Source organism: Xiphias gladius, chromosome 5 (assembly GCF_016859285.1).
Source record: "Xiphias gladius isolate SHS-SW01 ecotype Sanya breed wild chromosome 5, ASM1685928v1, whole genome shotgun sequence".
Lineage (NCBI taxonomy): Eukaryota > Metazoa > Chordata > Actinopteri > Istiophoriformes > Xiphiidae > Xiphias > Xiphias gladius.
Window position 1 is genome coordinate 4,924,049 of NC_053404.1, and position 144,179 is coordinate 5,068,227.

A 144,179-nucleotide genomic window follows, 5' to 3' on the forward strand; every position below is an offset into this window, starting at 1 on the left:
AGTGAGATACCTTGCAGTGGCCGTGGTGATATTAAACCTGCAGTGACAATATTTCTGTTGATATTTCTGGTTGATATTTCTTTGGTTCCATCTTTTAAAGTAACCTTTCTATCCCCAGACGTAACGTTTTTCTATCAGCAGTGATGTTATACTGTATATCTCTTCCAGCTGTCATCATGTGTTCTATCAACACTATACTTCTATCTGATGGAGAATTATTTCTACATTTACAGCAGATAATTTTTCCCTTATGCTAAACAGACTTGTAACAAATACCTTAAAAGAATATACTATATTTAGGACATTGATTAAACTCCTAAAACCTATTCTCTGTTCCACAAAATTAACAAGTTAAAAATACAGATTTATTTATCAGGGGTTGGTTGAGACCAAATAAGAGCTAAAAGGAGATGAGTCTCAGAAGTCTCCTGTGACCCTCTTGACATATTAGGTATCACCAAAAGGGAGCTGTACAGAGGTTGAGAAGGTTCCCTCTATATTGGATCAGGTCTCAACCTGAAATCGTGTGTAGTTGCTTAGTTAATAGAGCACTCCAAGACAACATGAAGTGTCATAAGCGCATTGTATATTTCACAGTGTGAAACAATGTTCCATAAAGTAACTTGTCAGCTATTAGATGAATGAAGTGTAGTTGAATATAAGTACTGTCCCTCTACATTGTGATATTCAGCTACCAGTACTTCACGATTGAACTTATAATTGCCACAGGGCTACTTGAACAAATGTACATATATTGCAGACTTCACTGACTGGTAGATTAATTTCTCTTCCATGACTAACTGTTTGCACATGCACTTTATATTAACATGCAGTAGCGATGGGAATTCTAGTTCTTAGTACGACAGATCATTTGTCTCAGCTCTGCAATAAGAGCTCTTTCAGCTCCCAAATGTCTCTTCATTTAGTACTACTTCTGGCTTTTATATTTCAGCCAAATTTAACAATTTTTGACCTGATTGGTATGTGTGCACGTATATCACTTAAAATATTCACTGTGATTACACTAAACCTTATCATTTCTTGAATACCATTATTTTGCATTGTTTTTGGTATAAAAAATTTGATGTAAAAACATCAAACACTATTACATATGTGTATTTCTCATTTTATTTATTTATTAAATATTGTAAATTAGTTTTTGCTAAAATCACTAAACATTTGTGCATAAATGTTCTTTTTAATGAGTGTATTGTGATATTAATTGTTCTTTCCTTTAGAAAAATAACATTATTGAATAAATGGTTCGAGTCACAGGCCAACCTGGAAATTAGCATCACCGTGGTGAAAAAACCCAATGGGATTTTTCCATTGGCTTTTGGATTATTGCAGAAAATAACCTCTGTGACAAAAAAAAAGTTTATGATACTTTTTCAGCAGGAAAATCATCACAAGTGAACACCACTTTTAAGATTTGTGAAGCCTGAATACAATTACCAGAAGTAAAAAGGTAATGTTAGGCTATACATGAAGTGCATCACAGTTGCATGACTTTAGTGTCACAACCACTAAGCTTTCAACTTCTTATTTGATTTAGCATGCTTACCTATTCTACCGAAGCCTTTCATCTTAGAAAGTTAGTAATAGTTTGCAATAGCGCGAGTATATACACAACAAGGCTGTAAAGGTGGACTGGAGAGAAGATTGGTTTTCATGTTCAGTATGATGACGTTTAATGTCCCTGACAACCTTTTAGTCTCATTTAGCCACTTGTTAGCAACCGCTTTTTTTAAGACTCGTAAAAGCTTAAAAAAATCATGAGTGGGGTATTTACTGATGTATTTTATGTCATAGAATAAGATTTGATGTAAACCTATGTTAATTAAGAGGGAAAAGATCAACATTGTTACAAAGGTATAAGCAATGCCAAATTTAATGTACAGGATGTTTAGGTGAAGCTAAACATCATGTCCAGCTCTCATAATGACAAGGGGCCTGTTTCAGAGACTAGGTAACTCCGAAATTAAACCTGAGATGAAAAACTCAGAGTTTTGGGTTCCAGAAGAGCCAATCAGAGTTAGGTCTGAGCATGTTTACTCTGAGTTAAGTGAGTGCATGGTGAGTGAAAAAAGCCATCATCAATGGAGCTCCGGCACTGCGATTAAAAAACTGAGCTTTCTTTTTAAAGAGAGATTATTTGTGGTGATGAACATATGTATATAACAAAACACAGCAGCAGTGAAAGAGCCAGAGTTGGAGAAAATAGTCAATAAGTTGACAATGTTACCTTTCATTCAGCATTGTCCACTAGACCAAACTATTTAGCAGACTTTAATTTCCTTAATGGATGATAAAGTGCTAAAATCCCACTGGTCTTTGGATTAAAAATTTAAATGTAATTATTAAACTGTAACCTTCTGAGATATATAGATCAAATAGATAAGACAAAAGTTTATAGATCTATGATTATGACCTCATAGTCTGACCCAGTAACACCCTAATTCTTCTGGGGATTTGCAGTTCTAAAAGCATCTGGGTAAAACTGAGAGTATTTTTTTTAGATGTCTATTTTAGTTTTAAAAATCTTGCTCAACAGCATTTAATGACTCTTTCAACATGTAGTAAATTTAAATAAAGTAAATGAAATGCTGTTAAAACAAGTTCAGCCTAAATGCAGCCTAGATTCAAAAACTCACTTTAAACTACATTTAGTCCAGTTTTTAAATGTTAGTCTTTTAGCTTCACCACAGTCATCCTCACTGAGCAATATAACTATTTTAGGAATGTCACTGTGAAATGATTATTTACAGATCAATGTAAATATGTCTACAGCTTCACGCTGATTTTTTAAATTAACGGGGAATACAGCACGGTAAACGTTTATAGTGCAGGGGAACTGACAACTTGACAGTCATCCTAATGTACACAGAGTGGCAGTGTTATAAAGGCAAACAATTTTATTCTGAGCTGGGGATGAAGGCACGATGTGTAATATTTGAATATAAGAGATAGCTGCCTGTCCTTACACTGATAACTAATTGATCATAAAAGAGGTTACATTTGTAAAGATAACCAGATTAGCTTCACGGAGTATTTTGCCATTGTAACTGACCCAGAGTTAAACTGAACTGGCTTTGCTAAACTTAAAACCCAGAGTTTACTTAAACTCTGAGTCAACTAACTCTGATTTTTCATTAAACCTGCTTTCTGAAACAGGGCCGTGAGTTAATGTGTTTTCATTTCAATGGTCTTTTGCTCTGTTTTTTTTTTTTTTTGACAAAGATTCTTTCCTAATTTATCCAAGTGTTTTAAACAACCAGACCATATCCTTATAGTAGTGGCTATGCACATATACAGTCCTGGTTGAAATTACTGGCACCCCTGAATTACAGAATTTAGCATATTTTCAGAAATTAATGCAAATTAACCAATTTTTTATATTCAAAATATATTGATAAAATGTCCAAGGTTACTGGACAAAAGAAAATAAAAAAACAAAACTTGCATAATAATGAAATAATATAAACACAAAATGTTCCCCAGACACCATTATTGTTCTTGTATGTCTGCTAGTAGTTTCTGCCATTCTTCCATTGCTATGTTTTCTAGTTCTTTTTACAATGGCAGATTTTAGTTTTCTCCAGGGTTTTTTTTATTTTTTATTTCTCTTAACAGTCCATCTTTTCATTTTCAACCGTTCTTTTGTGCTGCTGGATGTGTGCTTTGGGTTGTTGTCCTGCTGAAAGGCCCAAGACATTCGCCTCAAACCTAGTTTTCTGTAACACATTCGCTCTAAGATGCCTCGGTAATCTTCTGATTTCATCATTTCTTTGATACAGTCAGTGCCTCCAGCACCAGAGGCAGCAAAGCAGCCCCACAGCATGATAAAACTTAAGCTATGTTTTACTGTAGATAGGATGTTCTTTTCCTTATGGGTTTCATTTCATTGCATATAAACAAACTGATACACTGCATTCCTAAAGAGCTCTACTTTGGCTTTACCTGTTTATAGAACATTATCCCAGAAAGACTGTGGCTTATCTATGAAAGTTTTTTACAAACATTAGTCTTACCTTATTGTGCCTTTCTTACAATAGTGGTGTCTCATTGGCCTTCACCCATGGAGCCCTACTTGGTTTAGTGTGCGGTGTCTGAAACAGGCGGAAGCAACCACTCCAGATGCTCAAGGTCGACCTTAAGCTCTTTAGATGTCTTGCGTTGTGTTTTTTCCACCATGTCCTGGAATCGTCTTAACAGTTTTGTGACTGTGAAACTTCCTGATAACATTACGAACTGTTGAAAGAGGGATTTCAAGATTTTTTTTGATTGCCTTGTAGCTTTTGAAATTGTTTTTTTTGATGATAGCATTTCTAATGCTCTGACAGCTCTATTGTCTTTACCATTGTGAAAAAAAACTGGAAACAATCAGCTCCTTTTTATGCAATAAACCCATCATTCATTGGTTAATTTAGGACATGTGAACACTGAAAATTAAGTACAGGTGAGTCTTGTTTGTTTTTATTTTTGTTTTGAGTAACTAATTTAAATTCATCAACAGGGTGCCAATAATTATGTTAAGCATACCTTTTATGCCTGTATTTTCTGTTTTACTATATGAGAGCATTTTGCTTTGTTGTTGTTGTTCAGCAACCTTGGACATTTTATTAAATATTTTGATTATACCAGCTTATTTAATTTGCACTTATTTCTGAAGATATTCAAAAGTCTGTACTTAAAATTCAGGGGTGCCAATAATTTCTGCCAAGATTTATTGTAGAAAATAATGATGTAATTAAAATAAAAGTAAAAAAATAACTGACCTGAATGCTCAAAAAAGTGTCACTCAGTTTAATCCAGGGTGTTGCAGAATCACAGAGCAGAGTCACACAGGACAGGCAGGTATGCTGTAGAGGTATGTTTATGGGCTGTATGGGGTACACATAGTGTCAAATCTGATGTTCATGTTGTTCAGGTTATTCATATTCCTTTTATTTTAAAGTTATTATTGTGTGTACAACACTTCAGCTAGGTGTACACACAATAGAACTACATTACTAAAGCTACAATACATATAACGCACACCCACCCTGTAATGTCTGTTAATTCTGATTACAACTCTGGATAGCCTGGAAAACACAGGAACTATTGGTAGATACACTGCCAATGGAGGAGAAAGAAACTAATTTCTCTTTGGTAAATATGAAGTCTTGAATGTGTCACTCCGTCTTGTCAGCAATCCAGCACCTAGCATCTGCAGATGTTATTAACATTACTCACATCTGTTCTGTATGGCAATCCAACAAGTGAAATAGGGGACAGCATTTACATAATGTGTCATCTCATCTCAACACATTTTATGCGATCCACTCCCTTCCAGCAGGCCAATAGGCTTGGGGTTTCCTGACACAAAGGAACACACACTCACATTCTGCTATACAGTGCACTTACTTTAGTTCCCCAGCAACTAAAGTAAGCATCAACTGCACTTTTACTATACATTCTCGAATGGAGAGTTTAGCCAAGTGGCTTACACTGCATCAAGATATGACTTTAATTTCCTGTAATACTAAAATATAAGTAAGCAAAATTAGATTCTCATAAGATCAGAGTCGAGTTGCCCTCACATTTTTCTAGGCAGGACACGATCTTCTGCTATAAAAGGAAATATAGTAAGAGATAGGGAAAAAGTGTGGCTTTTTTAGAGCAAGCAATAGATGTTAGAGGTTATTGTGCAATGGAAAATGGCAGATCACTCTTCTTGGAGTGCATCAACAGGATTCACCACTGTCCCATTTTCTACCATTTAAAACACATGCAACCAGACAATACACAAACCAATACAGAAAATACCTCAATTATTTTAATTTAGAGTATCTATAGGGTTTGACAAATCTGAAATGCAATGTGTGTGACACTACACATCTCAGTGTGGTCTTTAGAATGGTCTTTAGAACCATACGGGCTGTCAATGTCAAGCTCGCTCAGAGAAAAATTGTTTTAAGCGCTGTATAGCGGTCGAAAATTTCACCCTCTGGTCGCTGGTTCTTTTGTGCCACCCTCCAGATATCCTGGGAAAAGGAAGTCACGAAAGGACTTTGTCTTGGAGTAAATCTTATATAAGGAGAAACTTCTGGGGACAGTCCGACACAACCAACCGTCGACCGATGGAGAGATCCTGACGCAGCCAATCATCGAGAATCAGGGGGAATAAAAGATGTAACCCAGCAAGTGGCTCTACCATAAAAGACGTCTAACAACCTTCTGGAGAATAGGCTCCGGGGACCCGAGGGCTTCATCCTCAAGCGCTCCTCTATAAACCGGATGAATTGGAGCCCATCATCAGAACCATCTCTGGATCACGCTGTCAAGGTCCGCGCAACTCAAACAGCGGTTCATCCGGCTCAGACCCAGAGCTTTCGTCAGATCCATCTCTGGATCAGCGCGACTCACCCAGCAGTGCCTCCGACTTAGACAATATGGACAACGGATTTGAGGAATCTCAGCTTTCCTGCCTCTCAGGGTCTACCTGCATCAGGAGGAAACAGATTTTCATCTTCAAATGAATTTTTTAGTCCTTTGACAAATTTAATCTTTTTATTCATCTTTTGCAGTTCAGCATACATAGGTTGAATTGAAGTTTAAATAAATCACATGTTCACAGTTTTCCAGTACACTTTTTACAAAATAGGTTTTTCCCACAACCGTTGGGTCACACAATCAGACATGAAAAAGGCACGCAGAGTCCAGGGTCAAAATTAGTCTTCTCCATAGCATCAAGGTTTAATATTTTCTTTTAGTATATCCTAATAGCCAAAAGGCAGAGTTTTGCTGTCTGTGAAGAAACGTCTTTTGTCGTACACCACTCTAAACCTTTTCAAAAATGTTGAGTTTTTCAACAGAAAATCCTTTTTATCACTTGTGATGTTGTGTTGAGGGGCACATATATCAAGGTATCAGTATCGGTATAAAGAACATTCTCTTGCAACCGTTCCAGATAACTGAACAGCGTTAAATGTGTGTATGCGGTGGTGAATGTGGCTATAAAAACGTTATTTATCTTACAGGGGGGCACGACACAACGTTTGTTGTAATCCCATTCAACCATAGCGGTTCTGTCGTTAAGTAAGGTAAAGTACTTGACATTATATTTTCCTGAAAACATGAAGTGGAAAACTTCTTCTGGTTCGCTGACGAGGATGGTCTGAGACAGATTACTTCTTTGCGCAAAACTTCCCCAAAAGCTGTTGAGACACAGTTCAGGCACTTTTAGCAGGGTTCACCTTGATTTTGCCACCATCTAATAGAATGCTCTGATTGACTTCATAGTCCCCGATGTAATTTTCCCTGCTTTCCCGATCCGTTGCCTCTGGCAGGTATCCCGAGGCTTCCTGCTTCCCTCTCAGAAAGGTGTGAATGTATTTTTATAAAAACCCTCTTTTCTTAGGCATAGCGCTAAGATGCATAGCGAGGAAAGACAGGGAGTCTATGTATTTTAACCTGTAATCAGAGTCTTTGAGAAAGATGATTTTGCTTCCTTGCATGATGAGAGGGTTTTAAACCCGACTTTCCCCTGAAATACCGGAGAAAGTCTTTGACGCAATCCAAACCATAAGCCCCCCACTCTAAGCCTTTCAGCATTTTTGTACACACCAGAAGGTGGAAATGCACGCCGGAATGATCAACCAACGCTTCATAATTGTGGAAAAAAAAATTTCTCAGTGTGCTCTGTGGTTGCGGGAGGAGGTCGAATGTAGCACTGATGATCACTAACCAATACGTCAGAGCCGGGAGGTAATTTCTCCCCACAGATTTTATATTTTGGCGACACACACACATGCTTGTTTGTGACTTTTAGTCATAGCAACGTAGTACTTTTTTTTTTTTTTTTTTTTTTTTTTTTTTCAGGCATTTTTTTCACAAGTTGCAAGGTTTTGGATAAAAAAACGAAACAAGAGTGTTAGAAGGTTTGGAGAAGTTTGTTTCAAATTGAGAAAAGGGGTCGATTGTCTGGGCCTCTGTAAAACAACACAATTTTACGTTTCAGAACCTTTTCAAATTTGTTGATGTCGCTAAAGGTTACAGCTATCTGATTGTTCAAATCAGTGAGACATTGAAACTCTCTCCCCAGTTGTGCAGCCTGGCTTTCGGTACAGAATTGATTAGATTAACTAAACTGATGGCAAAGCAGAGCATATACAAATGCCAGATTTTTTAACTAAGATTTCGTTGGCTATATTTTTTTCTCCTGCATCCATTTACCACCACTTGTGGGATTCCATACGAACCGCACAACAAATTCTAGGCTAGTGTCCGTCATAATTGACGTTTGAATGTACTAACCGGGTAGAGTAAGGCTTGAAAAGCTGACAGGACAGTGTCACTCTCAATGACGGTGACAGAAACGTGAATTAACACGTTTTTCCTATCAACTCCAGTTGTATCCCATCATTGTGTCTGGCCTTTGAGATTGCTCGGCCAGATCGTGAAGGCTGTCCATGTTGCTTGAGTCAAATAAAGTGAGGGATCTGCTTTGTATAAATGTATATCATTTTGAGGTGAATGAAGAGAGTGAGGTTCAGTATTGATTTCAATTTGCATTGAGTGAGAAGAAGGGGGTGATAACACACTAACTGCGGTGGAGGGTTGAGCGTCAGATTCATTTTGCTGCGAGCAGTTGGACACTGGGGTTCAATTTACATGTAGGAGAGCATCTTGTATAGCATGGAAATAGTTTTCAACATAACAGATTCTCTGGATTTCTGCAAAAGGATCAAGTCATAGGAATTTTCACCTGCGAATGCTTTTTTGAAGAATTCTACCCGAAAAGCCAGTGGAATTTGGCTCAGTTCTTCTGCGGCTCTCTCTAATTCAATCGGAACTACATCGGACTGACAAAGATCAAAAAAAGACCCTAACTCTACTTCTTCATCCATGTTAAAATGTATCACCTTACTTTAAAGCAACTTCTCACATACCACCGAAATTGTGAAAGAAAAAGGTCTGGCTAATTTTCAGGAGTGCTTTGACTAGATTCTGCTGCTGCCAATGGTAGGAGCGGGCTCTTTCACTTCTCTGGAGTTCAGGGGGATGTCGTTGCCTGAGCTGCATTCCATGTTGACACAGTTGAATCTGTTCTCTCCTTTGTACCGCCTCTGTGTTGAAAAAGAGTGAGAGAAATTGTCAAGCTAAACCTCTGTATTTGTGCGTTTATGTGTGCATATTAATTATATCTTTAGTTTTTACTTTAATTTACACCCATGATGATTTAGGCTACCAAAGATAGGATGTAAAAGATATGTATATTTTTATATGTTGTTAATAAAGTGGAAATGTTAAAAAGGTTGCTAGACTACATATACATACCTCTGACCATTCTCCTTGCGCCCATCCGATGGATCTAATTAAATGCAGCTGTTTTAAGGGGCTCACTGACCATTGAGAATCTATATAGCTGAAAGAGTACAGAAATAAAGGACAAACATTCTAATAGGGTAACCTGATGATGATAGTAAGTTATTATTCGTATTAAAGCAGACTTTTTATTACTATCATATTTCAATACCTCAGCACATTAGTATCATATAGCGTACATTAAAACGTAGACCAATTGTACCCAATTGAGACGCTATTACTACCCCCCTGCCTCGGATGGTGTTGCCTACCTAACTTATATGTTAAACGTCGCTAGGAGAGACTCCCACGTACCCTCTCTCATACGCTGTAGACAACAGGAAGTAGATTTATTCAAATCCTGTAAGCGGCAAGCAGGCTATATGCAAGCTAAACCCATATTATAAAACTGATCGTTTAATGTTTTATCAGCTTGCCCAATTCAAGTAGGCTGCTAACAGGCTCTCTCGCCAACCTTTCGACCCCATGTTACTGGGGGATGTGTCTGCTCCCTGACCTGAATCTGGTCCTTTATCAGAAAGGGAACTGCTGAGAGATGGACACGCTACGCTCTGTGACTGCGTTCATTCTCATCTCAGATGGCTCCTACAGGATTTATACTTTGAAATTGTGTTCCATGGCTTCTATTAAATCTGCAAGTAGTTTTTACAATATGAATTAATATCGTAAATATTCTTGAAGTTGCAATTTAAAAAAAAAAAACAGAGAGGAATGCGTACTGTATTCTGAATGTGTGGAGTAGATATCTTCCAGCTCCTTAGTGATTGCTAAAAGAAAGAAATCGTAGAAAAAAAAAGTGCAATCTATTTTAAGAATAAAATAAAAATTGATTGAGAGAAAAGAAAATTCCTTACTTATGGGGACACAGGGATAAATTCCTTTGAGGAGGAGTGTGGATCTCCGCACAAACTTAAATTTCTATAAGCAATAAACGCTTTAATTAAAAGTTGGAATAGTTGGTTAAAGTTAGGGCTTCTCACCTTGCCTATTCAGTCTCCCCTCGTTTTCATCGAATCCTGGTAGGCTATTTTGTACCTTATTCTTACAAGAAATTTTACATCAAAAACAAATACTGCTGAAGTAAAATGAACCTTGTTAAGACCATGAAAAATGGTTGCTTTGTGCTGTGCATTAATTTTTCTTTTCTTAATTGTCTCTACTCCACAAATTTAAGGGCTTTTATGTTACTTTAGAGATCTTTTGCTGGAGCCCTCACTGATCAAAAGAGCGGTCAATTATCGTGCCTTTGAATCCTTTCTCATTATGAGAAGAGCTTTTGGAGGTTAGGGACCTGCCAAAATTTGACGAGCAGCGAGCTGATATACAAATGGAATACAGATATTTCCCGTGTATATGGGATACCGTGGGGAAAAAAAAAGTCACCTCCCTATGGCCCAAACCCCAGATGTTGAATGTGAACACAGATAAAAAGAGAGTCACCCATCTTTAGTGATTCCTTTCTCATTATGAGACGTGCAGGTGGAGGTAAGGGACCTGTCAAAATTTGAAGAATAGTGGGCTGTTATACCAATACATGGATGGTATTACTGGCTGTTATACAAATGGATTACAGCTATTTCCCGAGGATATAGGCTGTGGGAGAGAGAGAGCGACTTCCTTATGGCCCACCCCCATCTTTTAAATCTGAACACGTGAAAAGAATGAATGAACAAATAGAAAGTGGTCTCTCTATGCCCTCCTGGATAATGCAGATCACAATCAGCTTGAATTGGCATTGTGAAGTCTGAGAGGTCCTTTAATAAAGTACAGGTTTTAAAATATATACAGATGGTTGTGAAACAATTTTGGGACCCTAGTGATGTGTAAATTCAATGCTTGAAGGACTTTTTCGACATTCAAACACACACAATGTGAGGGTTTTCCACAGCAAGGGTTAGTGCATGAGAGGGTCTTATTCTGTGATGATGTCAGTCAAATGACGTTGTCAACAAGGTGAGACTTCCAGTGTTGAAAAATGTATTTAGTTAATATTGAACACTGGGGCTTCATACATAGCAGCCTGTATGGTGAGTTAATCAAAGAATGGGTACATGTGTCTTCAGTTGACTCCTGTCAATGCTCCTTTATACTGAGAGCTGCCAGTTGAGGTGGTTCAGACTCCTGGTAAAAGTGCTCCATGGGTGTGTCCGACTGGAGATGTTCCAGGCATGATCGGTTGACCTCAGGGTACACCCAGGACGTGCTGGAGGGATTACATCTCCCAGCTGGTCTAACAACTCTTGGGGGATTTTCCAGGAAAAACTGGAAAATGTGGAAGAAGAGAAAAACATTTGGGAACGAATGGATGAGTCATGACAAACACTTAGGTTCAGAGAGCACTGTATGTCAATTGGATGATGCTAAGTAAGACTAATACACAAGCTTTTTTTCCTTACTAAACCCACATTGCTTGTTAAAAAAGGAGATAATATGATGCAAGATAAAAATGGATGATTCCCTATGGAGGCGTAGCATAAGTTAACTGCACTCGGTAGGAAATTTGTACGTCTCTCCAGGCACTGCTGTGTTTATATCTGTCTGATGCTGATATTGTGCACTGCAGTTTAAGCAGAGACCTTGGAGTGCCTAGGGCCGCGCATAGCTTTGAGGAGTCAAATAGCTGGTGCCAGCCAAGCGTTCAGAATAAAAGAAGTCAAGTCAGTTTTTTATTTATATAGCACTAAAGTTATCTAAGGGCACTTTTCATATAGAGTAGACTGTACCCTTTACAATATTAGAAGAAGACTCAGATGTGTTCAAAAACATATCTCATGTCATCATAGCCAAATGGCCTCTAAACCATCTAATTAACAGCTGATTCATACTGTCATACTATCTACTGTTTCATTACTTTTCTTGAAGCAGTTGTGTTTACAATGCACATATGGTGGCATACCATGTGTTAATAATGAACATTTTAGAGCTGAGTTTTACCACAGTCATTTTTGTATAAATTCCACATCTCGTTACACAGTTGTGTCTTGTAGGAAAAGATTTATTAGAGCCAAAATTTTGATAATTCTTCAGGGCTTTACAATATTTTAAAGTCAGTGATATTCAATAATTATGTCATATGTGGTCACACACAGACACATCACATGCCTTCAATCACAGTTGAAATGATTGAAATGTCCCCTTTGTGCAGAATATGTTATTGGACAAGGATTTACATTTGGAAAGTCACAGACTTCAAGGTTATCAACAGCATTCATCATAAAACTGCTAATGGTACATTTGAGAGTTATAGTGCTTGAAATTAAAAAGCTCATATAACATGTTGTTCAACCAAATTTAAAGGCAACAATTTTAGTAACTTTTACACTGGCAATCACTTTAAGGGGGGTGAGAAAATCCTGCCATCATCCTTCTAGCTGCATTACATTCCCTCCCTGGACTCTCTCCAAGAATCAAATGTCTTTTGTGTGTCTCTAAGTTCCTGATGCAATGAATCATACAAATGAGAATGTGGGCGCAAACTTTCAGATGGTCAAGGATTTATGTTTTGCAAATGAAAATGTGCTGCTATTTAAATAGTTGTGTGAAGAATGAAAAAGAAGCTTGAGAAAAAAGTTCAATTGCTGCATTACATTCGCACATCCTCACACGTACACAATCATTACATACAGTTGATGTTTTGGTTTGGGAAAAATACATAATTTGTCAGATGCAGCCAAACCAATTCTAGCGTCAGAAAACTGTGTTGTGTGATAGGAAGTTCAAAAACAATTAGATAATCCAACAAACACTACAAAACATATCATATATGAAAAAAATGGTTTCATTATGGCATTTATCCCTTTGTCTCTCATTCTGGAATAACCACTTCCCCTGCACTACAGTCCTTATTGCTGCTAACTCTCTCTTGTTTTAGAGACTATAGACGGGATTGTGCTTCCTCCAGCACAGAATGAGTCAGCGTCTGCTTCATTTCATCTACCCGCAAGGAGTTGAAAAGCTGAAAGCAACACTCATTGGGACTGAAACCAGGTCTGTGTGGTGGCGGGCAAGAGTTGTGTCCCATGTGACTCCCAAATATTAAAATATTAAGAATTTTAACACACTGAAGGGTGACAAGCATTTAAAGGGTCTTTTGATTTTACAGATAATAGACTCCAGCAGTACAACAGTAAGGCCTTTGAACTCAAGCAAAACCCTTTCAAACCTCTTGGATTCAATCTTCCAATAATGATACACTGAAAAACAGTTCCCCTAATTAATGCCTAGGACTCCTCAAAGGGAATTAAAAAGAATTAAGGTAATTATTTTCTATTTAACTGTGTTGTCGAATTTATTTTGTGTATAATTGTTTAAAGGTGAGAAGCAATACAGAAAATACAGTTGACAGCGAACAGGCAGCTGATGTAGCCTATACTGATGATGCAGCTGCATGCTGGAATGGATACCATTAATTTAGAAGAAACAATATATGGTAAACTGTGCAGTTCTGCTCCTCATGTACATTTGGGAGGCCACATACACACCCCTAAAGTTTTTCGCGTATACTGCCAAGGGGCCAGCTTGAAACATTTTCGATTACCTGACAGATCAGGTCATGAGTCTTTTATTAACTTCCCAGGGCAGGTCAGATCCGGATCCTGAGATAGTTAAAGGTAGACAAGTTGGTTCTAACTTAAATAACATAATCTTATTTCTAATCACATTTCTCCACTGAAAAATGCCTAAAACAAATCAAACAAAGCTACAAGTGAAATACGATACTCATAATATGCATTTCCTTCTCATGTATTTATGTCATAATTAAATGAAAAATACATGTTAAAAGGACTTTTTCTCCATTTTTTTTTCTTTTTGTCTTTAATAACTGAAAGAATTGTTTTTTCAATGTGACAAGAGTTTTCCATGCCAAATTGAAATCAAGTCACAGCACAGAGAACAAAGTGAAGCGGTGTACTGCATTGCAAAGGGCAGCATACACCGATCAGCCCCAACATTAAAAATTAAAACCGGTAACTGGTTTTATTGTTGTGGCTGATCATTGTAAATCTGCCAATAATAAACAAAAAGTACTGTCATTAGTATGTCATTAGAAATAGAGATGCATTGTCTATGCCAAAATGTAAAACAATCACCAGTATAATTGTTTGATTGTTTTTGTTATTTAGGCATATTAAATCTTCCATACCCATTGGCAAAATGATGAAAATTGTGTTTTTTAACTTGTGTTGATGATAGCTATTTTATGTATTTTTTGTTAATCCCAAATTCAAGAATTTGTAGACAGACTGCTGAACCCACAGCAGCCACTATGGACCAGAGACAGTGCCAGCAGTTACCCTTTAAACCTTCAAGATTAATCCATACATGACTCCATCGATGTGGTTTCCACAATACTAGTTACACAAACACAGATAAAGTGCATCCCCAGTGCTTCAGACAAAGTGATAATTACCTTGTGGCTTTGACATTTGAGGATGCCCCTTGCCAAGTCTGCCCAAAACTCATTGCTCACCCTGTTCATTACCTCCCATAATAACCCTATTCAGAGACAGCGGGGCACAGCCTCAGCCCAGGGACCCAGTAATAATCCCCTGCATTAATTAGATGACCCCCAGAGACGGCTGCTGCTGCACTGTTGGGCACAATGACAGGCTCTCTGCTTAGTGTTTATGGCTAGCTGTAAAGTGTCCAGCAGTGGGAGCAATGGGAGAGATCAGGGAGAAGAGGAGAGGAAGTGGGGTGGTTGACTGGGGGCCAACCAGGCCATAGTGAATATCAGTGATGCAGAAACGTCTTTTCTCACTAACACAGCGTAGCTTTCTGTTGTGACAGTTTTTCCCTTCAAATACAAGATCTTTCTCACATTTCTATGAAAGAAGTCAAATATGATACTGCATGCTGAGAGTATTACACTATGACTAATGCAGGTTCTTTCTACATGATTTGATTATTGGCTCAGTCTTTGCTGACTCAACACACATTGAATGTGGTGCTTACTATTCCTGATCTGCGTTAAGTTGGTTCTTTGCAGGGTACCACCCGTGGTGAATTACACCGGAGTCTACAGTTCCCCTCAGCTCTGCGGCGCATGTTAGCATCTTTCCGCACATTGTTTTCATTTTATGGCCAACAACTTCACTCACACAGCCCTAATTCACCTCATTTTTTCCAAAGAAAGCAGAGCTGAAAAGAAAAGAAAAGAAAAAGGCAAAAACAACTAAAAATCATGTTTTACAGCCATGTTCTCTGGATCCTATGCAGAAGTCGTGTAATTTTCTTTAGTAGACTTCTGAAAAATGTTATTAGCTCAAAATTAGGTTTACTGTATATGTTAAAATAAACCTGATCAAATTTTGATCCTTTCTTTCATCCACTTTTTTTGTCCACCTCAGCATGCTAGTGTTGCAGCACTGCTCTCATTTATTGCAGCCTACACTCCAGCATTTAGCTGCATATACGATGAAAATTAGACTGTGTGAATGTGAAAAATTAGTTGGCCACAGACAGACAGACTGTGAGTTCAAACACTGAGATTGGCAAACTCCGACGCTGACAAACCCGTTACCTACCTTTCTCTTATTAGCCAGGCGTTGGCTACAGCTGTTATTCCAATTTGTCAGTTACAAACAGTACAAGTTGAGCTTCAGCTATAGGAAACAACGCTTCTGAAAAATTTCAGATCATAGTATTGCACATTTTAGATAGCAATTGCTATCAACAAAAAGATTTAACAATCATTCGAATGAGATTCGATTGTTCCCAATGTGTGCATATTGTGTGTCTCCCGGTCGGATTTTCTCAACAGAACTAATCATTGCAACACTGTTCAACAGCCACATCATAGAGCTCGTACTGTGTGTGTCACAGGTCAGTGGTCGGTTTTTTAAAATGAGTCCATAGTTGCTAGCATAAGAACATGACAGGAGGATAACTGAAACAAATGCACTGAAGGGAAGCGAGAGGAAACAACTTTCTGGAAGGTAGGAAACACACATGTAAAATGTCCAGCACCCATGTAAAAAAGCACAATTTGAAAGGCTAAAACATGCCACACACCTGTGAAAAAAAGATTTTTAATGATTTAAAGATTTGAGCTTCACAATACCAATAATAATGAACGAATTTGTAAAAAAAACAACACATTTAAACTTCAAATACAAATGTAAATATATATTTTTAAAGATTAAACCTGATTATGTGTACATACTGAATGAGGCCGAATTTTTACTTTGCATTGGCATGTAACACTTTTGTACTACAGTAATATAGTAATATTAGCACAGACAGGATGAAGTGGATATCAAAACACTACAGTCTTTCAGATCTTCTGGATTTTTAGCCCAGAGGTCTGAAATGAAAACCCATTAAAATCATTGTTCAAACTCTTATTTACAACATGTAAAAAAGAAAATAAATAATCTTGGTTAAAGAAAAAGACATTTCATTTTAAAGATTAAACATGGAAAACTAAATATTTTCCTTGTGTGCACACCTTGTGTAATTATGTTTTGTTTTGTGCTCATATTTAAATTGTACCTGAATTTACAAAGTATTTCACTCCTTCATGCAATATTTCAAGTGCTTCATTTACTTCTCATCAGAGTGAAACACACAGATTCATACAGCTGAACAGGAGAAAACACACACACACACACACACACACACACACACACACACACACACACACACACACACACACACAAAAACAGGAACACAAACACACACATCCTTGTTTTACTATATTCGTAGGGACCTATCATAGACAAATAGCATACCCTAACCCCTTACCCAAACCACCACAAATGAATGCCTAACCCCAACCTTAATCCTAACCTAAACCTAATTCGAACCCTAACCATAAAACCAAGTCTTAACCCTCTAACAGCCATTTAAACTTGTGAGGTCATTTTGTTCCCCACAACGCTGTCAGTATTCGGACCACACAAATATTGTAGAACAAGCCCACCCACACACACACACCTGCTACTTGAACGTCCTCATAATTCACTACCTGTGGTATCCATCGGTGCATTATCATGATAGGTGGCAAAGAATCATTAAAGCATTTATATGAAGCTGTGGTCTTGCGACGCACTTAATGACATTAGGTTGTGAGTCCCAACATAATTGGATGTACTCAGAAATCCCTCTTCAAAAGCTAATAAAGCAAAAAACAGATTTTTGACACAAATTATGATTACATTAAGTGGGAAAAAAAAATATTATGGTCGTACATTAGCACAGGCTAAAGCCATTAATTGTTTAAGGTTTCACCTTGCAGTAATGAAGCAGTGTAGGGTTTAATGGGCCCGGATCTGCAAATGTTACAGCAAACTGGAACGTAATTATTTTTTCCCAATTAAAATACGACAGAATTATTCTGTTGAAATTAGGCAGTGATATTGGACAGCCTGAAGAAGTGTATACCTCTATTCAGCACTGGTTAATTGAGGGTTGAGGATTATGACAAATGACTGAACTGAGACCAGGGTGTGTGGTCAAGCCGAGGCTTTAGTCTCCATTGCTCCACCCCACCCATTTAGTGAAACACATGATGAATGTCAAATGATCCCTTTTCTCTTTTTTTTCCTTTTTTGAATTTAAGTTATTTTTCTCACACTTAAATACTTCTTTCCATACAAAGCAAATTACATAAGACAGAACTAACTGAAATTATTATCAAGGATAAAACTTACTTGTACTGCATCTTTCATAGATAACATCCAGTTCACGGTGCTCAATTTGCACTGAACTAAAATTAAAAGGACAAACAGAAATACTAAAAATACAACATAAAAGGGATTCATTTTGGATGTGGGTGGTGAGGGGTGAGTGGTTCTTGTCCTTAATGTTGTACCAGATGTATTTACAAGTTCTCCAGCAGCTTTGTCATGCAGTCTGAGGCTGATCAAGGACAGACAGGGTCATTGATGTGTAGCACTCTGTACTCCCAACAATGTTTTCCAGCAGCAATTTGAAAATACTTCTCGGTTTGCTTTATGCTTCGAATCTGTCGGACATACTCCTGGAAAAAAGGGGGGAAAAAAGAATAATATAGTTAGAAAAAAAAGTTGCTTGTTAACTTATATAAGTAGCAACTTTAATACAAAAAAACAGTACCTGAACATGATGTAGAGTATTTCTATATTTGTAGCTTAGAAAAATGCACGGATCATGTACAAAGTGTTGTAACACAGATCCACGAGACTCCAAGAGTGTAGGCTTGGCTTTAACTTGGGTAGGGACATTTTTTGCCATACATGCAATATGCACAGTTGTATGTGTGTGTGTGCACACTAGTTCTCGGTTTTTCTCTTCTCTGTTGGCAATTCCTGCTACTTTCCCGCTTTTTGACTTCATTCTGATCTGTCCCTTTCTCTTTCCCACATCAAAATCCCTTTTATTCATTTCTGACATCACATTATCTGGCCAGCGATCTCTCTGCCTGCGTTCCTCAAGCCAGTCCGTCCTCAGAAGCTGTTCTTTAAAAATCTCGGAATTTCTGTCATTCGGTCTTTCAGACCTAGGATTGCACAGCACAGTACCTCCTCATCAACAACTTGTCCCTCAGGATGATCCAGGTGTTTTAACTAAAGGTTCCATGTTCCATCTGCTGTCTTTACTCCACCACTACCAGTGTCCAGACTCTGGGAGATTCTACCTATCTCCTATATTCATGGGCCTGTGTCACATCTCAGTTCTTTTCTGTTCTCTGTTGTTAACCCCAATAAATGTTGTTGTACACTTCAAAATTAATCTCTGCTTATTGAAATAAAGTTGTTGATGAAAAGACATGTCTGAGCAACGATCACAAATTGGCCAATACCATACGGTTAAAATTGAAATACAATTTTAGTTGACTGATGTAAGGTATATCTAGCGAAGACGGTTTTAATTCTGCAACATTTAAACCGGCCATTCATTCATCACCACTGAGACTAAACTACAACTGCTAGTGCTGCAGCTAGCTGACAATGTGAAGTACAGCTGATTGTCAGATCATCAGGTCAGGTCTCTTCATCATAATAGCCCACGTTTTGCAGAAAACACACAAACCTGGCAGCTTTTCATAAATCTTATCAGTAGCACTGTATGGAGGTGCTTAGATCTTATGAAATCTGTAAACATATAGTGTAAATACAATTGAGCAAAAACCTGACACTGTTGGGGATATGTCCCTGCTGTAAATATTATCCTAAAGATTATTATATCCTAAAGAGGGAGAACAATTTACGGTGACAACATATGTGAAACCTGTGGAATCGACTGAAAAAACTTAAAGTACTATTTGTGGGGTCTTTATTTATCATTATGCCGGGATTGCGTCTTCAGTACAAACCACTGCCTGCTAGCAATGTCCCGTCCAGTATCTCTGATGATACACTGACTTCAGCATAGAAGTTACAAAATTTAACAGAGACAAAGAAATCTCTGCTTACTGCTTGGCATATCAGGGGCCTCATTTATATCACAGTGCGTAGGATCTACACTGAAAGTGTGCGTGCACACAAATGCCGAAAATAGCGTATGCAAAAAACCCATCAGACTTAGAAAACTACGCGCGTGCACAGCTTTCAATTTCCCTGTTTGTAAATCACAGTCAACTTGAAAATGTGTGCACTTTGGCAAGCCTCGTGCTCCACCCAAAACACTGCCACGATCAAACTATAGATGGTCAATGCAAATCCCTCAGGAATATGTATATACATATTGTTCCTGTGGAGAATGGAGGCAGTGTCAAAGACAAGCTCGAGGACTGATGGCTGCAGCAGCCCTTAATGCAACAAAGAGGAGAATTTCTGAGATTAAACCAAGTGATCAGGAGGTGGCCGCCTTGGATACTTTGTTGCACACCGTCGGAGTATGGGCCGACCAACGGAGATGCAGAGACACCGAAGCTCACCCTTTGGTATATGTTAAGCATTTATAGGCTATAGACACGGACATAGCTGATGAAATCACACACTAAATATTTAAAACAAAAAAACAAAAAACAAAAAAAACACACACACAATTAACCACATCTTAAACTCCAGAATCCAGTGTATGGGTGTTTCTGTATATATAGTTGATGATGAATACAGGTGGTGTCGGGTGAGGTGTCTGGAAAGGGCGGAGTGTGTGTGTGGCAGCCACTGGCGTGTCTCCAGTGCGTTCTGTCTGCCTGACAGCACAGCGTTCCATGCAGCGATCTACACACAAAACCAATGTGAAATCTAAAACCGTAAATCTAATAGTGATACATGCACAGTATTGACTGTCTTTTCAGCAAATATTTAATGTTATCTGATGTTATCTTGGATTTCTACAACCGATGGTCATTTTATCAATGAGCATAGTGAACGTTGTTGAGGTGAAGAGGACTCGCGTCACACTTAAAATCGGGGAAAGGCGAGCCGGACCCTCCTGAATCCTGCACCTTCCACATCCTGGCATCCGAGCACCACGAGTGTGATTAACATACAGTCCGGCTCTCTCCTCCGCGCTCCCGGGCTGGGCAGTGTGATGGTGAGACAGCGCTGATGAAATATTGAGCGGAATTTGATTTGATATTTGACTTGGTTGATACATTTTCTAATTGGGAGGCTCTCGTGGAATAGTTATGGCTCACAAGGACAAGCACAAATAACTGCTGGTTTGAATGTTTACGACGCAGAGGATCGATAGTTGACGTGTGATATGAAGTGAAATTAAATGTGCAAGAAGCATCACTATACATATGACAATGCCTCTCACATTTAGTTTCCACAACCTGGCTTCATGTCACCACCTGACCGTCTGTGTTGCCAATTTTCCCAAGTCTCCAAAACGTTCGTACGCATTGCTCGGAGTTGCCGTGCGAGCGCGCAAATTCACTCGTCAAGTTTGTTTTTAGAGATCTCGACTTATGCGTGGGAAGTGGCTTACGCCTCTTTCGTGCCTACGCAATGGTTATAAATGAGCCCCCAGGTAGGTACAATTACACCGAAGAAGTTTAGCAACATTTTTAACATTGTCATAAGACACAGTTTCCAACAGAGTTTTCTTTCCATCTGACTCAGTAATCTTGTCAGACAAATACTGAGAGTTTAGAATACATCAGTAATAAAATCAAAGTCAAACTTACATATGATAGATTCACTTAATATTCTCTTCACAAAAGCTAAAAGAAAAGCATCTTTCAATTTTGTATGATTGTGTATGTCGACAACTGCTGGCCAGACAGCCATTAGGCGTCTCGTGGATATTTGGACAAAAAAATTGCCGTGTGGATGTTCTAGGTCCACAGAAGATAAATCCTTAATGATTACGTCAGGTAGCTTTACTCATGGGCCCAACATAAGGCCAAAGGTTTATGACAAAAATACAATTGAATTGCTAAAAACTCCAAAAATACCAAGCACAGGACTTTGATGCCCTCAATGGTAGCCACGGAACTGTGTGTGTGTTTCTCTGAAACTAAAAGGATTTAAACAATTGTGTTGTTATTTTCAAATCTTTTCCAATTATTTGCCATTTATGCAATACAACAATCAACATCTCACATTTAGTAGTAATTATGGGACCATTTCTTGCTTTCTTTTCTGACTTGCTGTTCACAATCAACTTGATGTTTTGGTGTAATTGTTGTCTAACTTTGGACTAATTTGAAGGGTGTAATTCACAGGGTTACCACACTCTTTACATCTGATGTCTACTGTGTTGTTATGAAATTATCACATTATTCAGGTTATCATCCCTACTGCCCGTGCTTATTCGTGCTAGGAGATCCTTCCACTCTGAAAGATAAAATTCCTTGGATGCTTCCTGAATGGATGCGGATGGCCATTAGTATGTGTTTAGCACGTGTTTGGTACCATTGGTCATTAGAAAAACCCATTCACAGCTCTGGAGCATTACTGTCACAGCTGGAAGGTCAGGCCTGGGATCATCCTTGTTAGTAGGCTGAAAGATGGAAGAATGGGCGATTATTGTGGGAAGATTGAAGACAAATCAGAGAGAGACTTACACCATATACAAAAGTGCAAATGCCACATACACCTGCCACAGTATGGGGAACAGACACCTCAGGACTATCTTACCTCAAAACATCTTCCATTCCATAGATCCGCCTTTCAGTGCCTATGGCACATGGCCATCAGGATAACAATGATCAAGCAGCAGCCTAACCCGATGCTGCTGTAAATGGCTTATTGATGTCCTCACATTGCAATTGACTTGTTGGTTGAAGCTGGATCCTTTCAGAATGCTAAGTGGTTTAGTTAGCCTTTTCATGCCTGAATTTGACTTTTTTTTTTTTCACTTACAAAACTCTTAAATTAAATCTGAAAGTTTCAGAGGCAAAGATTCTGTGTTAAAGCAAAGCACTTTACAGGGAGTGTGGCAAAGGGACATAAAGGCTGCAGATGATTCAGACAAGAAAATCATTAATCATAGAGTAATTGCATTATGAAGAAATTAGCAGATGCCAGACTGGATTATCCCATATAATTTACAGCTGGGTAAATTGTCTTTTTCTTAAATGCAATATTCTGTTGTTGTCCTCTGCTGTTTTAAGGTGAGTCACTGGCTGGTGTCATGAATCATCTCCGCTTGCCCACACAGAGTACACACATACATATGCAATCATCGGCCTTGGATTTTAAACTTCCAGGGCCAGTTGTTTTAAAGTCAGTGCTGTACTCTGTGTGTTTATTAGCGTTCCATCTTGCCACCCTGTCCTCCCTCCAGTTTTGCTAGCGTTCAATCAGAGAGCAAGGTCCCAATCTGCAGTCTTGCAGGGCATACTTTACCATGGCCAGTGTAACAATCAGTTCCAGATACAGAGGCTGGGACTGTGTCAGTGTGTGTAGGTATCTGCTGATCAGTTTCAAGGAGAAAAATACTGCTTCTCGGTTACATTTTCATTTTTAAAACAAAATAATAGGTTCGTGTTAAATATTACATCATGTGATTCTAATGCAAAGGATTTACTTTACGTGTCATACATTTACGTGACACCTGTAGTTTTGGTCAAGGGTGTAGTTTTTTTTTTTGATAGATCAGCTAATATGCATATTTGCATTTGTGTGCATAAATAACTCAATTTCTCTTCCACTTGAAAACACATGAATAGTTTGACTGCAATTTTTTTTCTTCCTTCAGTATGTTTTAATGCTTAAATTTATATGCTTAACATGTATTTTAACTCATTTTATCTTATGATTTTTAACATAAATAAGGGACTAAAACTCATAAAAAAATAATATGATAGATTTTTACAATAAATGTTACAAGAAAATACAATGATAATAAGTACAGCTTAGGTACTGTGATTATACTCTGCTATTATTCTGAGCATTACGCATCAAGACTGGAACGGGACTTCATTTATCATGAATAATGACTAATCACAATGACATTTGTACCGTAATATTACAGGTATATAGTAATAAGAATATTTCTCCCACTTTTTCATGAGGAACTGCTTGAGCACAGAATAGGATACGAGCACAACACACCACCGCAGTATGTAAGGAGGAAGAGGTTTTAACTGAAGCAAAATAAAAAGCTTACACCTGATAAATAAACTGCCTGTGCTTCTGGTCCTATTTGTTTCGGTATGTTGGAGGCAAACACTATACTGGAGAGAAACAATATTAACAACAGTTGTAGCATTTAAGAAATAATATTTGGCATTTCTAGTTTCTATAATATTCCTAAAATGCTTGAAAGTATCTGCTATGGTTAGGTTATTAACTTATTTTAAGTGATTAGAATTTAAATAAGCATAATAACTCATACTTCATTCTGTTAAAGTAGTAACGCTTCCCCAATCATTCAGTATTGAATTAATACTTGTAACTTTATCCAACATCAGTTCATGAGCTTATCATATTGTTTAGTAACATATGATGATGCAATGATTTTTACTATTATGACATATGACATATAATACAGGGGTTGTTTGAGGTGTACAGTAGGTGTAATAAAAAACCTCCTGACCTCTAATTATGTTGCCAACTTAGAGTGCACACATTATAAAAGGTTCCTCACATAAAGATAAAGAAATTGCAAAACAAGAAAGATGATATTGATATTAATATTGATTGATTGAAATTAATACTAATTAGAAAGATCGGGGCCTATGTTACAAACCTTCAGTTTGTAACGTAGGTGTTCTTTTAAAAACATTTTAAGTCTCAAACCCGAGATGATGACATTATCACAGTTATGTTTCGTAACTTTGGAAAGCTCACTCTGAAGCAAACATCATACACCTGTTTCAACAAGCTAAGCAGCATTTCTCCTGATGAGTGAAATGAATTCCCTGTGTAAAATCTGTGGACAGCTCCTTTAATAAAAAGGACAGGGCACAAACTGGTCTTCTGAATGGAAGTCTCATGCACTACATGCCAATCCATCACCCTGAGCTCCACACCCTTACTTTCCACCTTGCTTCATAAAGGACACACTTTTTCCTGCATTGGCACTGAACATTGGCCTGCACTGCTCCTTGTATTTTTTGCCCAATCCACGGAATCCTCAGCTTTAATCGACAACAGGGGAGGCAGCGCGCGAAGCCTGTACTGCCAACAGTCTTCCATCTGTTTATCTGAAGCTGTGATAGATGGGCTGTGGAAATTTCCACCCCCTTGTGTAGCTGCAATCAGTCTCCCCATCACTACTGATAACACAGCGTGCCAAAAACACAACCTCACAATGGCAGCAGGTCCTCACAACAAACTGGGTTAATGATGCAGGAGGACTGCTTGTGACCCTCTGGACTCACATAGGTCCAGTCTTGTGTTTGTCCGTCTATCACAAGAATTTGGTTCTCTTGCCTGAAAGTCTGCTGGCCTGATAGAAGCAAACATGAGAGCTGAGTTACAATAAGGAAACTTTGTTAACTCTTTACTGGGGAAAGGACACATCTTTTTTTTTGATATTATATTCTCTAGTTAGATTCACAGACCAACTTAAAAGAAAAAAACTGAAGAAATGAATGGAGAAAACAATTATATGCTGTAGCCTTTACTGTCATCAGTAAAGGCTCAACACCTGTGGGAGATTTTGGAACGACTTGTTAGACAGCACTCTTCCCCCCCAAACATCAAAACGCCAAATGAAGGAATATCCTTTGGACAGGTCTACACACACCTGGGGAATCTATGACAAGGAGCACTAAAGTTGTTCTAGAGGCTTAAGGAACAGCATCTTCCAAGACACGTAATATATTGGCTTTTTTTTTTCTTTTTGAGGGTTATTTTTAATTTGTCACCCATCATTACCTGTCACTACATAAAAACCTGTTTATGCCTCACATGACACCACTTGAGCTGAAGCACTTCAGCCGAGAGCTGGAGAGCTATGTGAAGCCATTCTAAACAATAGCACTTATAATGATAAATCAGAATTCCTAAAGAGAAACTTTTAGGTTTATTTTCCTAAATTTGCACCTGAGCTCTGGGGGAAATTGTTTTTTTGAAAGCAAATGTATGACTGTATTTTTTTTTTTTTAACATAAATAAGGGCATAAAACCAGTGATTAAGGAGGTGTTTTGAATACCCTATAGGTTTTATTTCTTACGCTGAAGTCTATTTTCACTAGTTTTAGTTCGCATTTCACTGTTTTTTTATCATGGTGAATTGTTGTGTTCATGCAGATTACATAAATTACAGCCTGTCAAAACATCATTCCCACAGTTGTTTTAACAAGAAAGGGAACAGTGCCAGCTTCTTGGGACTTATGAGACTGTCATAGCATTTCAAATACATGTACGTCGCACTGAACGTGGTCCTAAAGTATAGATTGTTCAATGAGTTCTTTATTTGTTTTAGTAGTAGCAAGTCATTCGTTAATTTAGACCATTAATGACTGATTTAATACCATTCAGAACTGCAGAATTCAGAACTTTTTGTTAATGACTATCACCAGCAAGAGAGATCCGTCATAATTTGGCAACCCAAAAGTTGTTTGCAATAATGGCATTCTAACAGATCCATAAAGCATGACAAAAGATTTATTAATCCTTAATAAAGTAAATAGTGGCACATACAAACCCTTATTAAAGCCTTATCCTAATTGCAGCATTTCTAGGGCTGGTTATGAGCTTGAACAATGCCGGACTGACAAGTTCTCTTGTGCGGAAATCAAACACAGACGACACACATTAAGCAAACATGTATGTGGTGAAAAGGAAAACGGGGGCTTTGCGTTAAACGTAGGCTTTATAATTTGAGTAGGTTTTTCCAGAACAACAATTGCTATACTGTGTATTAATACCAACCAATAACCAACTATACAACTTTGTCATTCAAACTCTCACTCATCCATTTATCTAAAAACCCCTCTCTCTCTAAAAGAGTCCAACCAGACAACAGTTAATCTCCCCTGTAGGTTCAGATACATTTAATTTCATTACATATTCTGGTCTCCTGCTACATACTGTTCCATATTATTTCATTAAACACACACAGCGCTGAGACCTTGGGCTTATAGCATCAAATTGACAAAAATATAGTGAGCTTCCTGAAATCCACCACGGTGAGGTGGGTAATTAGCATTAAGTAAAAATTGTGTCATGATTTTCAAGCTGCTATTAATTACTTCATCACATGCATTAGCTGGGAGAAACCTAATGCCTGAATGTGTCCCAGTAACTTTGCTGAAGAGATTATTTACCATCATGGGATGTAATTATACCTGTGGCTGGACAGATTCAAATCAATTTTGCTGTGGAGCTGATAGCATAAGTGTTCAATAAGATGTTTTCATTAATGTGTGACTGGCCTTGCATTATAGCCAGAGAAAGGCTTATAGGTTTCCCTTATTGCTAGTGTTTGCCTCAATCATTGTTAATAAGATCAAAATACAAATTCCACACTGATATCTCATTTGTCAAAGGTCACGTGTGAAACAAGTTGTGAGCAATTGCCGTTGACAACCCTGCATTCAATAAAACAGGCCTCGTGTGTCATTAATGTGCAGCCCTGTGACAGAAAACACAGTGTCCTTCTGTGACTCGAGATTCTTCTCAAGTCAAGTCAATTTCATATACATGTAAATAGGATAAATCACAGATTTGCCATCCGAGCAACAGGCCCACTCTATTCTTGATTTGGATAGTGAAAAACAAAAAAGCCTTTAACAGAAGAAAAAGGACAAGCAACTGAGAAGAACAACAGACAACCAATCACTCCTTGAAGAATACAGTAGCAGCAGTAAAATTACAATACAGAGGAAGAGAAAGACATTGGGCCACTTGGATGAATAGATTTGTCCTTAAGTGAACACTTCAGGTTTTTAACGACCCAATCCTATATTACACCCCGTCTAATTCATTCATTTCAATAATTTAATCAGGGTGTCTAGTGACCTGAGGTACAGTACGTAGGAGTGTAAACATTTTTTTCACACGTAATCACACTTTTTTTTAGTAGTTCAATTGAGTTTACTACTACCTTGCCGACTTAACACCAAATGTAAAGGTACCCAGTTAGAGCTGCGGGGTGGTCTAGTGGTCTAGAACAATTGCACTTTTCACTGCCCTGGCTGTGACTCTGGTTTCTTCCTTGTGTTTCCTGTGTGTCCCCGACTTCCTCAAGTGATCTGTTTTGTTTCTCCGGTTTGTTCTGTGTGTGTATATGTGTCTGTGTTTGGGGTATGGTGCTCCTCCGTCTCCCTCTCCCCTTCTCTTACGGCGTCCTGCCTTCAATCAGCCTGCCCACCCGCCTCTCATCTACTCATCTAGTCTGCTACATGTAATCCCCCGTTCTTCGGCCACTCCTCGCTAGAGCATTGTTCTCACCAGTCAGGTAGATGTACAGGCCAATTGGTACTGTTTTAGTCTAAGTTAATGCCTTGTGTTTTTTTTTCCCTCGTGAATTAATGACTGTTTCCTTCTTTTCAGGCTCATGCCACACTTCCCTGTCAAATATTGAGTGCCATGCTCCAGTTCCTCTCCCAGCTTCTCCCATTCCTGCTCCGCCACTAAGCATCTGCCTGCCTGCGTCGCCATCTAATCCACCCTCACTCAAGACTGCAGCCTTCCCCGCTACATCTCACATCCAGCTCCATCAACTCCTCTACGCCATCTCCTGACCCAGCCACCCTCTTAGTCCTGCGACCCGCTACCCCCAAAAACTCTGCCCGTTAGCTCCCATCCACCTTCGTCCACCTACCCCACGGTCACTGCCTCTGCCCTCCTCTGCCTCCTCCCTGCACTTCTCCTGCTCACAGCCATTTCCTCTTACCTCCCCAGCCCAAAGATTGTTACTCTTAACTTCCTGCTTCTTTGTGACTCTGTGTTGCTGGGTTTTGCATTTGAGTTCCTTAATCTCTTGTGACAGAATTGAAGTCTTATGTTTTCTCTATGTGCTGACTCAATCAAAGTAAATCTTAACAGCTTTCAGATTGCACAAGAGGCTGGTATTGACCAGTCTGGTTAGTTAAGATTTGTTATCACCGGAGCCCCACAGCTGCAAGAAGAACAGTGATAAGCACAAACAGGTTGACAGGTTTTTAGCCCTTGTTAAGGGGAATAGACAATTGAAAATCAACGTTCAGGATCAAAACATGCATCGCCTGTAGGCTTTAAAGGTGTTTCTGAAATGTATGAAGCACCATACACCAGAAGCATTATTATTATTATTATTATTAATAATTTTTTTTTTTATTACATTAAAGTTCTTACTCTCTCTCCCCTGTCCAATTTGAACCCCAGTGATTCTCAACAGCTTTAAGATAAATTAGGACAGGATGAATGTGGTCTTGCAGTTGCATTTATTATTGCCAAATAAAGCTATCTATCTCTATGGGCTTCCTCACTTAGTGTGGCATCCTCAGCCACAGCCCTAAAGCTAACGTCTATGAGAAGCGCAGATTTCGAACTGCTAGAACTCCTTAAACGAATGTATGATGTCAGGTGGTGATTTTTTTTCCAACAATCAAAAACAGTAGAGGAAACTAAACTCACTTTGGGCATGGTTTGCAATGGTTTGGTTTGGGCTACAGAGATTTGGCAAGCTCACTTCTCACTCCGCACCCGAAGATTTTTTTTTAAATTTTGTTCAAACTTGCAGTCTCAAGGCCCAACTACAATTTATCAGACATCACACAGCTCCCTCTGGGGCCACAATGCTTTATACTGCTTTTGTTTTGTTTTTTTCCTTTTAAACATACAGTAGTATTCTCCAACACCTGCAAAACACATTTTGATGTGGAAAATTAGTGGTGTTCCCCTTTCACTTTCTAAAAAAGCAGCAATTTTATCATACTTGCTCCCCAGATCTTGGCTATTTCTATTTATAAGGGGTAACAGAAGCCTGTACTGGTGTCAAGTAGTGTGTATTTAACGATGAAACACTGGTGCCAGTGAGTGCGCTCGAGTCTCAACTACATGGTCTGCAATGGACAGAGAAGCATATAAGCTATACTGTAATGTGTTTCACTTGTAATTTCAAGAATCATTGTTCCACAAAGGTGATAATACGGCTTCAAGTATATTACGTGCTGTGTTTGTTTGTTCGACAGGTGGTAGCATGTTACTGCCATCTTAGTTGTCACTTGCTTATGGTTCCTCTACATCCAAAACCAGACATCAAATTATACCCTCAGAAACTTTTGGGTGGCTTGCTGTAGAACCATAGAAGTGTTTTTCTACGGTTTATGGTTTTACATAAATTGACTAAATACAGCCAGATCCCTTAATGTATTTGACTTGTAACTGGCCCTGACTTTTGACCTGCACCCACAGTGACCAATAGAGTACAACTTTCCATTAAAAATTCATTGGTTTTTATCATGTAATACACACAGACTCTGCTCAGTTCGTTCTTTCATGAATGACATTCTCCCTCCATCAAAGGTAAAATGACACTACAAGCTTGTCTCATAGACCTCTCGCACTGCTCAAACACCAAAGCTGCATCATTCTGCCACCAAGCTGCCACTTTGGGAAAAAGAAAAAAAAGGTATGCAGTGATGCACAAAATAAGCATTTCAGGTAAAATCAAATGAACTTTTTTTTTCATTTTTAAAATTATAATTATATGGAAATATGTTGCTCATGTACACTAGTTTGAAATATTGCTCACTGTATACTACCGCATTGGCTACTGGGTGGTTTGGGGTCTTATTGATATGCTAGTAGTGCTCCACAACCTGATAGTATGACCATGAAACCTTGGGAAGCAAGATAACATGAGATGGGACACTTGGTAGAAAGCATTATTATTGTGGCATTCACATTAATGAACATTACTGAATGCAGAGGCAATTAATTACTGCTTGCATCATCACCCTGGAAAAAGTGTTAATTATTTTTTGATGCACTCTGTTGCACTCAGAGATCCTCGTGGAGTGTGCTCAGTCTGACAAAATGAATGCTGGCAGGGAACCAGCTAAACTGTGGTTTCACTGCCTAATGGCTATTGTAATGATAGGACAGATGGTATTTCTTGCACTGAGGTCTTCTGCAGAAGAGGTGACACTACTTCATTGTTTGTTTGTTTTTTCTTATGATTAGTGTCTGCTGAACATCAAGATATCCAAACAAATAACACTATAGATATGAATGTTCTTTCTCAAACCCATTAGGAGCTGAAAAAAAGTCCTCCAAACAAGGCAGTAGCCAGGTCAACTGTCCTAATCACCTCTTCTTTCCCACAAGGCACAAAAATTAAATGCTTTATTTATTCAGTTAATTGGTCAGTTATATTGTCTGTAGACTTCATGTTTCACCATGAAGGTCAACTAGGATGAAGCCTCTACTCACAGGCAGGAAAATAAAAAGACATATAAAAAAAATGCTGGTGACTCCTTTATTTGTTCTTGTTTGCCTGGAGTAAGTCAAATTTTAAATGTATTGAATGTTTATTATAGTTGAATATACTGTTCAATATATTAGATATCCGTCAAGTGTTGGCTTTTAACTGTAGAATGTAAAATCAACCAAAAACAGCAAATTTCTTCTCCAAAAGTGCAACAGGACATAACCTTTTGTGACCTCAGAAGTCACTACAGCAATGCCTCCACACTAAATCACAGAGTGAATCTTTTCAGAGACTGTCCTTCGAGGAAGTCCGGTGACATTATTATAAAGTAACAAAGCTAATCAACCAAACATCAAACTTTAACATGGGAAAAGGCCAATTGATTCCAGTCACTGCTGGTTTCTTTTAACTATGACCACAGTTTTTCAGTAAATTTAACCACATTTGTATTATTGGAACCATTACAACGAAGCAGGTTGTCCACTAACCGGAAGGTTGGTGGTTTGATCCCCGGCTCCTGCAGTACACGTGTCGAAGTGTCCGTGGGCAAGATACTGAAGCCCAAATTGCCCCTGATGGCTGTGCCAACAGTATGTGTGAGTGTATGTTTGAATGTGATATATGAATGTGTGTGTGAATGGCAATGTGGCATGTAGTGGAAAGTGCTTTGATGGGCCCTTATTACGTGCAGACCATTTACCATTTACCATTACCTAGTCTTGTGGGCCTGTGTTGTAGTAGAGGTTCACAGCTAATGAAATGTCTATGAACTGAGACTATCAAAGATTAATAAAAGATCCTTATTAAGTATGTTGGTCTATAAGTAATTCAAAAACAATTACGCACTCTCTACAAAATATAGCAATTACTTCAAAATCTAACTGAATATTTTGTCAACTAAATCATTTCCATTACCACTGACCAAATTACTGATGAATACGATGAGACATTGGTTTTTATTATTTTATTTTGGATACTTTCAGGAAAAGATTTGTTTTCGATTGTATGCAGGATTTTTACTGTTTTAAATTTCATAAAGCTGTAAAAGGATTTAAGTATATGAATAAACACATAAGATTGTTTTTGTACAAAAAGAAAATGAATTAAACCCATTAAAGTCATAATCAAGCCTAGCAACTAAGATATATAAATAAGTTGCAAAGATGAAGAAAACACAATCATTCTTTGGTGTATGACTCACTGCAGCATTCTGACCTAACAAAATATCTAATTCCATGCTTTAAATATATCAATTAAACATTTATAGTCAGTTGAATTTTATATTCATAAAATAAGAAATAAAAAAATCTGTTGAATTTAGAAATTACTGTGAGTCACTAAATTATTCATTTTTATCAACAAGGAAAGCAGAGATACATTTCATTTTCAATCACAATTCTTTAAAGAAAAGAATCAAAGTATGCCTCTCTTTATATTCTTTGCACCAAAGGTGTTTTATAGTACTGGTTATTTTATTTCTCCTGGAGAAAAATTTGTGACTTTGTTACAATCTAAATCCTTATGTTAACAAGTCACCTGAGTCCAAGGTGACTCTTTAAAGTGTCCTCATTAAACTTTGTTACGCCAGGCTTCCAAGGATAAGGAACCGCTGGCTATCAACTGTCTTCTCAGCTGAGCTGGCTTTGACGTAACAAGCTGCATAATTCTTCAGTGGCAGTTAGCTGTTGTTTCCTAATGAGGGCAGTGGCGGTACCCAGCTGACCACAGCACATAGCTCACAACTTAACAAAAAAGCACTTTGCGCAAAGTTCAATTTAGTTCAGTTTAAGTTTCAATTATTTAGTTCATGTAACCATGAGATTTTTCAGCTGGGAAAAACATATGTACTTCTTAAAATCTTAAATAATTAATTGAATAAGGGCCTTTGAAATTATGGTGTTTTCAGGGATTTATTTTGTGCTTTTTAAAAAAAAGTTTTTCCGTCATTTGCAAAGGACTTTAGCAAGAGACAAGCTAAGGTACTGTATCTATAGCCAGGCATACATTAAATAAAATTAAATAAGGAACTGTTGTTTCATAGTCCATCAATCATATAGTGAAGTTTTGCAAATTTCTAAAAAATGTATTTTCTCCTTCAATGGAAACACCTGTTCCAAAAATGTGTGTAAAATCTACAAACATTACATATGATAAACATGGATTTTAATGTCCTTAAAAGGTGCATATCAGTAAGTTGTGCTTGTGTGCATCAAATGTGAAAAAAAAAAAAAGTTTAAAACCATATTGATTATGTATCATCTGTTGACACCTCCAAACACCCCCACCAAGCAAGAGCAAACACATCTTCAAGCTGCTACCAAACAGATGGGAGAAAGATTGTTTCTGCCAAAGAGATGCTGCAAACAGAAGAAAGTTTTTTTCAAACTGAACAGCCATAGAAAATGGCAGCTCACCAATCAAATTCCCTCCATCTCAAAAGAGTGCTGTAGTGATGATATATTTCTAAGCCCACCATTGACAATTCTGTAATTCTCTGTTCCTGCTGCACATACTTCCAATGGAGTTTATGCACTCTGTTTAGAACAAACACAGATTTTAAAATATATATATTTTTAAATGCTATGCACAGTCCTGGTAGAAATTATTGGCAGCAATAAATGCCAATTACCCTATTTTTAATAGTCAAAATATTTTACTAAAATTTCCGAGCTTACTGTACAAAAGAAAATAAAAAAACCTAAATTTATATAATAGTGAAATAATACAAACACTAAATATACCCAGACACAATTATTGGCACCCTTGACTCGTATTTGGTTGCAGAACCTTTGGCAACAATGACAGACTCCAGACATTTCTAGTAGCCATCTAGAAACTTCTTACACCTGTCTGCTGGTAGTTTCTGTCACTCTTCTATTGCAATGCGTTCAAGCTCTTCTAAGTTTGCAGGATTCCTTTTTTCAGTGGCAGATTTCAGCTCTCTCCAAAGGTTTTCAACGGGATTTAGGACAGGACTCATTGCTGGCCAGTCTAAAACAGCCCATCTTTTCCTTTTCAACCACTCTTTTGTGCTGCTGGATGTGTGATTTGGTCGTTATCCTGCTAAAAGACCCAAAACCTTTGCCTCAAACCTAGTTTTCTGACACTGGGTAACACATTTCACTCTTAAATGCCTTGGTTATCTTCTGATTTCATCATTCCTTTGATACATTCAATGCCTCCAGTACCAAAGGGAGCAAAGCAGCCCCACAGCACGATAGAACCTCCACCAGGTTTTACTGTAGGTAGGGTGTTCTTTTCCTTATAGGTTTCATTGGCCTATAAACAAACCGATGCACTACATTCCCGAAGAGCTCTAATCTGGTTTCATCTGTCCATTGAACATTATCCCAGAAAGATAGTGGCTTATCTATGAGAGTATTTCCAAACATTAGTCTTTCTATGCCCTTCTTTCTACAGTGGTGTCCTCCTTGGCCTTGGTTTAGTGTGTGGCGTATGGTACAGACTGACACCACCACCTCCAGATTGCTCCAGGTCAGCCTGAAGCTTTTTAGATATCTTGCATGATGTTTTTTCCACAATCTGCATCATTGAGTTTCTTCTTAGCAAAAAGTTCTTGAATCGTCTTAACAGTTTAATGACTATGAAACTTCTTTATAATAATTTTTATTTCAAGATATGAAAGCATTTTGTTGTTGTTGTTCAGTAACTTTGGACATACAAAATTGGTTAGTTTGCATTTATTTCTGAAGATTTTCTAAATTTTGCACTTAAAATTCAGCCGTGCCATAAATGCAACCAGCACTATATAGACAGTTGTTTTAAAAAGTGTTGTTGGTGCAGCCACTCTGGCAACAGCTTAGAAACTTAACTTTAGAATTTTATACAAATACATTGTTGGAAAAATATACATTTCTCACTCTGTGTTCATGATTTTCAGATATTCTGACAGTATATTTGATTTCCTTGCTTTTGTTATTGGTCTGCTATTTCCTCTTAGCGACAAAACATAAGACACATGAATTTCTTTTCTCTCCAAATCTTCTCTCAACTTAGAGCACCATCAACATCTGGCGGAATCTGGAGTGTCTGACTGAGTTGAATAAAATCCTTTTATTTTCATTCAACTGTTGGCAGCTGGGAATAAGGTTTAATATACAAGAACGTTGTGCATATACAGTGAACGGATGTTTTTCTCTGTATCTTCGTTCGTATTAGATAACAGGCTGATCATTAGAGGCCCTGCAAATGTATTTACTGAATTAGCTATTTACGATGAGTAACGGGGACCTACATGAACAGACTATTTTGTTACAAGGTTTTGGTTTAGTTTCACATGAGAGATTTCTTTATTTTTGTCTTTTTGTCTGTGCTCTTTTCACTGATTTAAAGAGGTTGCTTGCTGTTTCTTTGTTGTAGCCAGGCCGCTGTAAATCAAATCTGATGAAAACACACCCACGCAGCTCTGATGAAAGAAATCCGATGGGTTTCAACCCTTAATAACCTTTTTCTTTTTTTTTTCAAAACCAAATTGTTGCTTTTGTAGTCATGGAATTTTATGTTATTGTGAAAAACTCATGATTTGAAAGAAAGTTTTCAGGGGCTTTAAATCAACAATGCAAACTTCTAGGGGCTCCTTGCATGAAATATGATTAATTAGCCAGCTTGGAAGGTGAGTGATTTCAGCAGCAAAGGCAGCTGCTTTCACGTCTGAAAGTGATGTTCCAGAACCTGTCTCCCCTGCTTCATCTGACTTGGATTAACACTTCAAAACGGTGATTTTTATTCTTCCCCCATTTAGCTGCGAAGTCAAAGGATTAAAGGAACTAAAGGATAGGTTCACATTTTAAAGTATATATTTAAATAATACTGACCTGCTCCATATATAATACGTTCCAATGGTTCCTGGTTGCTGTAATTGTTCATACAATCCATACAGTCCATAGCGTCTGCAAAGGGATCCCATCCTAAAGCGTTCAGTACAGCTGGGAAACTGTCTTGCACGCCAGCCCTCATCGCCCCCCCCCCCGTCACCTCTTTACTATCCACTGTCAAAATAAAGGCACAAAATAGCCTCGACAAACGTACTTAAAAACAATTACCGAGTGACAACCAAAACTTTTAAAAAGCTATAGATTTTTAACTTGACGATGGCTCTTCTCATTAAAGAATTTAAATGGTATTTAACTTTTTCTTTTTTTTATTCCTGAAAGTAAGGACGGATGGAATCATTGTCTTTTCAAGTGTTTAGCGGGTGTAACTTTAAAACAGACACACATTCTTACTCGATGTACAGTTGTGAGTCTGCTGTGAACCAAATGGCAGCTGGGACCAGTGATTATCCAGCCATCTTTAGACCAGTCTCTTTAATACCTCTGCCCGCAGACATTTTTGTTGATCGGGGAGAGAAACGTGCTCATCCCAAATGGATGATCCTTGATTGGTCTCTGAATCGATTTGGAGTAAGTATTTGGACTGGCACGAATTGTGCCCATCGCAACAATGGGCAGCGTGTTCTCAGTCTGCTCAGGAGACAAATAATGTTCCAGCGGGATCTCTTTTATCTTAACGATTCTGGACATGCCGAGCTTGCCCTAAACGTGCCGGGTCGCCGTTCCAAACCCGTCCCCCTCCCTGTTTAATCCAATCTAACGCTAAATTATTGTTTTATAGCTGCTTAGACGGGCTGTCGGAGTGTCTCCTGAATGCATAAGCATACAAGAGTTCGACACACCCACACTAAATACGCACACTTCTTTATGCTAGAGACTTCTATAGCTTTGACGGTGTAGGTTTTCTGTTCCGCCCGTTTATGTTCTGCTAGGTAGCTTTGTTACCAGGCATTCAATAGTTGCCAGGCATTCAATACACCTGTCATTTAAAAAGTACAGCACAAAAAAAAAAAAAAAAAAACCCACAAAAAAACAAAATGGCAAGCTCCACATCATGCGGGGCGCATTATATAAAAATTCACAATGAAAGTCTTTCATGAAGATGGAAATATATGCGTCGCAGAAATGTGCTTTCAAGGTGACAGTAAGGGGCCTGGTGAGGACTAGACTTGCGGAGGTGTGGAGTGTGCGGACTCCATGGTGATCCACTAGACTGACGTCTCTACCGTAGCGCAGAGGAGGACCGCAGCCCGGGCTATTGTACAGACTTCAATAAAGCCAAGCAGTCGACAGTCTCTCCTTCAGAGGGACAGAGAGGAGGAGAATAAAGAACTTCCGCAACGTTAAACCGTGGTTTTGCAGCATGTTCCACCTTCGGTAATCTCCGTTTAATCACACTCGCTCAGCAACTGCTTGATTCTGCGGCTGTGTAGCCTATATATATATATATATATATATATATATATATATATTGTATTTATTTATTTTTTTTTTTAATATATATATTTTATTTATTTATTTATTTATTTTGGAAAGATTTCGTCTCCCTCCCCCCCCCTTCGGTTGATGTAAAAAAAAAAAATCCGTCCCTCTATACTGGAATGATGTGGACCTCTCATGATACTGTTGGATTTGTTTTCTTAGTCGGATTTTGTGTGCAATACGGATTCTCCTTTGAAGGTAAGAACTGCAAATTTTCCCTCAGTCTATGTCAGTGTCATCGCGTCGGTGCAAGCTGCACGGTCGGAGAAAGTGTTCAAGTGCGCAGCCTATCTGGAAAAGCAAAGGAGGACGTTTGGAGGAAAAGAGGAAATATTTTAAGTGCGATGCATTGTAATAAAGCACAGTGAGAGAAAAGCAGTCTCGCGAATTTTTTTTTTTTTTTAATTTTTTTTTGATGACAAAAAAATGCAACTGGTGATTTGTTTGAAATCGAGTCATTTGACATTAGGCGGAGGTAAGCGAGCGGCGGGTTTTCTGGCATGTTTCTCTCATTCTAGAACACAGGTTGTGGCCAAAAAAGAAATAATTCCCTTCAGTTGTTGCTTTGAATATAAAGCGACTGATCAGCCGGGGATTTCAGCACCGCGGACGCTGCTGCATGCGGCTTTCCGTGGTCTTGAAAGCGACAGTCCAGAGCTGTTCCCCCTCTTCATTTGAGGTTACTTTCAAACTGCCTCTGTGCTCATCTTCCTCCTTAAAGCTGCATTCCCAGATCACCCGATAAACACGCACAACCCTATAAACTGTCTAATAACGGCTTTAATTTCTTATACATGTTTTTATTAAAGTTTGAATGCACGAATATCCCCACGCTGTTTTCCACCGTCGCTTCCACTCTCCTGTAGGCTATATTTTCTTTTTAGCCCCCCTCCAACCAAATTCCTTTGTCACGTCTTGTGTTTATCACTTTAAGCTTTCTTTGTGTGTGTGCGTGTGTGTGTGTGTGTGTGTGTGTGCTCACATTCGGGTACTGTCAAGTTTTATTTAGTGTTTAGTCGAGGTCTCAAATAGCTGGACAACGGCCACAGAAAATATGGAATAAGACTGTGCGACTGTGCGTTATGTAAACTCCCAATAAAGACGCGTCACTATCTGTGACATGGGGGGAGCCCCCCGCCATCTCCCTCAGTGAGAAGAAGAACGCATCTTAATCAAGCGCTCGGTTCCACTAGCAGACCATTAAAGTGCTAATTCGCAGGCATTCATTTGCTTATAGAAATCACACACATTGTCCTCATTATAACCCCCCACCACCACTTCTCTCATCTGTAGGTCGCTTCACGGATGTGCCCTCCAACATGACGGTTAAAGAGGGACAAAACATAGAAATGGCGTGTGCTTTCCAGAGCAGATCCGCGTCTGTGTATTTGGAGATCCAGTGGTGGTTCGTGAAAGCACCGGAACCCACTGACAGCAAGGAGGACATCGATGCTGAGCAGGTACTATAATTTTCTTTCCTTTTCTTCGTCCCCATCAAGAGCTGTGCGATTTATGTAAGGACACCCACTCGTGAGGGGAATAAAAGCATCCAACATGTTTCCGCGCTATTACGCACAAGCACCTTTTGTCATCACCGTCGTGCTTGTGTAGCAGTTCCGACGACACTGTCGGGCACTGATGCTGGAACATTTTTGCTTGCCTGTTTTCTTGCAAGGAAAAGTGTGTTAGAACCTTAAAAAAAATCTTCAGCTGCTGCCTTGAAGTGATCAAAAACCAGTTAGCTGGTTGAAACTTCTTTTTCTTAAACTATTTTGAGCATTAAATTATTGGAAACCACTGTTAAATTTTTATCTCCACAGAGACAGACCCTTTTCTATTAGAAATGGCCATTTAAGCTTTTAAAATCTATCTTTTAATATCCATCAGGTCTTTTTTTCATACTTGATTTGATGTTTTTGGATTGGATGTCCCTTCTTTCCCTCAGTCAGTTAAATTTTTCCCTCCACACACTGTGCAGTGAGGCATGAAGAAAGAAAATAGGAACAATGATCAAGGAGTACTGTGAAAACAGAAAAAGAAAATAGCTCGTTCTGGATATTAATAACACAATAAATGAAGTAAATGAGCCTGACTGTTCACGAATGGATAAAAAGTGGCCGAATCAACACAGCCAAAGCATATTCTTGTATATGGCCTCATTAAACAGTGCACTGGAAGCGCCATGTATTGCATTACTGCTGGTTATGACAGCTTCCCTCGCCCCAAAAAATGATTCCCTGCTTAGTGGCTGAAAGTGACTAAATGTGTTTACTGCATTCAAATGGATGGAAGTGACTTGGTTACATATTGTATGGCAGGTAGCTTCATGTCAAGATTTGGAAGGGTTGGTGTATTGTCGTGAAAGGCATCAAACAGTGCTCTTTCTATTTCTGTGACAAAGAGATATATGTTTGTGTGACAGGAGGGTGGATGATTATCCATGTGGCTTTAATTATTGTTCCATTGTTGCTCAGCTCTCATAGTGGCATCAGCCAGGCTTTGATGTGGGTTTGTCCAACGTGACTCTTGGATGTTGGGCTGAAGTGGCCTATTGATGCAGACATCACATTGTTACCCACATTTCTTATCATGGAAGGCTTTTTGAAATGAAAGCTGATCTGTTTGTGTGTGTGTGTGTGTGTGTGTGTGTTTGTCCTGCAGCACTCAAGTTTGAATGGGAACAGAATCAAGGCTGTGTGAGAGATGCTGCTTGGGAGCCAGTTGGTCTCCCAAAGATTTAGGGAAAATGATCACGGAGTTTTACAATGCAAATATGTATGAAAATACAAGCTGCATGCATGAAAAGTAAGAGCTGCCGGATCTTTGAAAGGATGACATGAAAAGAGCAATGTCGAGAAGACAGTCAGCAGGTTCATACTGAAATAGTGTGGAGGAAGGAAAGTAAGTGTCGGGTAGAGGGGTGGGTGGCTCCTTTATCTTTTATCTCTCAATGACCCAGGATCAGTTCTAAACTTTACAAGTTGTCCAACTCCACTGTGAGACATATTTTTTTTTGTAAGCTGGATTCCTTATTCGAATATATTTTTAAATTATTATTATTATGATTTTTTTTTACAGCTTTTCAGTCATATCACAAAAAAGAAACATCAAAACATAACATCTAACATCTATACCCATACCCAGCCATATCCACACCTACAAAAGATAAAAACTGGTATACAATATACAAAGAGAAGGAGAAACATAGCAATAAATAAAAAGAGAGGGGAAAAAAACATTACAGCAGCAGTCTTAAATGATAAGTTATCATATTACAAGTTGTCCCATAAATCTCATTGTTTCATTTTACACATGGATGCAGTGTCATGTCTGCCAGACAGAGAGAGCACCCTGCATACCATAGTTCAGAAGTAACCAGTATCCCTACAGTACTCAATGGATTCGGAGAAACTGGTTTGGACAGCAATGCAAAAATGAAATTAAAACGTAATATAAACCCAAACATTACTGCAATATAGTCAATTTTGTTGTTTTCAAGAAATAAGCATTAATAAACAACATAAAACACTAATTCTGTTTAAATATACATCTAAGTAAACTATGTTTCCAGCTCCTACACATTTTTTTTTTCTCACATGCAGCAGGCAGCTTAATTCGGTCATTTGGGATTTAAACTGCTGTGTAAGGAGTCTTTATTCCAAAGCGTTAAAATTAATGCATTGTTAACGTTTCACACTGAACTGCTACTATCTTTAAAATCACAATCTAAGGTGACTTTCCTCAGATTGCAGTTTTCTTGATCTGGGGTTAATTCCAATCCAAATTTAAATTCAAGCTGAGTGAATGAAGCAAAGACATTATATACACCGATCAGCCACAACATTACAACCAGTTTCTAGTTATAATGTTGTGGCGGATTTGTGTATATCATCAACAGTTACAGTCCCTCATCTGCTCCATAATAAGAAAGCATCGAATCTTAACAAACCTTAAACCATTTTAAGGTTTGTTAAAAAACAACAAACAGGTCAATAGAGAAAAGCTACTGTTTGGCTACAGCTTTCACAACAAGTGGTAAAGGATTCTCCTCACATATTATAAATGACATGCTGTCGGTTCATAATTATGCATAAACACAGTCAGACAGTAACAAATTATTCACACCTTCATGACAAAGAGGAGTCATGCTGCGGACAGGATTGGCTACACTTGTGATGTTGTTGATTCAAGTCAAAGACTAAAGAGTGGAGGAGACTGATGGTGGAGCACCACTTTAAGTTAATTATATGCTGCTAAAGAACATGAGCAGATTATCATGCTAATGCTGGGTCATCAGTCTGTATGGCACTTTGGATGCTGTTTTTTTTTATTTTTATTTTTTTAACAAAGCAGCATAGGCCATGATTATACATGATTAAATTAAAATTAAATTAATTTCCCTTTAAGTAGTGAATTTTGGAAACTCTGTGACTGAGAATAGAATTTACTCTTAGTCTTTCTGTTTATTGTCCCAGGAGGGAGTTTTTTTTTTTTCTTCACATTCTGCACATGGTGTTTCACATGAAAAACCAACATATATATGCAAATACATACAGTGAACATATGGTCATATGTAAACATATGCATTCATTAATGTACATACAGTATCATCCTATACATCCTTATTTATTTCATATATTTATTTACAAGATGTACTTTCAAAAAATGTCGCAGTATTAGCCAGCCAGCCAATTTTCAAAAGCAGTCTTTTGAAAATATGTTCAGGGAATCAAGATTTTAAAAAAAATTTTTTTTAATGATGGCAAGAAGACAGCCAGAATAAGAAAGCAGAATTAAAAATAAATACTTTTTCAGCCAGTCCGCTAATCTCTTCTATGTCCCCAGTGAATTACTGAAATTATTCCAATTCAGCAAGAAAAGAATATAACTTTTTGAATGACCTCCTCTTAACTCATATACATAAGTACTAGACAGTACTATTTTTTAAAAGATAAGTGTGGATTCATTTTGTATTTTTTTTTTCCTATTCTCAGACCAAAACCAAAAAAGTCTGCTTTGAAGGAAATGAAATTGCTGCCTACAAAGTGCTCCCTGCTTAAAGTGCGTAGGGAGGAGGTTGGGTTGATGGTCGACATACAAAATTCAGGACTTTGACACTGGAGATAGTGGTACATGTTCGGGGCTCTGTGGCTACATTCAGGCAACAGAAACTCTGGTCCAGTTTAGGAAAAGATCATGATTTTGATTGATCATTTAGGAAGTTTCTGTAACATTGACCAGGTGCTGTGAGTGTCTATACATAACCATAAAACAATGAATGATGCTGTAATTGCTATAAGGGCCTATTGTAAAGAAAACAATGAAATATCTCAGTGAATGTTTTGCTGCTATGTTTAATATCAAAATTTTGGGACTTTGTAAATATGTTAACATTAACAGAGTTTCTTCATTATTTTGATTAAAAAGAAAAACATATTTACTGTTGCGAATTAATTCTATATAGATGTAGTTTCTGAGGGAGCGGGTAGGCGACCCCTCATCACATGTACCATGCACTATGGCTATTTGAGTGATGTAGACTGATTTTCCCCCTGAAAACTGCTCAGATTGTTTGATTTAAATGATTTTTTTAACAAAGCAGCATAGGCCATGATTATACATGATTAAATTAAATTAAAATTAAATTAATTTCCTTTAAGTAGTGAATTTTGGAAACTCTGTGACTGAGAATAGAATTTACTCTTAGTCTTTCTGTTTATTGTCCCAGGAGGAGTTTTTTTTTCTTCACATTCTGCACATGGTGTTTCACATGAAAAACCAACATATATATGCAAATACATACAGTGAACATATGGTCATATGTAAACATATGCATTCATTAATGTACATACAGTATCATCCTATACATCCTTATTTATTTCATATATTTATTTACAAGATGTACTTTCAAAAAATGTCGCAGTATTAGCCAGCCAGCCAATTTTCAAAAGCAGTCTTTTGAAAATATGTTCAGGGAATCAAGATTTTAAAAAAAAATTTTTTTAATGATGGCAAGAAGACAGCCAGAATAAGAAAGCAGAATTAAAAATAAATACTTTTTCAGCCAGTCCGCTAATCTCTTCTATGTCCCCAGTGAATTACTGAAATTATTCCAATTCAGCAAGAAAAGAATATAACTTTTTGAATGACCTCCTCTTAACTCATATACATAAGTACTAGACAGTACTATTTTTTAAAAGATAAGTGTGGATTCATTTTGTATTTTTTTTTTCCTATTCTCAGACCAAAACCAAAAAAGTCTGCTTTGAAGGAAATGAAATTGCTGCCTACAAAGTGCTCCCTGCTTAAAGTGCGTAGGGAGGAGGTTGGGTTGATGGTCGACATACAAAATTCAGGACTTTGACACTGGAGATAGTGGTACATGTTCAGGGCTCTGTGGCTACATTCAGGCAACAGAAACTCTGGTCCAGTTTAGGAAAAGATCATGATTTTGATTGATCATTTAGGAAGTTTCTGTAACATTGACCAGGTGCTGTGAGTGTCTATACATAACCATAAAACAATGAATGATGCTGTAATTGCTATAAGGGCCTATTGTAAAGAAAACAATGAAATATCTCAGTGAATGTTTTGCTGCTATGTTTAATATCAAAATTTTGGGACTTTGTAAATATGTTAACATTAACAGAGTTTCTTCATTATTTTGATTAAAAAGAAAAACATATTTACTGTTGCGAATTAATTCTATATAGATGTAGTTTCTGAGGGAGCGGGTAGGCGACCCCTCATCACATGTACCATGCACTATGGCTATTTGAGTGATGTAGACTGATTTTCCCCCTGAAAACTGCTCAGATTGTTTGATTTAAATGATTTTTTTTAACAACCTAAAAAGGTAAACATCCAGTAGTTGTAAAGGAAAAGCAAAGGTGAGATAAAAGTCACGATAGAATGAATGAAATTATTGTTTGTAGAACAATATTTGTTAATCTATTTTAATCTTCTGTTAAAATACCATGTTAGTGTAATGCTGTTTAGCAGCCGACTGAAAAGTCTGCCATGATAAACAGAGTAGTTATCACCAAAAACTGCAAATCACCTAATGCTGGACATCATAGATCCAGATCAAAACCATCTATTCAACTGATCTAACCACTGCATACTGTATTAGTCAAATCTGTAGTTAATCTTGTAATATCATACATACAAGTCAGAGGTGAAAACATAATGTGCTTCCTCTGGTGGAGGTAATAAATAAGTATATCCTGAGGCTGTGAATTTCTGCTTTGCTGCTTTAACCTCCATCACAGAACCAAAAAGCCTAGACAGAACAGAACACAGACTCCTGGGTAATGGAGATAACTGAAAGGTACGGCACACATGGTGGACAAAGGGCTTCATTTCCATGTATTTTAATTTAGAAATACATTAGTGAATTCCCCTTTTGGTTTTAAACCCTAAATCCCTCTTATTCTGAAGAGGTGGATTCGATTCTTCTCTGGGTTTGATCTGTCTTTTTTATCCAGCTAATCCGGCCACTGTTGTTTGCCATAAGATCAATTTATTGAGTAAATCTTTACAACCCTGTCCACTGGTAATTCTATTTGGTGTAGGATTATGTCTGAATATAAGGAGAAAAAAAAAAGACAAGCTTAGTTATATCTGTGAAGGTAACTGTTCTCATCCTATCAGCCAAGGCTAAGCTTTGACAGTATGAATTTTGAAGCTGGATCAAGCAAAAGCACGGAGAATGAGAGATGATGTCGGAGACTTGACACAGATGTGTGCTGTTTAAATATTCAAACTGCATTTCATTCTTCAAATACCGCCTGGAGTGTATGAATGGCTAGACTGCTGCTGGACTCAAATGTGGATTTCCCTGACCTGGGATGTGTTAAAAGATGGTGTGACGTGCCTGTAATAGTGAGATGAATTTTTTTAAAAGTAAGCAGACATGATGTGAGGCTTTCCTCAGCCGGGCCCACAAACGAAAATAGGGATCAGCTGAGGCCTGGGGTCAGAATACAAACGACCATTACATAAAACATCCACTTGTGCACTTTGACCAAAATACACTCGTGCCACAGCAAGCTTTACCTCGCTTAACAAGGAAGCATACAATCCACTTGCTGCTGTGCTCTCTGAATGACCTTACTGTCTACTTCTCCGCCCTTCCATCAATGCCTGACTGCAGCTCATAGAGCCTCCTCCAACACTCTCATTCTCATAGCTACACCAGGAGTCAATATGATACACCAGGCGCAGTCCTGGTAACTGCTCTCATCAGCTTTATTGCCCTGCAATGCACACACACGTCTGTAGCGTCTGTAATGGTTTCCAAAGGGTTTGCAGTGAACAAGAGTTCTCCACAGGAGGCTGCTGTTTGTGTGTGAGCAGGCACTGACACATGAGAGAGTTTGCAGCTTTTGTTTTCAACTAGTGGACTGTGGACTGCTCAGTCAGGCTCCTCTACAGTCATCAGTCATGGAAAGAAGGCTTCCTTTGAAATTACTGAAAGCCGCTGCATAACTGCATTAAGCTCCTGGTGCACCTGCCTTCCGTTTTCCTGCATCAGTGTCACATTCTAACAATCTTCTCTTGAATGAATCAACTCAAATTTTCATACTCTGAAATAAGATAAATTCAAGTGAGCGATAGAATTGTATGACCATTGTTCCCTCAGCTTAACCTCTGTGATGGCTCAAAGTACAAGTCGCACTTCTGGACCAGCCTGTCATTTTTAAGCATTTCTCAGAATTTGAGAACAAATTTATGATAACTAAAGAGTGACAGTGTTGAATCATAGCAGTTATCGCATAAAAAGACCAAAGCCGCAAATAATACTTTTCAGCGTCACGGCCATTGGTTCATACTGAAGAATTACAGTATCTGCAATATCCAGCTAAAATCACAATAAATTTTCCCCAAAAATAACGTCATAGTTATTTTTAAATTATTCACTTAATTTTATTTTATCATTGAGTGGAAGAAAATGGTTTGAGATGGGAGATTGAGCAGAAATGTTACTTTAGCCTCTGAGCCTCTGAGTAATCAGGCTTTTGTAGATGTTTGATTGACAGCTGACAAGGGCATGCCGACACAATGTAAACAAACCAAGGACAGACAGTGTTTTATTATCAGTGGTATTGAAGAATAAGGGTCCCAACATTTTGCAAAGACTGATCCAAACTGACCGATTATTGACATCAGATAAGGTTATAAGCTTTTTGACGTGTTACAAGCAAGTAGCTAATTAGCTATCTAGTCTGTAAACTGATGTTAGTATTGCAGGCTTTTGTTCACCAATTCAGCAAGCCAAAGTGCACCAGAAGACACATCCCCATGTTTGTAAGTTAGATAACAAGGAGACAGTAGTAGTAGTAGTACCCCAGCAGCCAAATGATTGAAGTGTATACCCACCCATCCGTCAGCCTCTTAGTGGGAGGGCTGCTAGTGTACATGTTTGCTAAAAAGCTAATGTGCTAATTTAGCTAAATATATCTAAGTTAGAAGAGGACAATAAATGAGCAAAAATCATTTCAGTTGGACTTATATTTTTACTATATGTAAAAATAAAATTAGAATATAGTTTGTAAAAAGACAATAATTTCCATTTAGTAAATGTTTCTCAAACAGGAAGAAAATTGTTGGGGACTATTTTCAGCAGCGGATTATGGATTTATGAATACGTAGTTTCATTTTTAAGCAAGTGTCATTAATCTCCTAAAACAGCTGGGCACTGTAGTTTTTATAAAACATGACTCAAACTTGAAGAAATAAGGCAGTTTTTAGGGACTCTGTTCAGTGGCGGATTAACACACATTTGGTGCTCAAGTGAGTATTTATGGCATCAGGACAGTGTATGTGGGACTGAGTCAAAATAAACTAAAGTGCGTGTGTGAGTGTGTGTGTGTTCATGGCAATAACATTGTAGCTCACTGACGTGTTTTTAATAGTTTTTGGACAATGATGGAGCTCTATGGCACAGAGGAATAAGATTATATCAGTCTTTGGATACACACGCTATACCTCTTAGCAGGATACATTCAGGGTCGGTTTTAGTCTTCTCATTTGTTTAGAATAGGAAATATATAGAATATCACCAGGATTGTGCTTTAAAAAGTAGAATAACTAAAATCGATTCACAACACATTTTTCTTGGTGAATTGTGACTAATGTACAAAGCAAATATTGGAGAAAGGTTATACCAAGGTTTTGTAGTGAAAAGGCATTTATTCGGTCATGATGCCAGCAGACTGAGTGTTATGGAAGATGACTGCCTGTTCTGGTGTCAGAGAGATTGAGAAACGGAGCTCTGTCAGCCGATTCTACAATATCTCAGAAAAAAAAAATATCCACAGCTATACTTCTTTTCCTATTGATAAATCTGATTCAGATGGCTTCCTGCTTTTTTCGCTTTTGAAAATCAAAGTGTTGGAATGACCCATTGGTCATATGCGATACAACAACGCGTTTTGAAATTTGAAGGTCAGAGAAGGGTTTTTACTATTTCATAGATTTTAACTGTGCTTGGATTTTCACAGTTAATTGTAATTTGGTCTGTGTTTTATGGTGGTATGACACTCTTTCCTGCAACTTTTTTGTTTTTTGTCTGCAACAGGGCCTGCTCTCACATGACAATATGGTTCTTACTGTTTTTAAAAATGTTCCATAAATAAAAGTCCTTTAGAATAGCATGCGCACACATTCAAAACAGTAAATGAGGTTAATAAATAAATCTGCCATATGATTTTCTAATTCTGAAAGCCATGTCGCTTTCTTAGTCTGAGTTCTCATTTCTAAAGTACCAGTAAAACCCTGATGTGGAACTTTAAATGGCACTATTGTTGGATCCAGGACAGCTACAGCTATGTTGGATCTATTTATGTGCTGTGGCAGAATGAGATGATGGAGGGAGGGATGAGGGCAGATGGAAAAAACATATGGGAGGTATGATGCAATAAGGATACAGGATACCTCTAGGGAAGTAGCTGGGAAAGATTTGTACGTGCATGCAAAACAAATCCTCATTTACTGTCCCATGTGTATATTGGCCAAACTGTATCACATGAGCACAGCAGACTCACAAAGCAGGGACTTGATGTTTAACTGAAGCAAGCTGTTCAAGCCTCTTCCCCATGATAATGGATAGAGTGCTAACAGTGGCAGTGTACTACTAACTAGAGTGCATTCAGAAAGTGTTCAGACGCCTCCAATTTTTTCACATTTTTTTATGTTGCAGCCTTATGCTAAAACTATTTAGATTCATTTTCCCCTCACCAATCTACACCTAATACCCCATAATGGCAAAGTGAAAGCAAAATTTAATAAATTTTTGCAAATTTATTAAAGAGGGAAAACTGAAATATCAAACTGACATAAATATTCAGACCCTTTGCTATGACACTTGATATTTAGCTCAGGTGCCCTTCATTTCTCATCATCTTTGAGATGGTTCTACACCTTGATTTGAATCCACCTGAGGTAAATTCAATAGATTGGACATGATTTGGAAAGGCCCCTCTCTATATAAGGTCTCACAGTTGACAATGCTTATCAGAGCAAAACTTAAGCCATGAGGTCAGAGCTGCAGAGCTCAGAGACAGGATTGTGTCGAGGCACAGATCTGGGGAAGGCTACAAACAAATTTCTGCTGCATTGAAGGTTCCCGAGAGTGGCCTCCATAATTCATCGATGGAAGAAGTTTGGAACAACCAGGACTCATCCTAGAGCTGGCTGCCCAGTCAAATTGAGCAGTTTTGGTGAGAAGGGCCTTGGTCACAGAGGTGACCAAGGTCACTCTGGCTGAGCTCCAGAGATCCTGTGTGGAGATGGGAGAAATGTATATCCTATATAACTTACATTCAATAATCTTGAAATGTCATAAGAAGGAGCACAAAGTTTGGTTTAAGCTTGACTAGTTGCTAAGCCTGAAAAATAACCTGGTTTAAGCCAGTCTAGAAGTATTCTTCATCTGCATAACAGTTAAAGACCTGAAGCGAAACAGTATTTTTCTTTTTTCCTGGTCCATTAATCATCTCAAAGAATGTCTAAGCAAACATTTGCCTATTTACACATCCAGCACACACAGAGCATTGTTATTATACATTTTGAGTTGTGATTCTGGTGACCCAATGAAGTCTAATATTCACTCTGCTTTTTACTCTGTTTTGGTCTCCACCAACTACTGAGGGGAAGAAAAAAAAAATATATATATATATGTCTTTCTAGGGTAGTGTACAGTAGGTTCTTATAGCTTTTAACTAAAACAGTAAAATTGAGGACCAAAACAATGAGCTGGAATAAAAATCTGCCAGACATCAGTTTAGAATATTAAATGTGAAAGCTTTTAAGAGCACATGTAGAGATTTATCAGTGAGGGCCAAAAGCAAACAAAGTGGACATTTTTTTTCTCTAAATCTTAAAAACTTCAAACACTAAAAATCTTTAAATTCTCAATTCAAGATTGAAGCCACGGTTGCCTACAAACATCAATTTGCTGCTGCTCTCACATGTCAATAGATTCACTGCAGCCAATGTATTTAACAACAGCTTCCCCATAATCTACCATATTCCTTGTGGTGCTTAAATCAGCAGCAGATACTGATCAGTGATGGCAGAAAAAGGGTTTATATTCATTACAGTGGGACAGGAAATTAAACATGGATTAGGGAGATGGTTTATCTTTGCTGTTTGATAGTAGAGGTAGATTATAATATATGCGTAATGACAGAGGTATTAACGTTTGCTGTGACTTTAACACCTTGGAAATCAGCTTATATACACTGCCTATTTTCTTCTTGTTGATGTGAATGCACAAGCCTTATTTTATTTTATTGCTGATATGGCAGTGAGGATCACGTTGAAAATAGGACCTGCTGCTGCATTTCTGATGTGATGTGTATATTCATTTAAACTATTAGCGCTTCACTTTTACAGTCGGCAATGTTTTTTCACTGGTGTTTTCAACCTCCACCTAGGCACTCTGTGGACTTGTTTTAAAATGGATTTTCCATCCTGCAAGTGCGAAATCTCAACACATACCTGAACCACACACACTCCTATTCTTCTTGATTGGACACAGACTCCTTTATTTTCCAAGAAGCGTGAGATCATATTATTTCCTATCACAAGGGTGCAGGTCATAAGCAGAAAAGTCAATTTATTGCTTTTGATGTCAGCCGTGGTAACCACCTTGTGGCTGATCCACGACCAGACAAGACAGGTGGCTGATCTCATATCGGCCTTTTTCTAACCACAGTTGCAGATAATTCAATCAGTGGATCTTTTTCTCTCACTGTTCATCTCGACCCCTTTGTTACACTGTTACCAAAAGGAAACTGAACCCATTTGGTGTCACAAGAGCAGCTGTCAGGCCCTGAGAAGTACTTTTCAAATTGAATCAGAGGCTTCTCAAAGATGCCTACAGATAATGTCTTTGATGTCAGCTCTGTTGGAATACTTTTCCGTTGCTAGAAACATTGCGTTGCTGTGCTATCTGACGCAGGGATTTATTTGTGTTTATTTGCACAAGTCTTGTTGATCATGTGTCTATAGAGTCTGGATGAAAACAGTGTCTGATTGGCATCGTGTAGGGGTAAGTATCTCCGCCTCTTGGGTGTTTCAATATGTAGCGAGATACACGATCCAAGATCCAAAAGAAAACTAAAAACAGTACAGATAGATTGGTAACAATATGATACACTGAAAGTAAAAGCCAATTTGACTTGAAAAGATCAATGTTCTATCTATATTAATTTTCATTTTATTTTCTATCACTAGTGGTAAACATGGGCAGTTAAACAGGATTCTGGGTAACTTTGTAGGCAGTGCCCAGGGTGGATGAATTTTCACTGAAATGCCTAGCATACAATTCATCACCAATGTTTGAAAAATTTAGAAGGTAATAAACACTTACCACTGTTCTGGCAAAACTATTCCTACCACTGCATGATAAAAAAATATTTTTATCTATTTCCTAATTTGTGGCTGTGACTCGTATCCGTTATTTTATTTTATTTATTCTTTTATTCCCAAACAGGCATGCCGTTTGAGAAACAGGTTAAATATCTTTTTTATCATTCATCATATTTTTTTATTCAGATGGTTAAAAGAGTATGAAAATACGTTCAGGACACCATTAAGTGTTTTTGTATGACCTTCTGGGTTTTTCAAAACTTGCTATGTTATTATCTTTGAGAGAAACTTGCGACTACATTCGGCAGGTTACTTTACTGTCGACACACACATCTTCTCCTTAAATTGGTAGTAAGGTTTGTGGTTTGTGGTATTCATAAAACACTGGCATGTTTTATGAATAAGTTAAGTGACTGTAGCTCCTAGCTCGGAGAGAAGGGAAAAGTTGTACATAGAGAGAGTTACTTGGAAAGATTGTCCTTTTTTGATTGCCATATTGATTTTTCTCACAGAGTTTGGGTGGGTGTATCTATGTAGCTGTTTCTGTGACTGTTGCACGTGTGTAATTTTCAGATATGTATTAGCTAATCTTTGCTTCTCTTGTTTCATGCAATTTCATCTTGTGTCAAAAGATATCAAACACAGGACTGACTCTTCTTCTTTGTGGTAAATACAAAGCTGCAGTGGTCTCTGTACTTCAGGCTAAAACTCTGAAGTAATCTGCACTTCGGGCCACCTTCAACTTTATATTGTAATTAGTCATCATAACTTAGAAATCTGTAAACTGTGCTGCTGTGTTTTGTTTTGTGTGAGATGGGCATAATAAGGTCTAAATGTGTATGGTATCAACTATAAGACATGTTAGATTTTACAAATGCCTGGTGAATAATAGCACTATAATCTAAATAGAAAAGAGAGAATGCAAACAGAGACACATCATCAACTGACACCATCCATTTGTGTCACTCATTCATGTGTTGAAAATTTGTTTAAAAACAATAAGCTGCCTGGTACAGCCCAAAAAATACCACCGTGCAAAGGGGCCTGTTGACCGATGAGGGGATTTTTTGTATCCTTCCAAGGATCCGCTGGTTTCCATTCCATTCAGCTTGGAAAGTCTGCTTTAATTTTCATGGCAGCATTTCCAACAGATCTTGAAGCATGATGCTGTGATGTCCCTAAGTAATTTCAAAGAACTCATTAAGAGCATGATTAGTTTTAGTTATAATGATCTTAATTAATATAAGGGTGTTTTTAATAAAATAGTTGCTCCATTGATGTATTTACTATCTATTACTATTTGTTGTTATGAGTTCCTTGTTTTTTCTTGAACTCTATTTTTATGATATAAACTCAGCACAGGATTTTGTTAATCAAAATGTTCTTTCGGAGCAAAATAATTAGTATATTAATTAATATCTTAATAGTGTGACGGTTGATTAGTTGACTTGTGATACTTCCTTGAGTTGTGTAATCACAATGATTATTAGGTCTACATTATTTTATTTTAAAGTAATTATTATTCAACGACAATGCATTACAGGCTTTTTAATTCATTTGTACTTATACTGTAAAGGCATCCATGGCCATGGCTGCATGTCATCCTTTGTATTTCTCGATTCCCACTTTCCATATTTCATGATAGTGTGAGTAAAGAAAAAAAGAGCAGAGTCTTATATGTTCCACATGGTAGGGCTTTTGCCTATGACTGTTGTATCTGTTTAGTGTTTTAAGATTAATAATAACTAAATTTAGAGTTTAAATTGGATCCCTGCAAATTATAATGACTGAGAATTATGGGCAAATTTAAAAAGAATAACCTGATAAATGACCTATGCATAAAACTATAAATATTGTTTGTTTTTGACGTTATGAAATTCCAAGTTTAAGTTGAAGGACAGGACAACTGTGCTAAACAGTACCTGAGGAGGAAAGTGTTGCTTCCATTTAGCTCTAGATCATAATGGTAGCAGGCTTTTACCAGAGGAAGAGCTGAGGGTGATTTGCTTCAGCTTACAAGACTTATGGCCTGTAATGCTTTCCCTGTGGAGCTTAGATCTAATGTAGTGGACTTTTATTGGCTATCATGATTAATTTCTCTAATGGCTTAAGGTCCCTTTTACTCACCTATCTTCACTGAGACATAGATAATTACATGCCAGCTGCCAGATTTTAAATATAGATTGTATTTTTCCCTAATTTAGTAGAAATAATTACTTTTACATCCCATCCATTCTTTTGAGCAAAGGCCTAACATTATATATCTAAAATAAAATGGCGATGGCTGCCGAGCCACAGGGAATGGAGGCATAGACAAGGTCTTGGCAGGACACATGCTGTTAAAGGTTTTCTAAAGATTTAAAATTTTTGCTCTACCCAAACAGAAGTCAGTTTACAGAATTATCTTCGCCTTTGTCTGGACAAGTCGGCGACACAGTGGAGCCACAAAATCTCCAACAATAGCTGATTCAAATTTGTGGGAAAAAGCAGAAAGTAAGAGAATCATGCTCTATTGTTCCTAGAAATATGACTTGGTGACTCAATGGGACCTTTAAAGATTCCAAAAAAAAAAATAGGACATAACCAAATTGTAGTGACAAAATTAAGTTATTACAAATCATTAACAGTAACAGGGCTGGATTAAAGCACTAGTAGAGTCAGTGCAGAAAAATGAGCTGTCAGCCTCCAATGACCATCCAGTTTCTTCCACATTGTATGCTCTGTAGAGATGTAACAGAATACAAATACATTATTCTGATATGAAGAGATGAGATGTTCTGAACAGATATGGACAGCATCCAAATGTCCTAAGTGTAACTGACAGAGACAACGTCTACAATCAGCTGAACTCACTATTTCCTGTTAATTGAGAGTGTATCAAGGACACATGTCCATAAATATCAAAACGCTAGTCCTTATCACTTTTGTCTTATAATCATCAGTCATCCAGGTGACTAGTAGTTCAGATTTGCCAAAATGTAAACATATAGCATGCTAAAATGAAGAAAACAAAAACTTGGAGAAGATACGGAGTTCCGTATCTAGTCATTCAGCCATGTTCATTTGCAAAGCCTTTTATTCAGTTTTCCTTGCATTTTCTAGTCAGTGCATGATAAAGCCTGACTGATGTTGCACATGTTATGATTTGATATTGAAGTCATCCTACCAGTGTACGAACAACCTCTTTTTGTCTTTAAATGATGTGATATGGCCTAATTGGCTTATATTTTATCATAGACACTTCAAATGGTCTCCCTTCATTACAACGTCTAGTTTTAAAGCAATAACATGTATTGTAGCCCAAAGAGCTTTTTCGACCTGCAGCTTTACATAACACCCCAGTTCATTGTGTGGTATAGTTAGTAATTAGTAATTTGTTTGTGTTAACTTGAAGAAGCACAAATTGATTCATGAAATGCACCAGATAAGCACGATAATGTATATACTATAAAGTAAGTAATAAAGGCCTTAGAACTAGATGCTACCCTTTATGTGATGGGGATCCAAGACCCCATCATCTTAATTTATTATATAATTGCCACACAGTGAACTTGGGGCCTTTGTGCCCCCTGAAGGTCTTGGGTGCTATTATTATTATTATTATTATTATTTTTATTATTAGTATTATTATTATTGGTTTTATTTCAAATAGGAGCAGTTTAGGCACAGTTTTCAGACTTGTTGCCCGAAGATTTTTCACATTGCTGTCAAGCACTGTAGGTGATAATGAGAAATACCTTAATGTGAAGGGCATGACCTATAGTTTTGGGCTGAAAACACAGTACACGTGCAGAATAACTTCTTAATTAATTTCTTTGACAGACCTAACACATGTGTGTGAGTACCTTAGAGGTTATTAATACTTGCAAGTTCTAATTGACAGTTTAAATCCCGAAGCCAGCTGAGAAAAAAATGGTACAAAATGGTCAGTATGGTTTGCCTGGAGCCTTTTATTACCGTAATAATGAGAATGAATTATTATATTATTACAAATGTATTATAACAAGACTGAGGGTCTACACTTGTGCTAGCAGCTCTGTGAGACTGTACGTAGGCACAGTGGTGCTTTGAGCTAAATGCTAATGTCAGTATGCTAACATGCCCAAAATTACAATATTAATATGCAGATGTTTAGCAGGTAGAATATTCACCAAGCACACCATCTTTTTTGGCTTGTTTGCATGCTAACTTTTGCTAATTAACACTAAACACAAAATACAGCTGAGGCTGATTGGAATTTCGTTAGTTTTGCAGGTATTTGAATATAAAGCCAAGTATTGGATAAACCAAAACTTTGACCTGAGTACGGGAATATGAATGTCTGTACCAAATTTTTTGGCAGTCTTTCAAATAGTTGCTGAGATATTTACAGAGGTATTTACCATAGCTGTGAATTAACTAGTCTTGCAGCTAGCATGATTAAAAATACCTCAATCACTATAAAATGGCCTTTTCTGCATGTCTTCTCGATCTAATTTAAAGGGTGCGGTTAATCCACCCAAAATAGGTTTTTCTTTTTCAGTTTGTGACTTGTTGTGATTACATTCGATTACTTATATGTATGCGTGTGTATGTATGTATATATATGCATATACACTGCTCAAAATTTAAGGAACACTTTTTAATCAGAGTATTGCATCAAGTCAATTAAACTTCTGGGATATTGATCCGGTCATTTAAGTAGCAGAGGGGGTTGTTAATCAGTTTCAGCTGCTTTGTAGTTAATGAAATTAACAACAGGTGCACTAGAGGGGCAACAATGAGACAACCCCCTAAACAGGAATGGTTTTCCAGGTGGAGGCCACTGACATTTTTTCCCTCCTCATCTTTTTTGACTTTTTTTCACTAGTTTTGCATTTGGCTAGGGTCAGTGTCACTACTGGTAGCATGAGGCGATACCTGGACACTACAGAAGTTGCACAGGCAGTCCAACTCCTCCAGGATGGCACATCAATACGTGCCATTGCCAGAAGGGTTCCTGTGTTTCCCAGCAAAGTCTCAACAGCATGGAGTTTGGAGATTCCAGGACACAGGCAGTTACTCTAGGAGAGCTGGACAGGGCTGTAGAAGGTCCTTAACCCATCAGCAGGACTGGTATCTGCTCCTTTGTGCAAGGAAGAACAGGATGAGCACTGCCAGAGCCCTACAAAATGACCTCCAGCAGGTCACTGGTGTGAATGTCTCTGACCAAACAATCAGAAACAGACTTCATGAGGGTGGCCTGAGGGCTCGACGTCCTCTGGTGGGCCCTGTGCTCACTGCCCGGCACCGTGGAGCTCGATTGGCATATGCCATAGAACACTGGAATTGGCAGGTCCGCCACTGGCGCCCTGTGCCTTTCACAGATGAGAGCAGGTTCACCCTGAGCACATGTGACGGACGTGAAAGGGTCTGGAGAAGCCGTGGAGAACGTTATGCTGCCTGTAACATCGTTCAGCATGACCAGTTTGGTGGTGGGTCAGTGATGGTCTGGGGAGGCATATCCATGGAAGGACGCACAGACCTCTACATGCTCGACAACGGCACCCTCACTGCCATTAGGTATCGGAATGAAATCCTTGGACCCATTGTCAGACACTACACTGGTGCAGTGGGTCCTGGGTTCCTCCTGGTGCACGACAATGCCCGGCCTCATGTAGGGAGAGTATGCAGGCAGTTCCTGGAGGATGAAGGAATTGATACCATTGAATGACCCCCATGCTAAATCCAATAGAACACCTCTGGGACATTATGTTTCGGTCCATCCGACGCCGCCAGGTTGCACCTAAGACTGTCCACAAGCGCAGTAATGCTCTGGTCCAGATCTGGGAGGAGATACCCCAGGACACCATCCATCTTCCCATGCCCCGGCTAGGAGCATGCCCCGACGTTGTCAGGCATGCATACAAGCACGTGGGGGCATTTTTCATTTCCACCAAATGATGTGGCATCCTTTCGTTCCTAACACATTACCCAGTCCATATCAGTATAGATATCCAGCATGATTTTTTTTCCCATTGAGATTGGATGTGTTTTCAAAGTGTTCCTTCAATTTTTTTGAGCAGTGTATATATATACATACACAACCGTTTACTCATTTTAATGTGGCTGATCAGTGCATGACATAATAGCTAACCATATTGTCACTGTGTACTAGGTTACCTAAGTACAGTACTGACTTTATTTTACATTTGCAGGATAAATAAAGCACGGTGTTCATTACAGATGCTTGTACAGTAAGAGTGCTCACATGTGCAGTGAAGCTGGGAGGCTGCAGGACCTTTTTCACTTCATTAATGCAGCCCTGACAGTAAAGTGACAAAAAACATGTAGGGACCCTGCATGAAGTGTGACTTCCTCAGGCAGCATCCTCATTAGTCAGCTCTGTCTGTCTACTGACATTAAGCTCACTGACAACCATGATGCTGATGGACATTTTAGACAGAGCAACACAGGTGAACAGGACAAGAGTATCTGTTATTTGGTCAGATGGAAACTTTACAGTAAATGCAGTTGTTCATTTACTGTAAAATATGACTGCAAAATATGACTTACATACGTATTTGAAAGAGCTAGTTTTTCAACGAGAAGCATTCATCTAGAAGCATTAATGTTTGTATATCTTTTTTACTCAGAGGATGAATTTAGAGTGGACTTTCTTTTAATTTTAATGAATAAATTTGGAGCATTTGTAGGTGTTTTCTTACATCATTCATGTGAAGTACCTCATAAAACAGATATGACAAAAAATATCAAAGTAACCACGGAAAAAAACACGAAGACTTAGCATGTCAAGTTTCCCTATTTCTACAGGATTATCAGGTACTGTTGGCCAACTGTAGAGAATCAGTGGCTAATTGCTGCCTTGTCTGACATTCACTATAGTCGGGCCTTCTAAAGTGGTCATTTGGGTAACCCATCATGTTGAAGGCAGAGGTAGAGGTAGCCTGTGAGAGACAGCTACGTCCCTGGCTTTTCAGCCCGGAGAATATACAGACAAATTCAACATAAAATCAGATTAAATGACTGAAGAAACATAAATGCAGACGCTTCCATACAGACCTTAAGGGCTTACTGAATGGTGAAAAACATGTGAGTCTTATGCTGTGGCTTTCACAGTCACCTCAGCCCATGAGAGACACCTATGAGAGATTTTGGAGGGTTATGTTAGACAGCGCTCTCAACCACCATTTTCAAAAAAAATGAGGGAATATCTTTTGGAAATGTGGTGTTCATCCCTCTACTGCAGTTTACAGACTTTGAGAATCCATGATGGTCCCCACTGGATGATTGGTAGTACCTTTAGGAACCCTCAAGATTAATCTAATGCCATCATTAAGTCAAAACTTAAATTTGTATACCAGCCAGGAGTTTAGAAATAAATATATATATTTTTTTAAATTTCTGTGTCATGCCAATACATTTGGCCCATCCCATTTGGTAATAAACGACATCCCTCTTGCACAAAACGTACATGTTCTTCTGGTATTGCATATACAAAGCGTGTGGAAAAAGAAAATAAACACACAAAATAAGAAAATAAAAAGACAAAACAAAAAAATCCCAAATTAACTATTTGCATAAAGATCTTTTACAAATCTACAAATTAACTCGATAAAGAGTTTTTTTTTCTCTTCTCCCAGGCTTTCTCAAGATAACTGGCTAATTTTTATGTTTCATATGCAAACAGCCAACTCAGCCTTTGTGCATCATCCATGTTTACAAAATTAATATCTATTTTTATCTTATAAAACATTGCATTGTGAAGTTCACAATATAATTGATAGTAGAAAACAAAATAGAGCTAATTTTCTCTATCATTTAGACAGCGCTTTTGGACTGATCCAGATGTATTTTCTTTTTAGAAAAACTTACAACTTACAGTAATTCTCTGTACTAAAAATAACCAGTTTTGGTTCAGTCCATATATTGTCAGCCCACTGTCCTTTGTTCTGAGCAAACACAGATTCTAATGTTGAACTTTTCATAATTAAAAAAAAGCCTCACCGAACCCAGAGTTGCAAAACAATGTGCACATCTTTTTAGACCAAGAACAAATAATTTGTTAATCCCAGATAAAAATGGTCTACTTTCTTCCATATCAAGTGACCCATAACTGCACTATACATATGTTCTAACGAAATAATGTGGGGGGTAAAGCATCACCTTGTTTCACCCCTGAGGAGGTTGGACACCAGTTTGTATGATACTCATTTAATCTTACGTACCCTATGGGCTCGCCATATAAAGCTTTTAGAGCCCTGTAGAATTTTCCATTCACCGCATACTCAATAAGTCTACAAGCTAAAATTCCCTACTGATCATATCAAAAGCCATCTGAAAGTCAATAAAACATGCAGATGTTGACTTGTTTTCACTTATTCTATTTGTTATAATTGTAGACAATTCCAAGATATGATCAAGACATGACCCTGACTTATGAAACCCATTTTGCTCTTCCACAAGGAGTCGTTCTGTCTCTAAATACAGCATGATCCTCTCATTAAGTATAGTGGAATACAGTTTGTAAACTGTGCTCATTAGGATAATCCCTCTGTAATTTAATGACACCTGTGGGTCCTGATTTTGGGATTTTGGTATGTGGCTGTATTATAGATTTAAGCCACATAGATGATATTCAAAACATGCTTTAAATAATTTGCACAAAATATCAAATAATTTGGGTGATTTTAATATCTACTTTGGTATATTTTCAACCCCATTGGCTTTTCCGAATTTTAGAAAATACTGAAAATATTTTTTGCAAGCTTTAATTTTACAGAGCTGTTCTTTCAAGGGAATTCTTCTGATCAATGACTGTGTATAAACTCAATTAAATATACTAAAACTCTAAACTTAATCCTGTACATTAGTACCAGATCAAATGAAAGTGTTACCATCTTTTTTTCCATGAGAGTGTCAATGGTGTTTCAAAGCCCCCCTCCACAATGCCAGGAATAGAAGAAAAATGGGTCTAAAATTAAGTCTGGGCCTGGAATTAGAATAAAAATGGGTAAGATTTTTTTGTACAGTGTCATCTCCTTCCAGGTTCCTAAAACCCCCACTTTCCCAGAGAATTTATCAAGGACATGACCTCAGTGTCCTATATGGGAGAAACTTATTTGGTTAGTTGGCACAGTGTGTCAGGGCCCAAAGTCTTAGCCTTCAAAAGAGTGGGGGGAATATAATTTTGAAAGCTTTAATTGAGATAATTTTAAGCTTGCAGTGGCTAGAGTGGTCAATGAAGCAAAGTATTACATGTCAAAGTGAACAAATGTAGGCAAAGATCATTTTCACCTGAGGTACCTCGAGAACTAGAAGAGCCTGAGCACATTAAAGAGTGGGATTAGATAAAAGCGCTGTCAGTGATGATGTGTGGCTGACATTGATAGGGTGGATTTCAACAGCAAAAGACTGATGCTGACAGACAGGGAGACAGAACAGGGAGAGGAAGTTAATGAAGGTAAGAAAAAAGTAAGAAAATACCAGAAGGGATTATTTCTGGTTTAAAGACAGTAAGAATGTTCTTGGGGAAAAAAAAGAAAGGAAAACGGCTGAAAATGTGTGTTATGCATGTGATAGTGTGGCAGTGTAGCTACTCCACTGCAGATAGCTGAAGACAGATGAGAAAGAATGCATGTGTGTGTGTGGGCACCAGACAACAGGAAGAGAGAGAAGCAGAGAAATGGGACTCCACTGGGCCTCCTGTATCCAGAGATAATAGAGCTGTCACAGTGTTTTGACTCAGGGCATTGATTCTGCATTTAATTGCTTTAGGCCTCTGCTGGGTGGATAGCAGTCCGGGGATATTAAATGTAATGTATTGTTGCACTAGAACAGTTATGACACTGATCACACACTGATATGCACTCATGTGTTGTCAGTGCCAATAATCCTTTCATCGATTTGGGCCGCCTCCAAACAATTACAGCAATTGATTAGGGGCATAACTCAGACAGAGAAGCGCTCCATTTCCATCCAGCATGGATATTTTATTGAGCCACACTAACGATTTCCGGCATCCCTGCCTTCCTCTTTTTTCAGTACACTTCTTTGTCAACAATGATTTTTAAAGAAAGAGGACTAAAATTTAAATTCAGTCATAGTTCAGGATCAATTGCCAATGGTGCATGTACTCAGGTTCAAGACTTTACTCTTCCCTTTCTTTTCAACTTTCTTTTATTTTTCTTTCTCAGCTCGGTAATGATACTGTTTGCCAAGGATCCATGGGTCCATTTCCTAAAACAGTTTAAAGACAGGGACTGACTGAAACAAACAAGTTAGTATGAAGTTTCTTCCAATCATATCTATAATCTAAAGTGGTTATAGCTGTTCCAAATGACCACTCTCGAAGGGAGTGAGAAGAACTGTCCGTCAGAGAGAGGTGAGTTGCGGAAATTAATCAAATGGGGTAAAATGCACACTGTTGAACAGTCTCTGCTAAGGTATTCATTGTGTCTGACTTGGCTGTACACAGGAAAAGTGAAGGAAGCAGTTGTGTGAAGAATGCAAAAATAGAACTTGAGTAACTTATCACATCCAGTCCTCCTACTTTCTCAACTCCACATGGCTGGCCACACACTGTGTAAGCCGGGCATGCTTGTTGGATCTGTTGGTTTCCAAAAGTCCCAAAAGTTGTCATTTGAAGCTCCCCCAATTCCAAAGTCAGACAGGTGTTAGGGGAGGAGGTTTCAAATACTGGGAGACGATCTCATTATCACTATGTTTGAATCATACTGATGCCTTAAAACAGACCATGTCATAATTGATGAAGCACAATAGAGTACTGAAGTTGGCAAGGCTGCTGACTCGTTAAATGTTTTCTCCTTATAAATACTCAATACGGGCATCATGTGGATATTTAAACACTATATTGTTTCCACTTATAGTGATTGAACATATAGTCCCAGCAGGGAAAATAGAGTTTTAGCAAGTTAAGAATTCCAAAGTGATTTAAATTAAATTCAAACATGCTACATTGTATTCATCATTTTCCATAAAACCTCTGACTCAATATTACGACAGTGGCAGGAACAGTCAAGTATTTTCTACTGGTATTTTTGCAAGCTTGATACAAACCCTGCCTCCAGAAAGTCAGTCTAGTTCAACACTTGTTGAGTGTGGGGAAAAGCTTTCGCCTTCTCCCACCTACTCAGCTTGTATATTTTACCAAACTAACTGTCTGCCATATAAATTAAAGCATTTTGACCTTGAGCACTGTGTGGTAAAGTTTCGCTTTAAACAGTGCAGGTAGTGACTAGCTGACCAGTTTTCAGCTTGGGGCTTACCATAGCTGTGTGCGCTCACTGCTGAGATAATTCAGTGCTACAAACCTGTATGCTTCGCTGCCCTCAACACTTCCCATACATGGCAAACTGCTGCCTACAGACCTTGGAGAGACTACAGTTTTGTTATGTTACACAACTTTGCCTGTTAGTGTTAATAATTGTTTTACATTTTGACTTAAATACTTTATTTCTGCTATTGTCATTATACTATATAAATATGAGATAGTAGAGTTTTGTTTATTTCTTGTAAAAAAACAAAAAACAAACGTAGCATCAACACAACTATCACAGTAAGTTAATTAAAAACACATCTTGATTTTGTAACTTATCAGCTTTATGTAACCTGATGCTTAATATTTTAGGAGGATGATGAAACATATTGTTTAATTTCCACTTGATACCCGCATATCATGTTGGTGCGCTCTGCAGCCTTGTGGCCTGAAAAGTACACAACACCCAATACTGGGAAACTCAAAATACTCAAAATACATTTAGCTTGAGGTCTGCACCCGGTATATACAGAGAGAAAAAGACCCTCAAACATCATGGCTATTTGGGACTCTTTTGGATGGTATAATTTACATGTTATATCTAATTACTAGGTAGTGAGACTGCCGTCCCTAGAAAAACAACAGCATCAGTCAAATTCATCTTAATATGACTGTTTATGATTAACTGAAAATTATCTTCTGTGTGAATTATGACTCTGTTTATGACATTGTTACACAGCTAGAAATTCTCATAGGGTGGAAACCAGAGTGGATGGATAGGTCAGCACGGCATCCCAATTTGGCAGGGAAACCACTGTTCATTTTCTTACTATGAAAGTAAAAATTTGCTTCTTTTAAACATGACCATAATCATTCCGTCACCTTATCCTTAACTAATTTTTGCACGATGATGAAGGTCACCTGACTTTAACAAAGAAGTTGTTCCATTACCTGCTGAAGCATTTTTTTCAGCCCAAAATTAATGTCTTTCTCAGGGGCAAAAAGGATGGCTCTGGAGTAATTTGAGGGCATACTCTTATCGTTTTGGTGCAGCCACTTTAACAGTTTCCCCTGATCGCAGGCTTAAATCTGTGTAGTGATTGCACTGAAATGAAAATTCTATTGATCTACTCATCTGGCTCTGGGTAAGCTGGCAATCAATGTGTATTTCCCAAAATGTCAGATTGTTTACTTTAACACTGCGCTACAGCCATTTCTCACTTTAGCAGACCTAATTGACTGCAGGAGATAGCAGCTGGTGTTTTAAACGCTCTGATGGATTGTATAACCCAGAAGCCCTGTGAGATTATTATATGTCGTCCTCCTCACATTTTGTCCAGTGCCAGTACCCAGCAGTCAATACCCAGCAGAGTTTATTTTACATGAACTGGATGAATCCACTGTGTACTAGTGGGTCAGGATAATTCTTTCTATTGCAGTAGGACTTGAGTATCCCACCAGTGTACTTCTGTCTCCCTGATGAATCGGAGTCCAATATTCAGTTTATTTTTAGCACTGTTCGGTCTCCACACACTCCTGAAAAAAGGTTCTTTAGCATGATAGATACTCAGGTTTCTTCACCAACTGCTTTGACTATTTGAAATCTGATGCTGGTATGGTAGCTTATACTCTTGTTTGCTGCAAAGAGCTACCTAAGGTTTTAAAGCCATTGGCCCTTTGCTCTCCTTACTTGGTGCCCTTCAGGGGCTAAAATAAATAGAGAAATGTTATTCTATATAATGATGAATGGCTTTGTTCTTGTCGGCACTGCTGCTTGTCTTCTTTATTATTATTGTAAAACAGCAATGAGGAATGACGTCATTAACTTCAGTGTCTGCATTCTTTTCTTTTAGTGACCCTGCTCTGCACTTTTTCTCACGACACCTTTCTTTCTTTCTCTCTTTCTTTCATTGATTTAAAATTATATAAGCAGTTCTTTATAATAATATTGGATTTAGTCAACAATTTCGTTTGTTTGCCTGAATCCAAGGTCAGGCTGAATGACCAACTCGTTCTTAAGTGGTTCTCATTAATCAGTTAATTAGCATAGAGAGCTTTGCATAGTGGCTTTGTTTGAGTTTGGTTTCTGTGGTTAATGTTTTGTAGCTTTAACGTTGAGCCCATATGATGCTTATATTTAGGTGCAGGTCTGATAGGCAATAAAGTAGCTTATTGCAGGATAAGGTGCTTGACCAAAAAAACAAACAAACGAACAAACACAAAAACCCCCCTCAGTTACATACAGAAAAATCCCACAGGGTAGGCAAGCAGCTAACCCAAATCAACCTTTTTGTTTGTAATGTGTATTAAATTTAAGAGATTTTTAAAGCTATAATGGTGTTTTTATAATTTCTAATTCCTATACTAAACTGTTCAGTACTGTTTTCATCATGCTGCAGTGGATATTCTGGAGCTCATAATTGCTATGCACTGTTAGAGGCTAACTGTTGACCGTAGTTATTTAAGGTTAAATGAAACCTCTTTGGTTTCTGCACACTGTTTACAGTGTCAGTGCCTTTTTAAAGAGAGGAGGCAGGGAAGATAAAGATTTAAGTTGGGCAGTCAGGAAAAGATTTTTGCAAAACTGAACTGTTTCCCAATTCTATAATACATATCATTCTAAGCAAGGTTTTGAGCATGTATAGAGTGTTTAAGCTGTAAAACTGACTAGATTTTGTATGCTCAAAAATGGTTGCTTTTTTAGTGTTGATAGATGCTGTCATCCCACAAAGCAATGCACAACTGAAATTGAGTAGCTACTAATCGCTGTAAAAAATTAAACCTAATTGTGGAGGAGGGTGAAGGCTGGATAATCAATTTTTCGGCTGGATGAGTAGTATAGTATAGAAGTATTTTCTCTGCATAGACCCACAGAGACATTTATGCGTATCCTCAAAGTTTCAGAAATATCTCAGTAAATGTAAAAAAAAAAAAAAAAAATTAAAAAGATTAAATCTTTTTTTTTCATGTTTGGAAGCTGGTAGGGGGTTCTAGTCCTTGTTAGAGATCAAGGACTTCTACTGGTTGGTTGGCAAAGCTCTGGAAATCCCAAAACAGGAACAAAGAAATTGCATTATTAGATAGCCTAACAAAATGACAGAATGATAATATTTGAAAAATTACTTTGATTTTTCCTCCAAATTTTAAATGACTAATTTGTCTATTTAAATACAACAATGAGTACATTAAACCTGCATTAATGATTTCTTTGGCCACCTGGAGGAAAGCTGTAAGCACAACATGGATGCAACAGCACCTCAGTAGGTGAATGTGATATGGTAAATTTGTTAGCAAACTGTTACCCGTTTATACATCCAGAACATAACATGAGCATTCATTTGGTGGGATGTTTCTGGCTTCCTGATGAATGTAAGTCCAATATTCACTCTCTTTTTTAGCTCTGTTTTGGTCTCCGTTAACATCTGAGGGTAATAATTGGCTTTTTAGTTGCTAAGTGATCCGCTATGTTCACTAGCTAGTCTCTATCAACTGTTTGGTGTTGCACAGGTAGTGTACAGTGGATTTTTCAGAGTTTTTTTGCTGAAAGCAGCTACCTGATCCTGGAGGTTTATGAGAATGGTGAGAGTAGGGCTTTCTTTCTAATTTCCTCTGCAGTTTTTTGGAACTATCTCATCGCTTTTAACCGATGAACACTTACATTTTGACTCATCCTGTGGGTTTTTATTTACTTTTACTTTCATCTGATATGTTTTCTTCCATTTTTTTAAAAACCTGTTTGTCTAGAACAATGCTATTGCTATGGCAAATAGAGTAGAGAAGAGGATTGCTGTCAGTGTGGAGGGATAGAGGTGTTGTCAGTTGGATTAACATTTAGGCAATTTTCCACAGTGTGCTTGAGATGATGAAGCAGCACCACTTCTGCATTCAGGGTCTGAAATTACACTCCCAGCAATGCTTTATTTAAGTATTACATACATAACCCCAGATGGGATGCAACAACACTGACATGTATGCTACCAAGGTGCTCTTGCAGTGGAGAATGTGACTGTAAATTACACAAACCCCATGACATTGCTTTCTGTGTCTTAGCAGAGAAAATTGAAGGAATAATTCAACTCAGTCAAATAAGATAAGACAATCATGTCCACCAGACCTTGTTTGTGCAAAACGATTGTTGCAGTAAATGAGTTGTGGCTGGCTTATAATAATTGAATACACCCACATTGCAGACATTCTATTGACAGGGCTCTATCAGTCTCAGGTCAATGGCAGTCTGAAAATAAGTGAAGGATGAAAAGGAAAAAAATGTATACATCACAAAGTGTGTGTGTGTATGTGTGTGTGTGTGTGTGTGTGTGTGTGTGTGTGTGTGCGTGTGTGCGTGTGTGTGTGTGTGTGTGTGTGTGTGTGTGTGGAGGGAGGGGGGATGCAGCAGGAATTACTGATTCAATATCCTCAGGTGGAAGCAGACAGAAAGCACTTTGGGTGAGTAAAGAAATTCATTTCAAACTGTCAATCAAAGCGAATCACTGACATCTGCTTGAAGATGGACGTATGAGTCACCCAGAGTGCAGCAGGGTTTAATGCAGTGACATTAGACCCAAACTGAGGACTGGTTACTGGAGATCACTCTTTATCCATGAATGCAGTCGAGAATTGTAACTCAGATTGGCATTGCAGGGTTTTACTTGAATAAGGATTTTAAAGTCAGCCAATTTTGCTGCTGTGTCCATCTTGCCTCGAAGTTCCCATTAGTTATTTTATACAGGGACCTGGAAACCAACCAGTCAGCCTACTATATGTAATTTGCCCGAGGGGTGGCCAAACTTTTGCATACAAATGTATACTGGAAAATTAACTGGTCCCAGGTTTTCTGTAGGTCATTTAGCTTGTAGTAATTTGATGAAACACAACTTTAGGGCTGCAATTCAATTCAATTTCAATTATTGTCATTGTCAGTCAATCTGCTGACTAATTTCTCAATTAATTGATTGTCTATTAGTGGTCTGTAGTTTTTCAGAAAATAAGGTCTGTTAAATAAGATTTTAACGGCCCCTTTTTAAAACAGAGCTTACAAGACCTCTTGATAATGCAGGAACCCACTGATGTGCTTTATTCATTGAAATTTCCAAACAAATTTGCTGGAAATACAATTAGAAAAAAAGCAACTGACACACAGCTAACCTGGGACTTTTGGGGCCCCTGGAGGTATGGGGCCCTGGGTCAATGGCCTACTTTGCCATTTGTTAGTAAGCTAGTCTTGTTCCTGATCATCGTTCAGTAATGAAATCAACACACTGCGTAGAATTCCCCCTGACAAGTCATTACATTCATTATCAAAGTGTAAAAAACAAGCGAAAACATACTTTGCCATCACCCCTCTCCGTATTTCCATTACAATGAAAGTAAAACCTGCCATGCTGTCATTCTGTGTATAATAATGGACCAAAAAAAAAAACACAAAACAAACAAAAACCCCCCCAACAAAACGGCAGTTTGTAGAATTGCTTGTTAACTGGTATTTCTGTTAATTTTCTTTTAATTTTGATTAATTCATTTTAATAAAAGAATTATGAGTAAAATTATTGTGGAGTTACAGTGATAAATACAACCTGATAAAAATAAATTAAAAACACTAAATGAAGTTGTACTTAATTAAAACAGCAAATAAGAGAAAAACATACTGTATAAAGCATATAAGCATATAAAAAGCATATAAAAACACTTTTAATCAGTGTTTTGATATTTATCAAATAGCTTTAATTGAACAGAAAGGGTATTTTTATGATTGAAGTTTCTCTCTGATGTGTTTATTTAAAATGTGTTTTAAAATATGCAGAGCCTTTAGGGTGGGAAAAGGCTGATTAATAAATATTATGAAATATAACAAAATCAAAGAAACCAAATTACAATAACTAACCTCCTCAACCACTGTATACTCCACTTCGCCCACCGCCATTTGTATATATTGTGGCTGCACCTAAGACAAAATAGCAGGTGTGCTTGGAGATGCATATACACCCAGTATACAGTCCTTGTCCTACCACTTTTCAATGCTTGTTGGGCTCGCACAAATAAAATAAGGCCCTTACCCTCTGTTCACATATATGGATGCAAAATCGCAGGCTCTGGCTTTCTTCTCAGAATCTCAGAAGCTCCTGGGTGTGTCTGCATTGAGCATATTATTGACATGCTCATCTCTGGTTGTGCAGTTAACTTTACCCGGCACTATATTTCCATGCATTATTATTACAAATCCTGACCCAGCTACTTATGGAAGTTATATCATAGAGAATAGGGAACCTATTGACCGCAAAAACTAGCATTTTCTCCATTTTACCTGGTGTTTTTTTCAAACATTGTAGAGCTGGAGTATAAAACATGACTGTGATAGGTTGTCACCAGGTAATCACTCCCAGATGAAATTTGCATAAAATTAAACCTTTCTCAGCTGTCATAGCTACATGACTTTTGAGTCTTGATTCATGGTGGGTGGTGTCAAGGTTCAATTTCCAAAAAAAAATGGCATGTTTTTGCACCGAGTTCATATGTGTGAACAGGGGTTTAGAGTCTTACCAGAGTGGAGCTACAAATTTTAAATTTCTGTTGTTGGTGATGTATTAATTCCTCCAGTGCAAAAGGCATTGAGAGCCTGAATGTGTATATCATGCATTCAAAGTTGATACTTTGGCCTGAGGATGGGGCTCAGGGTAAACTAATCGAGATCAATGGAAAGGCTTCATCGTAAGTTTTATGGCATTCTGCCCATTAGATTTAAATTTTTCATATGTTCAAGAGGAGATTTTGGCACTAGATGACTAGAGGGTCGCCAAAAACATTAAGATTGATCCCCTGGGGGCCATGAACATCCGCAGCAAATATGATCGAAATTAGCCATTAGATTTTGGAGTTACCTTGTCATGGACCAAAATGTTGTCAAGAGGAACATTTTCCCTAATAACTGTGCTAAAAAAAAAAAAAAAAAAAAAAAGATCAAGGGAATCACCTGAGTCATTGAGATTCAACCTCTGGGGACCACAGAAATTCACAACAAATTCCATGGCAATCTTGCAGTAGTTGATGAGATATGTTTTTCTGGACTAAAGTGCTAGACAGGCCAGCAGATTTAGTGCTGGAGCTGTCTAATAAAAATTCATTTCTTTAAAATTCTAAGAAAAGCACTAACACTAACCCATTGCAATACTGCAATTAATCAGTATTTTCAACATCAAATCATTAAAGGCAAACCTTTCCTGTCATAACTGCAAACATCTGCAATACAGTTCATTTTTTCACAATTTATGTCCCTCCATCTGGCTCTGCCAACGCCCACACCTCTGACATCTCCAATGGTTGCCGTGATCGTTTATCTCATAAAATTGATTAAGACACTAATGCCTGCCGATGAAAGAATTGAAGAAGTTGCCCAAGGTTGCTCCTCAGATTAAAACACTATCCATTATCCACAAGCAACATGAAATTAAACTTTACAGATAGAATGGCTGTCTGTTAGGGTGATGGGCACAGGATTTGTGGGTCTGGACTCGAGAGGCTCACCCCCTGCAATAGCTGAACGGAGTGAAAGCTTTAATACCGGCAGTACACAGTACAAGTGCGTGCTCTGATTTCTGAATTTTTTTTACAAATAATGTTTTAATGATGTTATGTAAGCCTGATATATCCATGGAGTTAATTCTTATATGAGAAATCAAGCTCAGTTTTAGCAGTTTCACTATCTTTTGAAAGGAATGTCATATCTAAGTGCAAGTTCTTCCCTTAGATGCTCCCGTTTCTCCCTTTTAACTTTGGGAAATTTTGTGATAATTATTTTATTATCTTCTGAAGTCAGGCATCTGAACTTCAAAGCTGATATGGATTCATGGCAAAGTATTCTGAAGAAACTCTCTTTCTCTCTCTCTCTCTCTGTAAAACTTTTGATCTGTTTAAAGAGGTCTATTGCTTATAGAATCAAAGCAACGGTGGAGCACAGCCTCTCAATAATGTAACACTCACACCTACCCTGGCTACAGTTCACAGGAGAAAAAGCAAAAAGGTTTGACTCCAACCCCAAAGCAATTGTTAAATAACATTAATTTGAAGCACCTCTGGTATTATTATTAATTTTTGGTGCGACTAACAAAAGCAGCTTTGTTCTTCCACACCTCCGACACAACCTAAACCTTTGATTGAATATTGCATCCATTAATACTCCCAATGTGGAAATGACAAAAATGGAACTCTGGAATATTTGACTGATGTGCCAATTAATTTCCATCAAATAAGATAATATCTTACACTTATATTGTTCTCTGCATAAGTAATAGCTATCGCATAACTATAGCAATTATTCAACATGGATGTGACAAATGGCCACAAGACCCCAAAATTCCTGATGATACAAATGTCATAGAATTTTTACAGAACTGAAGTAGATCACAACAAGGACTGATTCCCTATCTATTAATTGAGCTGGGCTCTGTGGCTTAGATCTAAGGGTTTTTTTCCACTACTGAAGCAGTATACACCTTTTTTTACAATAGTAAGTGATGCATCACTGTTTGTATTGTGCCTTTTTCAATTACTAGTAAAACAGGTTGTGCCAAATCAGTAATTTAGCCTGATTGTGTTTTGTATCTGCCTTTAGTTTGTTACATCAGTAACCCTTTTTTAACCTTATGTATCAACAGTACATTATTTTTGATTGCCTATTCTAGTCCACTCCATCTGCACACTGCAATTACTACTAGTGCCTGCATTAACTTCAGAACCCTTACTGTGGATCCATGCCTGTCTGTAGATAAGTTGTGTTGTTTTGACTTAAAAGAAATGAGTGGTCGCTGAGCTCTGCAGCTGTACTTATCATGAATGGCTGATTTTACACCATGAAATATTATTTGATACTACTGTACATGTCATCAAATGTTAGTCTGGAAAAGCACAACAACATTGCTTCTCTGTATAGTGTGGTAATGCTGTGGATAAATTTGCTTGAGATCAGCTTCAAGTAGGCTGTTCAATACGATATTGTTACTAATAGTGGGAAGCTGTTGCTCAGGGAGTAGAGCGGGTGGTTCAATCCCCGGCTCCTCCAGTCCGTATGTTGAAGTCTCCTTGGGCAAGATACTGAACCCTAAATTGCCCCTGATGGCTGCGCCATCAGTATGTGAGTGTGTGTATGAATGGGATGTATGATTGTGTGTGTAAATGGGTGAATGTGGAATGTATTGTAAAGCGCTTTGAGTAGTCAATAAGACTAGAAAAGCACTGCATAGTTACAGTCCATATACGATTTACAGTATGATTGGCGGTTGTCTCATTTCTTCAAATATAAACCTGTGCCACACGTGATTTGATGCATTCATTTCTCACTGAGCTGTCTTTGTGTCAGATTTTCAAATTGGAAAATAAAAAAACAGGAGTACTAAAAAAGAGAAAAAAAAATCAAACTCTTTTTAAGTATCCATAAGATTCTGTGTCTGAATAAATTTGGGGCTAGAAATTGGTTATGCAGTTGCTGAATCATGCTTTATTTTAGACCCACAACACTGTTGAGGATGCAACAGCTAAAGCTCCCCGTAGTTCACTGATTGGTCCAAAACATAACTAGCTGAGCTGAATCAGTTCTTGAGTAGATGGTCTCCATCAATAAACCTTAAGAGTAAATGTTGACCTTTCAAGGTGAAGAATGGTAGATCTTAGAAGCTGAAATGTGCATTCAAATAACATGGAGAATTTTGACCCATATTTGGAATCATTGAGTGCACATAGAAATTTAGCAAATACACAAGTGCATTTAAAAAACAATAAAAAAAAGATTTAACTACCAAAATCAAATTTGTTTCAAGGGGAAGAACATCAGTGTCAACTCTGTTGAGGCAAGGCCACTTCAATCAGTCCTGCATAGATCATAATGTATTAGGTGTTGAAAGGTATACTGATGCATGGATTGAAACAAATGTATAACAGCCACAAAACAGTGGCCAAATTAAACTAATAGGGCACCAGGGCAAAATTTAATTTTAGGTCCTTATTGACCCCCTTTTTGGTCATTTGATTAAACACAGATTTATTAAGGAACATTGATGATGATGCACAGACCAATTGAAACACAATGAATATGGGGCCTTTAATACTGCATTTAATACTGAGGCCTGAAAGTCTTAGTATTGGGCTTGCAAAAATGGGGAAATGTGGAAAATCTACCCAATCCAGATGTGCATAAATTAACCGAAAATCCACTTGAAACAAAATGGACCTTAGGCAATACCAAGGTCCTGGGTCAAGTGGACTCTTGACAACCTGTAGTAGATTAAAAAACCTTTAAAAAAAAACTGTCTGTGTCTGTGACTAAAATAAAACCATTTTCTCCAGAAGGATAGAGATCGATGCATAGAGAAATTATACTAACTGGGATTCAAGTACTGTCCATATTTCAGTGGATAAACCAGAACTAATCTTGTCCTGATCCATGAGAAGCAGCCTCAACACTGGCCCAAGATTCTTCAAATACTAAATGCCTATCAGTGATGCATGACACTCCACATACCTGTAAGAAAAATGGGACACGATCAACCACAAGAACAAGTTTTGTCCATACAAACTGCAAGGAGGCCTCCTCAGAGAACAGGAAGTATTGAAAGAACACATTTTATGAGCGAACAGAAAAATACGACGTATGATGCTGCCTCAGAGGCAGATATTTCCAGTTTTTGTGGGAAATGATAGATGGTTTGCCTCCCTTTTCCCTTCGGTATTCTTTTGCAATGAAGCACAACACATCGGGCTGGTTGGTAAACATGAGCAAGCTGTGTGCAGTATACTGCAGTTTTCAGTGATCAATAGTTAAATACTAACCCTTTTAGGTGTTGGAAATGCAGCTTGCATCTTAAGTTGTCAAGATGTAAGGTAATATACCATAACAGCATGTGATGAAAGTTTCAGTTTGCTTTTTTAAAAAGAGGCAAAAATATCCTGATAAAAATAAACCATGCATTCATCCTCTCTTCTCTCCAGTGACTACAACTATGCTACAACAGCATATATCAGGGATGTTGCTATGGGTTATTCTACAGGACCCTGGAGGCACACTACCTTATGATAAGTGGCTGTGAAGGGGTGTTAAGAGGAGTTGCTTGTCTGAAACAACATAGTTTGGTTATACTTTTCAGAAGTAACAGAAAATAAGATATTAGGTTTGAAAAAAAAACCTAACTAAAAAAAGCCTCACTATTCATACATTTATTAAGCTTTTGCAAAAGTTAAAGAGACAAATTAGTTAAGAAATTGAACTTAATCTCTTGTAATATAAATTTGATAGAGAGTTGTGCTAACTACATTTTCTGAATGAGCGTAACTGCAGTCAAAACTTTTGGTTACCATTTAGTGATACCCAAACAATACTATATTCTGTTTTGCTAGTGTCAGATTTAGTAGCTAAATTGCAGAGCTGGCATTGTTTGTTCAAGCTAAATTGTTCAGCCTGATGGTTTTCATCCAAAGCAATGGCACAAAAGTGAATGATTATACGATTTTGACATTACAAGATGTTCAGAATATTAACCCTCTGGAAAACACCCAAACAACCCTGTGGTCGATAATGGATTTTGTGTTCTCTTCAACAGCAAAAGACAAAAAAAAAGGGTGGTGAACTTAGACACAATAAAGATGAAATTGGATTGAGCACAAAGCAATTTTTTGCTTCATTTTATAGTGCACAGTCATGATAGGCACAAAATCGACTTGGTTAAGGTTGGGGGGAGGTCATGTTTTTGGGTGAAATATCCATTTTGTTATTCTTAGGGAACATTCATTGTCATGGTAAAAAGAATGATTTGGGTAAGGTTATGGAAGGATTGCTGATGATTATGGGCGACAGCATGCTGGCACCAGTCTCTTGTGTTAGTCACACATTTTGATGACCCATCAACCCAATCCCTCTTCCTTTCTCTGAAATTTTGTACTTGTATAATCTTGGGCTAGTTTTATTTTGGTACTTGATAGAAAAGAGTATTAATTTACAAAGCCGCTAGAAGTCTTTGTAAAAATTAAACACATGTTGTTCACTGACAAATGAACACATTACTCTTGCTGCTATTTCACTTGGAAGGACAGTCTCTTAACTGCGCTACATTTAAAATTTCCTTAGTGTTTAGTATAAACAAACCCCAATTAGTGAATATTAATGGATCTAGTACCCATAGCAAGCTACTCTAAAAAAAGGTTCAGATCACCTCCAGTTTTGCCATTAGGATGCACTATATACCAATTGGCTTGTCTGTGTATGTCATCTAGGTAACTATTAGTTTCTTCATGTGTTTTAGAAACGTAATCTGTACTCTAGAAAAGTGGTGGCTGCCAAACTTCATCTACACTTCCACTCTGCTGACACATACAAATATAATGCTCATTCAACTTGATTTGACTTGCTAGTGTGGCTGTTGTTGTAAACTTGATCTAGTTATTTCAAAGACATTTTTCGTGTGCTGTTCCAATTTTTGTAAGACCCCTGTGGTCCTTTTTTAACAGGCTCACACCATTACTCTAAGCAGTCTACAGCCATCTGTAGTGCTTTGAATGCACACTCTTCTTCTCCCAAACTCTCATGGGGTTCACTTTGAATCTTTTTAAGTTTTTGTGAACTCATTAAGGATCTATCCTGTACATCTCAATAGGTTTGGACCATATAGTGCTAAGATCACGAGTAAGTGGGTCTGAAATATAAAGCAATCTCATTAGTTTTTTTTTTTTTTTTTTTGGTGCAACTGTGATTGCTGAAATATCTAGAGAAGAGAAGAGAAGAGAAGAGAGGAGTTGATTGGATTCCACAAAGAAAGAGCAGAGTTCATTTGGAAGTTGAAAGGTCTGACTTAAAGCTGTAATAGGCTAAACATTGATGTAAGAGTTACCTGCCTAAATCACAAAGTTGGGCGGGTAGAGATAAGGGCTTATCATTAAGTGAGCAGCTGTAGTTTCTCTCTTTTGTCCAAATTAATTTCTATTCTCTGTGTTGTCACTGATGGAAAAGCCTGTCCCCGGAAAAGGAGAAATCTAAACGTCCCTAAAGGTGTCTCCTAGATTGCAGTGAGCAATGCACATTCCAGATATAGATGGGCAGACCACTGGCTGATGTCAACTTTAAGGGTTTCAGTTTAGGTTTTTTCAAACAGTTGTCAATCAAAGCTGCCAATATACAGAATAGCCTAGTTGTGCCTTAAAAACTTGACCAAAGCTGTCACAATTCAGCGTTCTCAAATGTCGCCTTTGGGGTCTCATTAGGCATTCCCATTGCAAGTAGTAAGTACTTTGTCATTCTACTAGCTGTCGACTTGAATTGACGTCTCATTCAGTGTCTTTCATTTCATTCAGTATTCTTCTGAGGCTGCATTTGCCTTTGTCCCCTCATTTCCATCCATGCCATTTCACCTTTTTGCCTCCCTAGGAATGGGTTAGGCACCCGGGACTAAATTACGCTGCCAAATCAATTAGGGCTCCTTGAAGGTGCAGATTCATTTTCATGCTTGTTCATCATGCCTTTTTCTACACTTGCATGTTTCAATTCTTGGATTATTGGTTTCACTTTTGCTATGTGCCAACCTACAAAGGTAGACTTTTACCAGAAGGAGAGATGCTGATTATGAAGATGTGATGTTAATGCAGGGTTAGGAAAGAGCACTAGAGTACCATATATTCATGTTAGGCACAGTTACTTTGCTATTTTTCTTCTTCATGTGGAAGTAAATTTAATTATAAATGTTTTGATGTAAGACAAGCAAAAAGCAGATCATTTATAATCCACTCATAGTGAAAGAAAAATAAGACAGTCGTGTACATATTTTTCTGACTACTATAAAAAGAAAGACTTCAGTATGTGATAACTGGAAGTAATAGAATGAAAATGTCTCTGTTCTCATAAGTCAAAAACAGTGTAACATCTACATTTCGTATACTTAAGGATAAGATCAGAGTGGATACTCAATAAGCAATCTGACATAGATATAGGAGAGTGCTGTCCATTTATCATTTCCTAAAAAAAACAACGTTGATTTCTTTTAACCGTGACAACAATCTTTCCCAACCTTGAATAATTTTTAGTCACTATATTCAACCACACATTAATGTTGGAAACTTAAAAATGTTTAGTCATGTTAGCCGCATGGCTCTAGGGATCGTAATGTTGTTCAGTCAGTCCACCACTTAAATCCAGACTGAAATATCTCAAAAAACCTATTTCATGAAATGCCATGAAATTTTGTTTAACGGTGCCATGAGAATGAAGTCTACGAACTTCGGTGATCCTCTGAGATTTTCTTTAGCACTTCCAGCAAGTTGACATTTTGGCTTTTAGTGAAATGTCTTGACAACTGATGAATAGCTTGCCATGACATTTGCAACAGTTATCAGTTAACAGCCAACACACGTTTCGTTTGGTTGTGCTGTAAAGATGGTTTATTAGATGGCTTTACAGTGCAAGACATCAAGGTTTGGTCTTCAGGGATGTAATTATGTCATCGTAGTCCAGTATCTCTGTGATCTCTTATTGGATCAACAGTAATGACATACAGTTGAGATGACTTGTCAACATGGATGGCCTGTTTATAGCAGGGAAAAGGTTTTCCATTATGCACCTCATCACATCCAGTGTGATAATTGTTCTTAGCAGTTGAATTTTAAGAAGTAAGAAGTAACCACATTATGTTTACTAGACTTCTGTAGAATTTTTGCATAACATAACTTTACCTTTCATTAGTGCAGAATGACCTTTATTTGTACTAACGCCAGTGCGTTTACCAGTTGGACTTAAATTTTCCGACTATCACCTGGACCAGATCCTGCCTTAGATGCTATGACATCAGGGACTTGGGGTGTCAGATGAGGCAAGCTCTGAGTGCTGTGAGGGAGAGGCTTCTTCCACTATGTTGCCTGGGTTGTCAGTTTGGAGTCTGGGACATAACTGAGTGACTGCTCTTCATTTTCTTATGGTGTGGTCCCTTCAAAAATTGTATGCACCTTTGCTGTCTGTACAGGGTTTGTTAGCCAGATTCATCACTGACAATCTTCTTCTATGAATCTGACATAAAGAGACCTGTTGTTGCCCACTACCGCAGCCTTCAAGTTAACACTTTATGTTATTCATAAATTTAATTGATTCAGTCAGTATTCAAATGGATAGCACATGCATTTATTGGGTAGCACAGGCACACCCATGCCTGCATGCCTGGTTTGCACCAAGTGGTCATTCCACGTCTTTCTAAACAATTTTAACTTAACTTTGAGACGTGTCATGAATGCACTTGTCGTTACCACTAGTAACTAGTAAAATTCTAGATGGCCATAACAAATAAAGTCATGCTACCACGGCCTCACATCTGAAAACATTCACATGTATCGTTTTTGGAGACAATCACAACTAAGACGTTTTGCCATTCAGTTTTGAGGACCTTGTAACTGTGTGGGTGTTGTTTTGTGCTCCAGTCTGATTAATTATTTTTCTCCTCATGACACTTGCTCATGACACTTTTATGACTGCCAACTATAATGTGGCCTGACAATCTTGCTTCTCTCTTTTTCTATCCAAACAATTCTGCTCCCATTATTGAATTATTTATTTATTTATTTTTAATACTTTCCTTTATTTGACAGTTGACAGTGAAGAGAAACAGGTCATGTGGGGAAATAGAGGGGTGAATAACAGCCATCAAAGTTTCCCATCTGGAACCAGATGCTGCAGTTACCTGTGGTCATATTGTATGTACCTTCAACCACCTAGCCACAATGATGCCACTTTCTGCAATTTCTATTAAAAGCATGTCCGTCCTTGCTCCTTTTTTTTTTCAATGCAGATGTTTTTGGGTTTTTTTTTCCTATTGGCTGAGACTGATGTGTTGTCCCACAGACACACTTATGGGTTTATCTAAAAGCAACATATCACACACACACATGCTTGGAGGCTGTTTTTGGTTTTACTGATTTCACAACTGTTTAAACCAGTGATGTGGAAATGTCCACAAGATCATAAAACAGGATGATGGAAGAATGCAATTTAAGATAAAGCAAAATGCAATTGTTAGCACAACATACTGATTAAAATTTCTAACTGAGGACAAAACGCAAGTGCACAAAAATATCTGCCTTATTACAGTAACAAGCAATTTTCGGTTACAGGCAATAATAGAGTGACCAAACTCCAGTGTAGAATCTTAGAAGAAGAAAAATGAAATATGATGTTTTAGTGAGTGGATTCTTGTAAACACAAAGTTCGTTACCATTATTTTCAAGAACAAAAGTGTGGAGTTAAATGTATGTCTGTATGTATGCTTATCTTTTGTGTTTTCTTAAGATCACAATTTAGATTGCTGATAAAGCACCATTGTCCTGTTCACAGTATAGCACAGAAGGGCAGTTTTAAATTAGCAGAATAAGAAATAATTACTGTATACTTAAATATAAAAATAATTAAATATCCAAAGCTCAGGACTTTCTCAGATTTCAATTGGGGAAAACAATCTTTGAAAACCCCTATGTATTTCTGCTTCAGAAAAAATATTAAATTTAAGGCTTAGAGACACATATACAGATTTTTTTAAATCATTTACAGGCATGTTATGACCTGACATTCTGATACATGCATGAGGCGGAAGAATTATTTTTAAGTGCAGCAATTTTGATGAAATGAGAGAAAAGAAAAGAAAAGAACAGAGAGTCAAGAATGTGTCTGAGAGAATCTGCTGGGCTACTTGTGAAAACAGTAGCTGAAAAGAGGAAAAACCTTAGATTTCGTACATCAGCTCTGTGCACTGGGACTGATGTGTCCTCATTCCAACACTAATGTGGCTGACAAAGTGTGTATGGGTTTCATGAATACAGCTGATATGATAACAGAGATGCAGTTCATGTGACTTTCATGGCAAGTGTTGTTCCATAGAACCATTTTCCACCTCTTTTTTCAACTGTGCTTTAAGACCATGTCACAGTTCAACAAGAGTGCTCCTTTGGTCTTTAATTCCTGCTACATTGGCTTGTCAAAAGATCATTTGCCCTTCACTGGATAAAGTAATGGAGTAATTGTACGCAATTCAAATACTTTCATGTTTTCTACACACACAATTTCAGGCTTTACATGTAATTAACATAGCTCTTGTCATAAAGCAATGGATTGTGAAGGGGATTAGTGTTTGCATGTGAATGGGACCCCTGTCAGCTGTGGAATGTAATTAGGGTTAACAACTAAGATTAGACCGAAAACATCTTCAACCAGGAGTCACTGAGCATTGAAATTGGGAAGCACTTTACAGTACATAAAGCAAGGTAGTGCTTTATGTACTCTAACTTTACTCCCACTATTACCTCACTTTGTGCTGAAAGAGTGGGTACATTGCCACGGAGGGCCACATCTGGAGGAGGGATTGTATTTGAAATGCATGCAACATTCATAACTCATTATCGGATATGATAAAGTTGTCCTGGCTATAATAGATCTTGATGGCACCAAACACCAAACACATCTATCATAATTGGAGATGTGTCGAGTATCAATAAACTGTCAATTTGTAGGTACCTTACACATGCAGTGGTTACTCTTTTATTGCTTTGCCTCTGGCCGTTTGTTGATATGTATTTGACAAGATGAATGATCTTGCATTTACAAAATGCAAGTAACAAAATCCAGTAACAGTTGTGGTTAGGCTGGATTGTGGGAGTTTAAATGCAGTTGCTATGGTTTCAACTTGAAGAAAAAGCACAATCAATCCAACTTTACGCAGTTAATAGGATTTTACATATTTTATTATTATTTATATCTATTTATTTAGTTTATATTTTTTGGTTTCATGATAGCGCCCCCTAGTTTTGCATTAATTCGTCAGCTAGCTCTCCAAGTAACTTTCCACTCAGCCAATCATATCTTGAATAAAGCAGTAACACCGGTGTTGTATCATAGGCAGAGCGGATGGTAACACTGAGCCAAATGGTAGCCTGCTACAGATCGCAAGATCCACAGACTATGAACAACAACGCACATTAGCTTTCCTGCTAAAGGCTCCTTCTTATCTATCTTAAAGGCGGGAACACGTATCTTGTTCTGCACCTTAGCAGAGCGACCAAACAAACATTCAGTGGGGAAAAGTGCCCCTGCATATTTAAAGTGACAATTTAGGTGTCTTTTTTATGTGTATTTCCATACCACTACTAAGCTAGCATCATCTAATGCAAACTGCTGATGATAAGCTTTTCCCTGCTGTGTACACTGACACATTTCCTCCACCATCATAGCTTGAGATTAAATATGTCACATGAAGTCCACATCAAGAGTTTAACCTCCTCTTAGTGTTTGTGTTTGTAAAACCACAAAAAAAAACTAATTTATCCAGGGCGTTGACTCTCACATTACATCACAGCAACACAGGTGTTCTGGTCTATATTTCAATCTAAATGAAAACCATTTTTCTTCATGTGACGTTAATTTAGTCTGAGCAACTCAATGTAACTTTTTTGATGCAGTAATTGTGGAGCACATTTTACAAGAAGTCAATTTGAGATTTGCATTAAGAATGGTAGTGTGTCATGGTGGAAGGGTTTTGCAATAAAGATACAAGCGATTCAAATTGAGATACTTGCAAGCGGCTTCGCCTCTGGCTCAGAAAGCACTCATGCAATAGGAATTAAATATAAATGGGAAAATAATGGACGTTTACTCCTACATTGTCATTGAAAAACTTTTGCTGTCACAGGCTTGAAACATTTGCCTGGTACAGTTTTAGATAAGAACAAGTCGATCTTGATGAGCTGAAAGATTTCATTGCAACAAGAGTGATTATTCTCTATACAAGTTTTAACACTTTAATATGTTCTTTTTAATGACACACAAAGCAATATCTTAGTGGCAGATAAATGCCATTTATATCGGATGATAAATGTCAGGAATCTGAATTGATATTGGACATTCATTATGTCACAATTATCTTAATTGCACTTGTAAAGTGCTGGGTGACTAATGGGTTCACACTCATAAAATACCACCTATTTTTTTAGTTTTAGTGCCTGTTAATTCAGAGAGTCAAGTTGGATAAAATATTTTGAAAGGTTTGAAAGATAGCGGTGAACCTAGCTAACTCAGCTGACCTGGAGACAGAGGGGAGAGCTAAAGAAAAAATAATTAATATTTTCATTCCTATTAACCTACCCCACGGTTGCCACATACAGTACACTAGGTCATAGCTGTCTGCCCTTTAAAATACAGCTGTGTGTGATTAGTCTGTGTCCTGATGCTGCTGTCTTGGATGTTACAAAGTGTGTTTAGTGTCAACCATGCAAGTTCTGTAACCTATTCAACCCAACGTTGATATATGTTATGTTACTTAATTTATTGTTGACTTTTAAAGTGGTTGGTAATTTAGATCTTTCAACACGTTTGGAATCTTACTTTCAAATGATAGTATAACTGACTCTCTCCTAAGCACTGCCCCCTCTTAGTAAATGTTGCTATGACCAACTAACATCTAGTCAGCAATAAAGTGACATCTGTACCTCATGGCCATCTACTGAATTTATTTTAGGCTTTGGAAATTGAATAAACACCATCTTCATAATCAGGATGCTGTACTTACATATCCCCACAGGCACATCTTCTGACCATATTCAAAATGTCCTATCAGTTTGTAACGTACATAAGTGTAAACCATTGGCAGCCAGGCTATTAGAGACGAAAGATAACAAAGGTTGTCCAAGTCCGTTCTTAACTCTTTGATTTATGCATCAAGAGAAAGGGAAGGTGCATAAGATGAATCTGTTGTAAGGATTTTTTCTGTTCTGAGCTCTGTATATCTCCCATGCATTATTTTCATATGTAGGATATTTAGTATCTTCAGTGTACTTAACGTACTGTACATAACTTAGAAAAGCCTACTGCCAGTGTTTATTAATTGGTTACTGTACTCCTACTCCTATTGTGGTAGGAGGCAGACTCAAGCGACATTTACACTAAATATTATAAAGAGTATGGTCTAGACCTGCTGTTTATGAAAATTGCCCCGGATTAACTTCTGTTATGATTTGGCGCTATATAAATAAAATTGATTTGACTTTACTTGAATAAAAAAATTATGATTTATTTACATTGTGCAACGCAAATTAGACTTTCAAAGTTAATCCTTTCATCAACAACTCATATTAGATAGTATGGGTTGTTGATGAAATTTGAAATCCTTCGTAGGTGTTTGCTGGAGTGGTGTATTTAATTCTATACCAGTAAACCATGGGCTATCAGGCATAGACTGTAGAGTGTATATGAGTTAGTATATCACACCCAGAGCAAAAGCAGTGTAGCTAATGGATTGTAGGTCAAGTGTTTGCAACATCAACATCAACAGGGTTTCAGGCAGTTTTGCATTCAATGATGAAACCTATATTTACATAGTTTACATACATTGACACAAAGAAAAAAGGAGGAAAGCTCTAAGTAGAGAATTTAATATATAGATATTAATGTATATTCAATATGTGCACAATTATTGTCATGAGGATCACAAAAATGCTTTGCTAACGTGTTTGAAGCTTGGAATTCTTCCTCAGCATCAAAAGAGTTTGCAGTGATTAAGAGAGTGATGAAATCAAAGCGACTAAAACACAGTAGGAAGTAGGAAGTTGCTCCGAAACAGTACCATACTTAATTATCAGTTGTTAAAGACTATATTCCACTAGGCCTTGATCAGACAGAACAGAATATAACAAATGCTGGTATGCTTATTTTCAAGGCCTCCTTGATGATGTCTATGGTTCGTTTGAAATCTTGAGCTAGTGTACCTCACCATCTGATAAATTTCCATCTTAATCACGGGTAGCTCCTAAATCCACACTCCAGAATGCATTTTTGTCAGACCTTTGCTGCCTGGTAAACACCTGCAAACTGTCATATTCCATTCATTTGTGGCTTTCACTTAAAAAAATTGACTTTCCTTGCACAAAGTGGGACAACTCTGATGACATCGTTAGGGTTATAGTATTTTCTCAGACTTGACAAAGCTCATGCAGAGACACAGAAGACATTATGCACCTGTTTTCACATGCTAACTTCTATTCACTGTGATGGGTGTAATTATTCTGATATGTAAAATGGTTACTAAGTTTAGCTATTCACCATTTTAATTTAAAAAAAAACATTAGAGAAATGGCAATATGTTGCTTGTGTTACTGATTTGAGAGAAGTTAGTAAAGGATTTTACTTAAAACAAAGAATTAAAACAATTCATTTTATATTACAAAAAATGCACTATTCAATGATAAACTTGAAGCTGGAAAATAAGAGTTCAGCTGTGTTGTGATGAAAAGCCATTTTAATAGCCCCATAGGATTTTCCATAATGGAATGTGTGAGAAGCAATTAAACAATTTTGCTCCATCTTCTTTGCCACTGTGACTTTGTTTTCCAAACTGCCGTAGCCACTATGTGCAGACCAGAGCAGAGCATATGTCCTCCACTGGAGCTCTACCTCTGTCCTCTTCAGGTGATACATAATGACTATACACCCAGTCCATTTAACTACTGGGAAGTTTGTAAAATAGAAGGCTGAAATTGATGGCTTGAAACAGTCCAATGCCAAGACCGAGGACAATTAATCCTGCCTCGCCATTAAAGACGTCTACTTGATACAATAGAGGATGCCAGGTCCATCTGCTGAGTCAAGATGTAAGAGTCACATACATGCAGGCAGGGAAAGCTACAGCTCCTAATTCTGCTCATTAATCACCTGTCTGCTGAACATCCTCCAGAGAAAAGCACTTGGTTCCTCCAAGGTAATTACAGTACTTGAAGGAATGCTCCCTCCAGCAAATGCTCATAAGCAGCCATCTTATCCCTCTCCTGCCCTTCCTTTCTTGTCTCAACTGTGGAGCCAAGAGCTTCCATGTCCTCTGGAGAAACCTCTTCCTCCTCCTTCTCTCGAGCCTATTCGGCTGCACCACTCTTACTCTTCTTCAGCTTTGTATTCAGCAGACTTTTTTTCCCAGGCACACATCCATTTGGCATCTGATTTGGGATAAATAAATTTTAGCCTCTAGAATCAATGCCCAGTCCACAATGTGGGCTGTAGGCTTAGTGCTTACCGTCATTCTAGTATTATGCCATCGCAGCTCAAACAGGGGCATTTCTATAGTTCAAGAGATACGATATTCTGTTGTTTTTTTTTCTGCTTTGAATTGTTTTACTGAAAAGTTATTCCCAGCCTTCTGACATTTTATTATTCGTCATAAGTTTATATAGGTAATATTACTTTAACTGACTGAGCAAGATTTTGAGGCATAATCTGTCTCACAAAGCTGTTAGTTTAGCACAAAGCATCCTGGTTTGAACCAGATTTTTCCCTCGATTCGCCGTAGCAAATGGGAGATGTCTTTAATTTCTCTACAGAACCATTCAAAGAATCTAAAAATAAATCAAGAACAGTGGCATCTGAAGAGTGACATCTTTGGGCATTTATTTTTAAAGGCAGGGCAGTAGCAATGCAGTCACTCAGTCTGTAAATGATGTGCTGATGTTGGAGTGAAAGATTTATAACCATCATCGGATTGATGTTGCCTCTTTTCATAGTTGTCATATTAATCTCATAGATGGTTTTGGGGAGTTCATCACTAGACTTTCTTAAAATACATCTTTAAATGTGTCCTCAGAGTGACTCCATAAGAGCTTCTGTAATCAGCCCGATAATATCACTTTGCTAATGCTCTCTTCCTCTTGCTTTCTGTGTTCCCAGATGGAGATGATACCAGAGGCTGATCCTGATGATGAGGGGACAAAAATAAGTGTAAGTTGAAGAACACGACATGTATTCCCAGTCTTATGGGCTCAAATTAACGTCAAAAAATTTTTGAAAGCATTGTTCACAAATAATTCCAAAGTTTGCAGTTGTAAATCAACCATTGTAAACCTGTAAAATAAATCTGCATGAGAAAGTTTGTACATGTGTAGGAAAAAAAATAACTATGTAGAAAACAAAAATAATAGAGACTGAATACAATCTGGGAACAAATGATATCAGTGGTGATGTTACACAAAGAAACTGAAAAAAGAAGTGCTTTTCTGAACATCTGTGTGCAGATATAGAGCAGAAAACTGAATGTAAAACTTAAAGTTCCCACACTGTGTGTGACACTCAAGTTACAAGAAGGAATATTGACTCTGTCTAATCACATTCAGGTTTAAGAGTCACTTGACAATGACAATCCAATCACAGAGCAGAGTCAAATAAGAGGGCGGATCGTTCCGTTGCCTGAAAGGTGTAGTGGGTTTTAAGGAATGTGGTGGGTTTAATTAAATTTCATGATGCTGTAGAATGTAATGGTAAATGTTTCATGTGCTGTTTATCTATGCAAACCCATCTCGGAAGCACAAGAGCCTTTGTCGTCATCCGTCTTGGAAATCTACTACACCTTTCAGGACCTGAGTTGGAGATAAAGGTAACAGAACCCCATGCCCTGTGACAGGACTTTGGGATTATTCGTGAACATCACTTTAGAAGCTCTTTTTTGACCCTAATTTGAGCTCATACAGTCATAGCACAGTGCTTCTCAACTATGTGCTGTCGTGACCCGAGTTGGCGTTAATTAATTCCGAGCAAACACAACAGCAAATGATTTCTCCCAATAATACACCTTCGAGTAGAGAAAGGAGCTAATCAGTGAAATCAGTGGCAAAGTATAATTACTGTCAAAGTGGTTCCCTTCCTGCAGTCATGGCCCAGCAACTGGTCTGCCCCTTTTTTCCTGCCACTCTGCATGTGTATGCTGTGCACAGAGGAGCTTTCAACACTTCTGCCCATTGCACTACACTTTGCTCTCTAGGACGGCCTCCCTGGAGTCGAGATGGAGGGGGGTGACAAATTAAAAGAAAACCCAACATAAAATGTCTTAGTAGGGTTTTGGGCTACCACGAGCCACCAGAACAGCTTCAGTGAGCCTTAGTATTGATTCTACATTCTGGGACTCTACTGGAGGCATGAACACCATTCTTCCAAGACATATTCCCTCATTTGGTATTTTGATGATGGTGGGGGAGAGCATTGTCTAAAATGTCGGTCCATTAATCTCAAATAGGGTTTTAATTGGGTTGAGATCTGGTTACTGCAAAGGTAATAGCGTATGATTAACATAATTTACATACTCATCAAACCATTAAGTGACTCCTTATGCACGGTGGATGTGGACATTGTCATCCTCTTTCTCCACTCATTATAGTATAGTGAAGCAGCAATATGTAGAGTAAACTTTCAAGTCTGAGATCAAGCTATTGTATTTTATTTGTATTGTATTTTAAAAAGGTAAATTCAACTTTAATCCACTTCAGTATCTTTTGTAGTTTTAATCATCGCTTCTAGGAGTTATAATAATATTGTACCAGGAATTTGGTATCATCATTACAATAAAGTTGGAATTTTCATGAAACACAAGCAGTCAGATGGTCAGAGAGGTTGTAACCAACCCAGCAGTCTATCCAATTTTTAGTTTAGATGTTAATTGCTGAGATCATCCTGCCAGATCTCTGCAGTTAACTTGAGTTAACATGAGTACAATGTTGTTATTCCTGTCAGGAATGAGGGCAAAAACTGTGAAAATAAGACCCAAGTCAGATGAAATCAAATTTCCCTTTCATATCATCAGAAGATTGAGTTTAGTCAATTAATTCAACTTAATTGAAATGTATTTATAATTTTAAAACAAAAAGGTGCTGTCAAATGTTATCCTATGCAGCTTGCTAGCGGGTTAACAAATGTGGACCCTCTTGGTCTAATCTCAAATTAAGTACTGAGGTCTGCTAATGAATATATGGGTGTTTTTTTTCAATTTAATTTAATTGTAAATTGTGTTCTTACTTGGGACACCTTAACTTGGTGTTTTTGAAGGGATATTCACGAAATGCCAGAACAGAGATCAAAGTGAAGCCCATTTTAGATGCATATATGAGGAAGAATTTGTCTACTGCCACTAAACATTTTCATTCTATTCAATGAGAAGAGTTAGGCTACTTGTGTTAACATACAGGCTTAACTTCGAAATAAGTTTCTGACAGTTTTAATTTGAAAACAAAGTTTAAAATCAAATCAATGTGCAGTCATAGGCTCTATCGCTTAAAAAGAACTACCCCAACATTGCACTGAACTGGAGATACATTAACCCTAAAACACCAAGTAAAGAATAGTATTTAATGCCATATATTTACTGCATTAGGTGTACGAAATTTTTGCACCTTACTCCTGCTAACACTTCGGATGTGGTTTGACTTGCAAGCAAATGTCATAGTAAACATAAATGCTAACCCCGAATAAACCACAGATAAACAGTTGCTTGGATGATATGATGTTATGTACCATGAAACAAAAGAAATTTGTCTATACCATTCGCACCAAGGTAGCTATACCTTACATTTCTGATTGTATTAAGCCATTTCAGACAATATTTCAAATCAATCATCACACTGATGTGACAATCCTGTAATCTCTGTATTACCATAAAGCAGTCCTGCTTAAGTACTCTCATTTGTCAGGTATTTGATTCTGCCAAAAACGTTCCGAAAGGCAATCCTGAAGTGTTTGAATCAAACAGTTTTTCACTTGAATTCTGGCAAAATTATCATATCATGTTGTATGTTGGAATCAAAATATAAAATTACATGTACTGTGATAGATTTTCACATTATATCCCAAGACACCTCTAGATTTTATGCTCAAGGCTAGTATCAAAGTGTCACAGGATAAGAATCCCGTAGTATTTTGTAGAATGAAGTGGTATGATATGTGATGAAACCTTGTGGTATTATATCATACCGTCAAATGGTATGACACTGTGGTCTCTTTTAATTACTCTAACAGACAGTGAGAGTCCAGGGCAATGACATCTCACACAAGCTGCAGATCTCCAGTGTCAGCAAGATTGACGAAGGACTGTATGAGTGCCGGGTGACACGAGCTAACTATGGAGAAATTGTAGAGTACAAAGCCAAAGCCTGGCTGAAGGTCAACACCACTGCCAGGCCACAACGACCAATGCTGCCTCCCAAGAAGAGCTCCCCACTGCACCTGACGGACAAGAAGCTGAGAAAGTCCACCTCACCTCAGGGGCAGGACAGCATGAGTTCAGATCAGAGAATGGCCTCCACCTCCACCTCTCACACATCCTCCAATACAGCTAAACACAACCCCAGCTCTGGTAAGGCCCTGGGGAAGAGTTATGTAATGAGGGCACTGTGGAACACAAAAAAGACATTTGTAGCCACAGATTTTATTGTCAGCATAATGTGTTGTCCATAACCCCCCTTGATGTGTGTGGTGCATTTGTGAGCAACTAACTTTGGCTACAACAGGCTGGTTGAGATTCAAAAGACCCAACAGACTTTAACATGATGTTATATCAACATTTAAGTGTAAAGTGGTGCCTTAAGAAAACAGACCCCCTTCATAAAAAAGGTAACCGTGTTTCAAGGCAGACTGATAGAGACCAATGCACCCATGTCATTAAGAATTATCTACACATTCCAGTGATTCATCCTGTGGTTCCAATTAGAGCGGGACCTTCAGTATCTGGTGACTCTGAACAGCTACAGAGACTCTGTCTGGAGTATGTGGTCTCACAGAACTAGATAAATTGCAGGTGTTGCTGAACAAGGGTTAAAGCAGGAAAATGTGATTTGACAGCCACAATTCAGAGAGGCTGGCCAAGTAATCAATGTGTCCTTGGTATTGATTAACAAAACTACTCAGCCTCTCTGAGAAGCAAAGTGTAGCTTAAATTTACTTCACGACTTGGATCAGGTAGCAGGAATGCATCATTATTTAACATCTGCCTTTTGACAAAGTTGGTAGCCTAATCTGACATTCTACGATGCTAAAGTCTTCCTGCCAAGATTGTGGTATGGTTTTAAGGTGGTGGTATACAGATCTGGACTCAGAAACACATAATAGTGTAAGCTTTTCCTCTGTCACAGGTGGCTTTCAGGTAAAGTCAAAGTAAGCTGCCACCTGACTGGTTGCACAGTAAATAGGTCATGACAGACAATGCCAAAGCTGAATCTGACTGAATTTTGGGTGCAGCTGAATGAGAATCACGTTGGTTGCCATTGTTAGGCACATGCAGTGTTTTCTATTTGGTTTTTATTTCATCTAGCTGGACTGGTGTCTTTATTCAGGGATCAGCAAGTCAAGTGCCTGCCTCCAGTATACCCAAAATGTTACCTCAAGGCTCTTAACTAAGTCTAGGAGATGAGAAAACATATTTCACTCTTTCACGCCAATCTTCACCGGCTGCCTGTGAGTTTTAAAATTGATTTCAAGACTTGACCATTAATGTTTAAGACACTACATGGTTAGGCTCCGAGCTCAATTTTAGAAATGTTCATCCCCCATGAGCAGCTGCTGAGATCCTCAGGCAGGCCTCCTCTGTGCTTCTAAAGCTCACTTAATTACAGAGGTTGCACCAATTTTCACCAGAATTATCTGATTTTTCCACAGAAAAAAGTTACACACTTAGAATCGTTTGAAAGATGTTACAATCACATTAAAATGCCAAACATGCTGACTTAAACTTAGTATTTTTATTGCGTTTGTGCAAATTTAATTCATGAGATTTACTGCATTTACTGCTCCAGCACATCTTAAACCATCGGTCCATTCTAATACCTAGTTTGTAATTATGTTCAGCAGATTGCAAAGAATATTAATGTAACCTTTCTCCTTCATCAAGCACTGTAACGCAGGAATCCTTTCAAAGATAGGTGCGGTTTAACGCCTTCTAAGTCCTCTTTATGAGTGCAAACATACCCAACCTATGCAAGAAATTTGTGCTCCAAGCTGGTGAGAGATAATATAACCCCTTCATTGATTTTGAGGTGAACATGAACAAAATCCACCTATTCAAGGAATCTCAAGGAATCCTTTAAATAAGGGATAATACAGAGCAACTAAACTGTTTCTCTCATTCACTGTCTCACATCAGACATTGTATTTAAAATTATTTTTGTAAGATATAGTAATTACAAGATCTAATGATGTATTAATGTAATTTACATGAAAAAAATGCTCTGCATTACATTAGCAGTGAGTTCTAACATACTCATACAAAAGTAGCTGGCAGTGTCTGGCCTGTCATGAATCTGTAGTTCTGGAGGTGTGTTGTGCTGACAACGTAATTTACAGGCTCTGACTGGGCAGTTTTGTTTCTAACCTACTGTATTGTATTCGTTCTCATAGTAGAGTGGTGTCTGTTTTTCTGTTTTTGCTGGAATCAAGAAATGAGAATTAAGAAATAAATCAAATAATCTTCAGTCTCAATTATTAATGACAAGCAGCAACCAAGAGGGAATGTCTAAGTGTTTTGGTACAAGCTGTCACCATTGTTCAAATTAAGATAAATCATTAAATTGAACAGCAGTGTATAACAAATTCAGACCTGACATTACATTAAAAACTGGGTATAATTAACAAAAACAAAACCAAAAACAGAATTCCCATATTAACTTGTAAGGAGTTATGGTGATTGAGATCTTAGACCAGAGCGTTTTCTGCCTTGTGTATAAGTTATTGCAAGCGTCATTTTAGACCATTCCCGCAAAATTTGCAATTTACTAGTATGGAAATTTCTCGCTGTTATGAGAGAAAAGGTGCAGATCATTGGATTAGATTTTTTTGTCACTGCCCTTTAAAATAACCAATACAGTATGTGCATTTTCTGATCTGGCACGTTTTGGTAAAGTTAACCTATGTATCTAAGTCTATTTGGTTAAGTTTAGTCAAATATTGTGATCATGTTTAAAAGAGACCAACATTTTCTCGGCTATCAAATTCAGCCGAGACACCCAACCACAGCCAACCACAAACACAATCCACCTCCCCGTGGGGTTATGTGATGCCATGACAGCATCTACTATGACAGTACACTGCACAGACCGTCATTATTTGCACAAACACAAGAGGTTGGTTGTCAGAAAATGTGCTGTTTAATAAACCATCAAGGCTTTATTTTTTTCTGATGAGAACAGTCTCAAACCATTAATAAAAAAAACTTTTTAAACTTTTAAGTCAACCCCAATTATTTAGACAAATCCGAGCAATTAGACTAAAAGCTGAAAAAAAACACGGGTCTGGCAGCATTCTCATACTAAATAGACAAACATACATATTTATAGAGATAGGCTGCTTACACAAGTTATATGTAAGTGTGTAAGCGATGTGCATTGAGTCAAATTTACACTGTCCAGATTTTCCTCTTATCTTTGGGGTTTCAGCATAGTAAAGCTGATGAGGAAGTCAGTCTTGTATCTTCAGGGTGTTAAATGTCTAACATTACAGGTCCCTGTGTAGCAGCCTACATTTTATCCTCGGGTGTTTCAGTGTATATTTGCTGGCATTAACTCTCTGTAATATTTTAAATCTCTATCAAACTATGTTATAATTGTCTCATCTGTAAATGCCAGTCATTTTCTGACTGGTCACAGTTCAAACACAGAGTCAGCCCCTCTCTGGGCTCAGATAGCCCTCTGCGCCCTGAAGCAAAGCACAGTAAAATATTACTTGCCACTGAATAGAGGTAAAAAGTTGAATAATCCTAGGGGCTGCAGAGTTAGAGATTATGAGGCAGCCAAATTATGCTGACAACTGTGTTGCACTGAGTCCTCTGTGCAGTGTGTCTGACACTGATAAATGCCTCTCTGTAGCTGCTCAGGCAGCCTTAGCCACCTTCTCTGAGCAGCAGAGAGGTGGTATGGCTGAGGGCGACAGAGTTCTATTACTCCTGCGCTCAGGTTTGAGGCAGATGAGCAACAATAGGTAAATGGGCTGAGATGAAATTAAACCTGGAAGAGTGCAGATATTTCCCCTTTCCGCATTGCTGCAACTGTAAACAATGAGGCACTTTCCAGATGGGAGGAATGTGGCTGTGGCTGGTGGAGCGGCTGCAATAGCAGCAGCAGAGTGGTTGTTCACAGCTACTACCCACCAGTGTGTCAGCTGTTGTTAGATCACAGTTCGGCCTCCATCGTTCCTGGCAGTGTTGTTCTCTTAAAGCTTAGAGGTGACCGGAGCAGAATGCGAAAAAAAAAAAGAGAGAAAAATGTCCCCTTAGCCAGATTTGTCCCCCCACCCGAGGCCAGCCTGGTTCCCATATGAAAGAAAAACAAAAATGGACTCAGCCTGATGGCATAAGCATTCATCCAAACAAAAAATCAGTGACCTTGTTTTTAAGAACCACCATATTTTTTTTAAACTGCCTCGACTGCGTATTTACGTGGTCCAAAAGTCTGAGACCACTTTCCCATTCAAGTTAATGGATGATTCCAGTCCTAGGACAAGCAAACAGCACACTCATGCAAACCCTGAGAGGGCCAGCAAAGAGACTGACAGGGCAGAAAAAACTTTATAGATGGACAGTCCACGATGGGCGGCCCACCGGGTTTGTCCTGGTATGCCTGATGCCAGTCCGGCTTTGCACAGAACCCATAAGACAATCCGGTGCCTGGGGCACATTGGACAAAGCCTAGGTGCAGGCTGTTAAAACTAAACAAAACGAAGCAAAAAATGTCATCACAAACAAAGCATTGTTTATATACATGTATTAATCAGAGCATTCACGATAGACAAAATTGGCAGAGCGAGGCACATAGAAACAGATGTTTAAAGCTTGCATCTCTTTCTCTTTCAAATCTCTCTTTCATCTCTCTCTCTCTCGCACCCTCTCTCTCTTTCTATCTCTCTCTCAAATTCAAATTCAGAGGTGCTTTATTGGCATGAAAGTTTCAAAACAATAATGGCTAAGCATTGAATATAATTTTAACCAAGTGCACAATAACAGAAAAACAGGACAATAAAAGAACACCAAGATCGATATACATGTATATATTAATGATATAGTCACAGTACATTATATTTGTGTGTGTGTGTGTGTGTGTGTGTGTGTGTGTGTGTGTGTGTGTGTGTGTGTGTGTGTGTATTTAGGCCACTCACTATCCCTGTGGTTGTAGCATGATATGTATTGGGCAGCAAGCTAGCTGAGATGTACTTAGTTCATTGCTCATTGTCTCTCTCTCTCCTTCTCTCTCTTGTTGACTGTCCTTTCACTTCCCCTTTCTTTCCCTTCCATCCGTGGGTTGCTACAATGGGGGCAAATGGAATTAGGGCTGAAACTTTCTATTTACAGCCATAAAAAGCAGGGCACCTATACACAACAAACAGGCTGTCCATGGTTCTGAAATAACAACTAAGCAACAGTCACGTATCTGGGCCAATAACTTTGTTGTTTTTGGTATTTCTCTATAGATACAGTTGATACAGTTGGAATTATTGCAACCCATAAATTTTAAGTATAGAATTTTAAATATCTTCAGAGATAAATGCAAATGAACCAATTTTGTATAATCAAAATAATCCATAAAAAAGGTTACCGACAAAAAGGAAAAAAAAACAATACAATTATTGGCACCCTTCACTAATATTTGGTTGCAGAAACTTTAGCAACAATGACAGTCTCTAAACGTTTCTTGTAGCCATCAAGAAGCTTCTTACACCTGTCTGCTGGTAGTTTCTGCCCCTGACACGTTCACACTCTTAAGTTTGCGGCGGCCGTTTTTTCAATGGAAGCTTTCAGCTCTCTCCAAAGGTTTTCAATGGGAATTAGGTCAGGACTCCTTACTGGCCAGTTTAAAACAGCCCATCTTTTCCTTTTCAACCATTCTTTTGTGCTGCTGGATGTATGCTTTGGGCTGTTGTCTTGCTGAAACACTCAAGACCTTTGCCTCAAACATCAACCTTCACAGATTCCGCTCATTGAGTTTCTTCTTAGCACCACGTCCTGGAAGCCTCTTAACAGTTGTAAGACTGTGAAACTTCTTGATAAAATTACGAACTGTTGAAACAGGGATTTCATAATCTTTGGCAACTGCCTTGTAGCCTTTGAAATTTTTATTTTTTTTTAAATGGCATTTCTGATAGACAGCTCTCTTGTATTTGCCACTGTGAAAAAGAAACTGGAAACAATCAGCCCCTTTTTATGTAGTAAAACTGCTATTGATTGGTTAAATCAGGTTATGTGAACACTGAAAAAGCACAGGTGAGTCTTATTTGATGTATATTTTTTTGTTTATTTATTTCACTATATGAAAGCTTTTTGTTGTTCTTGGTCATTACCTTTGGACACTTTATTGAATATTCTGATTATAATAAATTGGTTGATTTGCATTTATTTCTGAAGATATGCTAAATTCTGTACTCAGGGGTGCCAATAATTTCAACCAGGACTGTACATAAAGCTTAAACAGAGATTTTGATAGTGACAAAGAAGATCTTGGATCAAATCAAACAGGTGCCAGCACAAATTAAGCCCTGCTCAGTTACATTCCACAATTGTAATTTTCCATGATAACACATATAAACTGGATGTTGACAAAAGCTGAAAATTTAATAGAATCAGGCTTTTTCTTTGAGGAAAAATTGATAATGAAAAAAGACGTGATTAAAAAAAGAAATGATACGTTCCCCCACATTAAGCGCTAATCAGATGCATGTTCCTCATGTCACTTGTGGCTGTATTGTTTCGAAAATGGTTGCAGTAATGTTGGTTGAAACACGCAAAACCCCTTGTGCGATCCTTTCTAATGTGGTGGATGGTAATTTTGGAGATTTTTGTATTACATACTAGACTATGTTATCACAATTAGCCTCCCCCAAAGCTAAACAGTTAAGCTCAAGGTAATGAAATCCAGTTGTGTTTAACTAGTCAGCCACAATCTAGTCATGATTCAGGCAAGCAGGCAGTCAGTTAAAGAGTATATCAGACCACAGGCAAATCAGACAGCAAGTTTTATATCAGACCTACCGGGCAAGTTAGGGAGCGAGTCAAAGAGACAATCAGCTAGCCAGGGATCAGTAGGATATGGCACTATGCCAGTTTTAGCTCCCTGTGGAGGTGCTGTGGTGATTCACCTCCCTGCCTGACTGAACCTGACTGCCTCGTTGGCCTGGAGTCGATATTCCACATCACCATTTCACCGAGCCAAAAACATTTTGGCAAAATGTAGAGTGTTGTGTTAGGTTAAGTAGGAAAAAATGACGAGTATTCAGAGTGGGTCTATTCTATCCCAGCATGTACCAAGAGAGTCTGAAAAGGTCTCTACTAGCTCAGTCAGATATTCTAATTCATTATACCTACGGATAATTTAGTCTGCGGCTCCTCTGTCTGCAGACTGTGGAGGAAAGCCAGGATGGAGAAAATGCAAACTCAAAAAAGTGGCATCATGCACAGCTCAAAACCCTGTGACACTGTATAAAAGCAATACATTTCCAAATCCTACCTGCAATAGAGACCTGTTTTACCAAGGATCCACTTTTCCTTGAGCTTTGCCTCTTTCACTGGATAGTCATTTAAGAACTGAGCTAAAAATTCATCCCCAATGACTTGTAAAGACATAATGACCTTGTCAGGCATACCATGACAGGAAATGGCTGAAGCTGTGTGATGGATAAAAGAAATAATACAATCACTGCGCACATAAAAGGTAGATTTTTGAGCATTCAGCTGAATTGTTCTTTGGTTTTTGTATTTTTTTTTTTCTTTGATCAGCAATTAAAATGCATGGTAGTGTACAAAAACAACAATAATTCACAAACAACAAGAAAATTCAAAGTGCTAAATAGAAGGCATAAAAAGGCATTAAAGACAATATATGAAAAAAAAAACATAAGACAGTATAAAAAGACACATAAAATGACTTTAATAGAACAAGGCAGATTGACCAGGAGAAAATTACAGTGCAGCAACAGTGCAGAAGAAGATATCAATAAATAGTCCTAAAATTGATTTAATAAAAAGGCAGTAGCAAACAGAAAAACTTAAGTTCTTTCTTATTTAAAAGAACTGAGATTTGGAGCAGATCTCCAGTTTTCTGGGAGTTTGTTCCAAATATGTGGTGCATAAAAACTGAATGTTGTTTCTATATCTTTAGTTTTAACTCTGGGGACAGTAAGCAGACCTGTCGCAGATATGAGAGGTCTGGTTGGTCCATAACGTAGCAGTAGATCAAAAATTTTGAGCCCAAACAATTCAGAGCTTTATAAACCAAAACTAGTGTTTTAAATGAAATTCTTTGACTAATAGGAAGCAAGTGTAAAGATCTGAGAACTGGAGACATGTGATTCACTTTCCTGGTCTTAGTGGGGACCCTAGCCGCATTCTGAATCAGCTGTAGCCGTATTATTGACCTCTAAAGAAAGCATCACAGTAGTCACTCCCTGGATAAGTTCAAGTCCTGCTGAGATATAAAGTAATTCCTTTAATTATAATATATTCTTAAGGTGATAGTAGGCTGATTTTGTAATCGTCTTAATGTGGATGTCAAAAATTAGGTGCAAGTCCATGACTACACCAAGATCTCTGACTTGCTTTGTGATCCTTAATGTTAGCGAGTGAAGCTAAGCACTGAATTTTAAGCCATTCTCCTTTAGCTCTAAAAACTGTGAAATTAAAAACTAAATTATTTCAGTTTTGTCCTTAGCAAAACTGTCTTTTGTAAACATCGATCACATTTTGCAGATTAATTTGGTACAACTTTGACCTGTAGGCTTCCACCCGTAGTTGTGTGCAGTTCTCATAGGCGTCCCAACATTCCCAAGAGATTGTAAAGTACAAGTGATGGGTTTTGAGATGATTGAGAATTCAGAGAATTAAAAAAAAAAGTATATTTTCATTGCAAAATTATGTTTATTTTTTATGACTTTTCTCAAATTTTGGCTTTTTCTTTGCTGTAGAATTTAAGCTCTTTAGGCCTTTAAGAGACTGGTATAATAAAACAATCTGAGAAGAAAACACAATTCTTTGGTTAAATTACTCAGAACTCATAGACACGTGCAACGTGTGGCAAGAGGTCAAGCATAGATGTTTTCTTGAATGGGAAAACTTCAACGTAATAGTCATAAATCTGAAAAGATTCAACTCTCCTATACTGGCTCTGATATCATGTTTTCCTCAACCTTTGTGGACTAATGGGATAAAAGAGTTGACTGCATTTTTTTTAACTAACGTAATACAATGTTATTGTATCTGACAGAACTGATGGACAAATAATGAAATAAGACCTCGGATCTCCTCTTGCGTGGAATTGTGATGCCTACAAAATGTGGGTTCAGAGACAGCAGTACATTATGGTGTCATCAGGTCATTTGTCAGTCTGCACGTACACGCATTATTCTGAATGTACAAATTCAAGATTAGAAAAGGGGATTAGAAAATCACAGTGCCTGACTCAATTTACTGCTTGAGTTCTGACTCAATTTACTGCATCTTACTACATGAACTTGGTGATTAGTTGATGGTGAAGGTGATTTTTGACTGTAATCCCTAACTGCACTTCTTTCAGTAATTCTTTACCTGATAAAATCATATCTACATGCACCTTCTATTACTTTTTGTGTTTTCTCATTATTGTGAAACTGAAAAATTGCTTTGCAAATATCACATATAACATAAACCACTACGACAGCAAATCAATGATGTATGAATAAAAATATCCCTGCTGTTCTGTACAAGTGTTTCTTGATCACCAGATTCTAGGGGAAGTGTAGCCATGTTAAAGTTTTTTTTTTTCCCAGACAATTTTAAGAGGGCATCTGGAAGATACCAGAACTGACACTAAAGAAATGACCCAGCACAGCTGTGTGGTGTGCAGTGGCCCATCATTCTGTTTTATACCCAGAAAGGGGGTCATTATGACCCAGCCCTGGCAGCCCTGCTTCAGTCTATTTCTGCTGCATTTGGTAGTATCCTGAGGAAAATTGATGGTTAGGTTTCTTTTGGTGAAGTTCCTTCTTAGTGATATCAATTTTAAATGTTTCAGGAAATCTTTACTTAATATACAATTCCACATTACACACTACACTAGTCACAGCTCTACTGCAGTTGGAACAGGCCTTGGTCCAGCTGGTGCCCCTGCCTCACTCTCAAAGTGTCTTTTAGCACGACACTAAACCCCATATTTGCTCCCAATTAGTGTGTAAACCAGTACAATCAGATGTGTACTTGCTTTTATCAATAGTGCTGTGATGGTTTGGTATAAAATAAGAAAGTTTTCATTCAAAGTACATTTTAAACTGTCAAATCAACCATGTTTTGCTTAATTATAGTATGTTAAGTATAGCTGTGTCCTTCAAACCGACCAAAATCAACAATGCAGTATTCCATGTCTCACTACTTTTCTACCTGACCTGGCACTCAGCCCTGTGCCCATTGGTTCTTGTTGAAGACATAAATCTTTAAAAACTAAACATGATGCAAATATATAGTTCCTTGTAAAAGGGTTTTAAGTTTACTTAAACAGCTAGAAAACAGGATAAAATAGTTCATTTGTTTGGGACTCTTTCCAGTGCTGGATTAATCCACATTTGGTTCTCTAGTGAATATCTGCAGTATCAGGACAGTTTATGTGGGATTGAGTCAACATAAACTACAGTGTGGGTTTTCATGGTAACAAAGGAACATGTCACAGTGCCTTGTTAATGGTTTTTGGACAGCAATGGAACTCTATGGCACAGAAGAATAAGATTTATTAGGCTTTCGATAAACTCTCAGTACTTGTTAGTAAGGCACATTCAGCGGTTTGGATCTTTTCGTGAGATTTGTTAACAATATTGAAATATGTAATATCACCAGCCTTACATTTTAAGGATGAACTCATAAAATTTACTACAATTAACTTTGACACATTGCAATCTTTCAATACATTACAAAGCGTAGTGCTGAATTTGTCAGCATCAATTGAACACAAGCCATTCTTCCAGCCATCTGTGCCGGTATTGCAACATTTTTTCAGCATAGTTGCAAGCTGTAGGATTTCACCCCATGTCTAACAGTGTATGTTAACAGTCAACTTGAACACAGTGTGCCAATGAACCACCTAAATCTTGGATCATGCTCAATAAACTAGTTGGAATAAATGTAAATTTTGCATACACAACGGCAAAAAGAAAAGATTAGCTCATCTTTAGTTTAGCAAACAAATGATTTGATGACTCAGTCACTGTGATTCTTAAGCTATGCAGTGTGGTAGGAGATGTCTGCCTCTATTTCATACGAAAGCTTCCCCGATGCAATCTACAAAAACGGTGACCCATGCAGTAAGTGCAATAACATAATGAGGTACAGTCAATGTTCACGCTAAATAACAAATACTAGCAACTGAACTTTCACAAACATGCACTGATTGGCTAATAGCAATGTGTTTTATGTAGACAACTGTGTCATTATAAAAACTGCAATAATTAATGTATCATTTCCACCACTGTGGCTGAACACAGGAGCCATAATTTTTTAAGGCAGTGCTGTTAATGCATCACTGATGGATTTTCTATATTGAAGCCCATATACTGCACAAGGCTCAGGAGCAGTAGTCTCTACACTAGACAGGGGCAAATAGGCATATAGTGAGCCAGCACTCTGCAAAATTTTCAGAACTTGCCACTTTGATATCGTAGATGGTACAACATTTTTTAATAATTACAACAGTGTTCCCTTAACTGGTTTTACATGGTGGGGAAGAAAACCAAAACCACATGATTCAGACAGGAAAGGATAATGGGCTTAATCTTCATCTAAGTTACACTCTATTTTAACTGTTAACACTCAAATTATTGTATTGCTCTTGTACATATTGAATACATCATTAAAAACATCCACAAATGGGGGTGTGGGTTAGAACTACTTAGACTTATATAAACATTTACAGTTTCCTGTTCAAAAGAAGCATCTGTAAGGACAGGTGTCTGTGGATCCAAGTGCAAGAGAGAGAGAGTCAGGCCGAAGTACAATGTCCAAAATCCAAATCTTTAATCCGAGAGATGTAGCAGAGGTCAAAATACCAGGAGTCATTTAAACCAGGCAACAAGGCAGATCAGGAACAGGCAGAATAGAGGGTCAAAAAATACAGGAAAAACAGATCATACACAGGGAATCAAAATGGGGACTAAATGCAAGAGAGCTTGAACACAATGGTAACCAAGACAATCTGGCAACCCATGAGAAATGAGGTGGGGTTTAAATACACAGAAAACAATACACAGGTGAAAGACATTAAGGTGGAGACAGTAATCAACACAGGCGGGAAAAACCAGGAAGTAAAACAAACAGTAACACAACAGAACCAACTTCAAAATAAAACAGGAAATGAATACAGATCCTGACAGCATCTGCTGATGAGAGACATGGAGATATCTCAGAAGACTCACGATTAAGAATCGTTGATTTGCATTAGAATGATCAAGGAGGTAGAAAAGAATCTCAGAGCAACAGCTAAAGGCTTAAAAGGAGTGACTGGAGCTGGTTAACATCTCTGTTTGTGACTCTACCATATGCAAATCATGGTGCATGGCTAAATGAGCCATGGTGTCCATGGCAGGATGGCCCTGCTCTCCAAAAACATTATCACTGTATGCCACCCTGACACTCAACAGTGCTACTGGGAAAATAACTTGTGGACTGTTGAAAATGAGGTTGAATTGTTTGGGAAGAACCAACAGCACTATATGTAGTTTAAAAAAAATACACTGCATACAGACATGAAAACATGATCCCAAGGTGGAGCATCGTGATTGAGGGCTGCTTTGCTGCTTCTGGGCCTGGACCGTTTGCCAGAGAGGCCGTGGGAAAATTAATTCCTAAATTTAACAAAAGGTATCTTACAGCAGGGGTGCCGTAGATGGGGGAAAATTGGTACTGACTACCCAGGGCCACAATTGGGTAGAGCCCTCAAAAAGCCTGCAATCAAAAGTTTGATTTTGTTTGTAGTTTTTTATTCATAAGTAATTACTGTCAAAAGTAATTTAAATTTGACTGAATAAATCAGTTGAGAGACTGATCTCTGTATAAAAAAAACAAAACAAAACAAAACTAGTGAAGGCTTTCCTCTTACCCCTTACAAAAAGGCCCAAAATTTAATCCGCCCTACTGCGCCTGCACTACTGTAAACACAGCTAATCCAACTGAGTGACTACTTATGCTGGAACTCGACACTGGAGCACCTGCTGTGAGTCATGTTTATCCCTAAGAAAACAAAATCAGGATACCAAAAAAGAAAAGAAAGAAAGGAAAGGGAAAGAAAGCAAACCGAGGGAAAACAGCTTTTGACGAATTTCTTTCAAAAGAAAGGTGAACACAACCAACACCGTTTAAGAATGGTTTAAGCTAATATCAGCAATTGTTTAGATTGAAGACAGTCAGCCAGGAATCTAGCTTGGAGCATATTTTGCATTATATAACATAACTTAAGCAGTATCAAAGCTACAATGTCATATGACATATCAACATTACCTAGCAAAGCTTAACATCATGAAACACATGGCTCTCAGTTTCAGAAACAGTCACTGAGAGTGGAGCTGTGTCAGGTCCCTCATTTGATGCTGAGGACGTGATACAAGGTGAGCTTATGAAGTAGTGGTTACTAAAAGTTATTACAAGCAATAGTTTTACATGATGTTGTGGACCAAAAGACAGTTCAACTTAATGCAATATTTAGCCCCTTTTCCAGCAAGCTATCTTAAAAACTGAGCCCACAACAGCCTTCAAAAGACACAAACATTAATGCCAGATGATCCACCATCATTTTCAGATGGTTAAAAGTAGGCAGTGTAAACCAAGAACTGAGGAGTTGAATGATTCCAATTTTAAGATCATGGTGATCTCTGAGGCAAAGTCTAATTAAAATATAACCTATGGTCCTATTTCTCACTTTTAGATTTGGTAGATTATGTTAGAAATGGACCTACCAGTAGGCTGCAATTTAATGTTTTGGCCTATTTAAAAAAGACAATTCCATTTCATTTTAAGCAGGTAAAAAGGATGTTTCAACCCTGTATGCACAACTTGCTAATGCTGTTTAATAATGGTTTAAACTATATCGGTACATTGCTTTGATTGGAGGCAGTCAATTAGGAGAGCTTGGAGCATATCATTTTGCATTACATAAATTAATCAATTAATCAGCATCATAGCAACAATATCATGCAACATTATTTATCACCACCACCTAGCTTAACATCATGAACCATATGGCCCTCGGTTTCAGAAACAGCCACAGAGTGGCGCAGCAGCAGGTCCCTCATTATCTCCTAGTAATGTTACAGAGGCCGTGAGACAAGGTGAGCTCATATAGTGTTAACTAAGATTTATTCCAAGCAATAATTCGTAGCAGGACTGAAAGGACCTTAGCAACACTAAAATAAAGTAACCTGTTTTATTGATGGTTAGGCTATAAGCAGGTTAAAAGACTAATATCAATCATGTATGCTTTGTTCTTGAAGAGGGGTCTGTTCCTATAGCAGTGTAGCAAGCAAAAAGATGTGATAGAGGATGATGGAAGTGAAGAGAGCAAGGAAAATGAACGTTGCTCTGAGGGTAGTGAGGGGGATGAGGAGAGGACAGCAAAGGAAGGAGAAAAAAGTAGAGCAATGCAGAGGAGTATTTGCCAGAGGACCCAGGACTATGGCCAGAGAAGCTATCAAATTAACACAATTGAAAGACACAAATGTTTACAAACTGGCTAATAAGAGTGCAGAAATTACAGACATGACCAAAATGGCACACAAAGAGATGGAAGGGAATCCCCAAATTATCTTCAGTATGCAATGTCATCCAATGGGCTTGGGAAAATTAGAAGTGATTGTCTGCACTGCATCCCATGCCTTCTGTTCTCTCATGAGCAGACAAAGCATTCTAAAAGTGAATTGAACAGCAAGGAAAGAGTTAAGTTAGCAAACATCAAATGGATCATCAAAGACTGTACAGAAAAACCAGAACATAAGCAGTGCTACATGGAAAAGCCTTCAGCACTCATTACTGGCAGCAGCAGGAGTTGATGGTCACATTCAAAAACAACTGCAAACAGAAGTAGAGAAGAATAGAAATGATTCTAGAGAATTCTAGAGATATTGGATTTGACCTTTCATTTGGCTTCAAGAAATCTAGTATTCAGAGGCAAAACCTTGAATTTAGAACATGTCCATAATGGCAGTTTTCAGGGGAGTTTTGATAAGATTCAAGCAGCATTGCAAGACAGTGGCCTACCATTAGAGGACTGTAGAGGACAAGGTTATGCTAATGGAGCCAATCTGAAAGGAAAGGTGAAAGGAGTACAAGCTCAGATTTTAAAAGCCAATCCACTTACTACATACTCCACATGTACTTTCCATAACCTCGGTCTGGTGGCTGTACATGCAGCTGAGTCATGTCCCTAGGTTTTTTGCCTCCGTTAATCGTGCTACTACAGAGCAATGGGCAATCTTGAAGAAAAAAAATAAAAAAACAAAACTCAATGCTCTCTTCATCGTTTCTTCATTGCTGTTGTGTGAGAGGTGGCAACTCACTTACCCTTGATCACTGAGGCTCTAGTATGTATCTTAGCCAGATGCAATCTGACATGTGAAGCCAAGTCTAAGGTGAATGGTCTGAAAAATTATTTCAATACTGTGGATGTGGTCGTCCTTCTCACTGTGTGGGTAAAGGTCCTACCGTGCATTCAGAACTAAAATCTGATTCTTCAAGCAGGAGATATTTCTCTGGATATTGAGGCCGCACACATAAAGACACTATAAATGAAATAAAGGGTATTCATAATGAATAGGACTCCCTGCCCACCGAAGCCTCTCTAGAAGCACAAGCAGTGGAGATCCCTGCTCAATGTGGGAGTGAGGAGAGACGAAAGTGGTGAAGTGTGGTCAATAACAAAACAAAAGATTAAAATTGTTTGTGTGTTATTACTTTAAGCACCTATGTTCATCTATACCTGTGACTTAGATGAAGATTAAATCCCATGTCATGACCGATTCATGCAGAAAACCAAGTACTTCAATAGGGTACACACACTTTTTCTTGCCACTGTATATACAGTACAAGGAGTAAAAATGGCAGTAGAAAGTAATTGAAACATTAGAAAAAAATACACAAAAACTAAGCACTCTTGATGATTTCTTAAAACTTCCAGTATATTATACCATAATATTAGATTTTGATATTATTTGTAAAAAACAGACACATATGGTGGCTTTGCATTCCACTCCTACTACATGGAGGGACACCATCAGACTCCATGGGAAATGCAACAGGGTGTTGAATGGCATAAGATTGTTTGGTAATTCCCTAGGGTCTCACATTCCTGGGGGGAACTCTGGAAAACCTGTGTGATGAATATATTCTCCATCCCTGAGATAATTAAGTGGTTTTCATTTTCAGTTTTTCAATATAAAATGACAATTTTGACTTTGGTTTTAATGTTACTATAAAAAGTTTGATGATACTGGATTATAGGTACAAAAAAAAATGTATGTTCTGTGTCCCCATCTATGCTTCACTCTGACTCTTAGCTGGAGGCTGATTAATTATTCTCTGTGTGAAGGATGTTTTGGCCCAGATTGCTGCTCCTTTGTGGCACTCCTGTTCTGTAGATCACCTCAAGCTAAATTAGATGTGGTGGGGAGGAATAAAGGGTCAATGCCCTCCATGTCTGTCCTCCACCCCCCGTCCCTTTTTAACATTCCTCCCTTCATCCCATAATCCCCAGCAGCACAGACAATCCAGAGCTGGCCCACGGGGAACAAAGTGTTCCCTTGGACAATTTCCGTCTTAGAACCATCTCTCTGTCTGACATAGGAATCTAATAAAAGTCAATATGATTCAGTGAATATTTCACTTTCTCTTTCCCAAGTACTGCCTTGTTTTCACAGGATTACAACTCCATACTTCTGTGGTTTCTCACTTCTCTCTCTTTTCACTCTGTATTTCTTAGACCCTTTCTTTGCCTATCCAAGCAGTTTCTGTTGATGGAGAATAAACTCCTTTTTTTGTAGACAGAACTCTGCTGGATTGTGCAGTTGTCATCTGTTACCTTGCTCTCGTCATATCAGGTGCGATGTCCCCAAGATGCAGGCGCATCAAACAATAGGATGAGGAGGCTGTTTTCTAGTTTACAGTTATTAAACATGTCAAATGCTCAGTAAACAGTCAGAGCTGCCTGCAGTAATGAAAGCAGCTTGTCAGGGCCAAGACGATGGTAGTTGCCCATCCGAATCCTTTTCATAACAGTTACTTTAAGGGGGGGTACACCTGTAGTTTCCTTGGTTGTCTCATGAAATTAGTGGCATTCAAGTGAGAATATGTAAATTGAAATTAAAGTCCAATCATCACAATCACATGGTCAGTTTTGTGCCTTGACAGTTTTGTTTGAATGCTGTGTCATTGTCTACCAATTCCAACTCTGCAATTGCAATAAGCAGCCTCTGCGCATTATGCTCCTCTGTGAGGAGATAAATATGTTAATCAAGGCATGGCCACCTTCAAATCAAGATTCGAGCTCTGTTCGAGTGTACACCACTATTGTTAGAGAGCAGAAAGTCATACTCCCAGTTTTATGATTTGTGACAGTGAAAAGCAAGGAGGATGAAACAAAATGCTAGTTGTAGTCCCTTTATGCTACTCATAAAATGACGATAAACTTTGTTTATATAGCACTTTTCTTGATGGGATTACAAGGTGCTTCACAAAAAAAAAAAGAAAAAACAGCAGATAAAACAGCACAGATAAAAACAACACCGATAAAGAACAAAATAAAGTAGAACCAAAAGAAAATAACAGGGATAAGGTTAAAAATTGTTAAATGTCGCTCATTTTGTGATCACATTTCTGCAACAGCATACCTGCACTTAAGGCATTTACAGAGGGTTTATTCTGTTTGTATGTGCACCTTCACCGTACAGGTCATTCTCCTGCGCTCTTCTGCATCTGTGAAGGGAACGTCACGGCGCCTCTTTTGACACCATCCACTCGGCGCATAGCTCCTAGGCCAGCACCCAAGCATTGATGGCAGGAAGATCCAGCACATTGTTCAAGGCAGCAACGGGCCATCTATATGTGCCAGCTGGAGAAAGAGAGAGGGGGAGGGGAGAGATAGAGAGAGAGAGAGCGAGAGAGAGGGGAGAGAGAGGGAGAGAGACTCATGCACACTAGTAAACAAAAGGCATTGCCATAGCAACATAAAATGCTCATCTAAACACGCAACATCGGGCGAAAATAACTGTGAAAATGACTAGAGGTGAATTTTATCCGCTGGCACGTAAAGGTATAAATGAAATTTTCACAAAAATATTGCATTAACTGTTTAGGAATTAGAGCCATTTTAATACATAGTCCCTCATTTTCAGAAGTTCAGAAGTAATTGGACAATTGATTGACAGTTTCATGGCCAGGTCTGACCTGTTCCCTTGTTATTTTATGGGAAATAAAGCAGATAAAAAAGGTCTAAAAACTTGTGTACCCATGTGTATATGTCATTGATATTCACTTGTAAATGCTGCAGACCTCACATATAATACTATAGTAAAATCACTAAAAATTGTTTCTTTGTTATGAAATTTTTTATTTTTTTTATTTCTTACATTCTTACATTTACAAGCATGGATCTTTGGAATGGTTGGTAGAAAATGTAATGTTCACTGTGTTTTTAATCCTCTGTTCCTTCTCTTTACAGGTACAAGAATATCATCCAGCTATGGACTAGCTGCCCTCCTTCTGGCCTGTGGTTTGGTGAGGGATGGCTTGTTATAATTTGAAGAACCCAGATCTCGCTCTCTCTCTGTTTACTCCCAATCGAGAAAATTGCCACTTTTATTTGACCCCCCCCCCACAGTGCAGAAAGAACAATTGGCCCTCATTTCCCAGCCACTATTGCTCTTGCACCCAGCACATTGTTATTAGCCACTGTAAACACCAGTCACCTTTACACCAGTTGGATTACCTTTTGTACAGGCGTCGACTCAACACCATCTGAGGTGCAACGCTCTGGTGTGAAAATGGACTCTGTATCTTATTGGATAATTCTCATGCAAAAATGACTCTCTTTTGGTTTCAATGTTCCAATTCATGTGTTCATTACTCAAAAGTGAACAAGAAAAAAGGAGAATCTATATTTGTGTAATATATACGATTAAAGATATATATCGATTTTAAACATGTGCTGTATACATAGCTGACACTCACTATATTGGCCATTGAACTTCATTGTGAATAAGCACTCTGGCCCTCTGAAAGAAACAAATTCAAGTACAGGTTAATTTAGACTGTTAACATCATAACCATCAGGTTAAAACACACACAAAAAAAGCTAAAATTCCTAAATTTCCTTTCGCCTGTATTGGCCACCCAAATTATCTAATGCGCATGATGTCTTCTTAGTGTTGCATATAAAGATGTTCATGGCTTTTGGTCTGAAGGCTTAAAAGAGGGGAACATATTTTGGAGGAACATTATTTGAACTACATTAGTCAACACTTAGAGTTCAGTGTTACAGTATGTTGAATTTAGTTTTATTTTAATGTGCTACCTTGGTGTGAAAAAAATGTCCCATGTCATTTTAATTTGTATTGCATCCTTAGTAGGACTAAAATTTATGTCACAATTTATGAGTCATTCAAAATCCTGATATGTGACCGTTGGATGATTCATTTTGATTAACCTGCACCGTTTTAAATGGTATTCATCAGTTGCTGTGCACCTCCCTGGTATGTCTCGTTATTACAGAGGATCAATGTGTATTTACCCACTTTGGATCATGAGTAGTGCTAGTTTGTATTATGTTTTGGCAAGCACACAGCACACATATTTGCACATTTACAGGCAGATAAGTGACATGAGATGCAACCTAGAGAGTAGACTTGCTTATCATCAACATTTTATATGGCCCGTGTTTGGGAAAAATAAGTTACTTTTGTTTATTTTTTTCTCTTAGATCTCAGAGTAATATATTTCAGCTTTATTTTAAAATGATATATCAAAGAGATTTGTATCCATACAGAGCATTTATGAGCAAAACGCTTTGACAATCTGACACAAACACAGGGATAGGTGTTGTTTGGCTTCATAGTGCCACAACTCTTATATTCAGATCATTACCATGATACAGTATAACCTCCAGAATAAAAAGGGATTCTTCTGTTGTTGTTAACTTTTGAGCTGAAAAGGAAATTGTACATCATCCATTAGAAATGCAGGTGCTCCCATTCAAACTGAAATATTAATAAATAATAGAATAGTTTATTTATGTCTCAATCATGCTGTAAGTGAATGTTATCCACTGTCCCCAAAGCACTATTTTTGCTCAGTTGATGCCCAAAACTTACACCCACTTTAAGGTGGTCAAACCAATACTTACAATAATTGCCAATAATTACTGTCCTGTGTGTTTTCAAAAAGGAAAAATACTCACCTCACTTTGTGCTTTTATTCTGCAAAGCACAATAAAAGCACAATAAAAGCACCTACCCCAAAGTATAGTTGTACTGCATTCCCAAAGAACTGTGGTGGGAAACTCGTTGCTTAAGCATCAAGGTTCAAAGGCTGACAGAGTATGTCATGCTTTGGGATCAGACCAGAGACCTCTCCTGATCAGCATCTTCTAGCCTGGGTACAAGATGTGTACGCAATAGCAGACAACCCTGTCAAATCGCTCAAAGAGCTTCAGGGTGTATTTGGACAGTTAATCTAGCATCACTTTCATATATATGCCACTCTGCTGTGACTGGAAATTCATTGCCTTGATTTGAAATGAGAAATCTTATGTTATGATTCAGAATGTATAGTTTGCAGAAAAAAGTACATCTTATTTTATGGCATTGAGAATGGAATTTGGATGTCGATTCTATTGGAATTGTGCCCGAGCACTTTGAACAAAGTGTGCACAGTTTGAGTGGACATGTTGACTTTGTCCAACCCTCGTAAAAAGTTACAGATCTGTACAACTTGTAAATGAAATAATCAGCATGTTAACATTTTTAAATGTTAACAAATTTAAAAAAGGCAGAGGCCAGTGATGTTCTGTACTTGTAATAATGGTGTCATGTACTCATATTCAAGTGTTAACAAATCCAAAGTGGGTCTTCATCTCTTTAAAAAGGAACTTGGGTAAAATGTATGACAAAAAAAAAAAAAAAAAAAAAAAAAAATATATATATATATATATATATATATATATATATATATATATATATATATATATATATATATATAAAACAAACATCTTCTTTATAAAGCTTTCATCCTAATCAAGGGGACTCACTTGATTGTGGGTCTTTGCTACATATTGAATAAAGAATGAACGATTGGAATGATTGATTTGATACTGTGATCAGAGTGATGACAAATGATGCTTGGTAAAAAACTGAGTCATGAGTTTGGGTTTTGATGGAGGCAGAAGTGCTTACGGGCAACGATGTCTCTATTACCAAAGAGGATAACAGTTCACAATGACAAGAGAAGCCATTCCTTCATCTAGGGATGTAATTTCAGAAACATCACACAACCATTTTTTAATGTTGTGTTTTATATGCCTCGCTACTCATCCAATCTAGATGTATTTGTTTCTTGTAATGTAATTAATTTCAATGTGATCCTGTCTGTTTGTTGAGCTGTCAAAAATTCTGATGAATTATAATTCTCTTTTCTTTGGTATTGTGTGAGGCTTCTGTACCGGAACATTGCAACAGTTTGTATTATAATGACAATATCAGATTAATATTTAAATAAATCATTTTCACAGATGAAATTCAAACACTGAAGGATTCCATCTGTTTAGTTGGTAACATACTGAGCTTTATAGTGATTGAACTGGAGAGAGTGCTGACAGTGCCAAAAACTGGCCCAGTTTCCAATTCAAAAGAAAGTTACTTTTGTGTTAGCTTAATCACTTTTTATTTGATATTACTGCTAATGTTACTCAAAATCAGTCTTCATTTATACAACCACCCAGAGACTGAGAAATGGAAAAAAAAAAAAAAAAAAAAAAGAAGAATGGGATTACAGTAATATAAAACTAGAGAAGCATTTCCTAAAGAAAAGTGTGATTAAAGTGTGCATTACTGCCTATTGGCATGATTTTTGGATGACTTCATAATAATATGAAAACCAAGTGACCTTTAGGTATTACTGAATAATAGGTGCTATGGGAAGCAATGGGGGATTTAAACACTTCAACACTAAGTTTTAATACATTACTATGTAACTCAAACTGTACAGGTAATCATAATACAGGGACGGATCTAGCCATTTTGGTGCATAAGTGAGGATTAGGAATAAAAGTACTTCTCCCACCACTGCTGACTTGCCATTCAGATTCATATCCTTCAATCTGTATCTGAGTCTAGCAGCTATCGAAGCATCACTATGTAACATTAGCTTACTACTTAGTTAGCTACTACAAAAAAAAGGTCTTCAAACAAAATTGCATTTTAATGTTAACCTAAAACAAAATAGTTCTAAATTGGGCTCTCTTTTCCTCCTCCTCTTTTCTCCATTTTTGTCTTTGTGCACCTGAAGACTTGGACCTTTTTATTATGAAATAATTTGATCTAATAATAATTGAAGCGTCAACCCGGCTGATCCAATTTAGCATTTGCCAGTCAGTCAGTCAGTTTTATGTCCCAGACTTCGGATGAGTGATTCACAATTGCGCATGAAACGGTGTCCATTATCCCCCGCTTTCAGTACACACTGCGCAGAGTACAAGTGCAGTGCAGGACAGATGAAAAATTGTGAGGAGCCGCAGTGTTTATTTCATCATGTTGTCAACTTGTGACTTGCAGTTCAGGGTGTGCAATATGTTTATTATTGTGATTACAAGGCTGTTTTTGTTGATAATGTTGTTACTGTAACCATGATGAATAAAACTGTGTAAGTGAAACTCTTGCGGTGCCCCCCTGACATTCTGCGCCCTAAGCAACCGCCTATTTCACCTTATCCACGAGCCAGCTCTGTCATAATGACATCATGCCTTTTAAAATTTAAATAGAGTTTGTGCTGTATACATGTGCTGAGTTATAAATTTTATGAGGCCTCCATAGACTCTAATGCATTACATAATTAATAAACTGTACATTTTCATCATAATGACATTAATGGCAATCATTGGCAATACTGAGTATTTACAGTTATACGCAGAGTTTATAATGTGTGCGGGTGCTGTGATATTAAGACAATAAGACTGAATGGCCCTTCATAGACTTTAATGGCATAACATAATTCAAGTAACTGTTAAACTTTAAATATCATCATAATAAGATTTTTTGATGTTGATCAGTGTGCAGTACAAAGCATGAATGTCTATGGAGATTGTATTATACTTATGAATTATCAATATTTTAACAGGTATCAATGAGAAAAGTCATAGCACCCAGATGTACAGATGAACAGAGAATTACACAGAAGTTTAGGCCTTCATCAGCATAAACCTCAGAAACAGGAAACTATCTCTGTAAGTGAAAATGGGCCTGTCAAATGTCATCATCCATTCATCTGTTTGAAAGACAAGACAGAGGCATGGAATTGAGGAGAGAGAGAGAAAAAAAAGACCCTCTTTGGAACTGAGGAGTGAATTTTGCAGTGGCAGCTCAACTAATCAGGTTTACTTCATCAGTGAATTCCGAATGCAAAGCAGGCACAATAGCAAAAGATAGCGAAGGCAGGAGAGATAGAAGAGCAAGAATATAATATCAACCCTCGGCCCATGTTTGTTAATTCAGCAAGCAATGAGAGTTATTTATGTGGAGGCAAAGACAGAGCAAATCACCAGAATGGCACTCTAATCAGGGAACTGGTCCTTGTACTGCACAAAGAAATAGGGGATGTGGACATGATTGCATGACTAAACTTGTCTAAATCTTGAATATTCAAATATGTTGTGGCAGTGTTGATAAATCACAGATCGCCAAGCGTCTATTTGTCTGCCTCCATTGAAAAAAAGAAGAAAAAAAAAAAAAAAGTGAGAAAACTGAAGTTTACATTTAGATAAGATCATGAACTATACATACCTACATTGTACAGACAGGATCCATGCTGAGCTGCTGTGATTCAAGCCTTAATGCAAAGCACCCCACTGATTACACTGCATGTGTACAGCAGTTTGTTCTTTCTCACACTGCAAGGATGATATTGTATGTCAGATAAAATGGGGAAGATCTAGCTATAACACTGTGGGGCTGTAGTGGCCTAGACGTTACAGAAATGGATTTGACTGGAAGTATCTGGGCTACAAGACATGCTGTTCCTTCCCTGAACAACTCTGCAAAAAGCAATAACTTCAGCTACCTAAAAGGGTAAGCCTCACATCATGCCTTTTAAAATTTAAATAGAGTTTGTGCTGTATACATGTGCTGAGTTATACATTTTATGAGGCCTCCATAGACTTTAATGCATTACATAATTAATAAACTGTAAATTTTCATCATAATGACATTATTGGCAATCATTGGCAATACTGAGTATTTACAGTTATACGCAGAGTTTATAATGTGTGCGGGTGCTGTGATATTAAGACAATAAGACTGAATGGCCCTTCATAGACTTTAATGGCATAACATAATTCAAGTAACTGTTAAACTTTAAATATCATCATAATAAGATTTTTTGATGTTGATCAGTGTGCAGTACAAAGCATGAATGTCTATGGAGATTGTATTATACTTATGAATTATCAATATTTTAACAGGTATCAATGAGAAAAGTCATAGCACCCAGATGTACAGATGAACAGAGAATTACACAGAAGTTTAGGCCTTCATCAGCATAAACCTCAGAAACAGGAAACTATCTCTGTAAGTAAAAATGGGCCTGTCAAATGTCATCATCCATTCATCTGTTTGAAAGACAAGACAGAGGCATGGAATTGAGGAGAGACAGAGAAAAAAAAGACCCTCTTTGGAACTGAGGAGTGAATTTTGCAGTGGCAGCTCAACTAATCAGGTTTACTTCATCAGTGAATTCCAAATGCAAAGCAGGCACAATAGCAAAAGATAGCGAAGGCAGGAGAGATAGAAGAGCAAGAATATAACATCAACCCTCGGCCCATGTTTGTTAATTCAGCAAGCAATGAGAGTTATTTATGTGGAGGCAAAGACAGAGCAAATCACCAGAATGGCTCTTTAATCAGGGAACTGGTCCTTGTACTGCACAAAGAAATAGGGGATGTGGACATGATTGCATGACTAAACTTGTCTAAATCTTGAATATTCAAATATGTTGTGGCAGTGTTGATAAATCACAGATCGCCAAGCGTCTATTTGTCTGCCTCCATTGAAAAAAAGAAGAAAAAAAAAAAAGTGAGAAAACTGAAGTTTACATTTAGATAAGATCATGAACTATACATACCTACATTGTACAGACAGGATCCATGCTGAGCTGCTGTGATTCAAGCCTTAATGCAAAGCACCCCACTGATTACACTGCATGTGTACAGCAGTTTGTTCTTTCTCACACTGCAAGGATGATATTGTATGTCAGATAAAATGGGGAAGATCTAGCTATAACACTGTGGGGCTGTAGTGGCCTAGACGTTACAGAAATGGATTTGACTGGAAGTATCTGGGCTACAAGACATGCTGTTCCTTCCCTGAACAACTCTGCAAAAAGCAATAACTTCAGCTACCTAAAAGGGTAAGCCTCACAGGTGGCTCCTTGCTTTTTGTACTTACTGTCAAGCTCGTTCAGGTTTGTTTCAATGTAAAGTCTGACTTCAGAATGACACTTTATAGCAGTTAATTAAAATTCCCCAATTCATAATCGTTCATATTTCCTTAAAATTTGTCATTTGCATTTTGGGACCAAAATGAATAAACAGGTTTTCAACCTAAATAACAAAACGGAATATTTTGTATTGCTTTTTAAAATCAAGCCCCATGAGCGTCTTCTGATCACCAAGATTATATTGTTTGTCATTGCAAAAATATGCTGTGTGGCCCCTAATATCAGCCCCTTTGCTCCCACTCTGGATCATATTCTTATGTGTTATACATGTTACATGATCCTATTGCTGTATGTTAACATAGTTAAGCACAGATTAACTGAGGGATACAGTATGCACCATATAAGCACAGTGTCTGCTGAAATAATGAAGGTCTTAAAACTAGAATTTGACACAGGGACCAATTTATCAAGACAGGCCCATTTCAACATCAGTAACAGGTAGTGCATCACCACCCATCTTAAAACCAATATCTTGTCACTATACATAATGCTTTTGTTGTCCAATGTTCTCAATTAAAATTACAATTAAACAAAACTACCACAAACCAGTCACCAAACAATTAACCTGGGGTTTGGAGCCCAATGGAGTCAGTTTCCTGCTTTGTCCATTTCGTAATCCCACCTTGGTCAGTGCCTTCCAAAACTGTTACAAATGACCATTACAAAAATGAGTCAGGTGAATCTCCTCCAGCATGACTATCCATAACTAGTTTTCAGGCAGAGATTCAATTAACTCTTAAAACTTTAAATATCATCATAATGAGAATATTTAGCAATAATCAGTGTGCAGTACAAAGCATTAATGTCTACGGAGATTGTATTAAAATATTGATAATTCACAAGTATAACAGTTGTCAGTGAGAAAAGTCACAGTACCCAGATGTTCAGATGAACAGAGAATTACACAGAAGTTGACATATGAAAAATCTTGGTATACATATCTTGGTATTCAATCTTGGTATTATTAAAACTGCAGGAGGTTAGGGACAAGCCTGTCTTTAAAAATTTCAGGAATTGCTCATTAAATGTGAAAATGTATGCAAGTTTCATGAAAAATCTGGGTACTGCATAGAATTACACATTCATTGATATACAGTATGAATGGTATATGTGGTGGTTTTGAGCTACAGGTGAACATGAAAAAAAGGTACCAAGGTACTCAAGACAAAATAACTACAGTGTTTTTCTAAGCAAAATATTTTGACTTTGATAGTTTCCTAAGCACAATGCAATCCAGACCCCTCACAAACTGACAAATTCTTGTCATGTTTAGGTTGAAGGGGGTAAAGACTAGCAGTTTTGAATGTGGTCTTACTGCAGGTTTCTTGGTTTTGGCATTTAGCCTTCATCAGCGTAAACCTCAGAAACAGGAAACTACCTCTCTTTTAGTAAAAATGGGCCTGTCAAATCTCATCATCCATTCATCTGTTTGAAAGATAAGACAGGGGAATGGAAATGAGGAGAGAGAGAAAAAAAAAGATCATCTTTGGAGCATGACTATCCATAACTAATTTTCAGCCAGAGATAAAGTATTTCAAGAAAATGAATATTTTTAGCAAATTGTTATACAGATTGATTGATTCGACCAGAACCAAAAAAGGTGATGATTGTTGGGAGAACTAATCCCCAATTAACACATACATGAAAACTAGACTGGCACTCAGTGGATACCTCCGCCAAAGTGAAAAAGCCCTATCTTTCAATGTAACGGAAAGTGATAAAAAAAATTCCCCATTTTGCCCCTTTAACAGGATCTGCACCAAAATGTAATACGTTCTTCCCTGGCCCAAGCCCCATTCCTCCACCAAGTTTGGTGCAAATCGGTTCAATACCTTTTCATAAATCTGCTGTCAAATAACCAAACCAACAAACAAAACAGACAAGGGTGAAATCATAACCTCCTTGGTGGAAGTAATAAAACACAAAAGGCTTAGCACATAAGGATGATATTGTGGAAGTGGACAAAGCTCTTGCTTCAAACTTTTGGCATGAGTTTATCAGCAGAGTACTGTATAGTGTTAGGTTACAATTGTCACACAGTACACCTACTGTACATGAACATGACCGGACGTTGATGAATGAGTGATGTAAAACATAAAAAAAGTGGCTGATGCCTATTAGGTAATACAAGCGTGACTTCAGTGCTCTGCCTGAACTAACACTGCGCTCTGTTCATAAACATTCAGCCAATATTTTTTTAAACTTTGTCAGGAAACAAAGTGATGGTCAAGGGGAAATTTTAACTGATTGTGACAGTGCTGCCAAATTTCATAGAAATCTAACCAGTGGCTGTTGAGATGAATTGCTGTGGGCCAAAAGTATGGTACAGATGAATGGACCCTAGTTGCACAGATCAGCCAAGTGGTGTGAATGTGTCCCTGTTTATGTAGCACTTTGTCTCGAGAATATATAGGAATAAGAACAACCGTAATTTGCAAACTTTTGTCTGAACAAAAATCTATGATTTGTCCTCAGCAAAACCTAGAAAAGTTGTACTATTTGCGCTAATTTGGATTACCCAGAAATCAATACAAATCTTCCACATGCCTTCACGAATGCTGAATGGTACTTCTGATTCAACAGGATGAAGGGTCCTCTGACATCGTATTATTGGTGCTATTGGGATCTGGTGGCTGGCAAAGTGCTAACAAGCAATTCTGCACAGAGAAATTTTTACAGAGGTAAAAGAACTGAAGGGCATTAAACTTTACTAAAGTTTCTCTTGCTTTTCAGTGCGTGTCTGTGTGTGAGTGTGCATGATCAGTCCTGCATTATTTATTTGCACTCATTAAAAGTAATCAATTGAAACTGGCATCGATGTAAGGGTCTTTATTGGGCTTTCAGGAATCCGTCACCATTATTTACTGTGTGACTTTCAAACCCTGCTTGATTGTTTTGTTCCACAAAATGCCCAAAGGAAAGGAAAGGTGTTTGTGTGGACCCATCAATGCTAAGCATCCCTCAATGCTGTGAGATTTACGAACGATTTGGAAGAAAATCATGGTGGTATATCAGCCAAAAATATACTGTGGCAGGTTTAGGATAGCTGTCTATGAATGAATATGACAACAACATCCATGCCATTGTAATCCAACAGGAGAGACAGATGAGGCAGAATAAAGACACTTATGGAAATGTGCTGCATTGCTATACTGTAAGTGAGTGGATGTCTTGATTAAAAAGAGGAGCCCAAGAGAATGAAGTGTTGAAAGTGTTGACAGATTGTGAAGCCTGCCTCATTAAACTATAGAACTGGGCACAGGCATGTATAGTACTGTTCTGTGTATGTGCGTGTGCGTTATTGCATCTTTGTATCCAGCATGATGAAGTGTGACAGCCATTCTGCAGTTTCAAATCTAAGTGCCATGCAATATGGAAGACCCTTCCCACAAAATCATCTCTTCTCCTTTAAATCCTGGCAGGTTGCCAGAAGGGCCTGAGAGAAGGAGGCAAACTGCATAATCAGGAGGATATGAGAGTTACACCCTCTAGTCAAATCAATTCAGTTGTTGTTGTTTTGGTGTATCTCAGGTACCAAAAACACATCAGTGACATGAACGGGAAAGTACAGTCCTGGTTGAAATTATTGGCACCCCTGAATTTTAAGTACAGAATTTAGAATATCTTCTGAAATAAAAAGCAAAATAACAAATTTGAATACTTATGAATAAAATATTCTAATAAAATGTCTAAAGTTACTGAACAAAAGAAAAAAAAAAAAAAAAAACTTGCATAAAAGTGAAATAATAATAAAAAAAAAAAAAAAAAACACGAAATGTATCCGGACACAATTGTTGGTACCCCTCACTAATATTTGGTTGAAGAACCTTGGGCCATAATGACAGCTTCTAAACATTACTTCTAGCCATCTAGAAGCTTTTTGCACCATTCGGCTGGTAGTTTCTACAACTCTTCCATTTCTGTATTCAAGCTCTTTTAAGTTTGCAGGAGTCCTTTTTGTACTGGCAGATTTCAGCTCTCTTCAAAAGGTTTTCAAATGGAATTTAGGTCAGGATTCATTGCTGATCATTTTAAAAAGGTCAATTTTTTCCTTTTCAACCAACCATTCTTTTGTGCTGCTGAATGTGTGGTTTTGGACCTTCGCCTCAAACCTAGTTTTCTGACACTGGGTAACACGTTTCACTCTAAAATACCTGGATAATCTTTTGTTTTAATCATTCCTTTGATACATTCAATTCCTGCAGCATCAGAGGCAGCAAATCAGCCCCACAGGATGATAGAACTTCCTCCATGTTTTGCAGTAGGTAGGGTGTTCTTTTACTTACGGGCTTCATTTCGTTGCCAATAAAAAAAAACTGATGCACTACACTCCCAAAGCACTCGACTTTGGTTTCTCGACTTTTGGTTTTGGTTTCTGTCCATAGAACATTATCCCAGAAAGACTGGTGTATCTATGAAGGTTTTTGCAAATATTAGTCTTGCCTTTTTATGTCTTTCAATAGTGGTGTCCTCCTTGGCCTTCGTCCATTGAGTCCTACTTGGTTTAGTGTGCGGCATATAGTACAGGCTGAAACCACCCACAATCCACACCAACCTTTGCAGTAAAACCATTATTCATTGGTTAATTCGGGTCCTACGAACACTGAAAATTAAGCACAGGTGAGTTTTACTTTTATCTTTTATTTTGTTTGAGGAACTAAGCTAAATTCATCAAAAAGGGGGCCAATACTTGTGTCGAGCATACATTTTATGTCTGTATTTTTTATTTCACTATGGGATAGCAGTGTTTGTTGTTCAATAACTTTGGACATTTTGAATATTCTGATAATACAAAATTGGTTAATTTGCATTTATTTCTGAAGGCATTTTAAATTCTATACTTTAAATTCAGGGATGCCAATAACTCTAGCCAGGACTATAGAAGACAGGTCCCTTAGGTTAGAACTGTTTGGTTGCCTAGTGAATCTAATTCCACTGTCTAAGTTACACTAACTTAGGTATTTTGAATGTGACGAAAGTTAACATAGATCTTTGTCACCAGAGATGTCCCAGTTAAAAAGGCATATTCTGTCATTTCAGAAAATACTTTTATTTGCTGCTGTTATCAGGACTATGAGTTTCATCTAGAAGATTTTAAGCTGCGGGGGAAAACTATTAGCCTTATATAAAAAAAAAAAAAAAAAATTAAAAAAAATCCCTACAAGCACCTAATATTGTTTGGCTGAAAAGATTTTGAAAATATATTCAATTTGAACATTTTGTCTGGCATGTTAATATAAAACATGCAGTATTTACTGACACATTAAACCAATTGTAATGATGAAAAGTTACTTTAATGTGAAGGAAAAAAGATAATAGGATTTCATACTTGTAACTGCAAATGAATTCTGTAGTGAAATCTTCACTGCTTTTCTTTGGATGGTGTAACAATGCTCTCACTAACTGATTTTATCAAAATGATTATTAGGTGGGTTGCTCATGTCAGCAAGTACTGTTTTGGGTGATGGTGCACATTGGTCATCATTGTAACAGACCACTATCACAACGTAAGCAACAATGCAAGGACTCAAATGCACAACTCAGACTCAGAAGGGTTTCAAAAAAACTCTTGGTCTTTACTGAGAGGAATGGTTCGGTACACAGGCTGGCAATAAGGATCAAGCAGACCAAACCAGAGGGCTAGTCTAAGACAAGAACAAAAAACTAGAAAAGTCACACGGGGGGAACAATAACAGTAGGGAAAACGCTGGACCGCTTGTTGCAGAGAACAAAGACAAACTGGCACAGTGGGAAGGGAGCATAGAGACTAAATACACTCGGAGAGGGGAGACAATGAGACACAGGTGCAACAAATCAGGGGTGGGGCAGACAATCACAGTGGTGGGAAACACATGGGGGCAGGAAGTGGGGATCTAGGAAGCAGAGCTGGACAAGAAAGCCACACAACTCATGTATCACCACTAATAGAGTCAGCATTGAGAGAGTGCTTCACGGATTTCGCATTGCACTTCGATAACATTGTCAGACTCATGATGAACAGAGAAAAATGATCAGAAATCAATGCAGCAGAACCAGAGATATTGACTCTTGTAGTCCATGCATTTCTCTTCCTTGTCAAAACTTGACTGGCGACAGAGATTTGGGTCTGGTATGCTAATAGTGGCCAATGTAGCCTGGGGCCTCTAGCCTCAAGCCAATATGAGGACCGGGCTACAGAGGTTTGGTAGGCTCACTTCTAACTCCACACTCCCAGATCTTTTCAAAGAGAAAGTTAGAAGCTTGTAGTCTTATGTGCCATAAACCACGTCTCTCAGTACCTAAATCCCTCTCAAGCACCATCCGAAGCTACATCCGTTACTGATGACGGCAGCACAGCTGGATCACCAGCCAGTGGGCCTTAACTGCTCTGAAGCAGCTTACTTCTATTGACTTACTGTTTGTAAGGATAATGTGATATATATAAAACAGACCAACAGAATGTAAAAATATTAGTCTGTATTTGTGTGTGTGTGTGTGTGTGTGTGTGTGTGTATGTGTGTGTTCCTCCTAAAATTAACAATTTGACAAGTAGTTTCCCAGAGATTCAACGTAAACAAACCTCTCTTTAGAAATTTTAAAGATCAATTATACCATAATTCAGTTTGTAAATCCATTTAATCTAAAATGTTTCACTCTATAAACTAGCCATTCATCGACATACATCCAATTTGAGCTTACCGCTGCATGTTAAGATAATTGTAAGAATTATTATCAAAAAAATGCCATAAAATTTTTCTCATATAGAACTATATGGTACTATATATACTGGCTATATTTTTGATTAATTATATCTTTATACTGTAGTCCATACCAGTTTTTAATGACAGCAATATCAGTGTGAACAATTTCCTTACAAATGTTACTGATCAAGGACCACACATGACTGAGCCATGGCAACAGATAAAACATTCTAAATATAGTCTGCAGGCTAATTAGTTTGTTATACAGGTGAGCTTCTATTATGATGCACAGTTAAACAAAAATAGCCCAAAAATAAAAATTAAACTCAAAATCCCAGCCTAGGGCTAAAAGTAATTTATCACAGATTTTACTCCTGTACCTCACTGACTGTGAGCCAAGATGCATGTTAAAAAGGAAAACAAAACTAGGTCAAAACCTAGGATATGGTTGGGCCGCCCTTTATCTGTTGGCTTTTCTCCTACTGTCTATTGTCACATATACGGTAATCTAATACAGCCGAATACTCGATAAAACTGTTTTAATTTATATATTTTTTTCTTTTTCTGTTGTCTGACAACGGAACAAGTATGAAATAGTGACTGAAACATGGCCCATTAAGTCTACATGTTATGTCATTCGGCTGACCAGTGGTGTAACTTTATCACTCACTCACTCACTCAGTCATGGACAGTCGTGTTTATAGGGCTGGCCCCGCTGTTGTGGTCCAGCCAAAAAGAAATATGAGTATGAATGAAGCCTTTTCATGGAGAAACAGTTTCCTTAATTCAGACTTGAATTTAGGACAGATCCAATAATAATAATTGAATGAAGAAGCAGACAAATAAAATTTAACAGTTGGAATGATTAAACCTAGGTTGATGCTGCTGTTTGTCTATCCTAGTAGTTTAATCCAACTGCAGTGTTTTTATACTGCATACTTCAATGCAGACTGATTTGTCAAATCAGCTAATCTATCTATTTGTCAGCATCGATACTTGTATTTTGCTCATGGTAATGAAAGGTGAGAACAGGAAGAAAACGGGTGAAAGTTATGACTGAAAGGGCCATGGTTGCCGGAAAAAAAAAAAAAAAATCACAGCACATATTCAGTAATTCCAGTCAGTGAAAATATTTATATAGAAGGGGTTACAAAGTCAAATTACCTGGGGCCACTGGCCAGATTATTCTCTAATAGATCGGCCAGTTGAATTCTGAAAAAAATAACAGCTTTTAGTTATTGTATTTTGTTTTTTTTTCCAAAAATCTCAGTTAAATGCACTTTAAAGCAATCGGTCTTTCCCTTTCCTCTCCCACATACCTCTACTGTTTAGTAGAGTAATTCCTGTTGATTTAATTTGGTCAAAATAAAGTCACCATTTAAGGCAACAGTGGCTATCAGTGGTTGGTGAACTTACATTTTTCCTTTCAGTCCTGCTGAATATTATAACATGCCTCCTGCTGCCATTATGAAGCAGAAATATAACACATCTGAAATTGATTTGATAAGATTTACCAGAATGTTTATTAATGTATTTAGATGTATTTATCACTTACTCCAGGTTGGAGTTACAATTGTTGTGTCATTTTAGTGAGTGTTTGCAAGGTGTGTCTCTCTCCAAATTGCATATCAATTTAAGGGAGTACCTCAAACCTAATACATGAAGTATTTTTAACAGTCTGATTAAAGTATATATTCTGCTGGCTGAAAGTCAAGCGATTTGGAGTTGTCAGAAAATTCTTAACCACAAATGGAATTAACTGGAGCCACAAAAAAAGGTTGTGTTTGGAAAAAAAAAACGTGAATTAAACTTTATTCTACAGAAATCTCAGTGATATCAGATAATTAGTGAGTAGCCTGATGACAAAATTATTCAGAGAGCTGCACCATATCAGTTATCTAAAAATAAAGACACCAGTAAAAATATAGGCCCATAACTTCCTAAGAAAGAAAATAGAGCGGTAATTATTAATGAAATTATATTAGAGGATATGTTGGTACTGAATGTATCACAGATTGGGAGAGTTGGCTTGTGTTCATCAAATTTGAATTTGAACTTGACAATTGTGTTATGAAATCATCACAGGCTGCAGCTGCACGATTTCTGTCTTTTGACAATACATTTACTGTATACTGCATTTGACTGCATTTACCTCAAAATTTTAGTTGAAAATTTTCTTTCCCCAAGCATTTGTTCACCATTGCACAAAATTTCATTCAATAAAAATTAACCCAATAAATAAATAAAGCTATCTAAGCTAATAGGCTTAGTTAGCAAAATGGTTAGTTAGCCGTTTTAATTTTCCAGTTAGCGACTGAACTAGGCTAATAAAGTTAATGAGTTCACTCATTCCTTCAACTCCTGTCTCATAACTGTCTGCAAACCATTAGTAGTGAACAACAGTTTTTATTCTGCTAGAGGAGGTTAAATACAAGTAGATGATGCAACACAGCTAATAAGTTATGATAGCTTCTGACATTATGGACTCTCTGGCTCTCTGATCCTTTAAACATAAGCACTGCTGAGGCAGCTTGCTATTGTTTAGTGGAAATCAAATTCACCAGAGTTTAACTCTATGCGCTACATTCCCATAGATTAATAGATTTTGATGTCATCGCATCATATTTGCCTCTTTGAGCAGATCCTCTGATTGTGCTGATTCTGTCGGAAAGAACTTGAAGCGCTGCAGAATTCTGCCATTTTAAATCCTGGTTTGTCCAGGCTTTAAATCCTCTCCCCCTTCTCTATCTCTCTATCTCCACTGGTTGTTGTTACTTTGAACATTTTGTGCTTAGTGTTTTCTCATGTGGAGTAAAGATCACTACATCTTAATTTAGATAAGATCAGTAGGTTATCATTGATTTTCTAAACTTAGTAAATTCATTGAAATCTTGTTGCTCAGCTCTCCCTTGCTCATAGAATGCATCTGAGGGTCAGTCCTGTGTTCAGTGCAGTCCTGACTGTGTAATGAGTTGCTGTGTTAGTATATCCAGAACTAAATACACACTGCAGCAACAACTTCATTAAGACTGATCGTGCACATTTGCACTGTGCCATTGTTCTAGCTGATCTATCTCAAAATTGTTGGAGAGAAATCAGAACGGCTTGATAGCAGGCTTTTTATCCCACTTTAAGTGTGGCCACTCAGAACACACAGAAACAGTTTTTCCATAAGAGATAAATGGCTGAACAAAACCTTGCTCGGCCATTATTCTCCCATTGTTAAACTACAGGCCTGCATATTTAAGCATTTACAGGATAGTGATTCCACTGTGAATAGAATGGATTTGTTATGTTGAAGTTTTTCAAGTGGACGTTGAGGACTGTGTCATTATTATAAAGTGAACACAGATGAGAAGCTGCTTTTAATAGGTAAATTTAGTAATGCATGTGACATCTATTCAAGATCTCTTAATTTTATTTGCAATACTTAATTAGAACAGAGTGAGTAGTATACATTTTTCTTTTGCTTTGCTCAGCTGCCTCTGCACACACAGGCTGTTAAAGGTAATGGCTTCTTGAAGAATTCACTCTCACTCTGGCTGTCTTTCACCCTGAGTAGGGCCTTTTGTTCCCTTAGTCCTTTTAATCACTGACTTCATTTCAAAGATCGTAGAGTTTACATTTGAAGAACCTTTCATTTCCATTTTGTGATTCTCATTGACTAGAATTGCAATAGATGTCATATTGGAGGATTGGAGGACAGGCTGAAGAGCTCCAGCTGAAAATGACAGTAATATGTTTTTGTCCTTCCTGTCTGAGTTGTAGTAGGTATTATGAAGCCATTTTGTGTGAAACATTCCGGCTTTGAAACACTGGACACGCCATCATCTATGGCAGATGTTAGCAATCTTCACGACTGTAATGTAATGTTTAAATGGTGAAAATAACTGTTTCGTCCCCTCCAATAAATTCATGTGTATTTGTATTAATATCTGTGGGAGTCGATGTGTGTCTAACTCTGATTCACTGTGTTGATATAGCATGTTGATATTGCCAAATAGATGAGGCAAGTTGGTAATTTAGCAAAACAGAAGGTTGATAACGTGGCAACATAATTAAAGATAATTCCAGCGTAACTCAAGTGTTTTTTACATTTTACATTTATCCACTTTCCACAGTTAAACACACTGTTAGGAAAAGTGCTTTTTATGTTAATGCCCGTTCAGTTCTCAACTACATAAACCAGCTACTTTAAAAATACCTAATTTACAGGGTATCAGATCTCCAGTAAGATAAGAATGAGTGCAAAGCGAATATTACAGGTAGCAGGATTACAAAAGAGTTAAAGATGCAAAGTAGATGCTGACAGTCATGAGTTTGCACAAGGTGGTGGTAAACAGGTGTCCACACAAACTGAAACTTAAGCCAAATATTTGAGTTTATCCGAAGGTTTTGGATATTCATAATCTGCACATGTAGATGAGTCTCATATCCCATTACATTCCCATAGTTAACTATAAGTGGTTAATGCAAAACTTGGAATTATTGGTGGCGCCCTACAAGAACAAACATTATATAACGACGATATGACAAAGATAATTTTAAATCTGGCCTCAATGCACTAACCCGACAATTTACCATGATTCCAAAATGATTGTACGCCCGGGTGAGTTTCCTCACAATTTCCCAAGTGTCAAGGAGGTAGTGTATGCATCACTGAAGCCTTGTTTTGTGTATACAGAATGTATAAAAGTTATAAATCTCTGTGCTGTTTCAGAACCCACACCCACACATTTACACTCAATTGTTTTAGAGTTTAATTGTGAATTCTTATTCACATTCTGTAAATTGTTACCATTTTTTGTATGCTTATTAGGTAGGTGGGGTGGTCCCAGATCCACGGAAGCAATGCTGCTGAATTGACTCAACTTATTCTCTTTGGCTGACGAATCGACCCTAGCCTTTTGACCATGAATGTATTAAGAAAACTAGATACTTTGTTAGAAAGCATCCCAAAGAGTTGCTAATTAGGCGCATACGTCAACCTTGTCTCCTAGAAATAACATTTATATATAACTAAAATAGAGATACTGTATGTTTTGTAGAAGATGTAATTGCAACTGGATTACATTTTCTATAAACCTAATGAGTATATGTTGGGAATTTTTTATTGCAGATATGTTATTACTGAATGTATCAGTGAAATGTTCACAGACAACATATTTGTTTTCCACCGAAATAGCCAATCTCACAGTACAATATCCACTTGTAGTGAGTACATTATTACCCTTTTTTATGTTTAGGCATTGGCAGCACTGGTTAAGTTTAGGAGAAGATCATGGTCTGGTTTAACACATAAAAAGTTTACAGCGACTTAAGACACAACATGCTTATTGGCTGGACTGGAACAGCAGGACCAGCCTGATAAATGCAATTGTTTATCACTGACTGACTGACTGACTGACTGAGTGAGTGATGAAGTCAAACCATTAATCGGTTGGCCATGTGTTGGAGTTTCCCAATTGGCTGTTGCTCTTTCAAAATTGAATTGGCACAATCCGTTTCTATTGCTTCATCGGGGGATGTTTACAGGCAGTGTTGTCAATTTACCACCTAGATTTACAGACTTTTCACACCCCTCTAGTGACTTTTTTTCAAAAAAGCACCTAATGACAAATCTAATGACTTTTTGGACAAACCTTCGGTAGAAGACAGTATTGCCCCACTAGTGTGAAGTTGGGCTTTCCCTCTGCAGGAACACCTCTCTATGCCTCTCATTCACTTGACAGCACAGCAGCTGACACAGACGTGAATGAGCTTCTAATGATCTCTCTGAAAGATCATTTACAAGAAAATATATCACAGCAAAGCCAATGTTGTAATTTTATGTGTATGGTGATTTTGTCATACAACATCGTGGTTATAAAATCAGGGTTTTAGAAGTGCAGAGCTGCAGCTTGGAAATGACTTGGAAGTGACTGCTGGTTAACATATAGTCTTAATGGGCCGCATTTCAGTCACTATTTCATATTTGTTCTGTTGTCTGATAACAGAAACAGAAAACATGTAAATGGGAACAGCTTTATTGGGATTTCAGCTGTATTAATTACTGTATATTTGAGACAGTAGGAGTGAAGCAAACAGATAAAGGGCTGGAACCTGCTGACACTAGGCAGAATGCAAATATGATGCGATGACATCATGACATTTAGTTTCGAGCAGGCTTTAGCTACTTTCCCTTGAAAGTAGTTGTTTACAGCAGTTGCACAATCGTTTTCAACTACATCCTCAGTTTTGTGCATTGACCATACGCAGTCCAGCCATATACTAGGTTTTGACCTAGTCCAGTTTAAGTTTAACCAAAACCCCAATCTTTACATAACCTTAAAAAAAGTGCTGTTTTTGCCTAAATCTAACCACAGATGGGACTCTGGATGCAAACCCCAGTATCTTGTATGACAGTCATGCATTTAGTACACCTGCCATCCCTCCCAGTCCCCTTTTGGCATGTCTTCTGGCTTTAGTAAATGTATAATTTCATTTATTTAAAAACAAATGTTGCCTGAACATACATTAGATAAGACAACTATTTACACTCACATTTACGCCTCTTTACATATAAAATCTATTTTCTGCTTCTGTTTAGTTGTATATATATTTCCAGGAGACGAGGTTGCATACTCTTAAAAGGTTTGCAGCTTCCTCAAGCTTCCACATTTTTGGGACCCATACACTATGAGTTGTAGAGATTTTATCCTCTGACTTTCTTCTGATCCTACACACGAAGGCATGAAAATTATGTACAGACATGACTCTTCTCGACTTTTCAAGTTTTAATAGTTTGGTATTATTACATTAAAATCAAACTACATTAAAAATCTAATCATATAAAGAGTAATTTCCAGGTGTCTGTGTTGCTCAGAAAAATTGATTCATCGCTTTTTCTAATGATTGTGTATGAAAAAAAGTTTTTCTGGGGCAGTGTGCATCATGTGACCTGCAATACAGACTTTAGCCACTAGGCCAAAACTTCTTCACAGCCCAAAGCTGTTCCTGGGTTCTTGGTTTTGACAGACACCATAAGATAGCAGAATTAGATAGAGTTAGGTGATTTACAAACATGGCCAAACTGTACAAATACCAATGCATGAGATCTATTTACAGTGTGAGACAGACAACTGTTCCAATTACAGTGTGCCCTGAGTTTTTCTCTAGGTATCGAGACACATGTCAATACCATGTGCAAATGGGGTTTTAGTGAATTTCAGATTTCTTTTTTCCGCCTCAAAAGAAATTAAGAATTATTCACAAAGTCAGTCTTAACCTACAGTATATCTTTCCTTTTTCTAACATTTTACTTTCCACCTGTGTGGATGTGGTGATCTATGTGGATCTAAAGTAAGATACTTCCAGCTAAATCCATTTTTACCCAATTTATTAGGAATAAAATTACAAGGCAGGGTTAAAATTACAACCATCACTCCTAAAAATTACATATGCAACTATAATTCACCTGCTAATTTTGAATGGGTGGCTGTTGAGATATTTATCTACTTATTATATTGAGAATTATATTGAACATATTTGAAAAATTTCACTGCTAATAATTGATTTATTTTTCCTGCAATGTCTACTAGTGGCAACTCGAGCATTATTGTTGTTATTTTTACTTGATTTAAAGTACTTAGGTACTAAGGCTCAGAAAAAATGTTGGTCATGGTTTGATATTGAAAAAAAAAATCCATTCAGACTTGAAGTTTAAGATGGGACCTTAAACTGAGCCTTTGCTGTTGAAGCTATACACTTTATACACCCTGACCTCCGCACTCTGACCTTCAAACCCTGATGTTTCCCTGTGCTATCCATGTAGCTGTATTTCTTGCACTGATGCTGAGTATTACAAGTGAACAAAAGTTGCAAATGTATATTAGTTGCTTATGAACAGGATTTATAGGCAATGCATTGTAAAAAAATATCAGTTACATTGCAGAGCTATTGTGCTTCTGTTGCGACCTTAACCTGCAGGCTAGTCATCATACAATAGTTGTGGATGGATGAGTTTTACAATGCAATGGACAGTTGTCACATAGATTTGGGGTAATTTGGGGCAAAATGTTCATTTTGTCTTTGTAAAACTGCTGTGTCTCAAATAAGACTTCAAGGCTTCTTCCCTGCTGTTTCATGATATTTGTGGTGTCCAAAGGAGGTTAAGTGGAATGACCTGAAAAAAAGAGCACTCAAAACTGAATGTGGCTACAGGGGTAGTCTAATTAACATTTTGATTAACACAAAATATCGTTAACTATATTCTCAGAGCTATGTCTGGGACAGACTCATTACATTCTATGTTAGCCTCTCTACCACTGCCTTTCGATCTGCTACCTGTGAAAATGTCATATTCCAGAAGAATGAACAGATTTTGATGTGTTACTGCTTTAGACTGCAATACAGTTTGTTGGATAGTTACAGTCAACAGCAGCATTGAGTTTTTCCATAATCAAACATTTTGGATTTACATTTTTAAAAAAGTTCATGTCGTTTATTTTGATCACATACAGTAAACTCATGAACCACATGAGACTGTCAGGTACAGTCATCTACAATATGAGCATTCAAGCCGTTCTATATAACAGTCTGAGATATGGACTTAAGCTGACAGCAGGCCAGTAGGGTGACAGGATTCAGAAAAGGCTCCATTGAATTCATGACTATTATTATTTTTCCTCAGGGGAATAAAAAAAAAAAAAACATAAACAAAACAAACACAAAAACAATAAATACAAAACTAAAAAACAACCTCTGCATTACTTAAAGATTGCCGCAGAGACTGAAATGTACTGAAGCAATGCAGTATGTATGTATGCATTATGCAGCATGTTGCAGAGAAGAGAGATTCAGTTTGATATACAGTATGATGCTTAATCCTTAAATCCTTAACATTTAGTGTAATTATCATTTAAGGCACAGGTCACCCATAAACACAATGAAACTCATTTTCTCTCTATCCATCCTTCCAAATAGTGATACTGTTGATTTCTGAGGCTTTGAAACATGAGCTCATTGAAATCAGTACATGAACATTTGCTTTGTCAAAAATCTACATTTGACAAACAGGACCATTTTACAGAAAGGCAGACTAAAATGGTTAACAGAAATTTCATTACAGCCTTATAGATCATTCATCCATCTACACCTGCTTATCTTGTGCTAGACCCTGGAAAGGTTACCAGTCTGTCATTGGGTTAACACATTTAGACAAGAAAACCATTAACACCCACATTTACGCCTCCAGACAGTTTCCGATACACCTGACCTGGTCTTTCAGGTTGGAGGATTTGTTTAAAACAACAGCTTGGCAAGTACATTAGATATTGTGCTTAACTAAAGCCTTATCTTAAATGCTGCTTGGAATGTACTATTAACCTCAGCTACAGGGAATATTCAGTCAACAAAAGGGAAGTATAAATCTTAATTTTAACTTCATTATTCCCGTCTTTCATTACATTTATTCTAGAATTTAAAAGTCCATTAACTAACAAACTGAAACACTAATGACAGGAGAGACCACAACGAAAAGAAAACAAACACCCATCGCTACCCCTTTCCAGTTCTTTCACTCATTCATGCAGATTAATTCTGCTGTGCTACTTTCTGGTGTGACAAGGCCTTTAGGCTGATGATACTGCCACACATCTGGAACTGAACCTCAGGACAACCCAAGGTTAAAACAGCACATAATGGGAATGAAAGTACTGCAAATCTGATGAACACCATGATATAAATTATTCAACAGAAATATTGCTTTTTACAGTTGAGAATCACATAAAGATAAATTTTAACAGGTATTCAATTTACAGAATTTGGAATTGATTGGTCTCCCTTAAAGATGGCCTTAGCTTGTACAAATGTTCCTAATACACTAGACATTCTGTATGTTATCATCCAGGTACATACACCAATCAGCCACAACATTAAAGCTTGTAACTGATTTTAATGTTGTGGCTGATCGGTGTATGTGTTAGTAAAAAGCAGGCCTGGATAAAGAGGATAGCTGTCTCTTTAAATCTCTGCAAACAAAATGGCAACTCCGTTACAGTATGTTATGTACGGAGCAGAAAGAAGAAGAACAAAACATGCAAGAAAGAGCACACAATTTCCTGAAGAGGCTGTAGAACAGAAGGCACAGCACCTGCCTCATTCTCATTACAGTTGATCTGATGATGATGGTAGCAGAATGCTTTGGTGATAAATAAAGTGGAATTATTATGTAACCACCTGAAAAAAAAAACACCCTCAGCAAGCAGTCTGAGGAGTTCTACAGTGAGTCTTATATCAGGCATGAGTACAGGGTGTTTCCTCAAGTTGATCTGGAAAGAGAGGGATGCAAATCGGGCCTAAAATAGGTTATTTTTATTATCTTTACTAAAATAAATATTTTTTTCTGTGAAATGTCTAAAAATAATGAAAATGCCAAGAACAATTTCCCAGAGTCAAAGGTATTGTTGTCAAATTGCTTGTTTGTCTGACCATTCCATATACTAAAGATATTAAATATATAGTGATGTAAAAATAAGATAAGTTGTCATCCATCTAATAAATTTACTAATCGTTTTTGCACAAACAACTAATAATTTCATATATATAGGTTGAATATTTTGTGGTACATTAGAAAATGTCAGTTTATGCTCAATTTTCAATACATATTATTTTATATGTAATATTATGTAATTTGACTTGTGCTGTGTTCTTATTAATGGAATGTATTCATTTATTTGCATTTTTATTGTTTTGTTTGATTAGAGTTTGGACTGTGACAATCACTGAGGAGGACAATTGCTGAAATACCTGTGCTTGTTGCTACTTTACATTCAAAAAAAGGCGAAATTAATCCACCTAAGGAGACAGCTTCTGGCAGAAGAAACTTGCACATACAGTAAGATTTCCCGGTGCCTGACTAATAATTGCTCAACATTTGTACTTAGAAATTAGTAGACCAAAACATTATTGAATAAAACATAATGGACCAAATAGGAAAAAAAGGAAAAAAAAAAAAAAAAGACTGGATCAGAGGGCAGTCTGTTCTAAATAATGGAGCTGATATTACAATAAATGAACAAAAACTAGAAGCTGCCACTGTCCAAACACAGGAAAATACAATAAAAAGATAGGCAGAAATGTTATTGCTGTGGATCACTGCTGGGGTCAGAAACATCATCTTTGGGTAAATACAGCACTGCAGCATGTAGAAACATCATCACCACTGGTAAATATGTCATTTCTATGGATACAGAGTCTGGTAGAAATGTCACTGCCATGGTTAGAACTTTTATTGCCCCCATCACCAGCATTGTTTATTCAGGTCAGTTTAAAAGCCAACCCCCTGTGTCCCTACAGTACCGGGCCTTCAGCAGCAGCAGCAGCAATCAGGCAGCACAGTGATGGTCTGAGGGAGCAGGGAGGGAGGCTGGAAGATGAATAATTTCTGATCTTGGCTTTGGCTCAACTTATGGTCAGTCATACTTGCTGAGATTGCACAGCTGAGAGAAGGTTCATGGCAGCCAGAGCACCAGTAGATAATAGAACAAATGATAAAAATACAGTCAAAGGCTTCTATAAAATTCAAGGGAGTGAGGGAGCTCAGTGTAGCACCCTTTACATCAGTAATTAAAGTGAAATGAAATCTGAATTCTTTCGACGTTTTGTGGGATTGAATAATACTTCAACTATTATCGTTCTATTTTTTGAAAATAAAATAAAACAGCTTTTGACATATTTATTAAAACAGTGTCTACATTTCAAAACTGTAGGTGGGTGTTTCCCAACATTTTCCAACATGGGAAGCGTGCTGTCAATGTCTATGCACATCTGACAGGAGAACATCATACTGTATATTCTATAAACATGGATACAAGGCATTGTTTCCCATTTTTCAACAAGCCCACATAGCTAACAAAGCATCACTCCTGGAGGAGTCGAGAATGAGTATGTGTCATCGTCACACTGAGTGTTCATCCCCAATTCAGAATTGGACACTCATAAATTACTTTGAAATGTGTTACAGTAATGTAATTACTATTAACAGAAAGAAGTTAGAAATGTTATGTTTAAGAATTTAAAATTCTAGAACTACATTACACTTACTAATCTCAGTTTTGCTCCATAAATGCAACATTTTCAGGGATCAGTATGTTCTGTTTGACAGTGAGTTTGATGGTGGGTTGACATCAGTTTCTTCTTTTGTTCAGTGAACAAAAGGTCTGTGATGTTTTCATGCCCTGTTTTCAGCTTTGTGATATTGCATTTTACACATGATTAAATTGTTTTTTAAATGGTTTACTTAGCTCAAGAAGGAGGAGAGCTGTCACAACCTGGTTTATGTAGGTACAGCAGCACAAAGTGCAAAAGGACAGGGTGAAGTGGAATATATACAGTAGATTGGAGGGTGTGGTGATTTATAAATACACTCTCAGCCAGTCACATCACTGGTCTCGCTTTGAGAGACCAATCATAGTGATGCCTGACAACAGCTCAACAAAGGAGGACGCGTTTCAGGAAATTATATTATTGTCTGGATGGCTGCAGAGCAGGACCAAGCATGTTGTTTTAAACAGTTAAGTAGTAGGATAATGATACCAATAAATAATGAACAAATAGTTTGTTGAAGTAGTTGATATGATCACATCAATCCGCTATTTTTTCCTCTCTTAAGTCTACTCTATCTCGTCTCATCATATCGCTAGATATGATACAACAGCATTTGTGCCATAATGCATTTCAAGATTGAAATTTCAACCACTGAAAAACCTACTAAGAAAGCTGGAAAGGTCATGACGCACAGGATTAATGAAGCCTGTTAATCCGATGTCTCAGTATCAAATTATAACAGTGTGTCTGATGTGTGTAGAGGTGTGTGTGGTTATTCTGTAGCAGCCTGGTGCTGTTTGCTGGTGATTTAATGAAGGTAAACACAGTGGACAGTCGTGCGTAATGGATCTGTGCCCTGGCGTGGCACTTCTCAAATCAGATGCTGCAGATTTATCACCATATCCCTCCTGCTGCCTTCAGATGGCTGCAGCAATTTAGTGAACCGTGGCAGAAGCCTTTTATACAGAATAAAGCAGCTATGAAGAGCAGATACTATAAGAGATCACCAATATTAATCTATAGAACAGTGCAGGCTGATTTATCAGCATTCCTGCATTGACCACATTAAACATTATGTTTTTGATGCTTTGATGTTTAATTAACATGGTTTATTTATGTTTTAAGCATTATTCTGTTATTGCTGCTCATTTGTTTCAAGCAGTTTGTTTGCTGTTGTTGCTAAAATCAAAAAGTCAAAGTGGCAGCAGATTGTGTCACAAACCGACATTACTCTGAGACATCTGTTCTCAGCACATTTTCCACCAAAATAACAACAACTCACTTGACTCTGCCTGCAACCCATTTGCGCTTCTCCTCCCACCTGTGCACTGTGCGCTCTGCGCTTGCAAACAAAATACCATACAGCTGGGCAATGCTAATTTCAAGGATAGGGAAATTCCAAACTATCAGAGTGCTGCTTGTGCTGGTTGTTGATGGGGGCTCATAACCCTTCAGTTTATCTGAAGAATTCCAAACACTGGGGAAATTGGTTCATGCTTTACAGCCCACACAGATATTCAACAAATCAAACGTGAATTAAAATTTTTTGAATTGAAATTTCTTCCGTTTTACTTATTAAAATTTTGTTAGGAATACAGGAATCAAACCAAGCACCATACTGATTTGAAAAATAAAATTTAGTGTTGTTTCTTGGAATGATTTATAATTTTATTAGAGAGCATTTTCATTCCCACTTAATTTAAATACAACTGAATTAATTACAGGCCCACCCTATGGTCTCCTGAAAGAAAGCTTTAAATAAGATGAAAAGCAAGGCACAGCAAATGGCTGCAAAGTTTGAAGTCACAGTTTTCCTTGTGTGGTGTGAAAAAAATTGCTTCCTAAAATCAATGCAGCTTTCTGATGGGGTAATTATTTCAAAAATAGACTTTTTTGTGTGCAAGACTACGTTATTTGTTTCTCTTCGCTCGCATGCTATTTGAGGTGTCACTTCTACATACTTAAATACAAGGGCCACAGTGGAAAGTGATGATGATATAGCTCCTAAACAAACTCCCTCCAACTCCAGTTGCCTCCTCTGACATGCACAAATAACAGATCACCTCCCCGCATGTAGAAAAAGAATGTAATCCACCCATTAAAGATATGTTCACAATGGCGGAGTGAAACAACATGCTATTTTCTCTTCTTCGTATGCCTCTTTTTCATTCTGCCCTACATTCTTAAACTGTGACAGAAGTGCTTAAAACAAGCTGGTGTCATTTTCACATCATGCTCACCTAAGGTAGTGACTACAGGGAAGCTTTGCAGCTACTATTTTGTGTGTGTGCAAGATTTAGTATACATCCAGCACACTTTTTAATTCGGTGATGGAGAAGCACTTGACTGTTCATTTCCTGTGGTTAATACACAGAAAGGGTTTCAGCTGATATGTAATCAACAAAAATAACTGCTGCATTTTATGTAATGTACTTTTTCTTCATATCTGCAGCACAGTTCAACTGATTTTCTCTTTACCAAATAGATTTAGTTATATAAAAGAAGAAAGCTGTGGTCTCAGAGGAAATAAAGAAGAGGGTGAACAAATTCAGGACCACAATAAAAAGCCTCGTTAAGGCCTCCAACCGTATGTGCTAGGACCTCAGGGGACAGTGCAGCCACGCGACTGGAGAAGAGCCCTGTACTCTGGTCCGGTTATGAAATAGAAAGGAGGAAAGCATTCAGATCCATGGAGGCTTGTTGGAGTTTTTATTTCCTCTTACAGTATGTAATAGGTATTCAAACAGGGAAAACCACAACATATCCTCTGGACAGAAAAGGCAATGTTGGCTAAAAGCTGCTAAGGCACTTCGTTGTTCATTTGCAATCCTTGTGTTTGTTCCCATTTCAGATGTATTGAGGCTTGTAAAGAATCAACATGACAGTCTACTGCCAATCCACCATGCGCACTCATGTCTATAGACACACACACAGAGCATGTAACCCAGCGTAAAAGGCACTTTGAGACTGAAATAAATAAGCAAATACATAAGGATGATTGATCTTTAAAAAATGTATGTCAAAACCAGTTAATTTAGTAATTTAAAAATAAGAGGCATATTTGATTTGGGTTTATTATTGATCGTTGCAGCTAGAATTCCACTCACAGCTTTTTTCCGCTATTCCTCGCACATTCTCTGTCCCTTGTCGATACTCATGTGACAATTCATGGACTTGTGGATACAAGCTAATGTTGCACATGCATTTTATTTTGATAGCTTGCACTTGCGAGTGAAGTAGCCATTCGTTTTAGGCCATAAGCTTCCAAGCCATGACTGAGGCCTGCATCAGCTTGTTTTATTCTAAAGGACACTATTTTTATTTTAGTTGCAGAGTGTGTGTGTGTGTGCGTGTGTGAGTGAGAGAGAGAGAGAGAGAGAGAGACAGAGAGACAGAGAGAGAGATAGCGTGCGTGTGTGCACGCAACAGTGGGCTATTTAGTTAGGTTTTGTAATTAAGCAAAAAAGCTAAAGAGAGGTTATATTTTCATACTGTAGTTTTATATTTTAAGTGAATTTAAACAGTAATTTCTAATAAAGAAATTTTGTAATTCATACAGGAATTAGTTGATACAGTTAAAGCTAGTTAATTGATCTATTATCACAGATTGGAGTGCCAAACTAAAAGCTCTGCCCCTGGCACTAAAACTCCTTTAAAGAAGCTCCAGCCATTACATATTTCACTTTCATAAAGAGACAGATTTAAAAAAGAGTCCATGGCCATGCAGGAGTCTCTGTGGGGCTGTATTTTGCCACAGCTAAATGTTCAACTTAGCATGCGAACATTGTCTCACTTTCAAAGCTGGAATGATGTTTAATTGGGGTTATTTTCACAGAAGACATTATGCAGCTGTTGGCTGAGTAGTAGTACTCATATAGATAACTAATATGAATGTGTAAAATTGGTGGAGTTCTCCTTTAAGACAGTCAAACCTATTGAACCACATGGGTTGGGTGTTTCAAGTCCATACAGTGGCAGAAAAAAGTATGTGAACCCTTTGGAATGACTTGGTTTTTCTGCATTAATCATAAAATATGATCTGCTCATCATCTAAGTCTAGAATGGAATAGTATAGACGAACACAATGTGCTTGGGCTAATAACACAAAAGCGATTTTAATCTTTTGTGTCTTTACTGAAAATGCCCATTAGACATCCCCAGCGCTGGTGGAAAAAGTAAGTGAACCCTTGGATTTAATAACTGGTTGAACATGCTTTGGCAGCAATAACTTCCAAAAATTGCCTCTTGTAGCTGCAGATGAGACCTGCACAATGGTCAGGACTTGGACCATTCCTCCTTCCAGAGTTGCCTCAGCTCAGCCATATTCTTAGAATGTCTGGTGTGAACGGCGCCCTTCTCTCCACAGCATCTCTGTTGGGTTAAGGTCTGGGCTCTGACCGGGCCACTCCAGAACCAAGATTTTCTTTGTTTGAAATCATTCTGATTCTTCTACTGAGCTTGAGCTGGCAAACAGCCACCCTGACATTATCTGATTTGAGTTACCTGATAAACGTGGGAAATCTTTTTTCCCTCGATGATGGTAAGTTGTCCAGGCCCAGAGGCAGCAGAGCAGCCCCAAATCATGACACCACCTCCACTGTACTTCACCTTTGGGACGATGTTTTCATGTTGGTATACAGTGCCCTTTTTACAACATACATAGTTCTGCATCTTCTTCCCTAACAATTCAACCTTAGTCTCATCAGTCCAGAGATCATTTTCCCAGGAGTGTTGTGGAGTGTCATTGTGCTTAATGGCAACCTACAGGCATGCAGCTTGTTTTTTGAGCAACAGCTTCCTCCAAGGTGTCCTGCCATGGACACAATGCTCCATGCAACCATGCACCATTATTTGTGTATGGTAGACTCCTGAACAGAGATGTTAACCATATCCAATGATTTCTTTAAGCCTTTACATGCATACTCTGGGGTTCTTTTTGAACTCACTGAACATTCTGTGTGGACTACCTTTGGACTGTTGAATATCTAAACTCTTTGAGATTACATTGTAACCCTTTCCACCTTCATGCAACTCAGATCTCTGAGATCTGTTTTTGCAAATGCTTCTAGTGAAAAACAAACTCAAAATGTTTGCTAGTTGCTGTTGAGTGTTTTCTATAAATCAAAGTCGCTATAATCCACACCTCCAATCTTGTTTGATTGTTGGATTCCAGGTTTATTAACCCCTGTCTCCAATTATCTTTTGTTGATTTTATTCGCCCAGGGGTACACATACGTTTTCCAACATATACTGTGAATGTTCAAATGAATTAAATACTGACAAGAACAAAAAAATTATTTGAGCTTTATTTGTTAAAATAGATTGTGTTTGTTCATAACTGTAATTTAGAAGAAGAACTGCCCATATTTTAAGACAAATTTATACTTAAATAGGGAAAATTCCAAAGGTTTCACTTACCTTTTCTAGCCACTATTTACTGCATGTATTACATAATGTGCTATTTCCCTTGTTCTCTTGAATTTTCTTCAGCAAATAATCCAGTCCATCAGTCAGCACAATCCATATTTTACTGCTACATATTTAAATTTGAGCTGCTAGACACTCAGTTGATGGCTTTAATTCACATTTATCCTCACAGATTTGATAAGTGACTCTGACAGGCTCAGACTTCAATTTTGAAGTTCTCTGGAGAGCTGGTTTCAAAATTGCTTTCTGTTAAGACATCCTTCATGTATAGGGAAAACTTTTGTAACTATCACTGATCTTTTGTATGTCTGCTTACTAAAAGCATTCTAAGAGATTCATTTACCCTATGGGTTTTATCTGTTTTCTCTCTAAATGTACAATTCCTAATAATCTGATGGTATTTGCAGATGTCCGAGAGGAGGCAGTAGCTCCTCTGCAGATATTTGATCATTCACGCAGTGCTGTTTACTACTTTTCATAGAATGATGACACAATCAAATTTGGCAAGGCTCCACTAGAAAAGCCCACCAATAAAATGCTCTCGTGAACAAGATGAGAAGAGATACACATTGGTGTGTATCAAGGAGGTAGAGCAGGTCGTCCGTCAACCAGAAGGTCGGTGGTTCGATCCCTGGCTCCTCTAGTCTGCATGTTGAAGCAAAGACAAGCCCTCAGTTCCACTGCTGTCAAAAACAACTAGGATAATTACAGTTGCAGAGAATACCTAATTATCCTGCTATTCAGGACCCAACCTTTTCCCTCTCATCTTATAGTTCCTTTGAAAACAAGATCTCTTATGTTTAAAAATAGCCTGAACCTGTGAACTAAGCCGTATCTCTCCTTCTAACATGGACGCCAGCTGCGTTGCTGAAAGGATTAGCATAGTGTGTTAATATAATGCTCAGTCACTGGTTGTGTGTGTCAGTGTTCCACCTGCCTTCACTTTGTTTCAAATCAAAGCTTAGCATTTATGCTGAGATGTTAGAATCACATACAGGTGTGTTGAAACCAACTTTATCCATCCGTGAATATGTGGGTTTTGATCTTAATAAGTGCTAAATTGAAGGGTTTATATCTGATCCACATGCCACCATGGAAGGCGAGGTGAAAAACATCATAGAGATGGGGGAGATGCGATATTTTTTTAAATATGGAGATAGCGGTACACAGCTCATCCTTTGATCCTTCCTCACCTCAACACAGCTGACCAATCATGGCATGAAGTGGGTGTGAATGTTGGATTGTTGGTTTCAGAGAGGTAGAAAGGTTTGGGAGTTTCTGAAGTTATTTAACCATCTGGCAAACAGTTTGGATGGAGTATAAAACCAGCGTTCTAATTGGGATTATAGAGTATATGATCAAAATAAGTTGTAAGATGCTATACTCAAATTAAGGTTCTACACGTTGTGGCTTTAATTATTATTAAATAGCAAATAGATGGTTAAAGTCGGTAGAACTCCTCTAATAGGCTAATATCCCAGGTGTTGTGAGGTGCTACTAATTTGTTCCGTCAAATAAATTTTGAAGGAAACATAACTGGCACTTACAACAACATATTGTACATTACATGACAGAAGAACATTAAAGGGTTTGCATCTTGAGTCCCGCATATGGTTAGATATAGGCAACAGAAACATGGATGAGGTTTGGAAGAGCTGCAGTTAAATGTTAATAAAGTAAACGTATCCTTTCTTGTACAGTTTTCAATATAAAAACAATGACCTTTTCCTTAACTTAAATAAGTGCTGTCAGTGCCTAAACACAACAATTTAAAAAAAAGTTATTTCTTTAGTTACTAAGAGGAGATATTTTAGTGCAAGAGTGGACTTTTGTAAGTAAAAGAGGAGCTGTCGTTGAAAACTTTGTTTCAATATCAACATTTTGTGAGTCCGCAGATACTTTACATACATTTTTTTCCTTATTATGTTAATAAAAAACAGATTTCAGGTGGTATTACAATTCTCTTAAAATGTATTTACTTTTGCAAATTAGTAGAACATAAACCTAATTTCTAGGAGACAGTGCTTGGTGAGGATGGTCAGTAATGTAACAAGCCATAAAGATGAATTTTTAATCACAGTTTTGAACTCAAGGGCTATACTGGTGCAGCTGGGTGATTTTGTTTAATTTATTTTTTTCAGTTACAATTAGCTGGAAGTGAGAATATTTACAGGGTTTTAAACATGTTAAAAGAAATGAAATGCTGACATGCAACATATTTTGACAACCTTGGGGCAGAGCAATGTTGCCCTACCTGGCTATCACAGTTTGGGGATTTACTGGTGAAAAGATGGTGAGGGCTTAAGGCTGAAACAAGGCTACTGTATATTTGGTTACATAGTAATTAAATAAAAAAAAGTAACTGCAATTATGTCATTTTGATGCAAGGAGTTATATACAATATATATGTTGAAATCATTTTCCCTTTTCAAGCATATATAGCTGAGTTTAAACTTATATCTTTGAAATTGCCAAGGCTGCGCTCAATGTTGTTTTCCATATTCATTGTAACACTGAGATGTGAGGATTTCTGACTTTTGTCATTGCACAGCTTTTGAGGACGCGGTGTTGCTCATTCACTTTTTGATTATCCCAGCTGTAAGAGAGATTCAATCCAAACCAGCCTGCCCATTCTCACCTCTAACTGACAACTAATATAACATAACTGTTGGGCTGGCAGGGAAACAAGATGAGGCAAAAAGCTGTGTAATTGCATCTTAGCAACCCATCCATGTCGAAACTCATATTCACAAGGTCTGACCATCAGGTCATTCGTCTTTCTGTCTGTCTCAGGCAGAGGAGGAAAGATATAGTGTATGGGAGGATACTGTTGCAAATAACTATTACCCTGTTAACAATTTGGACTGCCATTTCATAACAATACTGGGTAATTGCAAATGATGACTTTATGAAAAGTCTAACTGGAATTCGATAAATCTAGGCCCATAAGGTGAAGACGGGAGGTATATACACCCTCTCACTCACATTTACACACACACACACACACACACACACACACACACACACACACACACACACACACACACACACACTCACATTCTACTCATGGGGCGCCTTGTTATTGTCAAGGCCTGTCAAGCTCAGGGACTGTGGAATATCCATCGTGTATGTTGTTTTGGCGAGATCCATCTGAGGTAATAGTAGCATGTGTTCCGTCTTCTCCTCTGCACACATCTGTCTGAGGGGGGGCGTTGATATGATGTATGGAGCTGTTTGCCGAGGCTGAGCTAAGAAGAATGGAGCCCTGCATCACTCTTTATCCCATTGCCAGACACAGCCCTGCCATTACACCTCCCAGAAGTATCAGGGCCCCACTTGAGTAATTTTGCCATCTGTTGACAGTGTTTATACAGCGGGTGATTTGTCATTACAAACAGCAGGGTAAAAATGAACACGCTTATTTATGATACGAGCTGCATTAGTACAATGAAAATGCCATTGGTCATGTAAAACAGTCAGAATGCCATTACAGGTCTAAGTGAGGCAGCAGTGTATACATTATATTGCTCAGATCCTAATGTTGTATAGGCAAGTATCTAATACCTGTAAATAAGAGCTATATTTCCAAGGCATCAAAAATATGACACTATTGACGGAATACATTAGTTTGAAGAATAGAGATGGACTTTTCTTTCAGCAAAGCTCAGTGCCCAGATTTAAAGCCCTGGGACCACAATGCTATTTGCACTCTACCAAAGAATGTAGCTGAGAAAAGGTCAAACAACAAATTGAAATCTTGGCCCAATATTAGATGTAGAGTGAGAGCTAAAGTGTGGAATGACTATGGAAAAACAGCGAGGCAGTAGAATGGGGGAGGAAAAAAGAAGGAAGAAATCACGCACAGTATGTCTCAATGGGCATTTGAAAATTCTTGCAGAGCTGGAAAGTGTCTTCTAAGTTATGGGATTGCTCTCAAATGGTACAGTCCTGAAGGGCAAGAATCTCATTCTGTATGTATAACTTTGAAAAGGTCACAAGAAGATCAGATAGGCACCAGAAAACTTGTGAACCATCAAGAGACGAGGTCTGAAGAGAAGATCAGAAAGAGAGGAGGCAAAGCACGCTGTTCCGATGCTCTGATTCTCTCTTAACACCTTAAGTGCCTGGAGACACTGTTTCTGTGCATGTCAGTGTGTGGACATGGATTTGCATGTGTAGCATTTAGTTGTCATGCATGAGGAAGAAAATCACATAGGATCTAAGTGAACGGAGCAAAAAATTAATTTTTTGTTTTGCCTTATAGGTCTAGTTTTCTCACGTTTTAGCTAACATTTTATAACATAATGGGATAAAATACAATGTGTGAAATACAGGGGGTCTCAGATGCCATAACTGGGGATTGGTGTGATATCTTGCTTGATTCTTTGTAGTTATTTTCTGTTCTATTTTGAAATCACTTACCTTACCTGTTTTTGGTTGTTTTACTTCCGGCCTTTGTGTTTTTTCCCCACCAGTTTTCTGTGTCACCTGTGTCTATTCTGCCAGTAAGTCCCCTGAGTATATATAATCTGTGGTTGAATAGTCCTTTTTGCTCAGGAAGGTTCCTCACTGAGTGAAATGACCTGGAAGCATCTAGGTGGCAGACATTGTAAGAGCTGGCCGAATTCTCTAAATGGTAAGGAAAGGATCTTCAGTGCTTCCTATCTTATCTCCAATAGCATAGGATACACTGGACTTTCCTTTATGAAAGGAAAGGAGATAATGCCGTCCCACAATTCCTTGCAGCAGCAGCATTTCAAGCGACGCACCATTCAGCCATTCACAAAGACAAACGATCATGACCGACAAGGGATGCAGATCATCATGTAAGTTACCGTTACTTATTAACTTTCAACAATGCTATGCCCACAGGTGAACTATGAATGTTTCATTGCTGTATCAAAGCAAAGTTAATGCATAACCTATATTCAGTTTGCTGTAGTTATATATCTTCATTATGAGTGTTGTTGTATTGCTAACATTTAGGCATATCGTTAATTAATTGTACTTCAGTCACAGATGCTTAAACTGGATCATTTCTAAAGCTATATATAGCCAGTGGTGAGAGAAGTATTCAGATCCTTTACGTAAGTAAAATTACAAAAAAAAAGTACAAGCAATGTAAAAATATTCCATTGCAAGTAAAAGTTCTGCATGGAAAATCATATGTAAGTACTTAACTATTAGCAGCAAAATGTAGTTAAAGTATTAAAGTAAAAATACTGGTTTTGTCCCTCTGTCTGTCTTTCATGAAAAAGGGATATGAGACATTTTTAGCCAGATGATGTTTTTAATTCAACATGTGTGAAACTTGACTTGAATGATGATATGTATGTTAGTACATTTGTAGGCCTATGTGTTATGCCTATTGTGCATATATTTAATAATTATTTCCATACAACTTTACTAATTGGGATTCATATGGATAAATATGTGTGGACAGGAGGGTGAGCCTGAGCAGCCATTCTCAATGTGACAACAATTTTGTTTAAATTTTGTGACTGACAGCCTATATTCTATTTCAATTCCAACCTTGGTAATGAAGTCATATTTTTCACAGGGTTGTCCACATTCATATACCTTGCATTAAACAACAAGTTAAGAACGCAGGGGGCAAAGTATCTTAGATGCGCTTTATGTAGTCCATCTTCAGAACATTGCAGTTTCACTATGGCAGACCCATATCAATAACACCCGCTGTTGCGTAATACCGTAGCATAGTGTATGTACAGTCAGATTCCATTAGCACCGCAGTCGTCTTGTCCTTATGAATTTTCCCTTACATGTTTCCTTGACCTCATGACATTTTCTACTGAGGTCAAGGAAAAAGGGTTAGGAAAAGGGACTTTTTTTACTTTTCAACCACAGCTTTATTCTTGTCTGTCACCCTTTCAGTTGCCAGATTGTATTTGCAATACCAGTTAGTTAA

The 144,179-nt window shown here is 37.7% G+C and overlaps 1 protein-coding gene and 1 long non-coding RNA gene across 6 annotated transcripts; one reads left to right on the forward strand and one right to left on the reverse strand.

Moving 5' to 3' along the window:
- Positions 1 to 7,942: 7,942 nt before the first annotated feature.
- LOC120789596 lies at positions 7,943 to 36,035 on the reverse strand. Its single transcript, XR_005707422.1, has 3 exons — positions 35,898 to 36,035; positions 9,322 to 11,631; positions 7,943 to 9,110 (listed from the first exon to the last, which is right to left on the reverse strand). It is a non-coding gene; the product is annotated as an uncharacterized LOC120789596 (long non-coding RNA).
- A 268-nt stretch (positions 36,036 to 36,303) lies between these two features.
- vstm2a (V-set and transmembrane domain containing 2A) lies at positions 36,304 to 109,440 on the forward strand. 5 transcript variants are annotated; one of them, XM_040127449.1, is made up of 5 exons: positions 37,013 to 37,292; positions 37,560 to 37,595; positions 38,691 to 38,857; positions 85,235 to 85,285; positions 88,346 to 90,341. In XM_040127449.1, exons 3-5 carry the CDS (start codon positions 38,717 to 38,719, stop codon positions 88,781 to 88,783), a joined length of 630 nt encoding a protein of 209 aa, XP_039983383.1. In that variant the 5' UTR covers positions 37,013 to 37,292; positions 37,560 to 37,595; positions 38,691 to 38,716; the 3' UTR covers positions 88,784 to 90,341. The 5 variants fall into 5 exon arrangements, with proteins under 5 accessions (XP_039983385.1, XP_039983383.1, XP_039983384.1 ...); XM_040127448.1 differs by lacking the exon at positions 37,013 to 37,292 and adding an exon at positions 107,017 to 109,440 and having other exon boundaries at positions 37,471 to 37,595; positions 88,346 to 88,682; XM_040127451.1 differs by lacking the exons at positions 37,013 to 37,292; positions 37,560 to 37,595 and adding an exon at positions 36,304 to 36,485.
- Positions 109,441 to 144,179: the final 34,739 nt, after the last annotated feature.

Bases quoted from the DNA above. Each gene is read 5' to 3' on its own strand.
- vstm2a (XM_040127447.1), top strand. From the start codon at position 37,517: ATGATGTGGACCTCTCATGATACTGTTGGATTTGTTTTCTTAGTCGGA. The intron at 37,596-38,690 runs GTAAGAACTGCA...TCTCATCTGTAG, and splicing joins ATACGGATTCTCCTTTGAAG to GTCGCTTCACGGATGTGCCC. The intron at 38,858-85,234 runs GTACTATAATTT...CTGTGTTCCCAG, and splicing joins AGGACATCGATGCTGAGCAG to ATGGAGATGATACCAGAGGC.